Below are 143,123 nucleotides of genomic sequence, written 5' to 3' on the forward strand. Positions count from 1 at the left end.
CGTCTGCCTGGGACACTGTCAGAACATGAATGTCTGGAGTCGACCTGCAATCACGCAAGGGTGTGTCTGAAACCCACTGGGACAGAGGACAAGCCCGAGCATGTGGCGTGGGGTGTTTGTGAATGTACTGACACCTCACGCACAGGGGTTTCAAAGAAGGCTCATGGCGGAATGCAAGCGAGCGAGAGCTCCTGGAGCGATGCTGTGTCTTATCATAGAATCATAGAATCATAGAATAACAGGGTTGGAAGGGACCCCAGAAGGTCATCTAGTCCAACCCCCTGCTCAAAGCAGGACCAATTCCCAGTTAAATCATCCCAGCCAGGGCTTTGTCAAGCCTGACCTTAAAAACCTCTAAGGAAGGAGATTCTACCACCTCCCTAGGTAACGCATTCCAGTGTTTCACCACCCTCTTAGTGAAAAAGTTTTTCCTAATATCCAATCTAAACCTCCGCCACTGCAACTTGAGACCATTAATCCTCGTTCTGTCATCTGCTACCATTGAGAACAGTCTAGAGCCATCCTCTTTGGAACCCCCTTTCAGGTAGTTGAAAGCAGCTATCAAATCCCCCCTCATTCTTCTCTTCTGCAGGCTAAACAATCTCAGCTCCCTCAGCCTCTCCTCATAACTCATGTGTTCCAGTCCCCTAATCATTTTTGTTGCCCTTCGCTGGACTCTCTCCAATTTATCCACATCCTTCTTGAAGTGTGGGGCCCAAAACTGGACACAGTACTCCAGATGAGGCCTCAACAATGTCGAATAGAGGGGAACGATCACGTCCCTCGATCTGCTCGCTATGCCCCTACTTATACATCCCAAAATGCCATTGGCCTTCTTGGCAACAAGGGCACACTGCTGACTCCTATCCAGCTTCTCGTCCACTGTCACCCCTAGGTCCTTTTCCGCAGAACTGCTGCCTAGCCATTCGGTCCCTAGTCTGTAGCTGTGCATTGGGTTCTTCCGTCCTAAGTGCAGGACCCTGCACTTATCCTTATTGAACCTCATCAGATTTCTTTTGGCCCAATCCTCCAATTTGTCTAGGTCTTTCTGTATCCTATCCCTCCCCTCCAGCGTATCTACCACTCCTCCCAGTTTAGTATCATCCGCAAATTTGCTGAGAGTGCAATCCACACCATCCTCCAGATCATTTATGAAGATATTGAACAAAACCGGCCCCAGGACCGACCCTTGGGGTACTCCACTTGATACCGGCTGCCAACTAGATATGGAGCCATTGATCACTACCCGTTGAGCCCGACAATCTAGCCAGCTTTCTACCCACCTTGTAGTGCATTCATCCAGCCCATACTTCCTTAACTTGCTGACAAGAATACTGTGGGAGACCGTGTCAAAAGCTTTGCTAAAGTCAAGAAACAATACATCCACTGCTTTCCCTTCATCCACAGAACCAGTAATCTCATCATAAAAGGCGATTAGATTAGTCAGGCATGACCTTCCCTTGGTGAATCCATGGTGGCTTTTCCTGATCACTTTCCTCTCATGCAAGTGCTTCAGGATTGATTCTTTGAGGACCTGCTCCATGATTTTTCCAGGGACTGAAGTGAGGCTGACTGGCCTGTAGTTCCCAGGATCCTCCTTCTTCTCTTTTTTAAAGATTGGCACTACATTAGCCTTTTTCCAGTCATCCGGGACTTCCCCGGTTTGCCACGAGTTTTCAAAGATAATGGCCAATGGCTCTGCAATCACAGCCGCCAATTCCTTCAGCACTCTCGGATGCAACTCGTCCGGCCCCATGGACTTGTGCACGTCCAGCTTTTCTAAATAGTCCCTAACCACCTCTATCTCCACAGAGGGCTGGCCATCTCTTCCCCATTTTGTGATGCCCAGCGCAGCAGTCTGGGAGCTGACCTTGTTAGTGAAAACAGAGGCAAAAAAAGCATTGAGTACATTAGTTTTTTCCACATCCTCTGTCACTAGGTTGCCTCCCTCATTCAGTAAGGGGCCCACACATTCCTTGGCTTTCTTCTTGTTGCCAACATACCTGAAGAAACCCTTCTTGTTACTCTTGACATCTCTGGCTAGCTGCAGCTCCAGGTGCGATTTGGCCCTCCTGATAACATTCCTACATGCCCGAGCAATATTTTTATACTCTTCCCTGGTCATAAGTCCAACCTTCCACTTCTTGTAAGCTTCTTTTTTATGTTTAAGATCCGCTAGGATTTCACCATTAAGCCAAGCTGGTCGCCTGCCATATTTACTATTCTTTCGACTCATTGGGATGGTTTGTCCCTGTAACCTCAACAGGGATTCCTTGAAATACAGCCAGCTCTCCTGGACTCCTTTACGTCTTACGTATTGTCTACACAATGATATGGAGCGGGGCAAGCTGGGGCCAGGGGTGTGAGTTCCTGAGCTCCAGCCTGACCTTGCAATATCCCTGCTGCCTGGGGTGACCAGACAGCAAGTGTATATAGGCTCCCATTACCCCAGGGGTGGGGGGTAATAGGAGCCTATATAAGAAAAAGCCCCGAATATTGGGATTGTCCCTATAAAATTGGGACATCTGGTCACACTACCACTGCCAGAGATGCCCAGCTGCAGTGTAGACATACCCAAAGAGAAGCCAGTAGGGTCGTCATTGGTGGTTTTAAGAACAGGTTGGACAAGCGCCTGTCAGGGATGCTCTAGGTTTCCTTGGTCCTGGGTCATTGGAGGGGGCTGGACTTGATGCCCTCTCAAGGTCCCTTCCAGCCCGACATTTTGAAGATTCTACATGGAGAAATTGTCCAGATCTGCTGTCCATGTGGACACACTTATTCCAGGATAAAAGTGCCTTTTCCAGATTTAGCTTCATCATCTTGGAAATAGAGCTGGGCAAAAAACTCCATATCTGATCTCTCCATCCTTGTCGTCAAAGGAAACCTGCACACCACCTTCAAAAGATGAGCCGGAGAGCTTCAATTCATAACTTTGCTAGAACCTACAGCTCATGGGCTCAGCCCTGGTCTACACTACAGAGTTAGGTCAGCTCATGTCGACCTAACTCTGTAAGTGTATACGCTCAAATTTCGCTCCGGCCGATGTAACTGCCCTGCTACGCTGACTTAATAACTCCACCTCCATGAGTGGCATAGAGTCATAGTCAACATAGTTAGGTCGACACAGTGCCAGTGTAGGCATTTCATCACTTATGTCGACTGTTACTGGCTTTCAGAATCCATCCCACAATGCCCCACCCTCACAGTTCAGTCAGTTTTCTTCTTCGGACGGCTGATATAAATGTAGAGCAACCACTAGATGTTTACATGTACCTATTGGGTTTCGGGAAGTGGGTGGGCAGAAGCTCCTGTCTAAGGGGAGGATCTACAGGACCTGGAAACTAAATGATTCTGCGGGACAACTAATGAAATAACAGGGACAGGAGTGCAGTCAAAGGGTCAAAAGAAGGGAGCCTGATGGGGATACTGAGCAGAGATCCCCGGACAGCGCCCACTGCTCCTCGAAGGTGTCAAGGGAGCCAGTGGACTCCACCCAGAAGAACTCTGCCCAGATACATGAACGGACAGAGGATTGGAAACAGGCCCCACAGTCACAGGAGTCTCCATCGGCCAACCTCCTCTCCCTGGTTTTATAGATGGCTGGTTTAGCCAGGGCCAGGAGGAGGCTGACCAGGAGGTCCCGTGACTTTGTGGGGCCATGGGTAGGGAGTGCATAGAGAAGGAGGTGAGGGGAAAAGTGCAGCCAGGAATATAACAGAATATTCGTGAGGAGCCGGTATAGGGGCTGCAAGTAAACTCCAAGTAAACATGCGCCAGAATCTCTCTCACGCCGCAGAAGGGACAGGTGTCCGGGACGGGGTAAACCATGCCAAATACACACCGGTGCTCACGGCCCCATGAAGGAGCAGCCAGCTGATGTCCCAAGCAGGCCTCGGGACCAGGGTGGAATATAGGCTGGCCCACTGGGCCAAATGGAACATGTAGATGATTAAGCCAAATAATCACATCTGGAGTAGCAGACTGAGGAGGCGTACCACCAACACAAGGAGTAAAGTGTGGATCCACATAAGCGATGTAATTACTGTCGTGGCTGTCTGCCAACATAAGTTAGGTTGACTCAATTGTGTTTCGACATGGCCTCAGTAAAGACACTGGATGTCTGGCTCATTACAACAATCTGTAACCCACTGACCCGCCTTTCTCCTATGACTGCAAAGGGCTTAGCTGTCTACTTCACCTTAAATGGTCTCTTGCAATGTGTGTTAACTGCTTAGGCTAAACAATCTGGTCCACCTCGTATTTAGCAGTGACTTTCTGAGGGGCCTTTCCCAGCTCTCAAGAAGAAAGGCTCTGTGTAAGCTCGAATGCTTGTCTCTTTCATCAACAGAGGTTGGTCAAATAAAAGATATAACCTCAGCCACCTCGTCTCTGCAGTTGTTATCACTATAATCAGCAGAAATGGTAAAACTTCCCATGTTCCCTTTGAACACAGCTATCCAGTTGAGGGAGGCAAAGAGGACTATTTTAGGTTAGGGCACCTTTTCCAGCCTGATGTTAGCAGCTTGAGCCCAGGTCCTCAGGGGTCTCTGGTGCTAGCAGATTCCAACTTGCCACCCAGGGACCTGCTAAGAACGCTCAGATTAGGAGCTGAAGTCACAGGGCTCCAATCCTGGGAGCTGATTGGCAAAACATTGGGGAGCCCTGATTGGTTCTCGGCCCCTATTTAAACCCAGCACAGGAACAGGAAGATGTCCATGCAGCTGGGATCCATTCTGCTCTGGAGTGTGTGCCTTCCTCTAGCTCATCCTTTTCCTCTTCCTTGTCCTCGCCCTCTTCCTGTTCTTGGTATCCTGACCCAGCCTGACTCTGCATGTTGATCCCTGGTTCTGCTCTCAAGTTTGGCTCCTACCTCTGATCTCCTGGTAACTAGACCCTGCCTCCCAACACTCCACTCTGGGTTTGCCCTTGGGCCTGCATCAGACTCTGACCTCCTGGTTTGGGCTTGCCTGATTTCCCAACTCCTGCTTTGAGCACTAGGTCAGATTGCTCATGTCCTGCTCGTGACCCACCCTCCCCATGCAGGGGAGCGAGTGGGCCCTAAAAGGGATGCTCAGTCGCAGTTCCAGCTGCCAAGTTGCATGCTGCCTCTGTCCAAATGCAAAAATGGACCTCTGACAGCCGCCACCTGCATGCTGGTCGGTGACTATGAGTTTCCAGTCATCGTTGTCCCACTCCCTTCACCAATCACCTCAGGACTTGGATGTGAATATGGAAGACACTTGTGAGTGATTTCTTTTAACATGGAGACTCCATTGCACATCAATGTCCACACGGTGCTTGGCAGGATGAGGGTCTTCATCCAAGCACCAGGAAACTGAAGTGATTGGAGATCGCCAACCTGCTGCAGCCTTCATCGGTCTCTACAGACATCAAGAGAAATTGTCTCTTTGTCCACCTGCTCTGCCGTTGAGGAGTTAGGGAAACCCAAGCCCTCCACACACTGAAATGGAGAAGGACCTTTTGGGAAGGATCCCAGAGTTACGATACCCAATGAAGAAAACAGGAAATGGAGAAATGGGAAAGGAGGAAAGAATACCGTGCAGCCCGACTCAATAATCCGGATCCAACCCTTCCACTGGGAGCCATCTGCCCCACTGTGATAAGATCTGTGGCTCCGATATTGGTATTGTTATGGGATAAGAGGGAAGGTTCTCTCATGGATTGGTAACTGGTTAAAAGATAGGAAACAAAGGGTAGGAATAAGCGGTCAGTTTTCAGGGGTCTGTACTGGGACCCGTCCTGTTCAACATATTGATAAACAATCTGGAAAAAGGGGTAAACAGTGAGGTGGCAAAATTTGCAGATGATACAAAACTACTCAAGATAGTTAAGATCCAAGCAGACTGCGAAGAGCTACAAAAGGATCTCACAAAACCGGGTGACTGGGCAACAAAATGGCAGATGAAATTCAGTGTTGATATATGCAAAGTAATGCACACTGGAAAACATAATCCCAACTATACATATAAAATGATGGGATCTAAATTAGCTGTTACCAATCAAGAAAGAGATCTTGGAGTCATGGTGGATAGTTCTCTGAAAACATCTACTCAATATGCAGCAGCAGTCAAGAAAGCAAACAGAATGTTGGGAATCATTAAGAAAGGGATAAATAATAAGACAGAAAATATCATGTTGCCTCTATATAAATCCATGGTACGCCCACATCTTGAATACTGCATGTAGATGTGGTCACCTCATCTCAAAAAAGATATATTGGAATTAGAAAAGGTCCAGAAAAGAGCAACACAAATTATTAGGGGGTATGGAACGGCTGCCATATGAGGAGAGCATAATTTTTTAGATTTATTAATTTATTAATAAATTTTTAGTTAATTAATTTTTTAGATTTATTATTAATTTTAGATAAATTAATTAATATAAGACTGGGACTTTTCAACTTGGAAAAGAGACGACTAAGGGGGGATATGATCGAGGTCTATAAAATCCTGATGGGTGTGGAGAGAATAAATCAGGAAGTGTTATGTACTCCTTCTCATAACACAACAGCAAATGAAATTAATAGGCAGCAGGTTTAAAACAAACACAATGTACAGTCAACATGTGGAACTTCTTGCTAGAGGATGTTGTGAAGGCCAAGACTATGAACTATATAAGTTCCTGGAGGACAGGTCCATCAATGGCTATTAGATAGGATGGGCAAGGATGGTGTCCTTAGCCTTTGATTGTCAGAAGCTGGGAATGGACGACAGGGGATGAATCGCTTGATGATCACCTGTTCTGTTCATTCCCTCTGCTGCACGTGGTACTGGCCACTGTCGGAAGACAGGATACTGGGCTCAATGAACCTTTGGATCTGACCCAGTATGGCCATTCTTGTATTCTTATTAGCCACCTGCGAATCCACCAGCAGTAACTGGCTATCATTTCATGCAGGACTATAGAAATGACAATCTTTTATGATAGAAACGTAACATTTCAACATGAGCAAAACATTTTGTGGGCATTTTTTCCACATCGGGCATTAAGAAATTTCAGCTTTGCCATCCCTGCACAACGGATTCTTCCCATGACCTTGAAATGTCTGAATTCCCCTTGGAATGGGAGTCCCAGCCGTGATTTATGAATCATAGAATAGAATCATAGAATATCAGGGTTGGAAGGGACCTCAGGAGGTCATCTAGTCCAACCCCCTGCTCAAAGCAGGACCGATCCCCAACTAAATCATCCCAGCCAGGGCTTTGTCAAGCCTGACCTTAAAAACTTCTAAGGAAGGAGATTCCACCACCTCCCTAGGTAACGCATTCCAGTGTTTCACCACCCTCCCAGTGAAAAAGTTTTTCCTAATATCCAACCTAAACCTCCCCCACTGCAACTTGAGACCATTACTCCTTGTTCTCTCATCTGCTACCACTGAGAACAGTCTAGATCCATCCTCTTTGGAACCCCCTTTCAGGTAGTTGAAAGCAGCTATCAAATCCCCCCTCATTCTTCTCTTCCGTAGACTAAACATCCCCAGTTCCCTCAGCCTCTCCTCATAAATCATGTGTTCCAGTCCCCTAATCATTTTTGTTGCCCTCCGCTGGACTCTTTCCAATTTTTCCACATCCTTCTTGTAATGTGGGGCCCAAAACTGGACACAGTACTCCAGAGGAGGCCTCACCAGTGTCGAATAGAGGGGAACGATCACGTCCCTCAATCTGCTGGCAATGCCCCTACTTATACATCCCAAAATGCCATTGGCCTTCTTGGCAACCAGGGCACACTGTTGACTCATATCCAGCTTCTCGTCCACTGTAACCCCTAGGTCCTTTTCTGCAGAACTACTGCCTAGCCATTTGGTCCCTAGTCTGTAGCGGTGCATGGAATTCTTCCGTCCTAAGTGCAGGACTCTGCACTTGTCCTTGTTGAACCTCATCAGATTTCTTTTGGTCCAATCCTCCAATTTGTCTAGGTCCCTCTGTATCCTATCCCTACTCTCCAGCATATCTACCTCTCCTCCCAGTTTAGTGTCATCTGCAAACTTGCTGAGGGTGCAGTCCACACCATCCTCCAGATCATTTATGAAGATATTGAACAAAACCAGGACCGACCCTTGGGGCACTCCACTTGATACCAGCTGCCAGCTAGACATGGAGCCATTGATCACTACCCGTTGAGCCCGACAATCTAGCCAACTTTCTATCCACATTATAGTCCATTCATCCAGCCCATACTTCTTTAACTTGCTGGCAAGAATACTGTGGGAGACAGTGTCAAAAGCTTTGCTAAAGTCAAGGAACTACACGTCCACTGCTTTCCCTTCATCCACAGAACCAGTTATCTCGTCATAGAAGCCAATTAGATTAGTCAGGCATGACTTGCCCTTGGTGAATCCATGCTAACTGTTTCTGATCACTTTCCTCTCCTCTAAGTGCTTCAGAATTGATTCCTTGAGGACCTGCTCCATGATTTTTCCAGGGACTGAGGTGAGGCTGACTGGCCTGTAGTTCCCCGGATCCTCCATCTTCCCTTTTTTAAAGATGGGCACTACATTAGCCTTTTTCCAGTCGTCCGGGACTTCCCCCGATCGCCATGAGTTTTCAAAGATAATGGCCAATGGCTCTGCAATCACATCAGCCAATTCCTTTAGCACTCTCGGATGCAATGCATCCAGCCCCATAGACTTGTGCTCGTCCAGCTTTTCTAAATAGTCCCAAACCACTTCTTTCTCCACAGAGGGCTGGTCACCTCCTCCCCATGCTGTGCTGCCCAGTGCAGCAGTCTGGGAGCTGACCTTGTTCGTGAAGACAGAGGCAAAAAAAGCATTGAGTACGTTAGCTTTTTCCACATCCTCTGTCATGAGGTTGCCTCCCTCATTCAGTAAGGGGCCCACACTTTCCCGGCCTTTCTTCTTGTTGCTAACATACCTGAAGAAACCCTTCTTGTTACTCTTGACATCTCTTGCTAGCTGCAGCTCCAGGTGCGATTTGGTCCTCCTGATATCATTCCTACATGCCCGAGCAATATTTTTATACTCATCCCTGGTCATAAGTCCAACCTTCCACTTCTTGTAAGCTTCTTTTTTGCAAGGATTTCACTGTTAAGCCAAGCTGGTCGCCTGCCATATTTACTATTCTTTCTACACATCGGGATGGTTTGTCCCTGTAACCTCAATAAGGATTCTTTAAAATACAGCCATCTCTCCTGGACTCCTTTCCCCCTCATGTTATTCTCGCAGGGGATCTTGCCCATCAGTTCCCTGAGGGAGTCAAAGTCTGCTTTTCTGAAGTCCAGGGTCCGTATTCTGCTGCTTTCCTTTCTTCCTTGTGCCAGGATCCTGAACTCGACCATCTCATGGTCACTGCCTCCCAGGTTCCCATCCACTTTAGCTTCCCCTACTAATTCTTCCCGGTTTGTGAGCAGCAGGTCAAGAAAAGCTCTGCCCCTAGTTGGTTCCTCCAATACTTGCACCAGGAAATTGTCCCCTACATTTTCCAAAAACTTCCTGGATTGTCTTTGCACCACTGTATTGCTCTCCCAGCAGATATCAGGGTGATTGAAGGCTCCCATGAGAACCAGGGCCTGCGATCTAGTAACTTCTGCGAGTTGCCGGAAGAAAGCCTCGTCCACCTCATCCCCCTGGTCCGGTGGTCTATAGTAGACTCCCACCACGACATCACCATTGTTGCTCACACTTCTAAACTTAATCCAGAGACTCTCAGAGACTCTCAGGTTTTCCTGCAGGTTTTTCTGCATACCGGAGCTCTGAGCAGTCATACTGCTCCCTTACATACAATGCAACTCCCCCACCTTTTCTGCCCTGCCTGTCCTTCCTGAACAGTTTATATCCATCCATGACAGTACTCCAGTCATGTGAGTTATCCCACCAAGTCTCTGTTATTCCAAACACATCATAATTCCTTGACTTTGCCAGGACTTCCAGTTCTCCCTGCTTGTTTCCCAGGCTTTGTGCATTTGTGTATAGGCACTTGAGATAACCCGCTGATTGCCCCTCTTTCTCAGTATGAGGCAGGAGCCCTCCCCTCTCACGCGTTCCTGCTTGTGCTTCCTCCTGGTATCCCAGTTCCCCACTTACCTCAGGGATTTGGTCTCCTTCTCCCATTGAACCTAGTTTAAATCCCTCCTCACTAGGTTAGCCAGCCTGCTTCCGAAGATGCTCTTCCCTCTCTTCGTTAGGTGGAGCCTGTCTCTGCCTAGCACTCCTCCTTCATGGAACACCATCCCATGGTCAAAGAATCCAGAGCCTTCTCTCCGACACCACCTGCGTAGCCATTCGTTGACTTCCACGCTTCGACGGTCTCTACCCAGGCCTTTTCCTTCCACGGGGAGGATGGACGAGAAGACCACTTGCGCCTCCAACTCCTTTATCCTTCTTCCCAGGGCCACGTAGTCTGCAGTGATCCGCTCAAGGTCATTCTTGGCAGTATCATTGGTGCCCACGTGGAGAAGCAGGAAGGGGTAGCGATCCGAGGGCTTGATGAGTCTCGGCAGTCTCTCCGTCACATCGCGAATCTTAGCTCCTGGCAAGCAGCAGACTTCTCAGTTTTTCCGGTTGGGGCAGCAGATAGATGACTCAGTCCCCCTGAGGAGAGAGTCCCCGACCACCACCACCTGCCTCCTTCTCTTGGGAGCGGTGGTCGTGGAACTCCCATCCCTAGGACAGTGCATCTCATGCCTTCAATCGGCAGAGTCTCCTTCTGCTCCCTTCCCTCAGACGTATCATCTGGTCCACTCTCCGCATTAGTACCTGTGGAGAGAACATGAAAACAGTTACTTACCTGTGTCTGAGTTGCTGGTACATGGATGTTCCCCTTTTTTCTTCTGGAGGTCACATGATGCCAAATTTTGTCACCATCCTCCTGTCCTTGCAGTGCAGCCTGCTCTGAATCTTCAGAACCTTGTGCCCGTAGAAGCATATCCTGACATCTGTCCAGGAAATCTTCAGTTTCTCTTATGCAACGCAGGGTCGATACCTGTTGCTCCAGACCTTGAACCTTCTCTTCCAATATGGCGATCAGCTTGCACTTTGTACAGACAAAGTTGCTTCTATCCTGTGGAAGAAAGACAAACATGGCACATCCATGCTGGTCACAACAGCTGAACACCCCCCATCCATATTACCTTCCTTCTACAAGCTTCCTCAGGAGTTGTAGTAATTACTCAGAGACTTCGGCAAGATGTAAGCCTAAGCGGGCTCTCCCCAGGCGAACTCCTTCTGTTAGCTGCTGTGCAGTTCGCTGCTCAGCTGGTTCGCAGCAGACTGGCTTTTTATAGTCAGGCCCACTTAAGGCTCATCTGGAACAAAGCTCTCCCAGTTCCTGCCCTTTTCAAACAACCAATCAAGCACACGGTCAAATTGCTTCAGCTAGTTGTGATTGCTTCAGCTAGTTTGTGATTGCTTCAGCTAGTTGCTTAAGGACCCCAGGACATTACATCAGGCCTGCTGACTTGAATACATCTAACTTAGCTAAATATTCTTTAACCCGTTCTTTTCTTGTTTTGGCTTGAGTTCCTTCCCCCTGGTTGTTAATATTAATTGTTTTGACTATCTGGACACCATTAACCCTTTTAGTGAAGACTGAAGGAAAATAGGCATTAAACAGCTCATCCTTCTTGATGTCATCAGTTATTAGCTCTCTTTCCTTGCCAAATAAAGGGCCTCCACTTTCCTTGGTCTTTCTCCTGCTCCTAATGTATTTAAAGAACATCTTCTTATTGCTTTTTATATCCCTTGCTAACTCATTTTGTGCCTTAGATCCCTTCATGCTTGTGGCTATTCTTTTGTTTTCCTTCTTAGCAATTTGTCCAGATTTCCACTTTTTGTAGAATTCCTTTCTGATTTTCAGGTCCTTAAATTGCTCCTGATGGAGTCCTATTGGCCTCTTGTTATTCTTCCTATCATTCCTTCTCATCCAGATAATTTGCTGCTATGTTTTCAATATTGTCCCCTTGAGAAACTCCCAGCACTCCTGAACTCCTTCTTCCCTTAGATTTCTTTCCCATGGGATTTTCCCATGCTTATGTGTCCTTCATGAATAAACTTTAAGATCCTGTTTTTCCCCCTTGAGGATAAATGGAAGCTTAACACACTTCCCTTTGAAGAGAACATTATCCATCACTGCAGGATTCTACAGCATAGTGTTTAGGCATGAAATGCATTTCCCATCCAGGATGTAGAGCATGTATTATTGACTCCAGTGTCTCTTCCTCTGCCCATATGTCCCACATGCAAGACAACACACCATCTGAGTAGGTTGATATGGAGGTCAACCTTGTAGCTGGTTTTTGAAGCCTGGCCTTGATGGATCTCGTTTCAGATCTCGGATGCATCATTATCCCACAAAAGCATCATTATCCCACAATTATTTGACTTCCTGAAGCAAATTCAATGGTGGCATCATAATTCTGAAGTGTGAGTGCTGGGATCTGAGATGGCACACAGCTTTGAAATAGGTTATTTTGATCACAAATGATCCATAGACACAGTGGGAGAAGCTTGGAGACCAAGAAAAATTTCTCAGCCTTTCCTTCTCAAGCGGTGTGCGTTTGTAGTCTGCATTTGTGAAGACTCTGGGTGCTAATGCTACAGCTCCCCCGCTGCAGTCTTTGCCCCCTAGCCCATCTTGCAAATTTTTGCACAGAAAAGCAGAATATTTACTCGTGGGGGAATCCTCGCCACTGGGAACGAGCAGAATTCATGTGTGCACACATAATTTTTTTCTGCAGAAAATATCTTCTGCCAGAAAGTTGCTGCAGTTCTGCCTTTTGCCCACCAAGGACTGCTGTGGCACTAGAGCAGAGCAGCTGCTCCTGAGCAAGCCCCAGCTGGGACAGGGAAGGAAAGAGGTTGCTTTCTTCACAGCACCGGTGGGACCAGGTCAGGAGAGAGGAGATATGGGGGGAAAAACTGGGTGGACACATGGGGCTGCTGGGGGAGGGGGGTCAGAGACTGGAGTTCATAAGGGCTATTGGGGGAGGACAAACTGGGGCAGGGGCTGAATGGGATTGGAGGTGCAAGGCCACATGGGGATTGGGGGAGGGGGTGCAGGGCCACATGGGGGAGGGGGTGGCTGAGTGGGGGCACAGGGACACATGGGGAAGGGGGAAGGGGCTGTCTGAGGGGGTTCTGGGACAGATGCGGACAGGGGGCACAGGGAAACATGGGCATGGGAGAGGGAGTGCAGGGACGGGTAGTGATCAATGGCTCCATGTCTAGTTGGCAGCCGGTATCAAGTGGAGTGCCCCAAGGGTCGGTCCTGGGGCCGGTTTTGTTCAATATCTTCATAAATGATCTGGAGGATGGTGTGGATTGCACTCTCAGCAAATTTGCGGATGATACTAAACTGGGAGGAGAGGTAGATACGCTGGAGGGGAGGGATAGGATACAGAAGGACCTAGACAAATTGGAGGATTGGGCCAAAAGAAATCTGATGAGGTTCAATAAGGATAAGTGCAGGGTCCTGCACTTAGGACGGAAGAACCCAATGCACAGCTACAGACTAGGGACCGAATGGCTAGGCAGCAGTTCTGCGGAAAAGGACCTAGGGGTGACAGTGGACGAGAAGCTGGATAGGAGTCAGCAGTGTGCCCTTGTTGCCAAGAAGGCCAATGGCATTTTGGGATGTATAAGTAGGGGCATAGCGAGCAGATCGAGGGACGTGATCGTTCCCCTCTATTCGACATTGTTGAGGCCTCATCTGGAGTACTGTGTCCAGTTTTGGGCCCCACACTGCAAGAAGGATGTGGAAAAATTGGAAAACGTCCAGCAGAGGACAACAAAAATGATTAGGAGACTGGAACACATGACTTATGAGGAGAAGCTGAGGGAACTGGGATTGTTTAGTCTATGGAAGAGAAGAATGAGGGGGGATTTGATAGCTGCTTTCAACTACCTGAAAGGGGGTTCCAAAGAGGATCGCTCTAGACTGTTCTCAATGGTAGCAGATGACAGAACGAGGAGTAATGGTCTCAAGTTGCAGTGGGGGAGGTTTAGATTGGATATTAGGAAAAACTTTTTCACTAAGAGGGTGGTGAAACACTGGAATGCGTTACCTAGGGAGGTGGTAGAATCTCCTTCCTTAGAGGTTTTTAAGGTCAGGCTTGACAAAGCCCTGGCTGGGATGATTTAACTGGGAATTGGTCCTGCTTTGAGCAGGGGGTTGGACTAGATGACCTTCTGGGGTCCCTTCCAACCCTGATATTCTATGATTCTATGACATATGGGGGTGACTGAGTGGGATTCAGGGCCACCTGGGGATGGGGGGATAGGATGTCTGAGTGGGGGTGGAGGGACACATGGGGACAGGGTCAGATGTGCCTGACTGAATGGGAGAGGCTAGGGGTCAGTCAGGGTCTGTATGGGGGTGGCTCCCTAACAATCCCTCTTTGTTGCCCCAAAAATCTTGTTCCATATTTCTCCCACCCACACCCAGAAACCCTACAGCAGTGTTTCCCAAACTTTTTAGGCCACGGAACACCTGGTATATGTTTATGGAACACTTCTAATATTATTTTGTAGTCATTTAGTTTTCAAATAAAAAATTGCGTTATTTATGCTCAAATATATTTTATTTTACAAAACAAAGCAAAAATAGAAATTTAAAATAACTTGAACTAGCAATTTCTAACTGGAAAGTGCTTCACCACCCTCCCTTTCCTTCTGCCATGATTCAGGATGCAAACAAATTGTGAAATCATGGCTCCCTGCCTGCTCGTCAAACAATAAAGAATAATCAGAGCTAAGGCCTGAACGCATTAATTCCCTTTTGCAACTTGTGGAACTGATAATGGGACTGCCAGGAACTTCGCTCTTCATGAGCAGGAACCTGTCTTAAGCAACGTCTCTGAGACATTCCTGGAAGGGCCTGTGGTGAAACTGCAGAACCTTCTCACCCAACCCAACTTTGGCTTCTCGCTTGACTCTTTTGCCTACCTGCTGCTGCCCCGACAACCAGCATTGCGATGATCAGCAGCTCCATGGTGGTTGGATACAGTCGTCGGAGTCACTGGCTTTACTGCAGGGAAAGAGATCAAAAGGGAATCGTTGGCCACTGGCATCTTGAGGAGGATGGATGCCTCGTGGGGAAGGTGCACACTTAGGATTCAGGAAAGTCAGTCTTGAGTCTCTGTTCTTCCACAAACTCCCATGAGCAAGCGGTTTCTCTGCACCTTGGCTGCCCCGCCTGTACTAGGAGGATGATAGCACTGCCCGACTTGGGGAGGGGAAACGCACTGTGATCATCTGCTGGCAATGGGGGCCCAGTCTCCCCCAACTCAGCTCCATCTTCCACTTCAGCCTGGTCCAAGTGACCCCCAGGGGCATGTTCCATGAAAAGATCTGATCTGTTGGCAGGGATGGGGAGAGAACTAAAAGTCAAGCCAGATGACAAAGATTTCCATGAGCTGGCCTGAGCCCACCCCTCTCCCCCTAGTTTTCCTTCTAACAGTAACAGAGGAGGGCGAAAGCCCACGACCAGCTTAATAACAGAGAAATTAATAGATCTCAGGTGGTATCTGGCCCCCATTACAGTAGTATCCGAGCACCTCCCAATTTTTACCTTATTTATCCCCACAGGTGAGGCCGGGCAGTGCTATGATCCCCATTGTAGAGAGTGAGAAATTGAGGCACAGAGAGGCTAAGCGATTGGGCCAAGGTCCAACAGGGATGCAGCAGCAGACCAGAGATTAGAAGCCATGTCTTCCAAGTGCCAGCTGAGCAGCCACACTGCCAAGCCATCCATCTTCACTGAGTGCCTCATTCCACCCCATAATCCCCCCAATAACAGAGCAATGCACCTTAGGACACCATAATCATCCCCAATAACAGATAAATGCCGTGTTGCACCCCACAATCACCCCAATAACAGAGCAATGCCCCCTCGTAACCCATAATCACCCCCAATAAAGAGCAATGCCCTCTTGTACCCCATAATCACCCCCAATAACACAGCAATGCCCCTCATATCCCATAATCATCCCAATAACAGAGAAATGCCCTCTCATATACCATTTGGGGGAGGGATAGCTCAGTGGTTTGAGCACTGGCCTGCTAAACCCAGGGTTGTGAGTTCAGTCCTCGAGGGGGCCATTTAGGGATCTGGGGCAAAAAAAATTGGGGATTGGTCCTGCTTTGAGCAGGGGTTTGGACTAGATGATCTCCTGAGGTCCCTTCCAAGTCTGATATTCTATGATTCTATGATAGTCACACCCAATAAAGAGCAATGCCCTGTCACACCCCATAATCATCCCAATAATAGAGCAATGCCACCTCATAATCACCTCCAATAACAAAACAGAGCCCCCATTTCATCCCATTAATACCCTGAAAACAGAGTGATCCCACTGGCAGCCCATAATCACCCCAATAACTGCAAGATGCCCCAAGCCACCACCCTATGTTGCTCCCCAAACCACAGCTATCTCCTTTCCACCCCAGCGCCCTGATGCCCCCAGCCAGGCATCCCAAGCACAGGGACTGGACTGGCCCTGCTTCACCTGGAGCTCCTGGTGGGGGGCCCTTGGGAGTAGGACAAGCTCCAGCGGTTATGTCTTGGACAAAACTAAGAATCCTCCAGGATGGGCCACTTTATATGCTAGAGAAATAGGCTGTCTCTGTGAGTCAACGTGATTGCCGTATCTGGGGAGCTGCCCCACATATCGGCATCTAGGCGACTCTCTCTGCCCTCAAACACCTGGCTTCAGTAGGTTGGATCCCGGGGAGCTGTGGAAGCAAGCCAGCCTTTGTTCCCACCTCTGTCCTCTGCAGGGGAACCCAGCAGGATTTAGCCCTTGGAACGGCACCTTCTCCATTGCCGAAAGTGACTCCCTGAACCTTCCATCCTGCTGTGGAGTGTGTGCCTTCCTCTTCCTCACCCTCATCCTCTTTCTGGTATCCTGACCCGGCGTAACTCTGGGTATTGATCCCTGGTTCTGCTCTCAAGTTTGGCTCCTACCTCTGATCTCCTGGTAACCAGAACCTGCCTCCCAACACTCGACTCTGGGTTTGCTCTTGGGCCTGCCTCGGACTCTGACCTCCCGATACGTAGCCTGGCCTGATTTCCCAACTCCTGCTTTGAGCTCTAGGTCAGATTGCCCACGTCCTGCTCATGCAGGGGAGCGGAGTGGGCCGTAAAAACAGCACCTCAGTTGCTTTCCGGCTGCTGAGTTGCAGGCCTGCCTCCATTCAAATGCAAAAATGGCCCTCTGACAGCCACAGCCTGTGTGCTGGTCACTGACTAGGAGCTTCTGGTCATCGCTGTCCCTTCACCGATCACCACAGGACTTGGACATGGATGTGAATGTGGAATACTACAGCAGTGTGCTGTAGTAAGAGGAGGGCCTGAAACATAAGCCCATGTATCAGAGGCCTGGTATGAGGCCTGAGACCTGGGCTAAAGTAGTCAGAGCTTTACTGATATAAAGCAATGTTAAGCTGTGAGCAAGAGGCAGGCCCCGCTCACAGAGTCTGGCAAGACCAGGGCTGATATTGCAAAAAGACACATTCCTAAGTAATGTTAGGCGCAAGAAAATATCCGCAAACACATGCCAGAAAGATGATCCCAGAACACCTTTATACCAAACACATTCTCCAAAGATAACAAGAACACCCTGATCCATCTGAAGGATAAGGTCAGGATGACAGCATGATGGATTGAGATGTTTTGAACAAACCAACATGTACAAGGTAATGGTTGGCGCCCTAATACATCAGAGGGTGGCACCCTGATACGTCGGGGCAATAAGTTTTTTGTTTGTATCTGTGTATAAAGATATATCTCAGAGGCAGTGTCTTTGGCCAGCCAAGGGGGCAGTGGAAGGTCCTACCACTGACTGAGCTGCATCCATTGTCAAGGGCATACACGTCTTAGTATCCTCATAGAGTCTGCCAGGTGCTGTTACCATGCTTTGTCGACAATAAAGCTGGCTGGGCGCGTTCGCTGAAAACCGAGTCTTGTGGTCTCACTGGGAAGTTTGATCGGAGCCTGCTTTATGGGCTATCTGGCCAGAGCCAGTGCAGCACGCAGAGAGAACACACCCACACAGCCGAACATCTGACGACATACGCGATTTCTTTTAATGTGGAGACTGGGGCAACAGAAGCTCCCTAAAAGTGGGGGCCACCCATGTCTCAACAGTGGCCCCGCCCTTGAGCCTCCCCTTCCACCTGAGGCCCCTCCCCCGTGCCGCCCCTTCCCCTGATCTGCCGTCCGCTTACCACCCCTTCCCCCAATCTCCCGGCCTAGTCCTGCTCCTTCCCCCTGAGGCCTTGCCTTCGCACCATGTCATAAATATAAAGGGAAGGGTAAACCCCTTTGAAATCCCTCCTGGCTAGGGGAAAGCTCCTCTCCCCTGTAAAGGGTTAAGAAGCTAAAGGTAACCTCGCTGGCACCTGACCAAAATGACCAATGAGGAGACAAGATACTTTCAAAAGCTGGGAGGAGGGAGAGAAACAAAGGGTCTGTGTCTGTCTGTATGCTGGGTCTTTGCCGGGGATAGACCAGGAATGGAGTCTTAGAACTTTTAGTAAGTAATCTAGCTAGGCATGTGTTAGATTATGATTTCTTTAAATGGCTGAGAAAAGAATTGTGCTGAATAGAATAACTATTTCTGTCTGTGTATCTTTTTTGTAACTTAAGGTTTTGCCTAGAGGGGTTCTCTATGTTTTGGAATCTAATTACCCTGTAAGATATCTACCATCCTGATTTTACAGGGGGGATTTCTTTATTTCTATTTACTTCTATTTTTTATTAAAAGTCTTGTAAAAAACTGAATGCTTTTTCATTGTTCTCAGATCCAAGGGTTTGGGTCTGTGGTCACCTATGCAAATTGGAGAGGCTTTTTATCCAACATTTCCCAGGAAAGGGGGGGTGCCAGTGTTGGGAGGATTGTTCATTGTTCTTAAGATCCAAGGGTCTGGGTCTGTAGTCACCTAGGCAAATTGGTGAGGCTTTTTACCAAACCTTGTCCAGGAAGTGGGGTGCAAGGTTTTAGGAAGTATTTTGGGGGGAAGGACGCGTCCAAACAGCTCTTCCCCAGTAACCAGTATTAGTTTGGTGGTGATAGCGGCCAGTCCAAGGACAACAGGTGGAATATTTTGTACCTTGGGGAAGTTTTGACCTAAGCTGGTAAAGATAAGCTTAGGAGGTTTTTCATGCAGGTCCCCACATCTGTACCCTAGAGTTCAGAGTGGGGGAGGAACCTTGACACACCACCTCTTCCCCCCATAAATCCCAACACTCTCTCATTCCTCTCTGTTGCTCACCATTGTTACTCACCTTACGGCCAGTAAAAAGTGGGAGGGCATAGCCCCATGGCCCCCCGCCCCCCCACCCCAGGGACCCTGGGTGGAAATGCCGTTCCACACCAGTGTCCACACAGTGCTTGGCAGGATGAGGGTCTTCATCCAAACACCAGGAAACCAAGAGATCGCCATCCTTCTGTAGCCTTCATCTGTCTTCTCAGCCATTGAGAGAAACTGTCTCTCTGTTTGCCTGCTCTGTCGTTGAGGACATATGGGAAACCCAAACCCTCCACCCACTAAAATGGAGAAGGACCTTGTGGGAAGGATCCCAGCGTTTCAAGACCCAAGTAAGACATCAGGAAACAGAGAAACGGGAAAGGAGGAAAGAATGTGTGGCAGCCCGACTCAATAATCTGGGCTGCTCTTATTGGCCACTGGTGGACCCACCAGAAATAACTGACTATCATTTTATAGAAGATGAACGTGTCAATTTTGCTGAATTGTTTCCATCAAAAAATAACACACACACCCCCAAAAAATCCAAAAAAAATCAAAACATTTTTTTTCTAAAATTTCCGAACAAAACAGTTCCCAATTTTCACTTCCAAATGACTGTTTATACATTTCCTTTAACTTTTAATTTGAAAAAAAAAAGTTTAAAAATGCTGAATGTCCAAATGAAACGTTTAGTTTCAGATCAAACAAAATGTTTTGGTTGATCCCAAATGATTTTTTTCCCAAAATTGCCAGGGAAGAGAAAAATCCATTTTCTGCCCAATTCTCTGTGTCAATTTTGATATTTTGGATGGGAAAAATCTGTTTTGATGATGTGAAAACGATTTATTTGAATAAGGTTCCAAAATTTTGTTTCAACTTGATTATTTTGATTGATTTCTTCTAGACCTTTCTGTGACATTGAATACTAATTTTAATAATATATTTAATATTCTATATAGTCAATAGAATCATAGACATGTAGGGATGGAAAAGACCTCCAGTGTCACCTAGCCATTTCCACATGTCCATGCAGGATCTATCTATCCATCCATAAATAAGGAAGCATTATTTACTCCTTCTCATAACTCAAGAACTAGGGGTCACCCAATGAAATTAATAGGCAGCAGGTTTAAATCAAACACAAGGAAGTATTTCTTCACACAATGTGCAGTCAGTCTGTGGAACTCCTTGCCAGAGGATGTTGTGAAGGCCAAGACTATAACAGTGTTCATAAAAGAGCTAGTTAAATTCACAGAGGATAGGTCCATCAATGGCTATTAACCAGGATAGGCAGGGATGGTGTCCCTAGCCTCTGTTTGCCAGAAGCTGGGAATGGGTGACCTGGGATGGATCCCTTGATGATTCCCTGTTCTGTTCATTCCCTCTGGGGCACCTGGCAGTGGCCACTGTCGGAAGACAGGATACTGGGCTAGATGGACCTTGGGTTTGACTCAGTCTGGCTGTTCTCATTTTCTCATGATTTCATGTTAACCTACCCACTCATCCATCCACTCACCTACCCATCTCTCTCTATTTTGTGCTACCCATAAAGTGATAGAAATGTAGGGATGGAAGGCACCTTGAAAGAGCATCTAGTGAAATCCATGCCCTGTGCTGAGGCAGCATTCAGTACATTTAGACAGGCACGTGGCTATGTTGCTGTAGCACCGTGTGACAAAGTTTGAACCCCACGGGACGTCAGACTTGGTGACGTCAGAGCAGTTATAGCCGCGTACGCCACCCCCGTCAATGGAAGAGACCAGAACAAAGACCTGGGCGCGATTTAGGGCATTTTAAAACCAGGCTCATAATTTTTAATCCAATCTCATGATTTTTAGAGCCAATCTCTTGACTTTTGAAACAATCCTGTGAACATCAGGCTGATTCATGAGGTTTTAAAGCAATCTCACAATCTTCAGGCTCATTCATGCTTTTCAAACCAGCTGTGCATTTTTAACCCAGTCCCAGGATTTTGTCAGGCCTGGCCCAACCGCAGCTCCACCACCCCAATCCCACCCAGGCCAGCTCCCCCCACCCCATTCCGCAACCCCCAGGTGCTGCCGTGAGATGAGGAGAGGCGTGGCTGGGGCGTATGTTTGGTGGGTCATTGCGGCAGGCGGGACGTGCTGTGAGCTCTCAGTCCAATCTGGCGCTCTGCCTCCTTATAGTGTTCTTCACCCACTGGGCAGCTTTGCAGACATTGGCGAAGACTCTGGGCTGTCCCGGCAGGGCACAGACAGACTTCCCCCAGGAGACCACGCCCTGCAGCCGCCCATTGCAGACCAGTGGGCCTCCTGAATCCCCCTGCAAAGACAATGCAAAGCCATCAGCAAAACACAGCCATGCCCCGCCGTGTGCACACCCCCCCAGAGGAGGGCCCATCCCCTCCAGCAGGGGGAAGCAGGGTCACACAGATACAAGAACACACACATGCACAGAGCTCATCCCTTCCAGCAGGGGGCGGCAGGGACACACAGATAGGAAGGGTTTAAAGAGCAGAAATGGGTTCGGTTGACAGCACCTGCGCTGGGGATCAGACAGGCCCAGGGACTGGGCCTTAGGGCTCGGTGCGGCTGGAGGGCGGATCGGCTGCTCTTCCACGGGGCACGAAGGCTGGCTGGGGCCAGAGCCTGAGTGACAACGGCCCCTCAGGAGCAGGCTGAGAAGGGTTTGCAGGTCACAGGGGATAAAGAGTATTGAGCTGTGTGAGCTCCGACACCCGGCACCGACCCCTCTCTCCGGGATGCCCCCTTACCCTGCACGTGCTTATGCCGCCCTGTTCCACACCAGCACAGAACATGTTCTCCGTGATCAGGCCCCAGTAAACGTCCTGGCACCTGGCCTGGCTGACGCTATAGAGATCTGCACACTGCAGGATGGCTGGGTACTGCCCTGGGCAATGACAGAAAAACAGGAGCTCATGAGCAGGGAACAAGGTGCAAGAGAGGAAAATTTGGTGTAAGACCCTCAACTGGTATAAACTGGCATAGATCCAGTGACTCCAAAGTTGCTAGAGCCAACTGACCCCAGCTGGGATCTGGCCCCATTGACTCCAATGGCGCGACGGCCGATTTCCACCAGCTGGGATCTGGCCACGTTCATTTTCCGAAAAAGGAAATTTTTGATGAACGGAAAAGCCAAAAAAACAAATTGTTTCATTTAGATCCAGTATTTCATGTCATATTATAATATTTCATTGTGATTTGAAGCACATCTGTAACGTTTTAAAATTGTTTTGAATACAAAAGGAAAGGAAATTTCAAAAGGAAATGTTTCAAATAGAACAAAAATCAAGCCACTGTCTTCCTGTGTTTTCAAAATGCAAAGTTTTCACTTTTTTCTGAATTTTTTTTCTGAAATGAATAAAAACGCCCCGAATTTATGGGACACTTTGGTGTTGTCGAACTTGAGTTGTCCACTAAAAATCATTTTGGATGAAAATTTTCCCCCAGGAGAAGCCAAAGACCCTTGTGAGCCCATTAACAAGGTCTCCTTAAAGAGCTTCCACCCCCTCCCCAAGCTGAGCCCAACCTCAACCCCTCCCTCTACACTCAGCACGCCATACTTTGGGGGGACTTGATGGTGCCCCATCCCGACACACTGCATCGTGTTCCAGGAAAGGGACAACGGGTAGCCAACTTGATCGTGTTCACATAGCGGTTAAGTTGAGCGGGCTCATCCAGCTCCAGAAGCATGAAGTCGTTGTCAAAAGGCAAGAAGTTATATTCGGGGTGCACAAAGAAGTTGTGGATTCTTCGTATCTGTTCTGTGGGTTCTTTCACCCTTACATTATAATCCCCCAGATGCACCCGCAGGGAGCTGCATGGAGAGAGGACAAAGGAAGAGATCAATGGGCAGCTATTCAAAGATCATAGCGGGCAAGCAACTAGAATTGGGCCAATAATGGATTTTCAATGCTGGAGTAGCTTCCGAGACCTCATCTTCTTAGTTCTCCAAGAACTCAGTTCGACTCCAATCTCGTCTGATCTCATGTTTTTTTTGGCATACACTCTGCAGAATTGATCAGAGTCACTTGTAAGGGGTGGCTATGGGGCATACCACAGATCTGAAGAATACAAGTATTGGTTACTTTACATACAAGTTTATTCTGATGCGTGCGTCCTCCATTTTACATGATATCATGCTCTTTATGGTTGGCCTGGTTATTTTCAGGTCCAGTTCCTGTACATCTCATGCTTTGGTCTCATGCCACATGTACACAGCACATTTTGCTGACATTATTGTTTCTTACACCTGGTTTTACACAGCTGAAATGAACAATTTGATGACTTTGCCCTTAATTTGTGAGACACTTTGGTGTTATCAAAGCTGCAGTTTTCACCAAAATCATGAATTCCTTCTCCTTGGCTTTTGGGTAGGGTGACCAGACATCCCAATAATATCAGCATTGTCCCAATATTAGGGGCTTTGTCTTATATATGCAAATATACCCCACCCCTGAAATTTTTCACACTTGCTATCTCCTCAACCACTTATGGGACCAACTTAATTCAGTTATTTTTCCCTTGTCCTGGGTCACTGTGGCCCGCTCATGCCAAATTAAACTGATGTGCAGGAGCACTGAGAATTTCAAATCTGGGTCTAAGAGTTTTGTGCTTTCCAGCTAATCGAAAAATGGGGCGGCAATAGTTTGTTTCAGCTGTCGCAAAATATTTCTGAAAATAAACTAACAGGGCACTTTGAAAGAAAAAGTTGCGAATGGAAAAATCGAAAAGTTTCAAAAATGCCAACACGAGACATTGCGATTTTCAACGTATTATTTATACGTTTTAATCAGTTTTTCCAAATACAACAAAGATACCAGCTTCATCGTAATAGCCAAAGAGAGTTAGGAGAAAAGGAGGGGAGGGGAAGGACAGATCTATCCGCAGGACCTGCAGAATTACAGCGCTCTAAAGAGCTTACAGAGCTTGCATCCGATGAAGTGAGCTGTAGCTCATGAAAGCTTATGCTCAAATAAATTGGTTAGTCTCTAAGGTGCCACAAGTCCTCCTTTTCTTCTTAGAGCTCTAAAAAAGCAGCTTGAATTGCTTTCAGTTTTTCAAGCTCTCCCCTTCTGTGGAATGACAGGTGTTTGTTCCAGGGCTTAAATTCCTGGAGGTCCCCACAGCCCCCTTCCATTCGGGGCTCCAGGCTTCCGCTGTGGGATGGGTGCACTTGGGCTTTAGCCCCGCTGGGTCGCCAGGGCTTGTAGCTTCACCGCTCTGGGAGGCCCCGGGACTCAGGGCTTCAGCCCCGTAGGGTGCACCACGGTTCAGAGCTCCCGGCTTCAGCCATAGGGCCCAATGGACCCCCTGAAACCAGCAGGGGGCCACAGACCCCCTAGTTGAGAACCAGCAGCATCAGGTTGGAGTCAAGGGAAAATATTTCCCGGAGCTCCGCTCCATTCCATCAGCTCCTAGAGCACCTGCACATGAGCTGCCGGTGGGATGCTACAAGGCCTAACGCTGGTGAGCGTGGAGGTGGGTTTCCCTCTGCACACGCCGCTGGGGAGACCGATGCTGGCGTGCTGCGTCCGTGCTGGGGTGGGCACATCTGAACGAGCATGCTGGAAAACCGCAGAGGGTGCAGAGAAGAGCGACAAAAACGATTTGTGGGCTGGGAAAAAAGGGAGGAGGATGGGGCTGCGGATTCAGGGGTGCAGAGGGAGACCTGGGCATGGATAGGGAACACGAAGAGCGAAGATAAGGGCTGGGGATGTGGGTTATTCCCAGGCATCACCCTCTCTCCCTCCATCCCTGCACTGACTTACCTGATCCCTTGTCTGCCGCAGTGTGCAGCAGTCAGCACCCACTTCCGGGCTATCAGGCTCCCACCACAGATGACACGTCTGTTCCTCAGGAGAGCCACCTGGTAGGGCCGCGAGCCGAAGTCGCAGTTTCTCCCCCCAATGATCCTGCTTTCCTCTGGGTCTGAGGCTGCCATGGAGAGTGGCAAATGTCAGCTGAATTCAGGGCAGGGGGAGGGGCAAGCATCAGCCATGTCCAAACAGGTTGGCCGGTGGCAGGATGACCATGAGCTGCTGCTCCCACGTGGCCGTGGAAAAACACAAGGCGATCGGAGGTTGTACCAGGCGATGTACCAGGCTCTATTTCCAGTAGGGATAGTTAGGCATTAATGCCACTGCAAAAACCTCCAATTCCCGTCACCCGTGTTCCAGAAAGAGGAATTCCAACTGGAACAGGTGTTGAGAAGGGTGCTAGGATGGTCAGGGGAACAAAGGGCCGATCTTACAAGGGGAGATGGAAAGAGCTTGGCTGGTTTAACCTAAAAGGAAGCCAAGCCAGCATCTGATTGTTCTCTCTAATTACAGAGTGTGTGTGTGTGTGGGGGGGGGAAGGAACACCAGGGAGGGAGAAGATCTACAGGAGGTGGAGACCAGCGTTGGCACAAGAACAAATGGGGACAAGCACCATGGATAAATCTAGGCTGAGATTAGAAGACGGTTACTAACCATCGAAGGAAGGAAGTTGTGGAACAGGAGCAGGGGGGCCGGGATATGGGGGGAGGGGTAGCTCAGTGGTTTGAGTATTAGCTTGCTAAAGCCACAGTTGTGAATTCAATCCTTGAGGGGGCCATTTAGGGATCTGGGGGGAAAATTAGGGATTGATCCTGCTTTGAGCAGAGGGTTGGTCTAGATGACCTCCTGAGGTCCCTTCCAACCCTGATATTCTATGAAAGCCTCCTGAGTTTGAAGATGGAGCTCAATACATTTCTGCTACAGAGTTGCTCATGGTAGCAGGGACTGGACAGGAGGACCCTTCATTTTTTAATGTTCAAACAATTTTCCAACCACTTTTTAAAGTGCTCTAACGCCTTGGCAGCAGGGACTTGAAATTTTGCAAGGAAATAGCCCTGGAGTCAGGGAGGTGCCTTTTGCTGTTCATATGAAAATTCACCTAGATTTGGTCAAATTATAAACCTCTGGAAAACACAATTTACACATGTTCAGGAGAGCAGGGGTTGGTCAGTGACTGCTGTTTCTAGGCTTTACCGCAATCATAGGCACCAACTTCTCCTCTGCCCAGTGTGTGCTCGACCCCCAACACTGCCCCTGGCCCCGCCCCTATTCCACCCCTTCCCCAAAGTCCCCGTCCCCTTCCCACCCCCATTCCACCCCCTTCTCCCAAGTCCCTGCCCCTGCCCTGCCTTTTCTCTGTTTCCTCCCCTGAGTGCACCGCATCTCCACTGCTCCCCCTCCTTCCCGGAAAGTCCTAAGTGCCGCCAGACAGCTGTTAGGTGGTGGGGCGGGGGGCGGGAAGCACTGGGAGGGAGGGGGAGAAGCAGGGACACAGTGTGCTTGGCTTGGGAGAAGGAGGCGAGGAGGGGGGAGCTTGGCTGCCGGTGGGTCCGGAGCACCCGCTAATTTTTCCCTGTGGATGCTCCAGCCCCAGAGAACCCACGGAGTTGGCACCTATGACCGCAGTAGAAATTGTGACAATGTTCCTCCTCTGCCTTGGTGGGTCCTGCGCTTTCCGGCTGATTTGCTCACCTCAAAGGGTCATGGCAGCCCTCAGGTTGGTTGGGGACAGGCCAGAGACCTTCCCCTCTGATATGACTCACAGTCGAGGTCAACTCCTCTTGTGTCAAATAGGGAGTGGGGGGAGGGGCCTGGGGGGAACCTGGGCCCGCCCTCTATTCCGGGTTCCAGCCCAGGGCCCTGAGGATCACAGCTGTCTACAATGTCTCCTGTAACAGCTATGTGACAACTACAACTCCCTGGGCCACTTCCCCATGACCTCCCCCAGCACCATCTTTGTCCTCACTGCAGGACCTTCTTCCTGATGCCTGTTGGCATTTGCATTCCTTAGTCCTCCAGCAGCATTTCCTCCCACTCCCAACTCCTTACACGCCTCTGCCTAACTGAAAAGAGGTCTTTCTTTCAACCAGGTGCCCTGATTAGCCTACTTGCCTTAACTGGTTCTAGTAGCTTCCTAATTGGCTACAGATGTCCTAATTAGCCTGCCTGCCTTAACTGGTTCTAGCAGGTTCCTGATTGTTCTGGAATAGTCCCTGTTATTTTACCCAGGGAAAAGGGACCTGCTTAATCTGGGGGTAATGTATCTACCTTCCACTACTTTCCTGTTGCCATCTGGCCTGACCCTGTCACAAAATATTTAAAATTGTCAAACTTTTTCAGATGGAACGTTTTCCAATAGGAAAATACCATTTTGTCAAAGTTGATAATTTGTGTGGGAATGTGTTGGTTGTGATGCAAATTCTTTAAAAAAAGTTTAAAACAAAGCCGTCTCCTGAATGGACTGGGCTCCACAATCAAACTACATCTCCCATGATGCCTCACAACCAGCAGCTTCCATGAGGCATAAACTTCTCCTCACCAAGTGGTGCATGCTGCTTTATGAGATTGGCAGTCTGACCAGAGCACTGAACATTATCAGAAAGGGCCATTTTGATTTGTTTTTCTTGTTTTAAATAATTTTTGTTTCCACATTTTTCTTAAAAGAATTAACATTATATTAGAAATGATGCTCTCTAAAAGTTATATATTTTTACATATGCTTTAAATTTAAAGACATCGAAATCTGAGTGAAACAGATTTATTTGTTTCCCCAAAAACCATTTTCTATTGTGGGAAATTTCAAAATTCTTTCCTTCTCTCCTGATTTGGGATGAAAACAGATTGTGAACTCATGGCTACCTGCCTGAACTACAAACAATAAAGAATAATCAGAGACGAGGCCTGACCATATTAATTCCCTTTCGCAACCCATGAAATTGATAACAGGACTGCTGGGAACTTGGATTTTCATAAGCAGCAACCTGTATTAAGCAAAGTCTCTGAGACATTCCTGGAAGGGCCTGCAGTGAAACTGCAGAACCTTCTCACCCAACCCAACTGTGGCTTCTCGCTTGACTCTTCTTCCTACCTGCGCCTGCCCCGACTACCAGCATTGCGATGATCAGCAGCTCCATGTCGGTTGTGGCAATGGATACGGTCGTCAGAGTCACTGGCTTTACTGCAGGTAAAGAGATCAAAAGGGAATCGTTGGCCACGGGCGTCTAGAGGAAGACAGATGCCTCGCGGGGAAAGTGCGCCCTTAGGATTCAGAAACGCCAGGCTTGAGTTCCTGTTCTTCCACAGGCTCTCAAAAGCAAGTGGTTTCTCTGAAACTCCACTACCCTGCTTGTACCAGGAGATGATAGCACTGCCCGACATGGGGAGGGGAAATGCACTGTGATCGTCTGTTGGCAATGGGGGCCCAGTCTCCCCCAACTCAGCTCCATCTTCCACTTTTGCCCGGTCCCAGTCACCCCCAGGGGCATGTTCCATGGAAAGATCTGATCTGAGGAGGGGAGGAAGGGAGGGAACTAAACTCAACCCACATGACAAAAATTTCCATGAGCTGGATTGAGCTCACCCCTCTCCCACTAGTTTCTCTTCTAACATGTCACCCCAATAACAGAGGAAGGCGAAACCCCCATGACCAGCTTAATAACAGAGAAATTAACTAAAGTGTTATCTGCCCTCATTATGGTTGTATCTGAGCACCTCCCAATCTTTGACCTATTTATCCACACAGCTCCTTGGTGAGGCAGGGCAGGACTATGATCCCCATTGTACATATGGGGAAAGTGAGGCATAGAGCGGATAAGTGATTGGGCCAAGGTTCTACAGAGATGCAGCAGCAGAACAGAGATTAGAAGCCATGTCTTCCAAGTACCAGCTGAGCAGCCAAACCACCAAACGTCTTCATTAATTTCCCCATTCCAGCCCGTAATCTCCCCAATAAAAGAGCAATACCTCCTCGTACCTCATAATCACCCCCAATAACAGAGCAGAGCCCTAACTCCCTCCCATCAACATCCCCAAAATGGAGCAATGCCCCCTGGCAGCCCATAATTACCCCCATAACAGCATGATGTCCCAGTCCACCACACTATGTTGCTCCCCAAACCACAGCTATCTCCTTTTCACCCCACCACCATGACCTGCCCCCCAACAAGACATCCCAACAACAGAGGCTGGACTGGCCCTTCTTCACCTGTAGCTCCTGGTGGAGGGCCCTCGGGAGCAGAAGAGGCTCCGGCGGTTGTGTCTTGGACAAAAGTAAGGATCCTTTGGGATGGGCCATTTTTATGCTGGGGAAATGGGCTGTCCCTGTGAGTCAATGTGATTGCCATATCTTGGGAGCTGCCCCACATGTCAGCATGCAGGCAACTCCCTCCGCCCTCATGCTCCAGTACGTTTTATCCGGGGGAGTTGCAGGAACAAGGCTTTGCTCCTGACTCTGTCCTGTGCTGGGGATCCTGACGGAATTAGCCCTTGGAACGGCACCTTCTCCATTGCCGAAAGCGACTCCCTGAACCTTCCACCCTGTTATGGAGCGTGTCCCTTCTTCATCCTCTTCCTCTTCCTCTTCCTGGTGTAAGGGGACTGTTGGCCCCTTACTAAAACTCAGTGGGGATTTTGGTTGGCTAGCTCCCAGGACTAAAAAGAAGGGGAAGGGTTGATCGAAATCAGGACCCTGAGATTGACAGGCCAATGAGGGAGTCAGGAGGGTCCCATCCTCCCTGTGAGCTGGAATTGCCTGGGTCAGACAGAGTGGGGCTGAGCTAAGCGGAGAGACAGAGGCCCTAGCTGAGCTGGGGAGCAGGGCCGCGCCGGCCAGAGAAGCAGAGAAGCAGCCCAGGGAGCAGGTCAGTGCTGGGAAGAGAGGTGCAGGAACCGGAGCCAGAGGGGCCAGAAAAGCAGCCCAGGAGGCTGGCGGCAGAGCAGCAGCAGCAGCCGTGCTGAGGCAGAGTCGAGCTGAGGCATTGTGGAGCTGGGAGCCGTCCGGAGCCAGGTGCAATGAGCAGCTGGGGAGCGTGAGGGGGACCCTGGGCAGTGGGCCCAGCACAGGGAGACGCCCCCAGTCAAGAGGTCTGGCAGGCCAGACTGGGAGGGGGATCGTAACCTCGACGGGGGGGTTGACACTGGGAAGAAGTGTCCTGCCACCCAGAGCTTGAGGGCGTGTGACCACCGCCAGAGCAAGTGTCCGACCCACAGCATCAGCACAGCCAGGGCCTGGGCAGGAGGCCTGGGATGTGTGAGGAACAGGCTGAACTGCCCTGACATCCCAGAGAGGCTGGCTGTGACGTCCCCGTGCCACAGAGCGGCGTGACGGGTTTTCCTTTCACCTTTCCCATTTTTCCCTTAATTTTTTTAATTGGTTGCTGTGTAATAAATAGTCTTTGCTTTGACCTGTATGTAATGATCAGGGGGTCAGGGAAGCACCAGTGTGCAGAGAGCACCCCAGAGTGGGGACACCCTAAGTGACCACGACAAGGTTGGGGGTGGAGCCCCCCCAGGAATCCTGGGCCCAGCCCTGTTGGAGTTATGAGGACTCTGCCACACAGGAGATGGAAGGGGAGCCCTGGAGGTCAGGCAGGCCTCTGGGGAAAGGAAGTGGGAGCGAGGACTCAGATCCTTTCACTAGCCCATCTCACCGGGGACCTGTATAAACCAGGAAAATGCCCCACAATGGCAGTAAAAACTGGGAGGGCCATGGCCCCTTGGCCCTGCCTGTTCCAGTGCCCCTGTGTGGAGATCATAGAATCATAGAATCATAGAATATCAGGGTTGGAAGGGACCTCAGGAGGTCATCTAGTCCAACCCCCTGCTCAAAGCAGGACCAATCCCCAATTTTTGCCCCAGATCCCTAAATGGCCCCCTCAAGGATTGAACTCACAACCCTGGGATTAGCAGGCCAATGCTCAAACCACTGAGCTATCCCTCCCCCCCCTTGCACACCAGGGTCCATGCGGTCCATCCAAATGCCAGGAAACCGAGGTGAGAGGAGATTGCCATCCTACTATACCCTTCATCTGCCATCATAGAAATTGAGAGAAATTGTCTCTTCGTCCGCCTGCTCTGCCATTGAGGGGTTATGGGAAACCCAAGCCCTTCACCGACTGAAATGGAGAAGGACCTTGTGGGAAGGATCCCACCGTTACGAGACCCAAGGAAGACAACAGGAAATGGCGAAATGGGAAAGGAGGAAAGAATGCCGTGCAGCCCGACTCAATAATCCAGATCCGCCCCTTCCACTGGGAACCGTCTGCCCCACTGTGGTGGAATCCGTGGATCCCAGATTGGATTTATTGGCCACCTGCAGGTCCACCAGCAGTAACTGGCTACCATTTCATGGAAGACTATCATGTCAGTTTTGCTGAATTGTTTAGCTGAAAAAATAATACTCCAAAAAAATCAAAATATTTTGTTTCAAAAATTTCCAAACAAAACATTTCCCAGTTTTCACTTCCCAATGACTTTTTGTTTAGAAATATCCTTTAACTTTTATTTTAAAAAAATTAAAATGTTTATAAATATTCAACGTCCAAATGAAATGTTTAGTTGCAGGTCAAACAAAATGTTTTGGTTGACCCCAAATGATTTTTTTGTTCCAAAATTGCCAGTGAACAGAAGAATCCGTTATCTGCCGAATTGTCAGTGTCAATTTTGATATTTTTGATGGGAAAAAGCCAAAATGATTGTCTTGTTTTGGTGATGTGAAAACAATTCTTTTCAATAAGGTTCTAATATTTGTTTTGACTCGATCATTTTGATTGATTTCTTCTAGGCCTTTATGTGACATTAAAATATTAATTTTAATAATATATTTAATATTCTATATTCTATATAGTCGATACAACCACAGAACTGTTGGGATGGAAGAGATCTCAAATGTGACCAAACTATTTCTACATCATGTCCATGCAGGATCCATCTATCCGCCCACCCTATCACCCCTCCACCCACTCATCCATTCATTCATCCATCCACCCACCTACCCATCCCCCTGTATTCTATGCTATCCATAAAATCATAGAAATGTAGGGATGGAAGGGACCTTGAAAGATCATTTAGTGAAGTCCCTGCCCCACGCTGAGGCAGCATTTGGTACATTTAGACCATCCCAGACAGGTGAATGTCTAACCTGTTCTTAAAAAGAACATCCGATGAAGTGAGCTGTAGCTCACGAAAGCTCATGCTCAAATAAATGGGTTAGTCTCTAAGCTGCCACAAGTCCTCCTGTTCTTTTCGCAAATACAGACTAACACGGCTGCTCCTCTGTAACCTGTTCTTAAACACCTCCAACGATGAAGATTTCACCGCCATCCCAGGTAACCTCTTCCAGTGCTAAACTCTGCTTAGAGTTAGAAAGTTTCCCCCAGGATCTTAGATTTCATAGTTTAATGTAATATCAAAGTCAAAACTCAAATACTCAAAATGACAATGCTGACACGAAACATTTGTTTTTGCTTTTCTGAAACATTTTATTAAGGCAAAGTTACAATAGAACTTTAACATAGTACATCGTACATTACTTATTCAGGATCAGATTAATGTTCAAAGAAGCAGGCTAAAGATTCTGGTTTGTTCCCTGAGCCCTCTTCCGCTGAGTGTGCTAGAAAAGGTGACACATTTCTAAACACCTGTCCTCTTTTGGGTGCTTCTGTTATGTACACACTTGGCGTTAAAGGTTTTTGACATTATCACAATATCGTAGTGTCAGAGGCTTAGAAGTCACCGCAAGGGGCCTCCTGTCTAACCCCTGGCCAAGATGCAGGATTATAGAAATGACATGCTTTCATTAAAGAAACGTAACGTTTCAACATGGACTGGGAGCCTTATTTTCCAACCAGGTGTGGTTTATGAGCATAAACTGTCTCACCCTTTGTCAATCTCTCCTCTGTCACAGTTTCTTCTCTAGGATCAGTCAGCGCTTTTTCCACCCCTTGTCACTAGTACAGGTGAGTTGCATCATCCGCGCATTTAACTTACGCGAATTCAACTATACGGGCTCAGCAAAAAAAAAGAAAAATAACAAGATGCCTGTAAATAGTGCGGGCGGTTCCGCCCACCATTCCACTCAATGAGCGTATGCCCCGGAGTGAGCATGAGATGGGAGACGTGAATCTGCTGTTCCCTCAGTCAGTCTCAGTTTCCACGTGCCTCTCATAGTGTGAGCATCTCGCCACGCTGAGTGTGATTCTAGTGTTTAAAGATACGTATTTTTCGTACAACATGGCCCCTAAACGCAAGCCAACTACTTCATCTGGTGCTCAGCTGAAGAAACAGCGATCTGTTCCAACGCTGGAGGAAAAACTGGCTGTGTTGGACTTATTGAGAGACGATATGTAAGTCTCCAACGTGGCACGTGAATATGGCCGCAACCAATCTAGCATCCATGCCATCAAGATTCAAGAGAGAGAAATTCGTTAAGCCGTAGCATCAAGTGCTCCAGTAACTGCTCAGGTGACAAGCCAGGTGCGTGGTAAGACTTTAGTGAAGACTGAAAAGGCATTAAACTTATGGCGGGAAGACATGAACCGTAAACATGTGCCTATCGATGGCAACACGGTGCGAAAAAGGCTCTTAGCCTCTATGCTCTGTTCAAACCTCCCGCTGAAGAGGGACAGCCTTCTGATGAGAAGGAATTCAAAGCCAGCCAAGGTTGGCTTAACAGTTTTAGGAACCGCTTCGACCTCAAAAACGTGCAGACTCCTGGTGAAGCTGCATCTGCCAATGAAGAGGCAGCAAAAGTCTACCCTGAACAATTAAAGAAAATCACAGAAGAAAAGGGCTATCTTCCAGAACAAGTTTTTAATGCTGATGAGACTGGGCTCTTCTGGAAAAAAATGCCCAACCACACTTCGAAATCAGAAAGACAAGCCCCTGGCTTCAAAGCAGCTAAAGACCGTGTGACTGTGTTGTTTTGTGGCAATGCGGCTGGGCATTTAATAAAGCCGGGCTTGCTCTGCAGGGCTGCAAATCCCCGTGCCCTAAAAGGCAAGAACAAAGATCTCCTGCCTGTGTTCTGGCAATCAAATAAAAAGGCTTGGTTTTTAAAAAGGGCAAAGGGCAGCATTATTTCTGGTTTGGTTCCACAAGTGTTTCATTCCGGAGGTCAAGCAGTACCTCCAAGAGAAAGGACTTGACTTTAAAGTGTTGCTGATCGTAGAAATGCTTCTGGCCACCCTGCGGCACTCCGGTTTGGGCATAACGACATTGAAGTCGACTTTCTCCCCCCCAATACCACCTCCATCCTCCAACCTCTCGACCAAGGCCTGATTCGCTGTTTCAAGGCCACGTACACAAGGCCCATGTTCTCACGGATACGTAGCGCTATAGATGCTGATCCCAATCTTAATGTGATGGAGTGTTGGAAGTCTTTCAACACTGCTGATTGCATCACTTATATTAAACAGGCAATGGATGCAATCAAGCCTGAAACAGTCAATGCATGTTGGCGAAACCTATGGAAAGAATGTGTGAATGATTTTAAGGGTTTCTTGACCATTGACAAAGAAGTGAAACGCATTGTTCAGGTGGCCAGGCAAGTGGGTGATGATGGCTTCGTCGACACCCTTGAGGAAGAAATTGAAGAATTAATTGAGAGCCATAGAGAAACATTGACTAAGGAAGAGTTAGAGGAACTGATAAAATCGTCTACAGAAGATGAAGAAGATGACAACAAACAGGAAGAGCCAGCAAGTTGGAACCTTCGTAAATTTGCTGAAGTGTTCCAAGCAGCAAAACACTTGAATGATTTAATTTCTGAATACGATCCCTCTATGGAACGAAGCCTCAAAATCACACGTAGTATTACGGACGATTTGAGATCATATCAAGAAATGTTTGACCAGCTCAAGAGACAACAGCGACAGTTGCTGATCACCATGTTTTTCAAGGAAAAACAACCAGCAACAAATGAGCCTACGTGATCAACTTCTCAAGCTGAACCAGAGCCAACCACTTCATCTACAACTCGCTCTCTGTCACCCAAGCTCTCCGTCACCTCCGTCTCTTGGACTGACATCAAGCCCTGACGACCCCCTGTAATAACCCCCGTAATTAAAAATACAGTACTGTAAAATTATATTTTGCAAAATATAGAAATAGAAATTTAAAATATCTTGAACTAGCCATTTCTAACTGGAAAGTGCATCTAAAAGTAGTACAAAAATCAAGTGCAAGACCCTTTTTTTTAATTACGATTCTTTCATGGAACCCCTATTCACATCGTGCAGAACACAGTTTGGGAAACGCTGCCTTACACGTTCACTTGCAGGCTCCTTCCCTCTCCTTCAGTTCCTCCGTTATCCCTGACTCCCCCAAGCCGTTGCACTGCTTCTGAGTGGGGGGGGGGCAGGAAATATGGTTCTATATTGTAGTTTAAATGAATTACTCAAAGATCTGTATTTATATGGCTTGGAAGGAATCTATTTGACAAAAAGACATTTCCTGAATCTTTTTTGTTGTCTGTTTTGTTTTGTTGTTTGTCTGTTTTTTGTCTGTTGTTCGTCTGTTTTTTATCTGTTTTTTGTTTTGTTTTGTTTTTGGTGCAGAATTTAAATTGCTCCTGATGGAGTCCTATTGGCCTCTTGTTATTCTTCCTATCATTCCTTCTCATCCAGATAATTTGCTGCTATGTTTTCAATATTGTCCCCTTGAGAAACTCCCAGCACTCCTGAACTCCTTCTTCCCTTAGATTTCTTTCCCATGGGATTTTCCCATGCTTATGTGTCCTTCATGAATAAACTTTAAGATCCTGTTTTTCCCCCTTGAGGATAAATGGAAGCTTAACACACTTCCCTTTGAAGAGAACATTATCCATCACTGCAGGATTCTACAGCATAGTGTTTAGGCATGAAATGCATTTCCCATCCAGGATGTAGAGCATGTATTATTGACTCCAGTGTCTCTTCCTCTGCCCATATGTCCCACATGCAAGACAACACACCATCTGAGTAGGTTGATATGGAGGTCAACCTTGTAGCTGGTTTTTGAAGCCTGGCCTTGATGGATCTCGTTTCAGATCTCGGATGCATCATTATCCCACAAAAGCATCATTATCCCACAATTATTTGACTTCCTGAAGCAAATTCAATGGTGGCATCATAATTCTGAAGTGTGAGTGCTGGGATCTGAGATGGCACACAGCTTTGAAATAGGTTATTTTGATCACAAATGATCCATAGACACAGTGGGAGAAGCTTGGAGACCAAGAAAAATTTCTCAGCCTTTCCTTCTCAAGCGGTGTGCGTTTGTAGTCTGCATTTGTGAAGACTCTGGGTGCTAATGCTACAGCTCCCCCGCTGCAGTCTTTGCCCCCTAGCCCATCTTGCAAATTTTTGCACAGAAAAGCAGAATATTTACTCGTGGGGGAATCCTCGCCACTGGGAACGAGCAGAATTCATGTGTGCACACATAATTTTTTTCTGCAGAAAATATCTTCTGCCAGAAAGTTGCTGCAGTTCTGCCTTTTGCCCACCAAGGACTGCTGTGGCACTAGAGCAGAGCAGCTGCTCCTGAGCAAGCCCCAGCTGGGACAGGGAAGGAAAGAGGTTGCTTTCTTCACAGCACCGGTGGGACCAGGTCAGGAGAGAGGAGATATGGGGGGAAAAACTGGGTGGACACATGGGGCTGCTGGGGGAGGGGGGTCAGAGACTGGAGTTCATAAGGGCTATTGGGGGAGGACAAACTGGGGCAGGGGCTGAATGGGATTGGAGGTGCAAGGCCACATGGGGATTGGGGGAGGGGGTGCAGGGCCACATGGGGGAGGGGGTGGCTGAGTGGGGGCACAGGGACACATGGGGAAGGGGGAAGGGGCTGTCTGAGGGGGTTCTGGGACAGATGCGGACAGGGGGCACAGGGAAACATGGGCATGGGAGAGGGAGTGCAGGGACGGGTAGTGATCAATGGCTCCATGTCTAGTTGGCAGCCGGTATCAAGTGGAGTGCCCCAAGGGTCGGTCCTGGGGCCGGTTTTGTTCAATATCTTCATAAATGATCTGGAGGATGGTGTGGATTGCACTCTCAGCAAATTTGCGGATGATACTAAACTGGGAGGAGAGGTAGATACGCTGGAGGGGAGGGATAGGATACAGAAGGACCTAGACAAATTGGAGGATTGGGCCAAAAGAAATCTGATGAGGTTCAATAAGGATAAGTGCAGGGTCCTGCACTTAGGACGGAAGAACCCAATGCACAGCTACAGACTAGGGACCGAATGGCTAGGCAGCAGTTCTGCGGAAAAGGACCTAGGGGTGACAGTGGACGAGAAGCTGGATAGGAGTCAGCAGTGTGCCCTTGTTGCCAAGAAGGCCAATGGCATTTTGGGATGTATAAGTAGGGGCATAGCGAGCAGATCGAGGGACGTGATCGTTCCCCTCTATTCGACATTGTTGAGGCCTCATCTGGAGTACTGTGTCCAGTTTTGGGCCCCACACTGCAAGAAGGATGTGGAAAAATTGGAAAACGTCCAGCAGAGGACAACAAAAATGATTAGGAGACTGGAACACATGACTTATGAGGAGAAGCTGAGGGAACTGGGATTGTTTAGTCTATGGAAGAGAAGAATGAGGGGGGATTTGATAGCTGCTTTCAACTACCTGAAAGGGGGTTCCAAAGAGGATCGCTCTAGACTGTTCTCAATGGTAGCAGATGACAGAACGAGGAGTAATGGTCTCAAGTTGCAGTGGGGGAGGTTTAGATTGGATATTAGGAAAAACTTTTTCACTAAGAGGGTGGTGAAACACTGGAATGCGTTACCTAGGGAGGTGGTAGAATCTCCTTCCTTAGAGGTTTTTAAGGTCAGGCTTGACAAAGCCCTGGCTGGGATGATTTAACTGGGAATTGGTCCTGCTTTGAGCAGGGGGTTGGACTAGATGACCTTCTGGGGTCCCTTCCAACCCTGATATTCTATGATTCTATGACATATGGGGGTGACTGAGTGGGATTCAGGGCCACCTGGGGATGGGGGGATAGGATGTCTGAGTGGGGGTGGAGGGACACATGGGGACAGGGTCAGATGTGCCTGACTGAATGGGAGAGGCTAGGGGTCAGTCAGGGTCTGTATGGGGGTGGCTCCCTAACAATCCCTCTTTGTTGCCCCAAAAATCTTGTTCCATATTTCTCCCACCCACACCCAGAAACCCTACAGCAGTGTTTCCCAAACTTTTTAGGCCACGGAACACCTGGTATATGTTTATGGAACACTTCTAATATTATTTTGTAGTCATTTAGTTTTCAAATAAAAAATTGCGTTATTTATGCTCAAATATATTTTATTTTACAAAACAAAGCAAAAATAGAAATTTAAAATAACTTGAACTAGCAATTTCTAACTGGAAAGTGCTTCACCACCCTCCCTTTCCTTCTGCCATGATTCAGGACGCAAACAAATTGTGAAATCATGGCTCCCTGCCTGCTCGTCAAACAATAAAGAATAATCAGAGCTAAGGCCTGAACGCATTAATTCCCTTTTGCAACTTGTGGAACTGATAATGGGACTGCCAGGAACTTCGCTCTTCATGAGCAGGAACCTGTCTTAAGCAACGTCTCTGAGACATTCCTGGAAGGGCCTGTGGTGAAACTGCAGAACCTTCTCACCCAACCCAACTTTGGCTTCTCGCTTGACTCTTTTGCCTACCTGCTGCTGCCCCGACAACCAGCATTGCGATGATCAGCAGCTCCATGGTGGTTGGATACAGTCGTCGGAGTCACTGGCTTTACTGCAGGGAAAGAGATCAAAAGGGAATCGTTGGCCACTGGCATCTTGAGGAGGATGGATGCCTCGTGGGGAAGGTGCACACTTAGGATTCAGGAAAGTCAGTCTTGAGTCTCTGTTCTTCCACAAACTCCCATGAGCAAGCGGTTTCTCTGCACCTTGGCTGCCCCGCCTGTACTAGGAGGATGATAGCACTGCCCGACTTGGGGAGGGGAAACGCACTGTGATCATCTGCTGGCAATGGGGGCCCAGTCTCCCCCAACTCAGCTCCATCTTCCACTTCAGCCTGGTCCAAGTGACCCCCAGGGGCATGTTCCATGAAAAGATCTGATCTGTTGGCAGGGATGGGGAGAGAACTAAAAGTCAAGCCAGATGACAAAGATTTCCATGAGCTGGCCTGAGCCCACCCCTCTCCCCCTAGTTTTCCTTCTAACAGTAACAGAGGAGGGCGAAAGCCCACGACCAGCTTAATAACAGAGAAATTAATAGATCTCAGGTGGTATCTGGCCCCCATTACAGTAGTATCCGAGCACCTCCCAATTTTTACCTTATTTATCCCCACAGGTGAGGCCGGGCAGTGCTATGATCCCCATTGTAGAGAGTGAGAAATTGAGGCACAGAGAGGCTAAGCGATTGGGCCAAGGTCCAACAGGGATGCAGCAGCAGACCAGAGATTAGAAGCCATGTCTTCCAAGTGCCAGCTGAGCAGCCACACTGCCAAGCCATCCATCTTCACTGAGTGCCTCATTCCACCCCATAATCCCCCCAATAACAGAGCAATGCACCTTAGGACACCATAATCATCCCCAATAACAGATAAATGCCGTGTTGCACCCCACAATCACCCCAATAACAGAGCAATGCCCCCTCGTAACCCATAATCACCCCCAATAAAGAGCAATGCCCTCTTGTACCCCATAATCACCCCCAATAACACAGCAATGCCCCTCATATCCCATAATCATCCCAATAACAGAGAAATGCCCTCTCATATACCATTTGGGGGAGGGATAGCTCAGTGGTTTGAGCACTGGCCTGCTAAACCCAGGGTTGTGAGTTCAGTCCTCGAGGGGGCCATTTAGGGATCTGGGGCAAAAAAAATTGGGGATTGGTCCTGCTTTGAGCAGGGGTTTGGACTAGATGATCTCCTGAGGTCCCTTCCAAGTCTGATATTCTATGATTCTATGATAGTCACACCCAATAAAGAGCAATGCCCTGTCACACCCCATAATCATCCCAATAATAGAGCAATGCCACCTCATAATCACCTCCAATAACAAAACAGAGCCCCCATTTCATCCCATTAATACCCTGAAAACAGAGTGATCCCACTGGCAGCCCATAATCACCCCAATAACTGCAAGATGCCCCAAGCCACCACCCTATGTTGCTCCCCAAACCACAGCTATCTCCTTTCCACCCCAGCGCCCTGATGCCCCCAGCCAGGCATCCCAAGCACAGGGACTGGACTGGCCCTGCTTCACCTGGAGCTCCTGGTGGGGGGCCCTTGGGAGTAGGACAAGCTCCAGCGGTTATGTCTTGGACAAAACTAAGAATCCTCCAGGATGGGCCACTTTATATGCTAGAGAAATAGGCTGTCTCTGTGAGTCAACGTGATTGCCGTATCTGGGGAGCTGCCCCACATATCGGCATCTAGGCGACTCTCTCTGCCCTCAAACACCTGGCTTCAGTAGGTTGGATCCCGGGGAGCTGTGGAAGCAAGCCAGCCTTTGTTCCCACCTCTGTCCTCTGCAGGGGAACCCAGCAGGATTTAGCCCTTGGAACGGCACCTTCTCCATTGCCGAAAGTGACTCCCTGAACCTTCCATCCTGCTGTGGAGTGTGTGCCTTCCTCTTCCTCACCCTCATCCTCTTTCTGGTATCCTGACCCGGCGTAACTCTGGGTATTGATCCCTGGTTCTGCTCTCAAGTTTGGCTCCTACCTCTGATCTCCTGGTAACCAGAACCTGCCTCCCAACACTCGACTCTGGGTTTGCTCTTGGGCCTGCCTCGGACTCTGACCTCCCGATACGTAGCCTGGCCTGATTTCCCAACTCCTGCTTTGAGCTCTAGGTCAGATTGCCCACGTCCTGCTCATGCAGGGGAGCGGAGTGGGCCGTAAAAACAGCACCTCAGTTGCTTTCCGGCTGCTGAGTTGCAGGCCTGCCTCCATTCAAATGCAAAAATGGCCCTCTGACAGCCACAGCCTGTGTGCTGGTCACTGACTAGGAGCTTCTGGTCATCGCTGTCCCTTCACCGATCACCACAGGACTTGGACATGGATGTGAATGTGGAATACTACAGCAGTGTGCTGTAGTAAGAGGAGGGCCTGAAACATAAGCCCATGTATCAGAGGCCTGGTATGAGGCCTGAGACCTGGGCTAAAGTAGTCAGAGCTTTACTGATATAAAGCAATGTTAAGCTGTGAGCAAGAGGCAGGCCCCGCTCACAGAGTCTGGCAAGACCAGGGCTGATATTGCAAAAAGACACATTCCTAAGTAATGTTAGGCGCAAGAAAATATCCGCAAACACATGCCAGAAAGATGATCCCAGAACACCTTTATACCAAACACATTCTCCAAAGATAACAAGAACACCCTGATCCATCTGAAGGATAAGGTCAGGATGACAGCATGATGGATTGAGATGTTTTGAACAAACCAACATGTACAAGGTAATGGTTGGCGCCCTAATACATCAGAGGGTGGCACCCTGATACGTCGGGGCAATAAGTTTTTTGTTTGTATCTGTGTATAAAGATATATCTCAGAGGCAGTGTCTTTGGCCAGCCAAGGGGGCAGTGGAAGGTCCTACCACTGACTGAGCTGCATCCATTGTCAAGGGCATACACGTCTTAGTATCCTCATAGAGTCTGCCAGGTGCTGTTACCATGCTTTGTCGACAATAAAGCTGGCTGGGCGCGTTCGCTGAAAACCGAGTCTTGTGGTCTCACTGGGAAGTTTGATCGGAGCCTGCTTTATGGGCTATCTGGCCAGAGCCAGTGCAGCACGCAGAGAGAACACACCCACACAGCCGAACATCTGACGACATACGCGATTTCTTTTAATGTGGAGACTGGGGCAACAGAAGCTCCCTAAAAGTGGGGGCCACCCATGTCTCAACAGTGGCCCCGCCCTTGAGCCTCCCCTTCCACCTGAGGCCCCTCCCCCGTGCCGCCCCTTCCCCTGATCTGCTGTCCGCTTACCACCCCTTCCCCCAATCTCCCGGCCTAGTCCTGCTCCTTCCCCCTGAGGCCTTGCCTTCGCACCATGTCATAAATATAAAGGGAAGGGTAAACCCCTTTGAAATCCCTCCTGGCTAGGGGAAAGCTCCTCTCCCCTGTAAAGGGTTAAGAAGCTAAAGGTAACCTCGCTGGCACCTGACCAAAATGACCAATGAGGAGACAAGATACTTTCAAAAGCTGGGAGGAGGGAGAGAAACAAAGGGTCTGTGTCTGTCTGTATGCTGGGTCTTTGCCGGGGATAGACCAGGAATGGAGTCTTAGAACTTTTAGTAAGTAATCTAGCTAGGCATGTGTTAGATTATGATTTCTTTAAATGGCTGAGAAAAGAATTGTGCTGAATAGAATAACTATTTCTGTCTGTGTATCTTTTTTGTAACTTAAGGTTTTGCCTAGAGGGGTTCTCTATGTTTTGGAATCTAATTACCCTGTAAGATATCTACCATCCTGATTTTACAGGGGGGATTTCTTTATTTCTATTTACTTCTATTTTTTATTAAAAGTCTTGTAAAAAACTGAATGCTTTTTCATTGTTCTCAGATCCAAGGGTTTGGGTCTGTGGTCACCTATGCAAATTGGAGAGGCTTTTTATCCAACATTTCCCAGGAAAGGGGGGGTGCCAGTGTTGGGAGGATTGTTCATTGTTCTTAAGATCCAAGGGTCTGGGTCTGTAGTCACCTAGGCAAATTGGTGAGGCTTTTTACCAAACCTTGTCCAGGAAGTGGGGTGCAAGGTTTTGGGAAGTATTTTGGGGGGAAGGACGCGTCCAAACAGCTCTTCCCCAGTAACCAGTATTAGTTTGGTGGTGATAGCGGCCAGTCCAAGGACAACAGGTGGAATATTTTGTACCTTGGGGAAGTTTTGACCTAAGCTGGTAAAGATAAGCTTAGGAGGTTTTTCATGCAGGTCCCCACATCTGTACCCTAGAGTTCAGAGTGGGGGAGGAACCTTGACACACCACCTCTTCCCCCCATAAATCCCAACACTCTCTCATTCCTCTCTGTTGCTCACCATTGTTACTCACCTTACGGCCAGTAAAAAGTGGGAGGGCATAGCCCCATGGCCCCCCGCCCCCCCACCCCAGGGACCCTGGGTGGAAATGCCGTTCCACACCAGTGTCCACACAGTGCTTGGCAGGATGAGGGTCTTCATCCAAACACCAGGAAACCAAGAGATCGCCATCCTTCTGTAGCCTTCATCTGTCTTCTCAGCCATTGAGAGAAACTGTCTCTCTGTTTGCCTGCTCTGTCGTTGAGGACATATGGGAAACCCAAACCCTCCACCCACTAAAATGGAGAAGGACCTTGTGGGAAGGATCCCAGCGTTTCAAGACCCAAGTAAGACATCAGGAAACAGAGAAACGGGAAAGGAGGAAAGAATGTGTGGCAGCCCGACTCAATAATCTGGGCTGCTCTTATTGGCCACTGGTGGACCCACCAGAAATAACTGACTATCATTTTATAGAAGATGAACGTGTCAATTTTGCTGAATTGTTTCCATCAAAAAATAACACACACACCCCCAAAAAATCCAAAAAAAATCAAAACATTTTTTTTCTAAAATTTCCGAACAAAACAGTTCCCAATTTTCACTTCCAAATGACTGTTTATACATTTCCTTTAACTTTTAATTTGAAAAAAAAAAGTTTAAAAATGCTGAATGTCCAAATGAAACGTTTAGTTTCAGATCAAACAAAATGTTTTGGTTGATCCCAAATGATTTTTTTCCCAAAATTGCCAGGGAAGAGAAAAATCCATTTTCTGCCCAATTCTCTGTGTCAATTTTGATATTTTGGATGGGAAAAATCTGTTTTGATGATGTGAAAACGATTTATTTGAATAAGGTTCCAAAATTTTGTTTCAACTTGATTATTTTGATTGATTTCTTCTAGACCTTTCTGTGACATTGAATACTAATTTTAATAATATATTTAATATTCTATATAGTCAATAGAATCATAGACATGTAGGGATGGAAAAGACCTCCAGTGTCACCTAGCCATTTCCACATGTCCATGCAGGATCTATCTATCCATCCATAAATAAGGAAGCATTATTTACTCCTTCTCATAACTCAAGAACTAGGGGTCACCCAATGAAATTAATAGGCAGCAGGTTTAAATCAAACACAAGGAAGTATTTCTTCACACAATGTGCAGTCAGTCTGTGGAACTCCTTGCCAGAGGATGTTGTGAAGGCCAAGACTATAACAGTGTTCATAAAAGAGCTAGTTAAATTCACAGAGGATAGGTCCATCAATGGCTATTAACCAGGATAGGCAGGGATGGTGTCCCTAGCCTCTGTTTGCCAGAAGCTGGGAATGGGTGACCTGGGATGGATCCCTTGATGATTCCCTGTTCTGTTCATTCCCTCTGGGGCACCTGGCAGTGGCCACTGTCGGAAGACAGGATACTGGGCTAGATGGACCTTGGGTTTGACTCAGTCTGGCTGTTCTCATTTTCTCATGATTTCATGTTAACCTACCCACTCATCCATCCACTCACCTACCCATCTCTCTCTATTTTGTGCTACCCATAAAGTGATAGAAATGTAGGGATGGAAGGCACCTTGAAAGAGCATCTAGTGAAATCCATGCCCTGTGCTGAGGCAGCATTCAGTACATTTAGACAGGCACGTGGCTATGTTGCTGTAGCACCGTGTGACAAAGTTTGAACCCCACGGGACGTCAGACTTGGTGACGTCAGAGCAGTTATAGCCGCGTACGCCACCCCCGTCAATGGAAGAGACCAGAACAAAGACCTGGGCGCGATTTAGGGCATTTTAAAACCAGGCTCATAATTTTTAATCCAATCTCATGATTTTTAGAGCCAATCTCTTGACTTTTGAAACAATCCTGTGAACATCAGGCTGATTCATGAGGTTTTAAAGCAATCTCACAATCTTCAGGCTCATTCATGCTTTTCAAACCAGCTGTGCATTTTTAACCCAGTCCCAGGATTTTGTCAGGCCTGGCCCAACCGCAGCTCCACCACCCCAATCCCACCCAGGCCAGCTCCCCCCACCCCATTCCGCAACCCCCAGGTGCTGCCGTGAGATGAGGAGAGGCGTGGCTGGGGCGTATGTTTGGTGGGTCATTGCGGCAGGCGGGACGTGCTGTGAGCTCTCAGTCCAATCTGGCGCTCTGCCTCCTTATAGTGTTCTTCACCCACTGGGCAGCTTTGCAGACATTGGCGAAGACTCTGGGCTGTCCCGGCAGGGCACAGACAGACTTCCCCCAGGAGACCACGCCCTGCAGCCGCCCATTGCAGACCAGTGGGCCTCCTGAATCCCCCTGCAAAGACAATGCAAAGCCATCAGCAAAACACAGCCATGCCCCCCCGTGTGCACACCCCCCCAGAGGAGGGCCCATCCCCTCCAGCAGGGGGAAGCAGGGTCACACAGATACAAGAACACACACATGCACAGAGCTCATCCCTTCCAGCAGGGGGCGGCAGGGACACACAGATAGGAAGGGTTTAAAGAGCAGAAATGGGTTCGGTTGACAGCACCTGCGCTGGGGATCAGACAGGCCCAGGGACTGGGCCTTAGGGCTCGGTGCGGCTGGAGGGCGGATCGGCTGCTCTTCCACGGGGCACGAAGGCTGGCTGGGGCCAGAGCCTGAGTGACAACGGCCCCTCAGGAGCAGGCTGAGAAGGGTTTGCAGGTCACAGGGGATAAAGAGTATTGAGCTGTGTGAGCTCCGACACCCGGCACCGACCCCTCTCTCCGGGATGCCCCCTTACCCTGCACGTGCTTATGCCGCCCTGTTCCACACCAGCACAGAACATGTTCTCCGTGATCAGGCCCCAGTAAACGTCCTGGCACCTGGCCTGGCTGACGCTATAGAGATCTGCACACTGCAGGATGGCTGGGTACTGCCCTGGGCAATGACAGAAAAACAGGAGCTCATGAGCAGGGAACAAGGTGCAAGAGAGGAAAATTTGGTGTAAGACCCTCAACTGGTATAAACTGGCATAGATCCAGTGACTCCAAAGTTGCTAGAGCCAACTGACCCCAGCTGGGATCTGGCCCCATTGACTCCAATGGCGCGACGGCCGATTTCCACCAGCTGGGATCTGGCCACGTTCATTTTCCGAAAAAGGAAATTTTTGATGAACGGAAAAGCCAAAAAAACAAATTGTTTCATTTAGATCCAGTATTTCATGTCATATTATAATATTTCATTGTGATTTGAAGCACATCTGTAACGTTTTAAAATTGTTTTGAATACAAAAGGAAAGGAAATTTCAAAAGGAAATGTTTCAAATAGAACAAAAATCAAGCCACTGTCTTCCTGTGTTTTCAAAATGCAAAGTTTTCACTTTTTTCTGAATTTTTTTTCTGAAATGAATAAAAACGCCCCGAATTTATGGGACACTTTGGTGTTGTCGAACTTGAGTTGTCCACTAAAAATCATTTTGGATGAAAATTTTCCCCCAGGAGAAGCCAAAGACCCTTGTGAGCCCATTAACAAGGTCTCCTTAAAGAGCTTCCACCCCCTCCCCAAGCTGAGCCCAACCTCAACCCCTCCCTCTACACTCAGCACGCCATACTTTGGGGGGACTTGATGGTGCCCCATCCCGACACACTGCATCGTGTTCCAGGAAAGGGACAACGGGTAGCCAACTTGATCGTGTTCACATAGCGGTTAAGTTGAGCGGGCTCATCCAGCTCCAGAAGCATGAAGTCGTTGTCAAAAGGCAAGAAGTTATATTCGGGGTGCACAAAGAAGTTGTGGATTCTTCGTATCTGTTCTGTGGGTTCTTTCACCCTTACATTATAATCCCCCAGATGCACCCGCAGGGAGCTGCATGGAGAGAGGACAAAGGAAGAGATCAATGGGCAGCTATTCAAAGATCATAGCGGGCAAGCAACTAGAATTGGGCCAATAATGGATTTTCAATGCTGGAGTAGCTTCCGAGACCTCATCTTCTTAGTTCTCCAAGAACTCAGTTCGACTCCAATCTCGTCTGATCTCATGTTTTTTTTGGCATACACTCTGCAGAATTGATCAGAGTCACTTGTAAGGGGTGGCTATGGGGCATACCACAGATCTGAAGAATACAAGTATTGGTTACTTTACATACAAGTTTATTCTGATGCGTGCGTCCTCCATTTTACATGATATCATGCTCTTTATGGTTGGCCTGGTTATTTTCAGGTCCAGTTCCTGTACATCTCATGCTTTGGTCTCATGCCACATGTACACAGCACATTTTGCTGACATTATTGTTTCTTACACCTGGTTTTACACAGCTGAAATGAACAATTTGATGACTTTGCCCTTAATTTGTGAGACACTTTGGTGTTATCAAAGCTGCAGTTTTCACCAAAATCATGAATTCCTTCTCCTTGGCTTTTGGGTAGGGTGACCAGACATCCCAATAATATCAGCATTGTCCCAATATTAGGGGCTTTGTCTTATATATGCAAATATACCCCACCCCTGAAATTTTTCACACTTGCTATCTCCTCAACCACTTATGGGACCAACTTAATTCAGTTATTTTTCCCTTGTCCTGGGTCACTGTGGCCCGCTCATGCCAAATTAAACTGATGTGCAGGAGCACTGAGAATTTCAAATCTGGGTCTAAGAGTTTTGTGCTTTCCAGCTAATCGAAAAATGGGGCGGCAATAGTTTGTTTCAGCTGTCGCAAAATATTTCTGAAAATAAACTAACAGGGCACTTTGAAAGAAAAAGTTGCGAATGGAAAAATCGAAAAGTTTCAAAAATGCCAACACGAGACATTGCGATTTTCAACGTATTATTTATACGTTTTAATCAGTTTTTCCAAATACAACAAAGATACCAGCTTCATCGTAATAGCCAAAGAGAGTTAGGAGAAAAGGAGGGGAGGGGAAGGACAGATCTATCCGCAGGACCTGCAGAATTACAGCGCTCTAAAGAGCTTACAGAGCTTGCATCCGATGAAGTGAGCTGTAGCTCATGAAAGCTTATGCTCAAATAAATTGGTTAGTCTCTAAGGTGCCACAAGTCCTCCTTTTCTTCTTAGAGCTCTAAAAAAGCAGCTTGAATTGCTTTCAGTTTTTCAAGCTCTCCCCTTCTGTGGAATGACAGGTGTTTGTTCCAGGGCTTAAATTCCTGGAGGTCCCCACAGCCCCCTTCCATTCGGGGCTCCAGGCTTCCGCTGTGGGATGGGTGCACTTGGGCTTTAGCCCCGCTGGGTCGCCAGGGCTTGTAGCTTCACCGCTCTGGGAGGCCCCGGGACTCAGGGCTTCAGCCCCGTAGGGTGCACCACGGTTCAGAGCTCCCGGCTTCAGCCATAGGGCCCAATGGACCCCCTGAAACCAGCAGGGGGCCACAGACCCCCTAGTTGAGAACCAGCAGCATCAGGTTGGAGTCAAGGGAAAATATTTCCCGGAGCTCCGCTCCATTCCATCAGCTCCTAGAGCACCTGCACATGAGCTGCCGGTGGGATGCTACAAGGCCTAACGCTGGTGAGCGTGGAGGTGGGTTTCCCTCTGCACACGCCGCTGGGGAGACCGATGCTGGCGTGCTGCGTCCGTGCTGGGGTGGGCACATCTGAACGAGCATGCTGGAAAACCGCAGAGGGTGCAGAGAAGAGCGACAAAAACGATTTGTGGGCTGGGAAAAAAGGGAGGAGGATGGGGCTGCGGATTCAGGGGTGCAGAGGGAGACCTGGGCATGGATAGGGAACACGAAGAGCGAAGATAAGGGCTGGGGATGTGGGTTATTCCCAGGCATCACCCTCTCTCCCTCCATCCCTGCACTGACTTACCTGATCCCTTGTCTGCCGCAGTGTGCAGCAGTCAGCACCCACTTCCGGGCTATCAGGCTCCCACCACAGATGACACGTCTGTTCCTCAGGAGAGCCACCTGGTAGGGCCGCGAGCCGAAGTCGCAGTTTCTCCCCCCAATGATCCTGCTTTCCTCTGGGTCTGAGGCTGCCATGGAGAGTGGCAAATGTCAGCTGAATTCAGGGCAGGGGGAGGGGCAAGCATCAGCCATGTCCAAACAGGTTGGCCGGTGGCAGGATGACCATGAGCTGCTGCTCCCACGTGGCCGTGGAAAAACACAAGGCGATCGGAGGTTGTACCAGGCGATGTACCAGGCTCTATTTCCAGTAGGGATAGTTAGGCATTAATGCCACTGCAAAAACCTCCAATTCCCGTCACCCGTGTTCCAGAAAGAGGAATTCCAACTGGAACAGGTGTTGAGAAGGGTGCTAGGATGGTCAGGGGAACAAAGGGCCGATCTTACAAGGGGAGATGGAAAGAGCTTGGCTGGTTTAACCTAAAAGGAAGCCAAGCCAGCATCTGATTGTTCTCTCTAATTACAGAGTGTGTGTGTGTGGGGGGGGGGGGAAGGAACACCAGGGAGGGAGAAGATCTACAGGAGGTGGAGACCAGCGTTGGCACAAGAACAAATGGGGACAAGCACCATGGATAAATCTAGGCTGAGATTAGAAGACGGTTACTAACCATCGAAGGAAGGAAGTTGTGGAACAGGAGCAGGGGGGCCGGGATATGGGGGGAGGGGTAGCTCAGTGGTTTGAGTATTAGCTTGCTAAAGCCACAGTTGTGAATTCAATCCTTGAGGGGGCCATTTAGGGATCTGGGGGGAAAATTAGGGATTGATCCTGCTTTGAGCAGAGGGTTGGTCTAGATGACCTCCTGAGGTCCCTTCCAACCCTGATATTCTATGAAAGCCTCCTGAGTTTGAAGATGGAGCTCAATACATTTCTGCTACAGAGTTGCTCATGGTAGCAGGGACTGGACAGGAGGACCCTTCATTTTTTAATGTTCAAACAATTTTCCAACCACTTTTTAAAGTGCTCTAACGCCTTGGCAGCAGGGACTTGAAATTTTGCAAGGAAATAGCCCTGGAGTCAGGGAGGTGCCTTTTGCTGTTCATATGAAAATTCACCTAGATTTGGTCAAATTATAAACCTCTGGAAAACACAATTTACACATGTTCAGGAGAGCAGGGGTTGGTCAGTGACTGCTGTTTCTAGGCTTTACCGCAATCATAGGCACCAACTTCTCCTCTGCCCAGTGTGTGCTCGACCCCCAACACTGCCCCTGGCCCCGCCCCTATTCCACCCCTTCCCCAAAGTCCCCGTCCCCTTCCCACCCCCATTCCACCCCCTTCTCCCAAGTCCCTGCCCCTGCCCTGCCTTTTCTCTGTTTCCTCCCCTGAGTGCACCGCATCTCCACTGCTCCCCCTCCTTCCCGGAAAGTCCTAAGTGCCGCCAGACAGCTGTTAGGTGGTGGGGCGGGGGGCGGGAAGCACTGGGAGGGAGGGGGAGAAGCAGGGACACAGTGTGCTTGGCTTGGGAGAAGGAGGCGAGGAGGGGGGAGCTTGGCTGCCGGTGGGTCCGGAGCACCCGCTAATTTTTCCCTGTGGATGCTCCAGCCCCAGAGAACCCACGGAGTTGGCACCTATGACCGCAGTAGAAATTGTGACAATGTTCCTCCTCTGCCTTGGTGGGTCCTGCGCTTTCCGGCTGATTTGCTCACCTCAAAGGGTCATGGCAGCCCTCAGGTTGGTTGGGGACAGGCCAGAGACCTTCCCCTCTGATATGACTCACAGTCGAGGTCAACTCCTCTTGTGTCAAATAGGGAGTGGGGGGAGGGGCCTGGGGGGAACCTGGGCCCGCCCTCTATTCCGGGTTCCAGCCCAGGGCCCTGAGGATCACAGCTGTCTACAATGTCTCCTGTAACAGCTATGTGACAACTACAACTCCCTGGGCCACTTCCCCATGACCTCCCCCAGCACCATCTTTGTCCTCACTGCAGGACCTTCTTCCTGATGCCTGTTGGCATTTGCATTCCTTAGTCCTCCAGCAGCATTTCCTCCCACTCCCAACTCCTTACACGCCTCTGCCTAACTGAAAAGAGGTCTTTCTTTCAACCAGGTGCCCTGATTAGCCTACTTGCCTTAACTGGTTCTAGTAGCTTCCTAATTGGCTACAGATGTCCTAATTAGCCTGCCTGCCTTAACTGGTTCTAGCAGGTTCCTGATTGTTCTGGAATAGTCCCTGTTATTTTACCCAGGGAAAAGGGACCTGCTTAATCTGGGGGTAATGTATCTACCTTCCACTACTTTCCTGTTGCCATCTGGCCTGACCCTGTCACAAAATATTTAAAATTGTCAAACTTTTTCAGATGGAACGTTTTCCAATAGGAAAATACCATTTTGTCAAAGTTGATAATTTGTGTGGGAATGTGTTGGTTGTGATGCAAATTCTTTAAAAAAAGTTTAAAACAAAGCCGTCTCCTGAATGGACTGGGCTCCACAATCAAACTACATCTCCCATGATGCCTCACAACCAGCAGCTTCCATGAGGCATAAACTTCTCCTCACCAAGTGGTGCATGCTGCTTTATGAGATTGGCAGTCTGACCAGAGCACTGAACATTATCAGAAAGGGCCATTTTGATTTGTTTTTCTTGTTTTAAATAATTTTTGTTTCCACATTTTTCTTAAAAGAATTAACATTATATTAGAAATGATGCTCTCTAAAAGTTATATATTTTTACATATGCTTTAAATTTAAAGACATCGAAATCTGAGTGAAACAGATTTATTTGTTTCCCCAAAAACCATTTTCTATTGTGGGAAATTTCAAAATTCTTTCCTTCTCTCCTGATTTGGGATGAAAACAGATTGTGAACTCATGGCTACCTGCCTGAACTACAAACAATAAAGAATAATCAGAGACGAGGCCTGACCATATTAATTCCCTTTCGCAACCCATGAAATTGATAACAGGACTGCTGGGAACTTGGATTTTCATAAGCAGCAACCTGTATTAAGCAAAGTCTCTGAGACATTCCTGGAAGGGCCTGCAGTGAAACTGCAGAACCTTCTCACCCAACCCAACTGTGGCTTCTCGCTTGACTCTTCTTCCTACCTGCGCCTGCCCCGACTACCAGCATTGCGATGATCAGCAGCTCCATGTCGGTTGTGGCAATGGATACGGTCGTCAGAGTCACTGGCTTTACTGCAGGTAAAGAGATCAAAAGGGAATCGTTGGCCACGGGCGTCTAGAGGAAGACAGATGCCTCGCGGGGAAAGTGCGCCCTTAGGATTCAGAAACGCCAGGCTTGAGTTCCTGTTCTTCCACAGGCTCTCAAAAGCAAGTGGTTTCTCTGAAACTCCACTACCCTGCTTGTACCAGGAGATGATAGCACTGCCCGACATGGGGAGGGGAAATGCACTGTGATCGTCTGTTGGCAATGGGGGCCCAGTCTCCCCCAACTCAGCTCCATCTTCCACTTTTGCCCGGTCCCAGTCACCCCCAGGGGCATGTTCCATGGAAAGATCTGATCTGAGGAGGGGAGGAAGGGAGGGAACTAAACTCAACCCACATGACAAAAATTTCCATGAGCTGGATTGAGCTCACCCCTCTCCCACTAGTTTCTCTTCTAACATGTCACCCCAATAACAGAGGAAGGCGAAACCCCCATGACCAGCTTAATAACAGAGAAATTAACTAAAGTGTTATCTGCCCTCATTATGGTTGTATCTGAGCACCTCCCAATCTTTGACCTATTTATCCACACAGCTCCTTGGTGAGGCAGGGCAGGACTATGATCCCCATTGTACATATGGGGAAAGTGAGGCATAGAGCGGATAAGTGATTGGGCCAAGGTTCTACAGAGATGCAGCAGCAGAACAGAGATTAGAAGCCATGTCTTCCAAGTACCAGCTGAGCAGCCAAACCACCAAACGTCTTCATTAATTTCCCCATTCCAGCCCGTAATCTCCCCAATAAAAGAGCAATACCTCCTCGTACCTCATAATCACCCCCAATAACAGAGCAGAGCCCTAACTCCCTCCCATCAACATCCCCAAAATGGAGCAATGCCCCCTGGCAGCCCATAATTACCCCCATAACAGCATGATGTCCCAGTCCACCACACTATGTTGCTCCCCAAACCACAGCTATCTCCTTTTCACCCCACCACCATGACCTGCCCCCCAACAAGACATCCCAACAACAGAGGCTGGACTGGCCCTTCTTCACCTGTAGCTCCTGGTGGAGGGCCCTCGGGAGCAGAAGAGGCTCCGGCGGTTGTGTCTTGGACAAAAGTAAGGATCCTTTGGGATGGGCCATTTTTATGCTGGGGAAATGGGCTGTCCCTGTGAGTCAATGTGATTGCCATATCTTGGGAGCTGCCCCACATGTCAGCATGCAGGCAACTCCCTCCGCCCTCATGCTCCAGTACGTTTTATCCGGGGGAGTTGCAGGAACAAGGCTTTGCTCCTGACTCTGTCCTGTGCTGGGGATCCTGACGGAATTAGCCCTTGGAACGGCACCTTCTCCATTGCCGAAAGCGACTCCCTGAACCTTCCACCCTGTTATGGAGCGTGTCCCTTCTTCATCCTCTTCCTCTTCCTCTTCCTGGTGTAAGGGGACTGTTGGCCCCTTACTAAAACTCAGTGGGGATTTTGGTTGGCTAGCTCCCAGGACTAAAAAGAAGGGGAAGGGTTGATCGAAATCAGGACCCTGAGATTGACAGGCCAATGAGGGAGTCAGGAGGGTCCCATCCTCCCTGTGAGCTGGAATTGCCTGGGTCAGACAGAGTGGGGCTGAGCTAAGCGGAGAGACAGAGGCCCTAGCTGAGCTGGGGAGCAGGGCCGCGCCGGCCAGAGAAGCAGAGAAGCAGCCCAGGGAGCAGGTCAGTGCTGGGAAGAGAGGTGCAGGAACCGGAGCCAGAGGGGCCAGAAAAGCAGCCCAGGAGGCTGGCGGCAGAGCAGCAGCAGCAGCCGTGCTGAGGCAGAGTCGAGCTGAGGCATTGTGGAGCTGGGAGCCGTCCGGAGCCAGGTGCAATGAGCAGCTGGGGAGCGTGAGGGGGACCCTGGGCAGTGGGCCCAGCACAGGGAGACGCCCCCAGTCAAGAGGTCTGGCAGGCCAGACTGGGAGGGGGATCGTAACCTCGACGGGGGGGTTGACACTGGGAAGAAGTGTCCTGCCACCCAGAGCTTGAGGGCGTGTGACCACCGCCAGAGCAAGTGTCCGACCCACAGCATCAGCACAGCCAGGGCCTGGGCAGGAGGCCTGGGATGTGTGAGGAACAGGCTGAACTGCCCTGACATCCCAGAGAGGCTGGCTGTGACGTCCCCGTGCCACAGAGCGGCGTGACGGGTTTTCCTTTCACCTTTCCCATTTTTCCCTTAATTTTTTTAATTGGTTGCTGTGTAATAAATAGTCTTTGCTTTGACCTGTATGTAATGATCAGGGGGTCAGGGAAGCACCAGTGTGCAGAGAGCACCCCAGAGTGGGGACACCCTAAGTGACCACGACAAGGTTGGGGGTGGAGCCCCCCCAGGAATCCTGGGCCCAGCCCTGTTGGAGTTATGAGGACTCTGCCACACAGGAGATGGAAGGGGAGCCCTGGAGGTCAGGCAGGCCTCTGGGGAAAGGAAGTGGGAGCGAGGACTCAGATCCTTTCACTAGCCCATCTCACCGGGGACCTGTATAAACCAGGAAAATGCCCCACAATGGCAGTAAAAACTGGGAGGGCCATGGCCCCTTGGCCCTGCCTGTTCCAGTGCCCCTGTGTGGAGATCATAGAATCATAGAATCATAGAATATCAGGGTTGGAAGGGACCTCAGGAGGTCATCTAGTCCAACCCCCTGCTCAAAGCAGGACCAATCCCCAATTTTTGCCCCAGATCCCTAAATGGCCCCCTCAAGGATTGAACTCACAACCCTGGGATTAGCAGGCCAATGCTCAAACCACTGAGCTATCCCTCCCCCCCCTTGCACACCAGGGTCCATGCGGTCCATCCAAATGCCAGGAAACCGAGGTGAGAGGAGATTGCCATCCTACTATACCCTTCATCTGCCATCATAGAAATTGAGAGAAATTGTCTCTTCGTCCGCCTGCTCTGCCATTGAGGGGTTATGGGAAACCCAAGCCCTTCACCGACTGAAATGGAGAAGGACCTTGTGGGAAGGATCCCACCGTTACGAGACCCAAGGAAGACAACAGGAAATGGCGAAATGGGAAAGGAGGAAAGAATGCCGTGCAGCCCGACTCAATAATCCAGATCCGCCCCTTCCACTGGGAACCGTCTGCCCCACTGTGGTGGAATCCGTGGATCCCAGATTGGATTTATTGGCCACCTGCAGGTCCACCAGCAGTAACTGGCTACCATTTCATGGAAGACTATCATGTCAGTTTTGCTGAATTGTTTAGCTGAAAAAATAATACTCCAAAAAAATCAAAATATTTTGTTTCAAAAATTTCCAAACAAAACATTTCCCAGTTTTCACTTCCCAATGACTTTTTGTTTAGAAATATCCTTTAACTTTTATTTTAAAAAAATTAAAATGTTTATAAATATTCAACGTCCAAATGAAATGTTTAGTTGCAGGTCAAACAAAATGTTTTGGTTGACCCCAAATGATTTTTTTGTTCCAAAATTGCCAGTGAACAGAAGAATCCGTTATCTGCCGAATTGTCAGTGTCAATTTTGATATTTTTGATGGGAAAAAGCCAAAATGATTGTCTTGTTTTGGTGATGTGAAAACAATTCTTTTCAATAAGGTTCTAATATTTGTTTTGACTCGATCATTTTGATTGATTTCTTCTAGGCCTTTATGTGACATTAAAATATTAATTTTAATAATATATTTAATATTCTATATTCTATATAGTCGATACAACCACAGAACTGTTGGGATGGAAGAGATCTCAAATGTGACCAAACTATTTCTACATCATGTCCATGCAGGATCCATCTATCCGCCCACCCTATCACCCCTCCACCCACTCATCCATTCATTCATCCATCCACCCACCTACCCATCCCCCTGTATTCTATGCTATCCATAAAATCATAGAAATGTAGGGATGGAAGGGACCTTGAAAGATCATTTAGTGAAGTCCCTGCCCCACGCTGAGGCAGCATTTGGTACATTTAGACCATCCCAGACAGGTGAATGTCTAACCTGTTCTTAAAAAGAACATCCGATGAAGTGAGCTGTAGCTCACGAAAGCTCATGCTCAAATAAATGGGTTAGTCTCTAAGCTGCCACAAGTCCTCCTGTTCTTTTCGCAAATACAGACTAACACGGCTGCTCCTCTGTAACCTGTTCTTAAACACCTCCAACGATGAAGATTTCACCGCCATCCCAGGTAACCTCTTCCAGTGCTAAACTCTGCTTAGAGTTAGAAAGTTTCCCCCAGGATCTTAGATTTCATAGTTTAATGTAATATCAAAGTCAAAACTCAAATACTCAAAATGACAATGCTGACACGAAACATTTGTTTTTGCTTTTCTGAAACATTTTATTAAGGCAAAGTTACAATAGAACTTTAACATAGTACATCGTACATTACTTATTCAGGATCAGATTAATGTTCAAAGAAGCAGGCTAAAGATTCTGGTTTGTTCCCTGAGCCCTCTTCCGCTGAGTGTGCTAGAAAAGGTGACACATTTCTAAACACCTGTCCTCTTTTGGGTGCTTCTGTTATGTACACACTTGGCGTTAAAGGTTTTTGACATTATCACAATATCGTAGTGTCAGAGGCTTAGAAGTCACCGCAAGGGGCCTCCTGTCTAACCCCTGGCCAAGATGCAGGATTATAGAAATGACATGCTTTCATTAAAGAAACGTAACGTTTCAACATGGACTGGGAGCCTTATTTTCCAACCAGGTGTGGTTTATGAGCATAAACTGTCTCACCCTTTGTCAATCTCTCCTCTGTCACAGTTTCTTCTCTAGGATCAGTCAGCGCTTTTTCCACCCCTTGTCACTAGTACAGGTGAGTTGCATCATCCGCGCATTTAACTTACGCGAATTCAACTATACGGGCTCAGCAAAAAAAAAGAAAAATAACAAGATGCCTGTAAATAGTGCGGGCGGTTCCGCCCACCATTCCACTCAATGAGCGTATGCCCCGGAGTGAGCATGAGATGGGAGACGTGAATCTGCTGTTCCCTCAGTCAGTCTCAGTTTCCACGTGCCTCTCATAGTGTGAGCATCTCGCCACGCTGAGTGTGATTCTAGTGTTTAAAGATACGTATTTTTCGTACAACATGGCCCCTAAACGCAAGCCAACTACTTCATCTGGTGCTCAGCTGAAGAAACAGCGATCTGTTCCAACGCTGGAGGAAAAACTGGCTGTGTTGGACTTATTGAGAGACGATATGTAAGTCTCCAACGTGGCACGTGAATATGGCCGCAACCAATCTAGCATCCATGCCATCAAGATTCAAGAGAGAGAAATTCGTTAAGCCGTAGCATCAAGTGCTCCAGTAACTGCTCAGGTGACAAGCCAGGTGCGTGGTAAGACTTTAGTGAAGACTGAAAAGGCATTAAACTTATGGCGGGAAGACATGAACCGTAAACATGTGCCTATCGATGGCAACACGGTGCGAAAAAGGCTCTTAGCCTCTATGCTCTGTTCAAACCTCCCGCTGAAGAGGGACAGCCTTCTGATGAGAAGGAATTCAAAGCCAGCCAAGGTTGGCTTAACAGTTTTAGGAACCGCTTCGACCTCAAAAACGTGCAGACTCCTGGTGAAGCTGCATCTGCCAATGAAGAGGCAGCAAAAGTCTACCCTGAACAATTAAAGAAAATCACAGAAGAAAAGGGCTATCTTCCAGAACAAGTTTTTAATGCTGATGAGACTGGGCTCTTCTGGAAAAAAATGCCCAACCACACTTCGAAATCAGAAAGACAAGCCCCTGGCTTCAAAGCAGCTAAAGACCGTGTGACTGTGTTGTTTTGTGGCAATGCGGCTGGGCATTTAATAAAGCCGGGCTTGCTCTGCAGGGCTGCAAATCCCCGTGCCCTAAAAGGCAAGAACAAAGATCTCCTGCCTGTGTTCTGGCAATCAAATAAAAAGGCTTGGTTTTTAAAAAGGGCAAAGGGCAGCATTATTTCTGGTTTGGTTCCACAAGTGTTTCATTCCGGAGGTCAAGCAGTACCTCCAAGAGAAAGGACTTGACTTTAAAGTGTTGCTGATCGTAGAAATGCTTCTGGCCACCCTGCGGCACTCCGGTTTGGGCATAACGACATTGAAGTCGACTTTCTCCCCCCCAATACCACCTCCATCCTCCAACCTCTCGACCAAGGCCTGATTCGCTGTTTCAAGGCCACGTACACAAGGCCCATGTTCTCACGGATACGTAGCGCTATAGATGCTGATCCCAATCTTAATGTGATGGAGTGTTGGAAGTCTTTCAACACTGCTGATTGCATCACTTATATTAAACAGGCAATGGATGCAATCAAGCCTGAAACAGTCAATGCATGTTGGCGAAACCTATGGAAAGAATGTGTGAATGATTTTAAGGGTTTCTTGACCATTGACAAAGAAGTGAAACGCATTGTTCAGGTGGCCAGGCAAGTGGGTGATGATGGCTTCGTCGACACCCTTGAGGAAGAAATTGAAGAATTAATTGAGAGCCATAGAGAAACATTGACTAAGGAAGAGTTAGAGGAACTGATAAAATCGTCTACAGAAGATGAAGAAGATGACAACAAACAGGAAGAGCCAGCAAGTTGGAACCTTCGTAAATTTGCTGAAGTGTTCCAAGCAGCAAAACACTTGAATGATTTAATTTCTGAATACGATCCCTCTATGGAACGAAGCCTCAAAATCACACGTAGTATTACGGACGATTTGAGATCATATCAAGAAATGTTTGACCAGCTCAAGAGACAACAGCGACAGTTGCTGATCACCATGTTTTTCAAGGAAAAACAACCAGCAACAAATGAGCCTACGTGATCAACTTCTCAAGCTGAACCAGAGCCAACCACTTCATCTACAACTCGCTCTCTGTCACCCAAGCTCTCCGTCACCTCCGTCTCTTGGACTGACATCAAGCCCTGACGACCCCCTGTAATAACCCCCGTAATTAAAAATACAGTACTGTAAAATTATATTTTGCAAAATATAGAAATAGAAATTTAAAATATCTTGAACTAGCCATTTCTAACTGGAAAGTGCATCTAAAAGTAGTACAAAAATCAAGTGCAAGACCCTTTTTTTTAATTACGATTCTTTCATGGAACCCCTATTCACATCGTGCAGAACACAGTTTGGGAAACGCTGCCTTACACGTTCACTTGCAGGCTCCTTCCCTCTCCTTCAGTTCCTCCGTTATCCCTGACTCCCCCAAGCCGTTGCACTGCTTCTGAGTGGGGGGGGGGCAGGAAATATGGTTCTATATTGTAGTTTAAATGAATTACTCAAAGATCTGTATTTATATGGCTTGGAAGGAATCTATTTGACAAAAAGACATTTCCTGAATCTTTTTTGTTGTCTGTTTTGTTTTGTTGTTTGTCTGTTTTTTGTCTGTTGTTCGTCTGTTTTTTATCTGTTTTTTGTTTTGTTTTGTTTTTGGTGCAGAATTTAAATTGCTCCTGATGGAGTCCTATTGGCCTCTTGTTATTCTTCCTATCATTCCTTCTCATCCAGATAATTTGCTGCTATGTTTTCAATATTGTCCCCTTGAGAAACTCCCAGCACTCCTGAACTCCTTCTTCCCTTAGATTTCTTTCCCATGGGATTTTCCCATGCTTATGTGTCCTTCATGAATAAACTTTAAGATCCTGTTTTTCCCCCTTGAGGATAAATGGAAGCTTAACACACTTCCCTTTGAAGAGAACATTATCCATCACTGCAGGATTCTACAGCATAGTGTTTAGGCATGAAATGCATTTCCCATCCAGGATGTAGAGCATGTATTATTGACTCCAGTGTCTCTTCCTCTGCCCATATGTCCCACATGCAAGACAACACACCATCTGAGTAGGTTGATATGGAGGTCAACCTTGTAGCTGGTTTTTGAAGCCTGGCCTTGATGGATCTCGTTTCAGATCTCGGATGCATCATTATCCCACAAAAGCATCATTATCCCACAATTATTTGACTTCCTGAAGCAAATTCAATGGTGGCATCATAATTCTGAAGTGTGAGTGCTGGGATCTGAGATGGCACACAGCTTTGAAATAGGTTATTTTGATCACAAATGATCCATAGACACAGTGGGAGAAGCTTGGAGACCAAGAAAAATTTCTCAGCCTTTCCTTCTCAAGCGGTGTGCGTTTGTAGTCTGCATTTGTGAAGACTCTGGGTGCTAATGCTACAGCTCCCCCGCTGCAGTCTTTGCCCCCTAGCCCATCTTGCAAATTTTTGCACAGAAAAGCAGAATATTTACTCGTGGGGGAATCCTCGCCACTGGGAACGAGCAGAATTCATGTGTGCACACATAATTTTTTTCTGCAGAAAATATCTTCTGCCAGAAAGTTGCTGCAGTTCTGCCTTTTGCCCACCAAGGACTGCTGTGGCACTAGAGCAGAGCAGCTGCTCCTGAGCAAGCCCCAGCTGGGACAGGGAAGGAAAGAGGTTGCTTTCTTCACAGCACCGGTGGGACCAGGTCAGGAGAGAGGAGATATGGGGGGAAAAACTGGGTGGACACATGGGGCTGCTGGGGGAGGGGGGTCAGAGACTGGAGTTCATAAGGGCTATTGGGGGAGGACAAACTGGGGCAGGGGCTGAATGGGATTGGAGGTGCAAGGCCACATGGGGATTGGGGGAGGGGGTGCAGGGCCACATGGGGGAGGGGGTGGCTGAGTGGGGGCACAGGGACACATGGGGAAGGGGGAAGGGGCTGTCTGAGGGGGTTCTGGGACAGATGCGGACAGGGGGCACAGGGAAACATGGGCATGGGAGAGGGAGTGCAGGGACGGGTAGTGATCAATGGCTCCATGTCTAGTTGGCAGCCGGTATCAAGTGGAGTGCCCCAAGGGTCGGTCCTGGGGCCGGTTTTGTTCAATATCTTCATAAATGATCTGGAGGATGGTGTGGATTGCACTCTCAGCAAATTTGCGGATGATACTAAACTGGGAGGAGAGGTAGATACGCTGGAGGGGAGGGATAGGATACAGAAGGACCTAGACAAATTGGAGGATTGGGCCAAAAGAAATCTGATGAGGTTCAATAAGGATAAGTGCAGGGTCCTGCACTTAGGACGGAAGAACCCAATGCACAGCTACAGACTAGGGACCGAATGGCTAGGCAGCAGTTCTGCGGAAAAGGACCTAGGGGTGACAGTGGACGAGAAGCTGGATAGGAGTCAGCAGTGTGCCCTTGTTGCCAAGAAGGCCAATGGCATTTTGGGATGTATAAGTAGGGGCATAGCGAGCAGATCGAGGGACGTGATCGTTCCCCTCTATTCGACATTGTTGAGGCCTCATCTGGAGTACTGTGTCCAGTTTTGGGCCCCACACTGCAAGAAGGATGTGGAAAAATTGGAAAACGTCCAGCAGAGGACAACAAAAATGATTAGGAGACTGGAACACATGACTTATGAGGAGAAGCTGAGGGAACTGGGATTGTTTAGTCTATGGAAGAGAAGAATGAGGGGGGATTTGATAGCTGCTTTCAACTACCTGAAAGGGGGTTCCAAAGAGGATCGCTCTAGACTGTTCTCAATGGTAGCAGATGACAGAACGAGGAGTAATGGTCTCAAGTTGCAGTGGGGGAGGTTTAGATTGGATATTAGGAAAAACTTTTTCACTAAGAGGGTGGTGAAACACTGGAATGCGTTACCTAGGGAGGTGGTAGAATCTCCTTCCTTAGAGGTTTTTAAGGTCAGGCTTGACAAAGCCCTGGCTGGGATGATTTAACTGGGAATTGGTCCTGCTTTGAGCAGGGGGTTGGACTAGATGACCTTCTGGGGTCCCTTCCAACCCTGATATTCTATGATTCTATGACATATGGGGGTGACTGAGTGGGATTCAGGGCCACCTGGGGATGGGGGGATAGGATGTCTGAGTGGGGGTGGAGGGACACATGGGGACAGGGTCAGATGTGCCTGACTGAATGGGAGAGGCTAGGGGTCAGTCAGGGTCTGTATGGGGGTGGCTCCCTAACAATCCCTCTTTGTTGCCCCAAAAATCTTGTTCCATATTTCTCCCACCCACACCCAGAAACCCTACAGCAGTGTTTCCCAAACTTTTTAGGCCACGGAACACCTGGTATATGTTTATGGAACACTTCTAATATTATTTTGTAGTCATTTAGTTTTCAAATAAAAAATTGCGTTATTTATGCTCAAATATATTTTATTTTACAAAACAAAGCAAAAATAGAAATTTAAAATAACTTGAACTAGCAATTTCTAACTGGAAAGTGCTTCACCACCCTCCCTTTCCTTCTGCCATGATTCAGGACGCAAACAAATTGTGAAATCATGGCTCCCTGCCTGCTCGTCAAACAATAAAGAATAATCAGAGCTAAGGCCTGAACGCATTAATTCCCTTTTGCAACTTGTGGAACTGATAATGGGACTGCCAGGAACTTCGCTCTTCATGAGCAGGAACCTGTCTTAAGCAACGTCTCTGAGACATTCCTGGAAGGGCCTGTGGTGAAACTGCAGAACCTTCTCACCCAACCCAACTTTGGCTTCTCGCTTGACTCTTTTGCCTACCTGCTGCTGCCCCGACAACCAGCATTGCGATGATCAGCAGCTCCATGGTGGTTGGATACAGTCGTCGGAGTCACTGGCTTTACTGCAGGGAAAGAGATCAAAAGGGAATCGTTGGCCACTGGCATCTTGAGGAGGATGGATGCCTCGTGGGGAAGGTGCACACTTAGGATTCAGGAAAGTCAGTCTTGAGTCTCTGTTCTTCCACAAACTCCCATGAGCAAGCGGTTTCTCTGCACCTTGGCTGCCCCGCCTGTACTAGGAGGATGATAGCACTGCCCGACTTGGGGAGGGGAAACGCACTGTGATCATCTGCTGGCAATGGGGGCCCAGTCTCCCCCAACTCAGCTCCATCTTCCACTTCAGCCTGGTCCAAGTGACCCCCAGGGGCATGTTCCATGAAAAGATCTGATCTGTTGGCAGGGATGGGGAGAGAACTAAAAGTCAAGCCAGATGACAAAGATTTCCATGAGCTGGCCTGAGCCCACCCCTCTCCCCCTAGTTTTCCTTCTAACAGTAACAGAGGAGGGCGAAAGCCCACGACCAGCTTAATAACAGAGAAATTAATAGATCTCAGGTGGTATCTGGCCCCCATTACAGTAGTATCCGAGCACCTCCCAATTTTTACCTTATTTATCCCCACAGGTGAGGCCGGGCAGTGCTATGATCCCCATTGTAGAGAGTGAGAAATTGAGGCACAGAGAGGCTAAGCGATTGGGCCAAGGTCCAACAGGGATGCAGCAGCAGACCAGAGATTAGAAGCCATGTCTTCCAAGTGCCAGCTGAGCAGCCACACTGCCAAGCCATCCATCTTCACTGAGTGCCTCATTCCACCCCATAATCCCCCCAATAACAGAGCAATGCACCTTAGGACACCATAATCATCCCCAATAACAGATAAATGCCGTGTTGCACCCCACAATCACCCCAATAACAGAGCAATGCCCCCTCGTAACCCATAATCACCCCCAATAAAGAGCAATGCCCTCTTGTACCCCATAATCACCCCCAATAACACAGCAATGCCCCTCATATCCCATAATCATCCCAATAACAGAGAAATGCCCTCTCATATACCATTTGGGGGAGGGATAGCTCAGTGGTTTGAGCACTGGCCTGCTAAACCCAGGGTTGTGAGTTCAGTCCTCGAGGGGGCCATTTAGGGATCTGGGGCAAAAAAAATTGGGGATTGGTCCTGCTTTGAGCAGGGGTTTGGACTAGATGATCTCCTGAGGTCCCTTCCAAGTCTGATATTCTATGATTCTATGATAGTCACACCCAATAAAGAGCAATGCCCTGTCACACCCCATAATCATCCCAATAATAGAGCAATGCCACCTCATAATCACCTCCAATAAGAAAACAGAGCCCCCATTTCATCCCATTAATACCCTGAAAACAGAGTGATCCCACTGGCAGCCCATAATCACCCCAATAACTGCAAGATGCCCCAAGCCACCACCCTATGTTGCTCCCCAAACCACAGCTATCTCCTTTCCACCCCAGCGCCCTGATGCCCCCAGCCAGGCATCCCAAGCACAGGGACTGGACTGGCCCTGCTTCACCTGGAGCTCCTGGTGGGGGGCCCTTGGGAGTAGGACAAGCTCCAGCGGTTATGTCTTGGACAAAACTAAGAATCCTCCAGGATGGGCCACTTTATATGCTAGAGAAATAGGCTGTCTCTGTGAGTCAACGTGATTGCCGTATCTGGGGAGCTGCCCCACATATCGGCATCTAGGCGACTCTCTCTGCCCTCAAACACCTGGCTTCAGTAGGTTGGATCCCGGGGAGCTGTGGAAGCAAGCCAGCCTTTGTTCCCACCTCTGTCCTCTGCAGGGGAACCCAGCAGGATTTAGCCCTTGGAACGGCACCTTCTCCATTGCCGAAAGTGACTCCCTGAACCTTCCATCCTGCTGTGGAGTGTGTGCCTTCCTCTTCCTCACCCTCATCCTCTTTCTGGTATCCTGACCCGGCGTAACTCTGGGTATTGATCCCTGGTTCTGCTCTCAAGTTTGGCTCCTACCTCTGATCTCCTGGTAACCAGAACCTGCCTCCCAACACTCGACTCTGGGTTTGCTCTTGGGCCTGCCTCGGACTCTGACCTCCCGATACGTAGCCTGGCCTGATTTCCCAACTCCTGCTTTGAGCTCTAGGTCAGATTGCCCACGTCCTGCTCATGCAGGGGAGCGGAGTGGGCCGTAAAAACAGCACCTCAGTTGCTTTCCGGCTGCTGAGTTGCAGGCCTGCCTCCATTCAAATGCAAAAATGGCCCTCTGACAGCCACAGCCTGTGTGCTGGTCACTGACTAGGAGCTTCTGGTCATCGCTGTCCCTTCACCGATCACCACAGGACTTGGACATGGATGTGAATGTGGAATACTACAGCAGTGTGCTGTAGTAAGAGGAGGGCCTGAAACATAAGCCCATGTATCAGAGGCCTGGTATGAGGCCTGAGACCTGGGCTAAAGTAGTCAGAGCTTTACTGATATAAAGCAATGTTAAGCTGTGAGCAAGAGGCAGGCCCCGCTCACAGAGTCTGGCAAGACCAGGGCTGATATTGCAAAAAGACACATTCCTAAGTAATGTTAGGCGCAAGAAAATATCCGCAAACACATGCCAGAAAGATGATCCCAGAACACCTTTATACCAAACACATTCTCCAAAGATAACAAGAACACCCTGATCCATCTGAAGGATAAGGTCAGGATGACAGCATGATGGATTGAGATGTTTTGAACAAACCAACATGTACAAGGTAATGGTTGGCGCCCTAATACATCAGAGGGTGGCACCCTGATACGTCGGGGCAATAAGTTTTTTGTTTGTATCTGTGTATAAAGATATATCTCAGAGGCAGTGTCTTTGGCCAGCCAAGGGGGCAGTGGAAGGTCCTACCACTGACTGAGCTGCATCCATTGTCAAGGGCATACACGTCTTAGTATCCTCATAGAGTCTGCCAGGTGCTGTTACCATGCTTTGTCGACAATAAAGCTGGCTGGGCGCGTTCGCTGAAAACCGAGTCTTGTGGTCTCACTGGGAAGTTTGATCGGAGCCTGCTTTATGGGCTATCTGGCCAGAGCCAGTGCAGCACGCAGAGAGAACACACCCACACAGCCGAACATCTGACGACATACGCGATTTCTTTTAATGTGGAGACTGGGGCAACAGAAGCTCCCTAAAAGTGGGGGCCACCCATGTCTCAACAGTGGCCCCGCCCTTGAGCCTCCCCTTCCACCTGAGGCCCCTCCCCCGTGCCGCCCCTTCCCCTGATCTGCTGTCCGCTTACCACCCCTTCCCCCAATCTCCCGGCCTAGTCCTGCTCCTTCCCCCTGAGGCCTTGCCTTCGCACCATGTCATAAATATAAAGGGAAGGGTAAACCCCTTTGAAATCCCTCCTGGCTAGGGGAAAGCTCCTCTCCCCTGTAAAGGGTTAAGAAGCTAAAGGTAACCTCGCTGGCACCTGACCAAAATGACCAATGAGGAGACAAGATACTTTCAAAAGCTGGGAGGAGGGAGAGAAACAAAGGGTCTGTGTCTGTCTGTATGCTGGGTCTTTGCCGGGGATAGACCAGGAATGGAGTCTTAGAACTTTTAGTAAGTAATCTAGCTAGGCATGTGTTAGATTATGATTTCTTTAAATGGCTGAGAAAAGAATTGTGCTGAATAGAATAACTATTTCTGTCTGTGTATCTTTTTTGTAACTTAAGGTTTTGCCTAGAGGGGTTCTCTATGTTTTGGAATCTAATTACCCTGTAAGATATCTACCATCCTGATTTTACAGGGGGGATTTCTTTATTTCTATTTACTTCTATTTTTTATTAAAAGTCTTGTAAAAAACTGAATGCTTTTTCATTGTTCTCAGATCCAAGGGTTTGGGTCTGTGGTCACCTATGCAAATTGGAGAGGCTTTTTATCCAACATTTCCCAGGAAAGGGGGGGTGCCAGTGTTGGGAGGATTGTTCATTGTTCTTAAGATCCAAGGGTCTGGGTCTGTAGTCACCTAGGCAAATTGGTGAGGCTTTTTACCAAACCTTGTCCAGGAAGTGGGGTGCAAGGTTTTGGGAAGTATTTTGGGGGGAAGGACGCGTCCAAACAGCTCTTCCCCAGTAACCAGTATTAGTTTGGTGGTGATAGCGGCCAGTCCAAGGACAACAGGTGGAATATTTTGTACCTTGGGGAAGTTTTGACCTAAGCTGGTAAAGATAAGCTTAGGAGGTTTTTCATGCAGGTCCCCACATCTGTACCCTAGAGTTCAGAGTGGGGGAGGAACCTTGACACACCACCTCTTCCCCCCATAAATCCCAACACTCTCTCATTCCTCTCTGTTGCTCACCATTGTTACTCACCTTACGGCCAGTAAAAAGTGGGAGGGCATAGCCCCATGGCCCCCCGCCCCCCCACCCCAGGGACCCTGGGTGGAAATGCCGTTCCACACCAGTGTCCACACAGTGCTTGGCAGGATGAGGGTCTTCATCCAAACACCAGGAAACCAAGAGATCGCCATCCTTCTGTAGCCTTCATCTGTCTTCTCAGCCATTGAGAGAAACTGTCTCTCTGTTTGCCTGCTCTGTCGTTGAGGACATATGGGAAACCCAAACCCTCCACCCACTAAAATGGAGAAGGACCTTGTGGGAAGGATCCCAGCGTTTCAAGACCCAAGTAAGACATCAGGAAACAGAGAAACGGGAAAGGAGGAAAGAATGTGTGGCAGCCCGACTCAATAATCTGGGCTGCTCTTATTGGCCACTGGTGGACCCACCAGAAATAACTGACTATCATTTTATAGAAGATGAACGTGTCAATTTTGCTGAATTGTTTCCATCAAAAAATAACACACACACCCCCAAAAAATCCAAAAAAAATCAAAACATTTTTTTTCTAAAATTTCCGAACAAAACAGTTCCCAATTTTCACTTCCAAATGACTGTTTATACATTTCCTTTAACTTTTAATTTGAAAAAAAAAAGTTTAAAAATGCTGAATGTCCAAATGAAACGTTTAGTTTCAGATCAAACAAAATGTTTTGGTTGATCCCAAATGATTTTTTTCCCAAAATTGCCAGGGAAGAGAAAAATCCATTTTCTGCCCAATTCTCTGTGTCAATTTTGATATTTTGGATGGGAAAAATCTGTTTTGATGATGTGAAAACGATTTATTTGAATAAGGTTCCAAAATTTTGTTTCAACTTGATTATTTTGATTGATTTCTTCTAGACCTTTCTGTGACATTGAATACTAATTTTAATAATATATTTAATATTCTATATAGTCAATAGAATCATAGACATGTAGGGATGGAAAAGACCTCCAGTGTCACCTAGCCATTTCCACATGTCCATGCAGGATCTATCTATCCATCCATAAATAAGGAAGCATTATTTACTCCTTCTCATAACTCAAGAACTAGGGGTCACCCAATGAAATTAATAGGCAGCAGGTTTAAATCAAACACAAGGAAGTATTTCTTCACACAATGTGCAGTCAGTCTGTGGAACTCCTTGCCAGAGGATGTTGTGAAGGCCAAGACTATAACAGTGTTCATAAAAGAGCTAGTTAAATTCACAGAGGATAGGTCCATCAATGGCTATTAACCAGGATAGGCAGGGATGGTGTCCCTAGCCTCTGTTTGCCAGAAGCTGGGAATGGGTGACCTGGGATGGATCCCTTGATGATTCCCTGTTCTGTTCATTCCCTCTGGGGCACCTGGCAGTGGCCACTGTCGGAAGACAGGATACTGGGCTAGATGGACCTTGGGTTTGACTCAGTCTGGCTGTTCTCATTTTCTCATGATTTCATGTTAACCTACCCACTCATCCATCCACTCACCTACCCATCTCTCTCTATTTTGTGCTACCCATAAAGTGATAGAAATGTAGGGATGGAAGGCACCTTGAAAGAGCATCTAGTGAAATCCATGCCCTGTGCTGAGGCAGCATTCAGTACATTTAGACAGGCACGTGGCTATGTTGCTGTAGCACCGTGTGACAAAGTTTGAACCCCACGGGACGTCAGACTTGGTGACGTCAGAGCAGTTATAGCCGCGTACGCCACCCCCGTCAATGGAAGAGACCAGAACAAAGACCTGGGCGCGATTTAGGGCATTTTAAAACCAGGCTCATAATTTTTAATCCAATCTCATGATTTTTAGAGCCAATCTCTTGACTTTTGAAACAATCCTGTGAACATCAGGCTGATTCATGAGGTTTTAAAGCAATCTCACAATCTTCAGGCTCATTCATGCTTTTCAAACCAGCTGTGCATTTTTAACCCAGTCCCAGGATTTTGTCAGGCCTGGCCCAACCGCAGCTCCACCACCCCAATCCCACCCAGGCCAGCTCCCCCCACCCCATTCCGCAACCCCCAGGTGCTGCCGTGAGATGAGGAGAGGCGTGGCTGGGGCGTATGTTTGGTGGGTCATTGCGGCAGGCGGGACGTGCTGTGAGCTCTCAGTCCAATCTGGCGCTCTGCCTCCTTATAGTGTTCTTCACCCACTGGGCAGCTTTGCAGACATTGGCGAAGACTCTGGGCTGTCCCGGCAGGGCACAGACAGACTTCCCCCAGGAGACCACGCCCTGCAGCCGTCCATTGCAGACCAGTGGGCCTCCTGAATCCCCCTGCAAAGACAATGCAAAGCCATCAGCAAAACACAGCCATGCCCCCCCGTGTGCACACCCCCCCAGAGGAGGGCCCATCCCCTCCAGCAGGGGGAAGCAGGGTCACACAGATACAAGAACACACACATGCACAGAGCTCATCCCTTCCAGCAGGGGGCGGCAGGGACACACAGATAGGAAGGGTTTAAAGAGCAGAAATGGGTTCGGTTGACAGCACCTGCGCTGGGGATCAGACAGGCCCAGGGACTGGGCCTTAGGGCTCGGTGCGGCTGGAGGGCGGATCGGCTGCTCTTCCACGGGGCACGAAGGCTGGCTGGGGCCAGAGCCTGAGTGACAACGGCCCCTCAGGAGCAGGCTGAGAAGGGTTTGCAGGTCACAGGGGATAAAGAGTATTGAGCTGTGTGAGCTCCGACACCCGGCACCGACCCCTCTCTCCGGGATGCCCCCTTACCCTGCACGTGCTTATGCCGCCCTGTTCCACACCAGCACAGAACATGTTCTCCGTGATCAGGCCCCAGTAAACGTCCTGGCACCTGGCCTGGCTGACGCTATAGAGATCTGCACACTGCAGGATGGCTGGGTACTGCCCTGGGCAATGACAGAAAAACAGGAGCTCATGAGCAGGGAACAAGGTGCAAGAGAGGAAAATTTGGTGTAAGACCCTCAACTGGTATAAACTGGCATAGATCCAGTGACTCCAAAGTTGCTAGAGCCAACTGACCCCAGCTGGGATCTGGCCCCATTGACTCCAATGGCGCGACGGCCGATTTCCACCAGCTGGGATCTGGCCACGTTCATTTTCCGAAAAAGGAAATTTTTGATGAACGGAAAAGCCAAAAAAACAAATTGTTTCATTTAGATCCAGTATTTCATGTCATATTATAATATTTCATTGTGATTTGAAGCACATCTGTAACGTTTTAAAATTGTTTTGAATACAAAAGGAAAGGAAATTTCAAAAGGAAATGTTTCAAATAGAACAAAAATCAAGCCACTGTCTTCCTGTGTTTTCAAAATGCAAAGTTTTCACTTTTTTCTGAATTTTTTTTCTGAAATGAATAAAAACGCCCCGAATTTATGGGACACTTTGGTGTTGTCGAACTTGAGTTGTCCACTAAAAATCATTTTGGATGAAAATTTTCCCCCAGGAGAAGCCAAAGACCCTTGTGAGCCCATTAACAAGGTCTCCTTAAAGAGCTTCCACCCCCTCCCCAAGCTGAGCCCAACCTCAACCCCTCCCTCTACACTCAGCACGCCATACTTTGGGGGGACTTGATGGTGCCCCATCCCGACACACTGCATCGTGTTCCAGGAAAGGGACAACGGGTAGCCAACTTGATCGTGTTCACATAGCGGTTAAGTTGAGCGGGCTCATCCAGCTCCAGAAGCATGAAGTCGTTGTCAAAAGGCAAGAAGTTATATTCGGGGTGCACAAAGAAGTTGTGGATTCTTCGTATCTGTTCTGTGGGTTCTTTCACCCTTACATTATAATCCCCCAGATGCACCCGCAGGGAGCTGCATGGAGAGAGGACAAAGGAAGAGATCAATGGGCAGCTATTCAAAGATCATAGCGGGCAAGCAACTAGAATTGGGCCAATAATGGATTTTCAATGCTGGAGTAGCTTCCGAGACCTCATCTTCTTAGTTCTCCAAGAACTCAGTTCGACTCCAATCTCGTCTGATCTCATGTTTTTTTTGGCATACACTCTGCAGAATTGATCAGAGTCACTTGTAAGGGGTGGCTATGGGGCATACCACAGATCTGAAGAATACAAGTATTGGTTACTTTACATACAAGTTTATTCTGATGCGTGCGTCCTCCATTTTACATGATATCATGCTCTTTATGGTTGGCCTGGTTATTTTCAGGTCCAGTTCCTGTACATCTCATGCTTTGGTCTCATGCCACATGTACACAGCACATTTTGCTGACATTATTGTTTCTTACACCTGGTTTTACACAGCTGAAATGAACAATTTGATGACTTTGCCCTTAATTTGTGAGACACTTTGGTGTTATCAAAGCTGCAGTTTTCACCAAAATCATGAATTCCTTCTCCTTGGCTTTTGGGTAGGGTGACCAGACATCCCAATAATATCAGCATTGTCCCAATATTAGGGGCTTTGTCTTATATATGCAAATATACCCCACCCCTGAAATTTTTCACACTTGCTATCTCCTCAACCACTTATGGGACCAACTTAATTCAGTTATTTTTCCCTTGTCCTGGGTCACTGTGGCCCGCTCATGCCAAATTAAACTGATGTGCAGGAGCACTGAGAATTTCAAATCTGGGTCTAAGAGTTTTGTGCTTTCCAGCTAATCGAAAAATGGGGCGGCAATAGTTTGTTTCAGCTGTCGCAAAATATTTCTGAAAATAAACTAACAGGGCACTTTGAAAGAAAAAGTTGCGAATGGAAAAATCGAAAAGTTTCAAAAATGCCAACACGAGACATTGCGATTTTCAACGTATTATTTATACGTTTTAATCAGTTTTTCCAAATACAACAAAGATACCAGCTTCATCGTAATAGCCAAAGAGAGTTAGGAGAAAAGGAGGGGAGGGGAAGGACAGATCTATCCGCAGGACCTGCAGAATTACAGCGCTCTAAAGAGCTTACAGAGCTTGCATCCGATGAAGTGAGCTGTAGCTCATGAAAGCTTATGCTCAAATAAATTGGTTAGTCTCTAAGGTGCCACAAGTCCTCCTTTTCTTCTTAGAGCTCTAAAAAAGCAGCTTGAATTGCTTTCAGTTTTTCAAGCTCTCCCCTTCTGTGGAATGACAGGTGTTTGTTCCAGGGCTTAAATTCCTGGAGGTCCCCACAGCCCCCTTCCATTCGGGGCTCCAGGCTTCCGCTGTGGGATGGGTGCACTTGGGCTTTAGCCCCGCTGGGTCGCCAGGGCTTGTAGCTTCACCGCTCTGGGAGGCCCCGGGACTCAGGGCTTCAGCCCCGTAGGGTGCACCACGGTTCAGAGCTCCCGGCTTCAGCCATAGGGCCCAATGGACCCCCTGAAACCAGCAGGGGGCCACAGACCCCCTAGTTGAGAACCAGCAGCATCAGGTTGGAGTCAAGGGAAAATATTTCCCGGAGCTCCGCTCCATTCCATCAGCTCCTAGAGCACCTGCACATGAGCTGCCGGTGGGATGCTACAAGGCCTAACGCTGGTGAGCGTGGAGGTGGGTTTCCCTCTGCACACGCCGCTGGGGAGACCGATGCTGGCGTGCTGCGTCCGTGCTGGGGTGGGCACATCTGAACGAGCATGCTGGAAAACCGCAGAGGGTGCAGAGAAGAGCGACAAAAACGATTTGTGGGCTGGGAAAAAAGGGAGGAGGATGGGGCTGCGGATTCAGGGGTGCAGAGGGAGACCTGGGCATGGATAGGGAACACGAAGAGCGAAGATAAGGGCTGGGGATGTGGGTTATTCCCAGGCATCACCCTCTCTCCCTCCATCCCTGCACTGACTTACCTGATCCCTTGTCTGCCGCAGTGTGCAGCAGTCAGCACCCACTTCCGGGCTATCAGGCTCCCACCACAGATGACACGTCTGTTCCTCAGGAGAGCCACCTGGTAGGGCCGCGAGCCGAAGTCGCAGTTTCTCCCCCCAATGATCCTGCTTTCCTCTGGGTCTGAGGCTGCCATGGAGAGTGGCAAATGTCAGCTGAATTCAGGGCAGGGGGAGGGGCAAGCATCAGCCATGTCCAAACAGGTTGGCCGGTGGCAGGATGACCATGAGCTGCTGCTCCCACGTGGCCGTGGAAAAACACAAGGCGATCGGAGGTTGTACCAGGCGATGTACCAGGCTCTATTTCCAGTAGGGATAGTTAGGCATTAATGCCACTGCAAAAACCTCCAATTCCCGTCACCCGTGTTCCAGAAAGAGGAATTCCAACTGGAACAGGTGTTGAGAAGGGTGCTAGGATGGTCAGGGGAACAAAGGGCCGATCTTACAAGGGGAGATGGAAAGAGCTTGGCTGGTTTAACCTAAAAGGAAGCCAAGCCAGCATCTGATTGTTCTCTCTAATTACAGAGTGTGTGTGTGTGGGGGGGGGGGGAAGGAACACCAGGGAGGGAGAAGATCTACAGGAGGTGGAGACCAGCGTTGGCACAAGAACAAATGGGGACAAGCACCATGGATAAATCTAGGCTGAGATTAGAAGACGGTTACTAACCATCGAAGGAAGGAAGTTGTGGAACAGGAGCAGGGGGGCCGGGATATGGGGGGAGGGGTAGCTCAGTGGTTTGAGTATTAGCTTGCTAAAGCCACAGTTGTGAATTCAATCCTTGAGGGGGCCATTTAGGGATCTGGGGGGAAAATTAGGGATTGATCCTGCTTTGAGCAGAGGGTTGGTCTAGATGACCTCCTGAGGTCCCTTCCAACCCTGATATTCTATGAAAGCCTCCTGAGTTTGAAGATGGAGCTCAATACATTTCTGCTACAGAGTTGCTCATGGTAGCAGGGACTGGACAGGAGGACCCTTCATTTTTTAATGTTCAAACAATTTTCCAACCACTTTTTAAAGTGCTCTAACGCCTTGGCAGCAGGGACTTGAAATTTTGCAAGGAAATAGCCCTGGAGTCAGGGAGGTGCCTTTTGCTGTTCATATGAAAATTCACCTAGATTTGGTCAAATTATAAACCTCTGGAAAACACAATTTACACATGTTCAGGAGAGCAGGGGTTGGTCAGTGACTGCTGTTTCTAGGCTTTACCGCAATCATAGGCACCAACTTCTCCTCTGCCCAGTGTGTGCTCGACCCCCAACACTGCCCCTGGCCCCGCCCCTATTCCACCCCTTCCCCAAAGTCCCCGTCCCCTTCCCACCCCCATTCCACCCCCTTCTCCCAAGTCCCTGCCCCTGCCCTGCCTTTTCTCTGTTTCCTCCCCTGAGTGCACCGCATCTCCACTGCTCCCCCTCCTTCCCGGAAAGTCCTAAGTGCCGCCAGACAGCTGTTAGGTGGTGGGGCGGGGGGCGGGAAGCACTGGGAGGGAGGGGGAGAAGCAGGGACACAGTGTGCTTGGCTTGGGAGAAGGAGGCGAGGAGGGGGGAGCTTGGCTGCCGGTGGGTCCGGAGCACCCGCTAATTTTTCCCTGTGGATGCTCCAGCCCCAGAGAACCCACGGAGTTGGCACCTATGACCGCAGTAGAAATTGTGACAATGTTCCTCCTCTGCCTTGGTGGGTCCTGCGCTTTCCGGCTGATTTGCTCACCTCAAAGGGTCATGGCAGCCCTCAGGTTGGTTGGGGACAGGCCAGAGACCTTCCCCTCTGATATGACTCACAGTCGAGGTCAACTCCTCTTGTGTCAAATAGGGAGTGGGGGGAGGGGCCTGGGGGGAACCTGGGCCCGCCCTCTATTCCGGGTTCCAGCCCAGGGCCCTGAGGATCACAGCTGTCTACAATGTCTCCTGTAACAGCTATGTGACAACTACAACTCCCTGGGCCACTTCCCCATGACCTCCCCCAGCACCATCTTTGTCCTCACTGCAGGACCTTCTTCCTGATGCCTGTTGGCATTTGCATTCCTTAGTCCTCCAGCAGCATTTCCTCCCACTCCCAACTCCTTACACGCCTCTGCCTAACTGAAAAGAGGTCTTTCTTTCAACCAGGTGCCCTGATTAGCCTACTTGCCTTAACTGGTTCTAGTAGCTTCCTAATTGGCTACAGATGTCCTAATTAGCCTGCCTGCCTTAACTGGTTCTAGCAGGTTCCTGATTGTTCTGGAATAGTCCCTGTTATTTTACCCAGGGAAAAGGGACCTGCTTAATCTGGGGGTAATGTATCTACCTTCCACTACTTTCCTGTTGCCATCTGGCCTGACCCTGTCACAAAATATTTAAAATTGTCAAACTTTTTCAGATGGAACGTTTTCCAATAGGAAAATACCATTTTGTCAAAGTTGATAATTTGTGTGGGAATGTGTTGGTTGTGATGCAAATTCTTTAAAAAAAGTTTAAAACAAAGCCGTCTCCTGAATGGACTGGGCTCCACAATCAAACTACATCTCCCATGATGCCTCACAACCAGCAGCTTCCATGAGGCATAAACTTCTCCTCACCAAGTGGTGCATGCTGCTTTATGAGATTGGCAGTCTGACCAGAGCACTGAACATTATCAGAAAGGGCCATTTTGATTTGTTTTTCTTGTTTTAAATAATTTTTGTTTCCACATTTTTCTTAAAAGAATTAACATTATATTAGAAATGATGCTCTCTAAAAGTTATATATTTTTACATATGCTTTAAATTTAAAGACATCGAAATCTGAGTGAAACAGATTTATTTGTTTCCCCAAAAACCATTTTCTATTGTGGGAAATTTCAAAATTCTTTCCTTCTCTCCTGATTTGGGATGAAAACAGATTGTGAACTCATGGCTACCTGCCTGAACTACAAACAATAAAGAATAATCAGAGACGAGGCCTGACCATATTAATTCCCTTTCGCAACCCATGAAATTGATAACAGGACTGCTGGGAACTTGGATTTTCATAAGCAGCAACCTGTATTAAGCAAAGTCTCTGAGACATTCCTGGAAGGGCCTGCAGTGAAACTGCAGAACCTTCTCACCCAACCCAACTGTGGCTTCTCGCTTGACTCTTCTTCCTACCTGCGCCTGCCCCGACTACCAGCATTGCGATGATCAGCAGCTCCATGTCGGTTGTGGCAATGGATACGGTCGTCAGAGTCACTGGCTTTACTGCAGGTAAAGAGATCAAAAGGGAATCGTTGGCCACGGGCGTCTAGAGGAAGACAGATGCCTCGCGGGGAAAGTGCGCCCTTAGGATTCAGAAACGCCAGGCTTGAGTTCCTGTTCTTCCACAGGCTCTCAAAAGCAAGTGGTTTCTCTGAAACTCCACTACCCTGCTTGTACCAGGAGATGATAGCACTGCCCGACATGGGGAGGGGAAATGCACTGTGATCGTCTGTTGGCAATGGGGGCCCAGTCTCCCCCAACTCAGCTCCATCTTCCACTTTTGCCCGGTCCCAGTCACCCCCAGGGGCATGTTCCATGGAAAGATCTGATCTGAGGAGGGGAGGAAGGGAGGGAACTAAACTCAACCCACATGACAAAAATTTCCATGAGCTGGATTGAGCTCACCCCTCTCCCACTAGTTTCTCTTCTAACATGTCACCCCAATAACAGAGGAAGGCGAAACCCCCATGACCAGCTTAATAACAGAGAAATTAACTAAAGTGTTATCTGCCCTCATTATGGTTGTATCTGAGCACCTCCCAATCTTTGACCTATTTATCCACACAGCTCCTTGGTGAGGCAGGGCAGGACTATGATCCCCATTGTACATATGGGGAAAGTGAGGCATAGAGCGGATAAGTGATTGGGCCAAGGTTCTACAGAGATGCAGCAGCAGAACAGAGATTAGAAGCCATGTCTTCCAAGTACCAGCTGAGCAGCCAAACCACCAAACGTCTTCATTAATTTCCCCATTCCAGCCCGTAATCTCCCCAATAAAAGAGCAATACCTCCTCGTACCTCATAATCACCCCCAATAACAGAGCAGAGCCCTAACTCCCTCCCATCAACATCCCCAAAATGGAGCAATGCCCCCTGGCAGCCCATAATTACCCCCATAACAGCATGATGTCCCAGTCCACCACACTATGTTGCTCCCCAAACCACAGCTATCTCCTTTTCACCCCACCACCATGACCTGCCCCCCAACAAGACATCCCAACAACAGAGGCTGGACTGGCCCTTCTTCACCTGTAGCTCCTGGTGGAGGGCCCTCGGGAGCAGAAGAGGCTCCGGCGGTTGTGTCTTGGACAAAAGTAAGGATCCTTTGGGATGGGCCATTTTTATGCTGGGGAAATGGGCTGTCCCTGTGAGTCAATGTGATTGCCATATCTTGGGAGCTGCCCCACATGTCAGCATGCAGGCAACTCCCTCCGCCCTCATGCTCCAGTACGTTTTATCCGGGGGAGTTGCAGGAACAAGGCTTTGCTCCTGACTCTGTCCTGTGCTGGGGATCCTGACGGAATTAGCCCTTGGAACGGCACCTTCTCCATTGCCGAAAGCGACTCCCTGAACCTTCCACCCTGTTATGGAGCGTGTCCCTTCTTCATCCTCTTCCTCTTCCTCTTCCTGGTGTAAGGGGACTGTTGGCCCCTTACTAAAACTCAGTGGGGATTTTGGTTGGCTAGCTCCCAGGACTAAAAAGAAGGGGAAGGGTTGATCGAAATCAGGACCCTGAGATTGACAGGCCAATGAGGGAGTCAGGAGGGTCCCATCCTCCCTGTGAGCTGGAATTGCCTGGGTCAGACAGAGTGGGGCTGAGCTAAGCGGAGAGACAGAGGCCCTAGCTGAGCTGGGGAGCAGGGCCGCGCCGGCCAGAGAAGCAGAGAAGCAGCCCAGGGAGCAGGTCAGTGCTGGGAAGAGAGGTGCAGGAACCGGAGCCAGAGGGGCCAGAAAAGCAGCCCAGGAGGCTGGTGGCAGAGCAGCAGCAGCAGCCGTGCTGAGGCAGAGTCGAGCTGAGGCATTGTGGAGCTGGGAGCCGTCCGGAGCCAGGTGCAATGAGCAGCTGGGGAGCGTGAGGGGGACCCTGGGCAGTGGGCCCAGCACAGGGAGACGCCCCCAGTCAAGAGGTCTGGCAGGCCAGACTGGGAGGGGGATCGTAACCTCGACGGGGGGGTTGACACTGGGAAGAAGTGTCCTGCCACCCAGAGCTTGAGGGCGTGTGACCACCGCCAGAGCAAGTGTCCGACCCACAGCATCAGCACAGCCAGGGCCTGGGCAGGAGGCCTGGGATGTGTGAGGAACAGGCTGAACTGCCCTGACATCCCAGAGAGGCTGGCTGTGACGTCCCCGTGCCACAGAGCGGCGTGACGGGTTTTCCTTTCACCTTTCCCATTTTTCCCTTAATTTTTTTAATTGGTTGCTGTGTAATAAATAGTCTTTGCTTTGACCTGTATGTAATGATCAGGGGGTCAGGGAAGCACCAGTGTGCAGAGAGCACCCCAGAGTGGGGACACCCTAAGTGACCACGACAAGGTTGGGGGTGGAGCCCCCCCAGGAATCCTGGGCCCAGCCCTGTTGGAGTTATGAGGACTCTGCCACACAGGAGATGGAAGGGGAGCCCTGGAGGTCAGGCAGGCCTCTGGGGAAAGGAAGTGGGAGCGAGGACTCAGATCCTTTCACTAGCCCATCTCACCGGGGACCTGTATAAACCAGGAAAATGCCCCACAATGGCAGTAAAAACTGGGAGGGCCATGGCCCCTTGGCCCTGCCTGTTCCAGTGCCCCTGTGTGGAGATCATAGAATCATAGAATCATAGAATATCAGGGTTGGAAGGGACCTCAGGAGGTCATCTAGTCCAACCCCCTGCTCAAAGCAGGACCAATCCCCAATTTTTGCCCCAGATCCCTAAATGGCCCCCTCAAGGATTGAACTCACAACCCTGGGATTAGCAGGCCAATGCTCAAACCACTGAGCTATCCCTCCCCCCCCTTGCACACCAGGGTCCATGCGGTCCATCCAAATGCCAGGAAACCGAGGTGAGAGGAGATTGCCATCCTACTATACCCTTCATCTGCCATCATAGAAATTGAGAGAAATTGTCTCTTCGTCCGCCTGCTCTGCCATTGAGGGGTTATGGGAAACCCAAGCCCTTCACCGACTGAAATGGAGAAGGACCTTGTGGGAAGGATCCCACCGTTACGAGACCCAAGGAAGACAACAGGAAATGGCGAAATGGGAAAGGAGGAAAGAATGCCGTGCAGCCCGACTCAATAATCCAGATCCGCCCCTTCCACTGGGAACCGTCTGCCCCACTGTGGTGGAATCCGTGGATCCCAGATTGGATTTATTGGCCACCTGCAGGTCCACCAGCAGTAACTGGCTACCATTTCATGGAAGACTATCATGTCAGTTTTGCTGAATTGTTTAGCTGAAAAAATAATACTCCAAAAAAATCAAAATATTTTGTTTCAAAAATTTCCAAACAAAACATTTCCCAGTTTTCACTTCCCAATGACTTTTTGTTTAGAAATATCCTTTAACTTTTATTTTAAAAAAATTAAAATGTTTATAAATATTCAACGTCCAAATGAAATGTTTAGTTGCAGGTCAAACAAAATGTTTTGGTTGACCCCAAATGATTTTTTTGTTCCAAAATTGCCAGTGAACAGAAGAATCCGTTATCTGCCGAATTGTCAGTGTCAATTTTGATATTTTTGATGGGAAAAAGCCAAAATGATTGTCTTGTTTTGGTGATGTGAAAACAATTCTTTTCAATAAGGTTCTAATATTTGTTTTGACTCGATCATTTTGATTGATTTCTTCTAGGCCTTTATGTGACATTAAAATATTAATTTTAATAATATATTTAATATTCTATATTCTATATAGTCGATACAACCACAGAACTGTTGGGATGGAAGAGATCTCAAATGTGACCAAACTATTTCTACATCATGTCCATGCAGGATCCATCTATCCGCCCACCCTATCACCCCTCCACCCACTCATCCATTCATTCATCCATCCACCCACCTACCCATCCCCCTGTATTCTATGCTATCCATAAAATCATAGAAATGTAGGGATGGAAGGGACCTTGAAAGATCATTTAGTGAAGTCCCTGCCCCACGCTGAGGCAGCATTTGGTACATTTAGACCATCCCAGACAGGTGAATGTCTAACCTGTTCTTAAAAAGAACATCCGATGAAGTGAGCTGTAGCTCACGAAAGCTCATGCTCAAATAAATGGGTTAGTCTCTAAGCTGCCACAAGTCCTCCTGTTCTTTTCGCAAATACAGACTAACACGGCTGCTCCTCTGTAACCTGTTCTTAAACACCTCCAACGATGAAGATTTCACCGCCATCCCAGGTAACCTCTTCCAGTGCTAAACTCTGCTTAGAGTTAGAAAGTTTCCCCCAGGATCTTAGATTTCATAGTTTAATGTAATATCAAAGTCAAAACTCAAATACTCAAAATGACAATGCTGACACGAAACATTTGTTTTTGCTTTTCTGAAACATTTTATTAAGGCAAAGTTACAATAGAACTTTAACATAGTACATCGTACATTACTTATTCAGGATCAGATTAATGTTCAAAGAAGCAGGCTAAAGATTCTGGTTTGTTCCCTGAGCCCTCTTCCGCTGAGTGTGCTAGAAAAGGTGACACATTTCTAAACACCTGTCCTCTTTTGGGTGCTTCTGTTATGTACACACTTGGCGTTAAAGGTTTTTGACATTATCACAATATCGTAGTGTCAGAGGCTTAGAAGTCACCGCAAGGGGCCTCCTGTCTAACCCCTGGCCAAGATGCAGGATTATAGAAATGACATGCTTTCATTAAAGAAACGTAACGTTTCAACATGGACTGGGAGCCTTATTTTCCAACCAGGTGTGGTTTATGAGCATAAACTGTCTCACCCTTTGTCAATCTCTCCTCTGTCACAGTTTCTTCTCTAGGATCAGTCAGCGCTTTTTCCACCCCTTGTCACTAGTACAGGTGAGTTGCATCATCCGCGCATTTAACTTACGCGAATTCAACTATACGGGCTCAGCAAAAAAAAAGAAAAATAACAAGATGCCTGTAAATAGTGCGGGCGGTTCCGCCCACCATTCCACTCAATGAGCGTATGCCCCGGAGTGAGCATGAGATGGGAGACGTGAATCTGCTGTTCCCTCAGTCAGTCTCAGTTTCCACGTGCCTCTCATAGTGTGAGCATCTCGCCACGCTGAGTGTGATTCTAGTGTTTAAAGATACGTATTTTTCGTACAACATGGCCCCTAAACGCAAGCCAACTACTTCATCTGGTGCTCAGCTGAAGAAACAGCGATCTGTTCCAACGCTGGAGGAAAAACTGGCTGTGTTGGACTTATTGAGAGACGATATGTAAGTCTCCAACGTGGCACGTGAATATGGCCGCAACCAATCTAGCATCCATGCCATCAAGATTCAAGAGAGAGAAATTCGTTAAGCCGTAGCATCAAGTGCTCCAGTAACTGCTCAGGTGACAAGCCAGGTGCGTGGTAAGACTTTAGTGAAGACTGAAAAGGCATTAAACTTATGGCGGGAAGACATGAACCGTAAACATGTGCCTATCGATGGCAACACGGTGCGAAAAAGGCTCTTAGCCTCTATGCTCTGTTCAAACCTCCCGCTGAAGAGGGACAGCCTTCTGATGAGAAGGAATTCAAAGCCAGCCAAGGTTGGCTTAACAGTTTTAGGAACCGCTTCGACCTCAAAAACGTGCAGACTCCTGGTGAAGCTGCATCTGCCAATGAAGAGGCAGCAAAAGTCTACCCTGAACAATTAAAGAAAATCACAGAAGAAAAGGGCTATCTTCCAGAACAAGTTTTTAATGCTGATGAGACTGGGCTCTTCTGGAAAAAAATGCCCAACCACACTTCGAAATCAGAAAGACAAGCCCCTGGCTTCAAAGCAGCTAAAGACCGTGTGACTGTGTTGTTTTGTGGCAATGCGGCTGGGCATTTAATAAAGCCGGGCTTGCTCTGCAGGGCTGCAAATCCCCGTGCCCTAAAAGGCAAGAACAAAGATCTCCTGCCTGTGTTCTGGCAATCAAATAAAAAGGCTTGGTTTTTAAAAAGGGCAAAGGGCAGCATTATTTCTGGTTTGGTTCCACAAGTGTTTCATTCCGGAGGTCAAGCAGTACCTCCAAGAGAAAGGACTTGACTTTAAAGTGTTGCTGATCGTAGAAATGCTTCTGGCCACCCTGCGGCACTCCGGTTTGGGCATAACGACATTGAAGTCGACTTTCTCCCCCCCAATACCACCTCCATCCTCCAACCTCTCGACCAAGGCCTGATTCGCTGTTTCAAGGCCACGTACACAAGGCCCATGTTCTCACGGATACGTAGCGCTATAGATGCTGATCCCAATCTTAATGTGATGGAGTGTTGGAAGTCTTTCAACACTGCTGATTGCATCACTTATATTAAACAGGCAATGGATGCAATCAAGCCTGAAACAGTCAATGCATGTTGGCGAAACCTATGGAAAGAATGTGTGAATGATTTTAAGGGTTTCTTGACCATTGACAAAGAAGTGAAACGCATTGTTCAGGTGGCCAGGCAAGTGGGTGATGATGGCTTCGTCGACACCCTTGAGGAAGAAATTGAAGAATTAATTGAGAGCCATAGAGAAACATTGACTAAGGAAGAGTTAGAGGAACTGATAAAATCGTCTACAGAAGATGAAGAAGATGACAACAAACAGGAAGAGCCAGCAAGTTGGAACCTTCGTAAATTTGCTGAAGTGTTCCAAGCAGCAAAACACTTGAATGATTTAATTTCTGAATACGATCCCTCTATGGAACGAAGCCTCAAAATCACACGTAGTATTACGGACGATTTGAGATCATATCAAGAAATGTTTGACCAGCTCAAGAGACAACAGCGACAGTTGCTGATCACCATGTTTTTCAAGGAAAAACAACCAGCAACAAATGAGCCTACGTGATCAACTTCTCAAGCTGAACCAGAGCCAACCACTTCATCTACAACTCGCTCTCTGTCACCCAAGCTCTCCGTCACCTCCGTCTCTTGGACTGACATCAAGCCCTGACGACCCCCTGTAATAACCCCCGTAATTAAAAATACAGTACTGTAAAATTATATTTTGCAAAATATAGAAATAGAAATTTAAAATATCTTGAACTAGCCATTTCTAACTGGAAAGTGCATCTAAAAGTAGTACAAAAATCAAGTGCAAGACCCTTTTTTTTAATTACGATTCTTTCATGGAACCCCTATTCACATCGTGCAGAACACAGTTTGGGAAACGCTGCCTTACACGTTCACTTGCAGGCTCCTTCCCTCTCCTTCAGTTCCTCCGTTATCCCTGACTCCCCCAAGCCGTTGCACTGCTTCTGAGTGGGGGGGGGGCAGGAAATATGGTTCTATATTGTAGTTTAAATGAATTACTCAAAGATCTGTATTTATATGGCTTGGAAGGAATCTATTTGACAAAAAGACATTTCCTGAATCTTTTTTGTTGTCTGTTTTGTTTTGTTGTTTGTCTGTTTTTTGTCTGTTGTTCGTCTGTTTTTTATCTGTTTTTTGTTTTGTTTTGTTTTTGGTGCAGAATTTAAATTGCTCCTGATGGAGTCCTATTGGCCTCTTGTTATTCTTCCTATCATTCCTTCTCATCCAGATAATTTGCTGCTATGTTTTCAATATTGTCCCCTTGAGAAACTCCCAGCACTCCTGAACTCCTTCTTCCCTTAGATTTCTTTCCCATGGGATTTTCCCATGCTTATGTGTCCTTCATGAATAAACTTTAAGATCCTGTTTTTCCCCCTTGAGGATAAATGGAAGCTTAACACACTTCCCTTTGAAGAGAACATTATCCATCACTGCAGGATTCTACAGCATAGTGTTTAGGCATGAAATGCATTTCCCATCCAGGATGTAGAGCATGTATTATTGACTCCAGTGTCTCTTCCTCTGCCCATATGTCCCACATGCAAGACAACACACCATCTGAGTAGGTTGATATGGAGGTCAACCTTGTAGCTGGTTTTTGAAGCCTGGCCTTGATGGATCTCGTTTCAGATCTCGGATGCATCATTATCCCACAAAAGCATCATTATCCCACAATTATTTGACTTCCTGAAGCAAATTCAATGGTGGCATCATAATTCTGAAGTGTGAGTGCTGGGATCTGAGATGGCACACAGCTTTGAAATAGGTTATTTTGATCACAAATGATCCATAGACACAGTGGGAGAAGCTTGGAGACCAAGAAAAATTTCTCAGCCTTTCCTTCTCAAGCGGTGTGCGTTTGTAGTCTGCATTTGTGAAGACTCTGGGTGCTAATGCTACAGCTCCCCCGCTGCAGTCTTTGCCCCCTAGCCCATCTTGCAAATTTTTGCACAGAAAAGCAGAATATTTACTCGTGGGGGAATCCTCGCCACTGGGAACGAGCAGAATTCATGTGTGCACACATAATTTTTTTCTGCAGAAAATATCTTCTGCCAGAAAGTTGCTGCAGTTCTGCCTTTTGCCCACCAAGGACTGCTGTGGCACTAGAGCAGAGCAGCTGCTCCTGAGCAAGCCCCAGCTGGGACAGGGAAGGAAAGAGGTTGCTTTCTTCACAGCACCGGTGGGACCAGGTCAGGAGAGAGGAGATATGGGGGGAAAAACTGGGTGGACACATGGGGCTGCTGGGGGAGGGGGGTCAGAGACTGGAGTTCATAAGGGCTATTGGGGGAGGACAAACTGGGGCAGGGGCTGAATGGGATTGGAGGTGCAAGGCCACATGGGGATTGGGGGAGGGGGTGCAGGGCCACATGGGGGAGGGGGTGGCTGAGTGGGGGCACAGGGACACATGGGGAAGGGGGAAGGGGCTGTCTGAGGGGGTTCTGGGACAGATGCGGACAGGGGGCACAGGGAAACATGGGCATGGGAGAGGGAGTGCAGGGACGGGTAGTGATCAATGGCTCCATGTCTAGTTGGCAGCCGGTATCAAGTGGAGTGCCCCAAGGGTCGGTCCTGGGGCCGGTTTTGTTCAATATCTTCATAAATGATCTGGAGGATGGTGTGGATTGCACTCTCAGCAAATTTGCGGATGATACTAAACTGGGAGGAGAGGTAGATACGCTGGAGGGGAGGGATAGGATACAGAAGGACCTAGACAAATTGGAGGATTGGGCCAAAAGAAATCTGATGAGGTTCAATAAGGATAAGTGCAGGGTCCTGCACTTAGGACGGAAGAACCCAATGCACAGCTACAGACTAGGGACCGAATGGCTAGGCAGCAGTTCTGCGGAAAAGGACCTAGGGGTGACAGTGGACGAGAAGCTGGATAGGAGTCAGCAGTGTGCCCTTGTTGCCAAGAAGGCCAATGGCATTTTGGGATGTATAAGTAGGGGCATAGCGAGCAGATCGAGGGACGTGATCGTTCCCCTCTATTCGACATTGTTGAGGCCTCATCTGGAGTACTGTGTCCAGTTTTGGGCCCCACACTGCAAGAAGGATGTGGAAAAATTGGAAAACGTCCAGCAGAGGACAACAAAAATGATTAGGAGACTGGAACACATGACTTATGAGGAGAAGCTGAGGGAACTGGGATTGTTTAGTCTATGGAAGAGAAGAATGAGGGGGGATTTGATAGCTGCTTTCAACTACCTGAAAGGGGGTTCCAAAGAGGATCGCTCTAGACTGTTCTCAATGGTAGCAGATGACAGAACGAGGAGTAATGGTCTCAAGTTGCAGTGGGGGAGGTTTAGATTGGATATTAGGAAAAACTTTTTCACTAAGAGGGTGGTGAAACACTGGAATGCGTTACCTAGGGAGGTGGTAGAATCTCCTTCCTTAGAGGTTTTTAAGGTCAGGCTTGACAAAGCCCTGGCTGGGATGATTTAACTGGGAATTGGTCCTGCTTTGAGCAGGGGGTTGGACTAGATGACCTTCTGGGGTCCCTTCCAACCCTGATATTCTATGATTCTATGACATATGGGGGTGACTGAGTGGGATTCAGGGCCACCTGGGGATGGGGGGATAGGATGTCTGAGTGGGGGTGGAGGGACACATGGGGACAGGGTCAGATGTGCCTGACTGAATGGGAGAGGCTAGGGGTCAGTCAGGGTCTGTATGGGGGTGGCTCCCTAACAATCCCTCTTTGTTGCCCCAAAAATCTTGTTCCATATTTCTCCCACCCACACCCAGAAACCCTACAGCAGTGTTTCCCAAACTTTTTAGGCCACGGAACACCTGGTATATGTTTATGGAACACTTCTAATATTATTTTGTAGTCATTTAGTTTTCAAATAAAAAATTGCGTTATTTATGCTCAAATATATTTTATTTTACAAAACAAAGCAAAAATAGAAATTTAAAATAACTTGAACTAGCAATTTCTAACTGGAAAGTGCTTCACCACCCTCCCTTTCCTTCTGCCATGATTCAGGACGCAAACAAATTGTGAAATCATGGCTCCCTGCCTGCTCGTCAAACAATAAAGAATAATCAGAGCTAAGGCCTGAACGCATTAATTCCCTTTTGCAACTTGTGGAACTGATAATGGGACTGCCAGGAACTTCGCTCTTCATGAGCAGGAACCTGTCTTAAGCAACGTCTCTGAGACATTCCTGGAAGGGCCTGTGGTGAAACTGCAGAACCTTCTCACCCAACCCAACTTTGGCTTCTCGCTTGACTCTTTTGCCTACCTGCTGCTGCCCCGACAACCAGCATTGCGATGATCAGCAGCTCCATGGTGGTTGGATACAGTCGTCGGAGTCACTGGCTTTACTGCAGGGAAAGAGATCAAAAGGGAATCGTTGGCCACTGGCATCTTGAGGAGGATGGATGCCTCGTGGGGAAGGTGCACACTTAGGATTCAGGAAAGTCAGTCTTGAGTCTCTGTTCTTCCACAAACTCCCATGAGCAAGCGGTTTCTCTGCACCTTGGCTGCCCCGCCTGTACTAGGAGGATGATAGCACTGCCCGACTTGGGGAGGGGAAACGCACTGTGATCATCTGCTGGCAATGGGGGCCCAGTCTCCCCCAACTCAGCTCCATCTTCCACTTCAGCCTGGTCCAAGTGACCCCCAGGGGCATGTTCCATGAAAAGATCTGATCTGTTGGCAGGGATGGGGAGAGAACTAAAAGTCAAGCCAGATGACAAAGATTTCCATGAGCTGGCCTGAGCCCACCCCTCTCCCCCTAGTTTTCCTTCTAACAGTAACAGAGGAGGGCGAAAGCCCACGACCAGCTTAATAACAGAGAAATTAATAGATCTCAGGTGGTATCTGGCCCCCATTACAGTAGTATCCGAGCACCTCCCAATTTTTACCTTATTTATCCCCACAGGTGAGGCCGGGCAGTGCTATGATCCCCATTGTAGAGAGTGAGAAATTGAGGCACAGAGAGGCTAAGCGATTGGGCCAAGGTCCAACAGGGATGCAGCAGCAGACCAGAGATTAGAAGCCATGTCTTCCAAGTGCCAGCTGAGCAGCCACACTGCCAAGCCATCCATCTTCACTGAGTGCCTCATTCCACCCCATAATCCCCCCAATAACAGAGCAATGCACCTTAGGACACCATAATCATCCCCAATAACAGATAAATGCCGTGTTGCACCCCACAATCACCCCAATAACAGAGCAATGCCCCCTCGTAACCCATAATCACCCCCAATAAAGAGCAATGCCCTCTTGTACCCCATAATCACCCCCAATAACACAGCAATGCCCCTCATATCCCATAATCATCCCAATAACAGAGAAATGCCCTCTCATATACCATTTGGGGGAGGGATAGCTCAGTGGTTTGAGCACTGGCCTGCTAAACCCAGGGTTGTGAGTTCAGTCCTCGAGGGGGCCATTTAGGGATCTGGGGCAAAAAAAATTGGGGATTGGTCCTGCTTTGAGCAGGGGTTTGGACTAGATGATCTCCTGAGGTCCCTTCCAAGTCTGATATTCTATGATTCTATGATAGTCACACCCAATAAAGAGCAATGCCCTGTCACACCCCATAATCATCCCAATAATAGAGCAATGCCACCTCATAATCACCTCCAATAACAAAACAGAGCCCCCATTTCATCCCATTAATACCCTGAAAACAGAGTGATCCCACTGGCAGCCCATAATCACCCCAATAACTGCAAGATGCCCCAAGCCACCACCCTATGTTGCTCCCCAAACCACAGCTATCTCCTTTCCACCCCAGCGCCCTGATGCCCCCAGCCAGGCATCCCAAGCACAGGGACTGGACTGGCCCTGCTTCACCTGGAGCTCCTGGTGGGGGGCCCTTGGGAGTAGGACAAGCTCCAGCGGTTATGTCTTGGACAAAACTAAGAATCCTCCAGGATGGGCCACTTTATATGCTAGAGAAATAGGCTGTCTCTGTGAGTCAACGTGATTGCCGTATCTGGGGAGCTGCCCCACATATCGGCATCTAGGCGACTCTCTCTGCCCTCAAACACCTGGCTTCAGTAGGTTGGATCCCGGGGAGCTGTGGAAGCAAGCCAGCCTTTGTTCCCACCTCTGTCCTCTGCAGGGGAACCCAGCAGGATTTAGCCCTTGGAACGGCACCTTCTCCATTGCCGAAAGTGACTCCCTGAACCTTCCATCCTGCTGTGGAGTGTGTGCCTTCCTCTTCCTCACCCTCATCCTCTTTCTGGTATCCTGACCCGGCGTAACTCTGGGTATTGATCCCTGGTTCTGCTCTCAAGTTTGGCTCCTACCTCTGATCTCCTGGTAACCAGAACCTGCCTCCCAACACTCGACTCTGGGTTTGCTCTTGGGCCTGCCTCGGACTCTGACCTCCCGATACGTAGCCTGGCCTGATTTCCCAACTCCTGCTTTGAGCTCTAGGTCAGATTGCCCACGTCCTGCTCATGCAGGGGAGCGGAGTGGGCCGTAAAAACAGCACCTCAGTTGCTTTCCGGCTGCTGAGTTGCAGGCCTGCCTCCATTCAAATGCAAAAATGGCCCTCTGACAGCCACAGCCTGTGTGCTGGTCACTGACTAGGAGCTTCTGGTCATCGCTGTCCCTTCACCGATCACCACAGGACTTGGACATGGATGTGAATGTGGAATACTACAGCAGTGTGCTGTAGTAAGAGGAGGGCCTGAAACATAAGCCCATGTATCAGAGGCCTGGTATGAGGCCTGAGACCTGGGCTAAAGTAGTCAGAGCTTTACTGATATAAAGCAATGTTAAGCTGTGAGCAAGAGGCAGGCCCCGCTCACAGAGTCTGGCAAGACCAGGGCTGATATTGCAAAAAGACACATTCCTAAGTAATGTTAGGCGCAAGAAAATATCCGCAAACACATGCCAGAAAGATGATCCCAGAACACCTTTATACCAAACACATTCTCCAAAGATAACAAGAACACCCTGATCCATCTGAAGGATAAGGTCAGGATGACAGCATGATGGATTGAGATGTTTTGAACAAACCAACATGTACAAGGTAATGGTTGGCGCCCTAATACATCAGAGGGTGGCACCCTGATACGTCGGGGCAATAAGTTTTTTGTTTGTATCTGTGTATAAAGATATATCTCAGAGGCAGTGTCTTTGGCCAGCCAAGGGGGCAGTGGAAGGTCCTACCACTGACTGAGCTGCATCCATTGTCAAGGGCATACACGTCTTAGTATCCTCATAGAGTCTGCCAGGTGCTGTTACCATGCTTTGTCGACAATAAAGCTGGCTGGGCGCGTTCGCTGAAAACCGAGTCTTGTGGTCTCACTGGGAAGTTTGATCGGAGCCTGCTTTATGGGCTATCTGGCCAGAGCCAGTGCAGCACGCAGAGAGAACACACCCACACAGCCGAACATCTGACGACATACGCGATTTCTTTTAATGTGGAGACTGGGGCAACAGAAGCTCCCTAAAAGTGGGGGCCACCCATGTCTCAACAGTGGCCCCGCCCTTGAGCCTCCCCTTCCACCTGAGGCCCCTCCCCCGTGCCGCCCCTTCCCCTGATCTGCTGTCCGCTTACCACCCCTTCCCCCAATCTCCCGGCCTAGTCCTGCTCCTTCCCCCTGAGGCCTTGCCTTCGCACCATGTCATAAATATAAAGGGAAGGGTAAACCCCTTTGAAATCCCTCCTGGCTAGGGGAAAGCTCCTCTCCCCTGTAAAGGGTTAAGAAGCTAAAGGTAACCTCGCTGGCACCTGACCAAAATGACCAATGAGGAGACAAGATACTTTCAAAAGCTGGGAGGAGGGAGAGAAACAAAGGGTCTGTGTCTGTCTGTATGCTGGGTCTTTGCCGGGGATAGACCAGGAATGGAGTCTTAGAACTTTTAGTAAGTAATCTAGCTAGGCATGTGTTAGATTATGATTTCTTTAAATGGCTGAGAAAAGAATTGTGCTGAATAGAATAACTATTTCTGTCTGTGTATCTTTTTTGTAACTTAAGGTTTTGCCTAGAGGGGTTCTCTATGTTTTGGAATCTAATTACCCTGTAAGATATCTACCATCCTGATTTTACAGGGGGGATTTCTTTATTTCTATTTACTTCTATTTTTTATTAAAAGTCTTGTAAAAAACTGAATGCTTTTTCATTGTTCTCAGATCCAAGGGTTTGGGTCTGTGGTCACCTATGCAAATTGGAGAGGCTTTTTATCCAACATTTCCCAGGAAAGGGGGGGTGCCAGTGTTGGGAGGATTGTTCATTGTTCTTAAGATCCAAGGGTCTGGGTCTGTAGTCACCTAGGCAAATTGGTGAGGCTTTTTACCAAACCTTGTCCAGGAAGTGGGGTGCAAGGTTTTGGGAAGTATTTTGGGGGGAAGGACGCGTCCAAACAGCTCTTCCCCAGTAACCAGTATTAGTTTGGTGGTGATAGCGGCCAGTCCAAGGACAACAGGTGGAATATTTTGTACCTTGGGGAAGTTTTGACCTAAGCTGGTAAAGATAAGCTTAGGAGGTTTTTCATGCAGGTCCCCACATCTGTACCCTAGAGTTCAGAGTGGGGGAGGAACCTTGACACACCACCTCTTCCCCCCATAAATCCCAACACTCTCTCATTCCTCTCTGTTGCTCACCATTGTTACTCACCTTACGGCCAGTAAAAAGTGGGAGGGCATAGCCCCATGGCCCCCCGCCCCCCCACCCCAGGGACCCTGGGTGGAAATGCCGTTCCACACCAGTGTCCACACAGTGCTTGGCAGGATGAGGGTCTTCATCCAAACACCAGGAAACCAAGAGATCGCCATCCTTCTGTAGCCTTCATCTGTCTTCTCAGCCATTGAGAGAAACTGTCTCTCTGTTTGCCTGCTCTGTCGTTGAGGACATATGGGAAACCCAAACCCTCCACCCACTAAAATGGAGAAGGACCTTGTGGGAAGGATCCCAGCGTTTCAAGACCCAAGTAAGACATCAGGAAACAGAGAAACGGGAAAGGAGGAAAGAATGTGTGGCAGCCCGACTCAATAATCTGGGCTGCTCTTATTGGCCACTGGTGGACCCACCAGAAATAACTGACTATCATTTTATAGAAGATGAACGTGTCAATTTTGCTGAATTGTTTCCATCAAAAAATAACACACACACCCCCAAAAAATCCAAAAAAAATCAAAACATTTTTTTTCTAAAATTTCCGAACAAAACAGTTCCCAATTTTCACTTCCAAATGACTGTTTATACATTTCCTTTAACTTTTAATTTGAAAAAAAAAAGTTTAAAAATGCTGAATGTCCAAATGAAACGTTTAGTTTCAGATCAAACAAAATGTTTTGGTTGATCCCAAATGATTTTTTTCCCAAAATTGCCAGGGAAGAGAAAAATCCATTTTCTGCCCAATTCTCTGTGTCAATTTTGATATTTTGGATGGGAAAAATCTGTTTTGATGATGTGAAAACGATTTATTTGAATAAGGTTCCAAAATTTTGTTTCAACTTGATTATTTTGATTGATTTCTTCTAGACCTTTCTGTGACATTGAATACTAATTTTAATAATATATTTAATATTCTATATAGTCAATAGAATCATAGACATGTAGGGATGGAAAAGACCTCCAGTGTCACCTAGCCATTTCCACATGTCCATGCAGGATCTATCTATCCATCCATAAATAAGGAAGCATTATTTACTCCTTCTCATAACTCAAGAACTAGGGGTCACCCAATGAAATTAATAGGCAGCAGGTTTAAATCAAACACAAGGAAGTATTTCTTCACACAATGTGCAGTCAGTCTGTGGAACTCCTTGCCAGAGGATGTTGTGAAGGCCAAGACTATAACAGTGTTCATAAAAGAGCTAGTTAAATTCACAGAGGATAGGTCCATCAATGGCTATTAACCAGGATAGGCAGGGATGGTGTCCCTAGCCTCTGTTTGCCAGAAGCTGGGAATGGGTGACCTGGGATGGATCCCTTGATGATTCCCTGTTCTGTTCATTCCCTCTGGGGCACCTGGCAGTGGCCACTGTCGGAAGACAGGATACTGGGCTAGATGGACCTTGGGTTTGACTCAGTCTGGCTGTTCTCATTTTCTCATGATTTCATGTTAACCTACCCACTCATCCATCCACTCACCTACCCATCTCTCTCTATTTTGTGCTACCCATAAAGTGATAGAAATGTAGGGATGGAAGGCACCTTGAAAGAGCATCTAGTGAAATCCATGCCCTGTGCTGAGGCAGCATTCAGTACATTTAGACAGGCACGTGGCTATGTTGCTGTAGCACCGTGTGACAAAGTTTGAACCCCACGGGACGTCAGACTTGGTGACGTCAGAGCAGTTATAGCCGCGTACGCCACCCCCGTCAATGGAAGAGACCAGAACAAAGACCTGGGCGCGATTTAGGGCATTTTAAAACCAGGCTCATAATTTTTAATCCAATCTCATGATTTTTAGAGCCAATCTCTTGACTTTTGAAACAATCCTGTGAACATCAGGCTGATTCATGAGGTTTTAAAGCAATCTCACAATCTTCAGGCTCATTCATGCTTTTCAAACCAGCTGTGCATTTTTAACCCAGTCCCAGGATTTTGTCAGGCCTGGCCCAACCGCAGCTCCACCACCCCAATCCCACCCAGGCCAGCTCCCCCCACCCCATTCCGCAACCCCCAGGTGCTGCCGTGAGATGAGGAGAGGCGTGGCTGGGGCGTATGTTTGGTGGGTCATTGCGGCAGGCGGGACGTGCTGTGAGCTCTCAGTCCAATCTGGCGCTCTGCCTCCTTATAGTGTTCTTCACCCACTGGGCAGCTTTGCAGACATTGGCGAAGACTCTGGGCTGTCCCGGCAGGGCACAGACAGACTTCCCCCAGGAGACCACGCCCTGCAGCCGTCCATTGCAGACCAGTGGGCCTCCTGAATCCCCCTGCAAAGACAATGCAAAGCCATCAGCAAAACACAGCCATGCCCCCCCGTGTGCACACCCCCCCAGAGGAGGGCCCATCCCCTCCAGCAGGGGGAAGCAGGGTCACACAGATACAAGAACACACACATGCACAGAGCTCATCCCTTCCAGCAGGGGGCGGCAGGGACACACAGATAGGAAGGGTTTAAAGAGCAGAAATGGGTTCGGTTGACAGCACCTGCGCTGGGGATCAGACAGGCCCAGGGACTGGGCCTTAGGGCTCGGTGCGGCTGGAGGGCGGATCGGCTGCTCTTCCACGGGGCACGAAGGCTGGCTGGGGCCAGAGCCTGAGTGACAACGGCCCCTCAGGAGCAGGCTGAGAAGGGTTTGCAGGTCACAGGGGATAAAGAGTATTGAGCTGTGTGAGCTCCGACACCCGGCACCGACCCCTCTCTCCGGGATGCCCCCTTACCCTGCACGTGCTTATGCCGCCCTGTTCCACACCAGCACAGAACATGTTCTCCGTGATCAGGCCCCAGTAAACGTCCTGGCACCTGGCCTGGCTGACGCTATAGAGATCTGCACACTGCAGGATGGCTGGGTACTGCCCTGGGCAATGACAGAAAAACAGGAGCTCATGAGCAGGGAACAAGGTGCAAGAGAGGAAAATTTGGTGTAAGACCCTCAACTGGTATAAACTGGCATAGATCCAGTGACTCCAAAGTTGCTAGAGCCAACTGACCCCAGCTGGGATCTGGCCCCATTGACTCCAATGGCGCGACGGCCGATTTCCACCAGCTGGGATCTGGCCACGTTCATTTTCCGAAAAAGGAAATTTTTGATGAACGGAAAAGCCAAAAAAACAAATTGTTTCATTTAGATCCAGTATTTCATGTCATATTATAATATTTCATTGTGATTTGAAGCACATCTGTAACGTTTTAAAATTGTTTTGAATACAAAAGGAAAGGAAATTTCAAAAGGAAATGTTTCAAATAGAACAAAAATCAAGCCACTGTCTTCCTGTGTTTTCAAAATGCAAAGTTTTCACTTTTTTCTGAATTTTTTTTCTGAAATGAATAAAAACGCCCCGAATTTATGGGACACTTTGGTGTTGTCGAACTTGAGTTGTCCACTAAAAATCATTTTGGATGAAAATTTTCCCCCAGGAGAAGCCAAAGACCCTTGTGAGCCCATTAACAAGGTCTCCTTAAAGAGCTTCCACCCCCTCCCCAAGCTGAGCCCAACCTCAACCCCTCCCTCTACACTCAGCACGCCATACTTTGGGGGGACTTGATGGTGCCCCATCCCGACACACTGCATCGTGTTCCAGGAAAGGGACAACGGGTAGCCAACTTGATCGTGTTCACATAGCGGTTAAGTTGAGCGGGCTCATCCAGCTCCAGAAGCATGAAGTCGTTGTCAAAAGGCAAGAAGTTATATTCGGGGTGCACAAAGAAGTTGTGGATTCTTCGTATCTGTTCTGTGGGTTCTTTCACCCTTACATTATAATCCCCCAGATGCACCCGCAGGGAGCTGCATGGAGAGAGGACAAAGGAAGAGATCAATGGGCAGCTATTCAAAGATCATAGCGGGCAAGCAACTAGAATTGGGCCAATAATGGATTTTCAATGCTGGAGTAGCTTCCGAGACCTCATCTTCTTAGTTCTCCAAGAACTCAGTTCGACTCCAATCTCGTCTGATCTCATGTTTTTTTTGGCATACACTCTGCAGAATTGATCAGAGTCACTTGTAAGGGGTGGCTATGGGGCATACCACAGATCTGAAGAATACAAGTATTGGTTACTTTACATACAAGTTTATTCTGATGCGTGCGTCCTCCATTTTACATGATATCATGCTCTTTATGGTTGGCCTGGTTATTTTCAGGTCCAGTTCCTGTACATCTCATGCTTTGGTCTCATGCCACATGTACACAGCACATTTTGCTGACATTATTGTTTCTTACACCTGGTTTTACACAGCTGAAATGAACAATTTGATGACTTTGCCCTTAATTTGTGAGACACTTTGGTGTTATCAAAGCTGCAGTTTTCACCAAAATCATGAATTCCTTCTCCTTGGCTTTTGGGTAGGGTGACCAGACATCCCAATAATATCAGCATTGTCCCAATATTAGGGGCTTTGTCTTATATATGCAAATATACCCCACCCCTGAAATTTTTCACACTTGCTATCTCCTCAACCACTTATGGGACCAACTTAATTCAGTTATTTTTCCCTTGTCCTGGGTCACTGTGGCCCGCTCATGCCAAATTAAACTGATGTGCAGGAGCACTGAGAATTTCAAATCTGGGTCTAAGAGTTTTGTGCTTTCCAGCTAATCGAAAAATGGGGCGGCAATAGTTTGTTTCAGCTGTCGCAAAATATTTCTGAAAATAAACTAACAGGGCACTTTGAAAGAAAAAGTTGCGAATGGAAAAATCGAAAAGTTTCAAAAATGCCAACACGAGACATTGCGATTTTCAACGTATTATTTATACGTTTTAATCAGTTTTTCCAAATACAACAAAGATACCAGCTTCATCGTAATAGCCAAAGAGAGTTAGGAGAAAAGGAGGGGAGGGGAAGGACAGATCTATCCGCAGGACCTGCAGAATTACAGCGCTCTAAAGAGCTTACAGAGCTTGCATCCGATGAAGTGAGCTGTAGCTCATGAAAGCTTATGCTCAAATAAATTGGTTAGTCTCTAAGGTGCCACAAGTCCTCCTTTTCTTCTTAGAGCTCTAAAAAAGCAGCTTGAATTGCTTTCAGTTTTTCAAGCTCTCCCCTTCTGTGGAATGACAGGTGTTTGTTCCAGGGCTTAAATTCCTGGAGGTCCCCACAGCCCCCTTCCATTCGGGGCTCCAGGCTTCCGCTGTGGGATGGGTGCACTTGGGCTTTAGCCCCGCTGGGTCGCCAGGGCTTGTAGCTTCACCGCTCTGGGAGGCCCCGGGACTCAGGGCTTCAGCCCCGTAGGGTGCACCACGGTTCAGAGCTCCCGGCTTCAGCCATAGGGCCCAATGGACCCCCTGAAACCAGCAGGGGGCCACAGACCCCCTAGTTGAGAACCAGCAGCATCAGGTTGGAGTCAAGGGAAAATATTTCCCGGAGCTCCGCTCCATTCCATCAGCTCCTAGAGCACCTGCACATGAGCTGCCGGTGGGATGCTACAAGGCCTAACGCTGGTGAGCGTGGAGGTGGGTTTCCCTCTGCACACGCCGCTGGGGAGACCGATGCTGGCGTGCTGCGTCCGTGCTGGGGTGGGCACATCTGAACGAGCATGCTGGAAAACCGCAGAGGGTGCAGAGAAGAGCGACAAAAACGATTTGTGGGCTGGGAAAAAAGGGAGGAGGATGGGGCTGCGGATTCAGGGGTGCAGAGGGAGACCTGGGCATGGATAGGGAACACGAAGAGCGAAGATAAGGGCTGGGGATGTGGGTTATTCCCAGGCATCACCCTCTCTCCCTCCATCCCTGCACTGACTTACCTGATCCCTTGTCTGCCGCAGTGTGCAGCAGTCAGCACCCACTTCCGGGCTATCAGGCTCCCACCACAGATGACACGTCTGTTCCTCAGGAGAGCCACCTGGTAGGGCCGCGAGCCGAAGTCGCAGTTTCTCCCCCCAATGATCCTGCTTTCCTCTGGGTCTGAGGCTGCCATGGAGAGTGGCAAATGTCAGCTGAATTCAGGGCAGGGGGAGGGGCAAGCATCAGCCATGTCCAAACAGGTTGGCCGGTGGCAGGATGACCATGAGCTGCTGCTCCCACGTGGCCGTGGAAAAACACAAGGCGATCGGAGGTTGTACCAGGCGATGTACCAGGCTCTATTTCCAGTAGGGATAGTTAGGCATTAATGCCACTGCAAAAACCTCCAATTCCCGTCACCCGTGTTCCAGAAAGAGGAATTCCAACTGGAACAGGTGTTGAGAAGGGTGCTAGGATGGTCAGGGGAACAAAGGGCCGATCTTACAAGGGGAGATGGAAAGAGCTTGGCTGGTTTAACCTAAAAGGAAGCCAAGCCAGCATCTGATTGTTCTCTCTAATTACAGAGTGTGTGTGTGTGGGGGGGGGGGGAAGGAACACCAGGGAGGGAGAAGATCTACAGGAGGTGGAGACCAGCGTTGGCACAAGAACAAATGGGGACAAGCACCATGGATAAATCTAGGCTGAGATTAGAAGACGGTTACTAACCATCGAAGGAAGGAAGTTGTGGAACAGGAGCAGGGGGGCCGGGATATGGGGGGAGGGGTAGCTCAGTGGTTTGAGTATTAGCTTGCTAAAGCCACAGTTGTGAATTCAATCCTTGAGGGGGCCATTTAGGGATCTGGGGGGAAAATTAGGGATTGATCCTGCTTTGAGCAGAGGGTTGGTCTAGATGACCTCCTGAGGTCCCTTCCAACCCTGATATTCTATGAAAGCCTCCTGAGTTTGAAGATGGAGCTCAATACATTTCTGCTACAGAGTTGCTCATGGTAGCAGGGACTGGACAGGAGGACCCTTCATTTTTTAATGTTCAAACAATTTTCCAACCACTTTTTAAAGTGCTCTAACGCCTTGGCAGCAGGGACTTGAAATTTTGCAAGGAAATAGCCCTGGAGTCAGGGAGGTGCCTTTTGCTGTTCATATGAAAATTCACCTAGATTTGGTCAAATTATAAACCTCTGGAAAACACAATTTACACATGTTCAGGAGAGCAGGGGTTGGTCAGTGACTGCTGTTTCTAGGCTTTACCGCAATCATAGGCACCAACTTCTCCTCTGCCCAGTGTGTGCTCGACCCCCAACACTGCCCCTGGCCCCGCCCCTATTCCACCCCTTCCCCAAAGTCCCCGTCCCCTTCCCACCCCCATTCCACCCCCTTCTCCCAAGTCCCTGCCCCTGCCCTGCCTTTTCTCTGTTTCCTCCCCTGAGTGCACCGCATCTCCACTGCTCCCCCTCCTTCCCGGAAAGTCCTAAGTGCCGCCAGACAGCTGTTAGGTGGTGGGGCGGGGGGCGGGAAGCACTGGGAGGGAGGGGGAGAAGCAGGGACACAGTGTGCTTGGCTTGGGAGAAGGAGGCGAGGAGGGGGGAGCTTGGCTGCCGGTGGGTCCGGAGCACCCGCTAATTTTTCCCTGTGGATGCTCCAGCCCCAGAGAACCCACGGAGTTGGCACCTATGACCGCAGTAGAAATTGTGACAATGTTCCTCCTCTGCCTTGGTGGGTCCTGCGCTTTCCGGCTGATTTGCTCACCTCAAAGGGTCATGGCAGCCCTCAGGTTGGTTGGGGACAGGCCAGAGACCTTCCCCTCTGATATGACTCACAGTCGAGGTCAACTCCTCTTGTGTCAAATAGGGAGTGGGGGGAGGGGCCTGGGGGGAACCTGGGCCCGCCCTCTATTCCGGGTTCCAGCCCAGGGCCCTGAGGATCACAGCTGTCTACAATGTCTCCTGTAACAGCTATGTGACAACTACAACTCCCTGGGCCACTTCCCCATGACCTCCCCCAGCACCATCTTTGTCCTCACTGCAGGACCTTCTTCCTGATGCCTGTTGGCATTTGCATTCCTTAGTCCTCCAGCAGCATTTCCTCCCACTCCCAACTCCTTACACGCCTCTGCCTAACTGAAAAGAGGTCTTTCTTTCAACCAGGTGCCCTGATTAGCCTACTTGCCTTAACTGGTTCTAGTAGCTTCCTAATTGGCTACAGATGTCCTAATTAGCCTGCCTGCCTTAACTGGTTCTAGCAGGTTCCTGATTGTTCTGGAATAGTCCCTGTTATTTTACCCAGGGAAAAGGGACCTGCTTAATCTGGGGGTAATGTATCTACCTTCCACTACTTTCCTGTTGCCATCTGGCCTGACCCTGTCACAAAATATTTAAAATTGTCAAACTTTTTCAGATGGAACGTTTTCCAATAGGAAAATACCATTTTGTCAAAGTTGATAATTTGTGTGGGAATGTGTTGGTTGTGATGCAAATTCTTTAAAAAAAGTTTAAAACAAAGCCGTCTCCTGAATGGACTGGGCTCCACAATCAAACTACATCTCCCATGATGCCTCACAACCAGCAGCTTCCATGAGGCATAAACTTCTCCTCACCAAGTGGTGCATGCTGCTTTATGAGATTGGCAGTCTGACCAGAGCACTGAACATTATCAGAAAGGGCCATTTTGATTTGTTTTTCTTGTTTTAAATAATTTTTGTTTCCACATTTTTCTTAAAAGAATTAACATTATATTAGAAATGATGCTCTCTAAAAGTTATATATTTTTACATATGCTTTAAATTTAAAGACATCGAAATCTGAGTGAAACAGATTTATTTGTTTCCCCAAAAACCATTTTCTATTGTGGGAAATTTCAAAATTCTTTCCTTCTCTCCTGATTTGGGATGAAAACAGATTGTGAACTCATGGCTACCTGCCTGAACTACAAACAATAAAGAATAATCAGAGACGAGGCCTGACCATATTAATTCCCTTTCGCAACCCATGAAATTGATAACAGGACTGCTGGGAACTTGGATTTTCATAAGCAGCAACCTGTATTAAGCAAAGTCTCTGAGACATTCCTGGAAGGGCCTGCAGTGAAACTGCAGAACCTTCTCACCCAACCCAACTGTGGCTTCTCGCTTGACTCTTCTTCCTACCTGCGCCTGCCCCGACTACCAGCATTGCGATGATCAGCAGCTCCATGTCGGTTGTGGCAATGGATACGGTCGTCAGAGTCACTGGCTTTACTGCAGGTAAAGAGATCAAAAGGGAATCGTTGGCCACGGGCGTCTAGAGGAAGACAGATGCCTCGCGGGGAAAGTGCGCCCTTAGGATTCAGAAACGCCAGGCTTGAGTTCCTGTTCTTCCACAGGCTCTCAAAAGCAAGTGGTTTCTCTGAAACTCCACTACCCTGCTTGTACCAGGAGATGATAGCACTGCCCGACATGGGGAGGGGAAATGCACTGTGATCGTCTGTTGGCAATGGGGGCCCAGTCTCCCCCAACTCAGCTCCATCTTCCACTTTTGCCCGGTCCCAGTCACCCCCAGGGGCATGTTCCATGGAAAGATCTGATCTGAGGAGGGGAGGAAGGGAGGGAACTAAACTCAACCCACATGACAAAAATTTCCATGAGCTGGATTGAGCTCACCCCTCTCCCACTAGTTTCTCTTCTAACATGTCACCCCAATAACAGAGGAAGGCGAAACCCCCATGACCAGCTTAATAACAGAGAAATTAACTAAAGTGTTATCTGCCCTCATTATGGTTGTATCTGAGCACCTCCCAATCTTTGACCTATTTATCCACACAGCTCCTTGGTGAGGCAGGGCAGGACTATGATCCCCATTGTACATATGGGGAAAGTGAGGCATAGAGCGGATAAGTGATTGGGCCAAGGTTCTACAGAGATGCAGCAGCAGAACAGAGATTAGAAGCCATGTCTTCCAAGTACCAGCTGAGCAGCCAAACCACCAAACGTCTTCATTAATTTCCCCATTCCAGCCCGTAATCTCCCCAATAAAAGAGCAATACCTCCTCGTACCTCATAATCACCCCCAATAACAGAGCAGAGCCCTAACTCCCTCCCATCAACATCCCCAAAATGGAGCAATGCCCCCTGGCAGCCCATAATTACCCCCATAACAGCATGATGTCCCAGTCCACCACACTATGTTGCTCCCCAAACCACAGCTATCTCCTTTTCACCCCACCACCATGACCTGCCCCCCAACAAGACATCCCAACAACAGAGGCTGGACTGGCCCTTCTTCACCTGTAGCTCCTGGTGGAGGGCCCTCGGGAGCAGAAGAGGCTCCGGCGGTTGTGTCTTGGACAAAAGTAAGGATCCTTTGGGATGGGCCATTTTTATGCTGGGGAAATGGGCTGTCCCTGTGAGTCAATGTGATTGCCATATCTTGGGAGCTGCCCCACATGTCAGCATGCAGGCAACTCCCTCTGCCCTCATGCTCCAGTACGTTTTATCCGGGGGAGTTGCAGGAACAAGGCTTTGCTCCTGACTCTGTCCTGTGCTGGGGATCCTGACGGAATTAGCCCTTGGAACGGCACCTTCTCCATTGCCGAAAGCGACTCCCTGAACCTTCCACCCTGTTATGGAGCGTGTCCCTTCTTCATCCTCTTCCTCTTCCTCTTCCTGGTGTAAGGGGACTGTTGGCCCCTTACTAAAACTCAGTGGGGATTTTGGTTGGCTAGCTCCCAGGACTAAAAAGAAGGGGAAGGGTTGATCGAAATCAGGACCCTGAGATTGACAGGCCAATGAGGGAGTCAGGAGGGTCCCATCCTCCCTGTGAGCTGGAATTGCCTGGGTCAGACAGAGTGGGGCTGAGCTAAGCGGAGAGACAGAGGCCCTAGCTGAGCTGGGGAGCAGGGCCGCGCCGGCCAGAGAAGCAGAGAAGCAGCCCAGGGAGCAGGTCAGTGCTGGGAAGAGAGGTGCAGGAACCGGAGCCAGAGGGGCCAGAAAAGCAGCCCAGGAGGCTGGCGGCAGAGCAGCAGCAGCAGCCGTGCTGAGGCAGAGTCGAGCTGAGGCATTGTGGAGCTGGGAGCCGTCCGGAGCCAGGTGCAATGAGCAGCTGGGGAGCGTGAGGGGGACCCTGGGCAGTGGGCCCAGCACAGGGAGACGCCCCCAGTCAAGAGGTCTGGCAGGCCAGACTGGGAGGGGGATCGTAACCTCGACGGGGGGGTTGACACTGGGAAGAAGTGTCCTGCCACCCAGAGCTTGAGGGTGTGTGACCACCGCCAGAGCAAGTGTCCGACCCACAGCATCAGCACAGCCAGGGCCTGGGCAGGAGGCCTGGGATGTGTGAGGAACAGGCTGAACTGCCCTGACATCCCAGAGAGGCTGGCTGTGACGTCCCCGTGCCACAGAGCGGCGTGACGGGTTTTCCTTTCACCTTTCCCATTTTTCCCTTAATTTTTTTAATTGGTTGCTGTGTAATAAATAGTCTTTGCTTTGACCTGTATGTAATGATCAGGGGGTCAGGGAAGCACCAGTGTGCAGAGAGCACCCCAGAGTGGGGACACCCTAAGTGACCACGACAAGGTTGGGGGTGGAGCCCCCCCAGGAATCCTGGGCCCAGCCCTGTTGGAGTTATGAGGACTCTGCCACACAGGAGATGGAAGGGGAGCCCTGGAGGTCAGGCAGGCCTCTGGGGAAAGGAAGTGGGAGCGAGGACTCAGATCCTTTCACTAGCCCATCTCACCGGGGACCTGTATAAACCAGGAAAATGCCCCACAATGGCAGTAAAAACTGGGAGGGCCATGGCCCCTTGGCCCTGCCTGTTCCAGTGCCCCTGTGTGGAGATCATAGAATCATAGAATATCAGGGTTGGAAGGGACCTCAGGAGGTCATCTAGTCCAACCCCCTGCTCAAAGCAGGACCAATCCCCAATTTTTGCCCCAGATCCCTAAATGGCCCCCTCAAGGATTGAACTCACAACCCTGGGTTTAGCAGGCCAATGCTCAAACCACTGAGCTATCCCTCCCCCCCCTTGCACACCAGGGTCCATGCGGTCCATCCAAATGCCAGGAAACCGAGGTGAGAGGAGATTGCCATCCTACTATACCCTTCATCTGCCATCATAGAAATTGAGAGAAATTGTCTCTTCGTCCGCCTGCTCTGCCATTGAGGGGTTATGGGAAACCCAAGCCCTTCACCGACTGAAATGGAGAAGGACCTTGTGGGAAGGATCCCACTGTTACGAGACCCAAGGAAGACAACAGGAAATGGCGAAATGGGAAAGGAGGAAAGAATGCCGTGCAGCCCGACTCAATAATCCAGATCCGCCCCTTCCACTGGGAACCGTCTGCCCCACTGTGGTGGAATCCGTGGATCCCAGATTGGATTTATTGGCCACCTGCAGGTCCACCAGCAGTAACTGGCTACCATTTCATGGAAGACTATCATGTCAGTTTTGCTGAATTGTTTAGCTGAAAAAATAATACTCCAAAAAAATCAAAATATTTTGTTTCAAAAATTTCCAAACAAAACATTTCCCAGTTTTCACTTCCCAATGACTTTTTGTTTAGAAATATCCTTTAACTTTTATTTTAAAAAAATTAAAATGTTTATAAATATTCAACGTCCAAATGAAATGTTTAGTTGCAGGTCAAACAAAATGTTTTGGTTGACCCCAAATGATTTTTTTGTTCCAAAATTGCCAGTGAACAGAAGAATCCGTTATCTGCCGAATTGTCAGTGTCAATTTTGATATTTTTGATGGGAAAAAGCCAAAATGATCGTCTTGTTTTGGTGATGTGAAAACAATTCTTTTCAATAAGGTTCTAATATTTGTTTTGACTCGATCATTTTGATTGATTTCTTCTAGGCCTTTATGTGACATTAAAATATTAATTTTAATAATATATTTAATATTCTATATTCTATATAGTCGATACAACCACAGAACTGTTGGGATGGAAGAGATCTCAAATGTGACCAAACTATTTCTACATCATGTCCATGCAGGATCCATCTATCCGCCCACCCTATCACCCCTCCACCCACTCATCCATTCATTCATCCATCCACCCACCTACCCATCCCCCTGTATTCTATGCTATCCATAAAATCATAGAAATGTAGGGATGGAAGGGACCTTGAAAGATCATTTAGTGAAGTCCCTGCCCCACGCTGAGGCAGCATTTGGTACATTTAGACCATCCCAGACAGGTGAATGTCTAACCTGTTCTTAAAAAGAACATCCGATGAAGTGAGCTGTAGCTCACGAAAGCTCATGCTCAAATAAATGGGTTAGTCTCTAAGCTGCCACAAGTCCTCCTGTTCTTTTCGCAAATACAGACTAACACGGCTGCTCCTCTGTAACCTGTTCTTAAACACCTCCAACGATGAAGATTTCACCGCCATCCCAGGTAACCTCTTCCAGTGCTAAACTCTGCTTAGAGTTAGAAAGTTTCCCCCAGGATCTTAGATTTCATAGTTTAATGTAATATCAAAGTCAAAACTCAAATACTCAAAATGACAATGCTGACACGAAACATTTGTTTTTGCTTTTCTGAAACATTTTATTAAGGCAAAGTTACAATAGAACTTTAACATAGTACATCGTACATTACTTATTCAGGATCAGATTAATGTTCAAAGAAGCAGGCTAAAGATTCTGGTTTGTTCCCTGAGCCCTCTTCCGCTGAGTGTGCTAGAAAAGGTGACACATTTCTAAACACCTGTCCTCTTTTGGGTGCTTCTGTTATGTACACACTTGGCGTTAAAGGTTTTTGACATTATCACAATATCGTAGTGTCAGAGGCTTAGAAGTCACCGCAAGGGGCCTCCTGTCTAACCCCTGGCCAAGATGCAGGATTATAGAAATGACATGCTTTCATTAAAGAAACGTAACGTTTCAACATGGACTGGGAGCCTTATTTTCCAACCAGGTGTGGTTTATGAGCATAAACTGTCTCACCCTTTGTCAATCTCTCCTCTGTCACAGTTTCTTCTCTAGGATCAGTCAGCGCTTTTTCCACCCCTTGTCACTAGTACAGGTGAGTTGCATCATCCGCGCATTTAACTTACGCGAATTCAACTATACGGGCTCAGCAAAAAAAAAGAAAAATAACAAGATGCCTGTAAATAGTGCGGGCGGTTCCGCCCACCATTCCACTCAATGAGCGTATGCCCCGGAGTGAGCATGAGATGGGAGACGTGAATCTGCTGTTCCCTCAGTCAGTCTCAGTTTCCACGTGCCTCTCATAGTGTGAGCATCTCGCCACGCTGAGTGTGATTCTAGTGTTTAAAGATACGTGTTTTTCGTACAACATGGCCCCTAAACGCAAGCCAACTACTTCATCTGGTGCTCAGCTGAAGAAACAGCGATCTGTTCCAACGCTGGAGGAAAAACTGGCTGTGTTGGACTTATTGAGAGACGATATGTAAGTCTCCAACGTGGCACGTGAATATGGCCGCAACCAATCTAGCATCCATGCCATCAAGATTCAAGAGAGAGAAATTCGTTAAGCCGTAGCATCAAGTGCTCCAGTAACTGCTCAGGTGACAAGCCAGGTGCGTGGTAAGACTTTAGTGAAGACTGAAAAGGCATTAAACTTATGGCGGGAAGACATGAACCGTAAACATGTGCCTATCGATGGCAACACGGTGCGAAAAAGGCTCTTAGCCTCTATGCTCTGTTCAAACCTCCCGCTGAAGAGGGACAGCCTTCTGATGAGAAGGAATTCAAAGCCAGCCAAGGTTGGCTTAACAGTTTTAGGAACCGCTTCGACCTCAAAAACGTGCAGACTCCTGGTGAAGCTGCATCTGCCAATGAAGAGGCAGCAAAAGTCTACCCTGAACAATTAAAGAAAATCACAGAAGAAAAGGGCTATCTTCCAGAACAAGTTTTTAATGCTGATGAGACTGGGCTCTTCTGGAAAAAAATGCCCAACCACACTTCGAAATCAGAAAGACAAGCCCCTGGCTTCAAAGCAGCTAAAGACCGTGTGACTGTGTTGTTTTGTGGCAATGCGGCTGGGCATTTAATAAAGCCGGGCTTGCTCTGCAGGGCTGCAAATCCCCGTGCCCTAAAAGGCAAGAACAAAGATCTCCTGCCTGTGTTCTGGCAATCAAATAAAAAGGCTTGGTTTTTAAAAAGGGCAAAGGGCAGCATTATTTCTGGTTTGGTTCCACAAGTGTTTCATTCCGGAGGTCAAGCAGTACCTCCAAGAGAAAGGACTTGACTTTAAAGTGTTGCTGATCGTAGAAATGCTTCTGGCCACCCTGCGGCACTCCGGTTTGGGCATAACGACATTGAAGTCGACTTTCTCCCCCCCAATACCACCTCCATCCTCCAACCTCTCGACCAAGGCCTGATTCGCTGTTTCAAGGCCACGTACACAAGGCCCATGTTCTCACGGATACGTAGCGCTATAGATGCTGATCCCAATCTTAATGTGATGGAGTGTTGGAAGTCTTTCAACACTGCTGATTGCATCACTTATATTAAACAGGCAATGGATGCAATCAAGCCTGAAACAGTCAATGCATGTTGGCGAAACCTATGGAAAGAATGTGTGAATGATTTTAAGGGTTTCTTGACCATTGACAAAGAAGTGAAACGCATTGTTCAGGTGGCCAGGCAAGTGGGTGATGATGGCTTCGTCGACACCCTTGAGGAAGAAATTGAAGAATTAATTGAGAGCCATAGAGAAACATTGACTAAGGAAGAGTTAGAGGAACTGATAAAATCGTCTACAGAAGATGAAGAAGATGACAACAAACAGGAAGAGCCAGCAAGTTGGAACCTTCGTAAATTTGCTGAAGTGTTCCAAGCAGCAAAACACTTGAATGATTTAATTTCTGAATACGATCCCTCTATGGAACGAAGCCTCAAAATCACACGTAGTATTACGGACGATTTGAGATCATATCAAGAAATGTTTGACCAGCTCAAGAGACAACAGCGACAGTTGCTGATCACCATGTTTTTCAAGGAAAAACAACCAGCAACAAATGAGCCTACGTGATCAACTTCTCAAGCTGAACCAGAGCCAACCACTTCATCTACAACTCGCTCTCTGTCACCCAAGCTCTCCGTCACCTCCGTCTCTTGGACTGACATCAAGCCCTGACGACCCCCTGTAATAACCCCCGTAATTAAAAATACAGTACTGTAAAATTATATTTTGCAAAATATAGAAATAGAAATTTAAAATATCTTGAACTAGCCATTTCTAACTGGAAAGTGCATCTAAAAGTAGTACAAAAATCAAGTGCAAGACCCTTTTTTTTAATTACGATTCTTTCATGGAACCCCTATTCACATCGTGCAGAACACAGTTTGGGAAACGCTGCCTTACACGTTCACTTGCAGGCTCCTTCCCTCTCCTTCAGTTCCTCCGTTATCCCTGACTCCCCCAAGCCGTTGCACTGCTTCTGAGTGGGGGGGGGGCAGGAAATATGGTTCTATATTGTAGTTTAAATGAATTACTCAAAGATCTGTATTTATATGGCTTGGAAGGAATCTATTTGACAAAAAGACATTTCCTGAATCTTTTTTGTTGTCTGTTTTGTTTTGTTGTTTGTCTGTTTTTTGTCTGTTGTTCGTCTGTTTTTTATCTGTTTTTTGTTTTGTTTTGTTTTTGGTGCAGAATTTAAATTGCTCCTGATGGAGTCCTATTGGCCTCTTGTTATTCTTCCTATCATTCCTTCTCATCCAGATAATTTGCTGCTATGTTTTCAATATTGTCCCCTTGAGAAACTCCCAGCACTCCTGAACTCCTTCTTCCCTTAGATTTCTTTCCCATGGGATTTTCCCATGCTTATGTGTCCTTCATGAATAAACTTTAAGATCCTGTTTTTCCCCCTTGAGGATAAATGGAAGCTTAACACACTTCCCTTTGAAGAGAACATTATCCATCACTGCAGGATTCTACAGCATAGTGTTTAGGCATGAAATGCATTTCCCATCCAGGATGTAGAGCATGTATTATTGACTCCAGTGTCTCTTCCTCTGCCCATATGTCCCACATGCAAGACAACACACCATCTGAGTAGGTTGATATGGAGGTCAACCTTGTAGCTGGTTTTTGAAGCCTGGCCTTGATGGATCTCGTTTCAGATCTCGGATGCATCATTATCCCACAAAAGCATCATTATCCCACAATTATTTGACTTCCTGAAGCAAATTCAATGGTGGCATCATAATTCTGAAGTGTGAGTGCTGGGATCTGAGATGGCACACAGCTTTGAAATAGGTTATTTTGATCACAAATGATCCATAGACACAGTGGGAGAAGCTTGGAGACCAAGAAAAATTTCTCAGCCTTTCCTTCTCAAGCGGTGTGCGTTTGTAGTCTGCATTTGTGAAGACTCTGGGTGCTAATGCTACAGCTCCCCCGCTGCAGTCTTTGCCCCCTAGCCCATCTTGCAAATTTTTGCACAGAAAAGCAGAATATTTACTCGTGGGGGAATCCTCGCCACTGGGAACGAGCAGAATTCATGTGTGCACACATAATTTTTTTCTGCAGAAAATATCTTCTGCCAGAAAGTTGCTGCAGTTCTGCCTTTTGCCCACCAAGGACTGCTGTGGCACTAGAGCAGAGCAGCTGCTCCTGAGCAAGCCCCAGCTGGGACAGGGAAGGAAAGAGGTTGCTTTCTTCACAGCACCGGTGGGACCAGGTCAGGAGAGAGGAGATATGGGGGGAAAAACTGGGTGGACACATGGGGCTGCTGGGGGAGGGGGGTCAGAGACTGGAGTTCATAAGGGCTATTGGGGGAGGACAAACTGGGGCAGGGGCTGAATGGGATTGGAGGTGCAAGGCCACATGGGGATTGGGGGAGGGGGTGCAGGGCCACATGGGGGAGGGGGTGGCTGAGTGGGGGCACAGGGACACATGGGGAAGGGGGAAGGGGCTGTCTGAGGGGGTTCTGGGACAGATGCGGACAGGGGGCACAGGGAAACATGGGCATGGGAGAGGGAGTGCAGGGACGGGTAGTGATCAATGGCTCCATGTCTAGTTGGCAGCCGGTATCAAGTGGAGTGCCCCAAGGGTCGGTCCTGGGGCCGGTTTTGTTCAATATCTTCATAAATGATCTGGAGGATGGTGTGGATTGCACTCTCAGCAAATTTGCGGATGATACTAAACTGGGAGGAGAGGTAGATACGCTGGAGGGGAGGGATAGGATACAGAAGGACCTAGACAAATTGGAGGATTGGGCCAAAAGAAATCTGATGAGGTTCAATAAGGATAAGTGCAGGGTCCTGCACTTAGGACGGAAGAACCCAATGCACAGCTACAGACTAGGGACCGAATGGCTAGGCAGCAGTTCTGCGGAAAAGGACCTAGGGGTGACAGTGGACGAGAAGCTGGATAGGAGTCAGCAGTGTGCCCTTGTTGCCAAGAAGGCCAATGGCATTTTGGGATGTATAAGTAGGGGCATAGCGAGCAGATCGAGGGACGTGATCGTTCCCCTCTATTCGACATTGTTGAGGCCTCATCTGGAGTACTGTGTCCAGTTTTGGGCCCCACACTGCAAGAAGGATGTGGAAAAATTGGAAAACGTCCAGCAGAGGACAACAAAAATGATTAGGAGACTGGAACACATGACTTATGAGGAGAAGCTGAGGGAACTGGGATTGTTTAGTCTATGGAAGAGAAGAATGAGGGGGGATTTGATAGCTGCTTTCAACTACCTGAAAGGGGGTTCCAAAGAGGATCGCTCTAGACTGTTCTCAATGGTAGCAGATGACAGAACGAGGAGTAATGGTCTCAAGTTGCAGTGGGGGAGGTTTAGATTGGATATTAGGAAAAACTTTTTCACTAAGAGGGTGGTGAAACACTGGAATGCGTTACCTAGGGAGGTGGTAGAATCTCCTTCCTTAGAGGTTTTTAAGGTCAGGCTTGACAAAGCCCTGGCTGGGATGATTTAACTGGGAATTGGTCCTGCTTTGAGCAGGGGGTTGGACTAGATGACCTTCTGGGGTCCCTTCCAACCCTGATATTCTATGATTCTATGACATATGGGGGTGACTGAGTGGGATTCAGGGCCACCTGGGGATGGGGGGATAGGATGTCTGAGTGGGGGTGGAGGGACACATGGGGACAGGGTCAGATGTGCCTGACTGAATGGGAGAGGCTAGGGGTCAGTCAGGGTCTGTATGGGGGTGGCTCCCTAACAATCCCTCTTTGTTGCCCCAAAAATCTTGTTCCATATTTCTCCCACCCACACCCAGAAACCCTACAGCAGTGTTTCCCAAACTTTTTAGGCCACGGAACACCTGGTATATGTTTATGGAACACTTCTAATATTATTTTGTAGTCATTTAGTTTTCAAATAAAAAATTGCGTTATTTATGCTCAAATATATTTTATTTTACAAAACAAAGCAAAAATAGAAATTTAAAATAACTTGAACTAGCAATTTCTAACTGGAAAGTGCTTCACCACCCTCCCTTTCCTTCTGCCATGATTCAGGACGCAAACAAATTGTGAAATCATGGCTCCCTGCCTGCTCGTCAAACAATAAAGAATAATCAGAGCTAAGGCCTGAACGCATTAATTCCCTTTTGCAACTTGTGGAACTGATAATGGGACTGCCAGGAACTTCGCTCTTCATGAGCAGGAACCTGTCTTAAGCAACGTCTCTGAGACATTCCTGGAAGGGCCTGTGGTGAAACTGCAGAACCTTCTCACCCAACCCAACTTTGGCTTCTCGCTTGACTCTTTTGCCTACCTGCTGCTGCCCCGACAACCAGCATTGCGATGATCAGCAGCTCCATGGTGGTTGGATACAGTCGTCGGAGTCACTGGCTTTACTGCAGGGAAAGAGATCAAAAGGGAATCGTTGGCCACTGGCATCTTGAGGAGGATGGATGCCTCGTGGGGAAGGTGCACACTTAGGATTCAGGAAAGTCAGTCTTGAGTCTCTGTTCTTCCACAAACTCCCATGAGCAAGCGGTTTCTCTGCACCTTGGCTGCCCCGCCTGTACTAGGAGGATGATAGCACTGCCCGACTTGGGGAGGGGAAACGCACTGTGATCATCTGCTGGCAATGGGGGCCCAGTCTCCCCCAACTCAGCTCCATCTTCCACTTCAGCCTGGTCCAAGTGACCCCCAGGGGCATGTTCCATGAAAAGATCTGATCTGTTGGCAGGGATGGGGAGAGAACTAAAAGTCAAGCCAGATGACAAAGATTTCCATGAGCTGGCCTGAGCCCACCCCTCTCCCCCTAGTTTTCCTTCTAACAGTAACAGAGGAGGGCGAAAGCCCACGACCAGCTTAATAACAGAGAAATTAATAGATCTCAGGTGGTATCTGGCCCCCATTACAGTAGTATCCGAGCACCTCCCAATTTTTACCTTATTTATCCCCACAGGTGAGGCCGGGCAGTGCTATGATCCCCATTGTAGAGAGTGAGAAATTGAGGCACAGAGAGGCTAAGCGATTGGGCCAAGGTCCAACAGGGATGCAGCAGCAGACCAGAGATTAGAAGCCATGTCTTCCAAGTGCCAGCTGAGCAGCCACACTGCCAAGCCATCCATCTTCACTGAGTGCCTCATTCCACCCCATAATCCCCCCAATAACAGAGCAATGCACCTTAGGACACCATAATCATCCCCAATAACAGATAAATGCCGTGTTGCACCCCACAATCACCCCAATAACAGAGCAATGCCCCCTCGTAACCCATAATCACCCCCAATAAAGAGCAATGCCCTCTTGTACCCCATAATCACCCCCAATAACACAGCAATGCCCCTCATATCCCATAATCATCCCAATAACAGAGAAATGCCCTCTCATATACCATTTGGGGGAGGGATAGCTCAGTGGTTTGAGCACTGGCCTGCTAAACCCAGGGTTGTGAGTTCAGTCCTCGAGGGGGCCATTTAGGGATCTGGGGCAAAAAAAATTGGGGATTGGTCCTGCTTTGAGCAGGGGTTTGGACTAGATGATCTCCTGAGGTCCCTTCCAAGTCTGATATTCTATGATTCTATGATAGTCACACCCAATAAAGAGCAATGCCCTGTCACACCCCATAATCATCCCAATAATAGAGCAATGCCACCTCATAATCACCTCCAATAACAAAACAGAGCCCCCATTTCATCCCATTAATACCCTGAAAACAGAGTGATCCCACTGGCAGCCCATAATCACCCCAATAACTGCAAGATGCCCCAAGCCACCACCCTATGTTGCTCCCCAAACCACAGCTATCTCCTTTCCACCCCAGCGCCCTGATGCCCCCAGCCAGGCATCCCAAGCACAGGGACTGGACTGGCCCTGCTTCACCTGGAGCTCCTGGTGGGGGGCCCTTGGGAGTAGGACAAGCTCCAGCGGTTATGTCTTGGACAAAACTAAGAATCCTCCAGGATGGGCCACTTTATATGCTAGAGAAATAGGCTGTCTCTGTGAGTCAACGTGATTGCCGTATCTGGGGAGCTGCCCCACATATCGGCATCTAGGCGACTCTCTCTGCCCTCAAACACCTGGCTTCAGTAGGTTGGATCCCGGGGAGCTGTGGAAGCAAGCCAGCCTTTGTTCCCACCTCTGTCCTCTGCAGGGGAACCCAGCAGGATTTAGCCCTTGGAACGGCACCTTCTCCATTGCCGAAAGTGACTCCCTGAACCTTCCATCCTGCTGTGGAGTGTGTGCCTTCCTCTTCCTCACCCTCATCCTCTTTCTGGTATCCTGACCCGGCGTAACTCTGGGTATTGATCCCTGGTTCTGCTCTCAAGTTTGGCTCCTACCTCTGATCTCCTGGTAACCAGAACCTGCCTCCCAACACTCGACTCTGGGTTTGCTCTTGGGCCTGCCTCGGACTCTGACCTCCCGATACGTAGCCTGGCCTGATTTCCCAACTCCTGCTTTGAGCTCTAGGTCAGATTGCCCACGTCCTGCTCATGCAGGGGAGCGGAGTGGGCAGTAAAAACAGCACCTCAGTTGCTTTCCGGCTGCTGAGTTGCAGGCCTGCCTCCATTCAAATGCAAAAATGGCCCTCTGACAGCCACAGCCTGTGTGCTGGTCACTGACTAGGAGCTTCTGGTCATCGCTGTCCCTTCACCGATCACCACAGGACTTGGACATGGATGTGAATGTGGAATACTACAGCAGTGTGCTGTAGTAAGAGGAGGGCCTGAAACATAAGCCCATGTATCAGAGGCCTGGTATGAGGCCTGAGACCTGGGCTAAAGTAGTCAGAGCTTTACTGATATAAAGCAATGTTAAGCTGTGAGCAAGAGGCAGGCCCCGCTCACAGAGTCTGGCAAGACCAGGGCTGATACTGCAAAAAGACACATTCCTAAGTAATGTTAGGCGCAAGAAAATATCCGCAAACACATGCCAGAAAGATGATCCCAGAACACCTTTATACCAAACACATTCTCCAAAGATAACAAGAACACCCTGATCCATCTGAAGGATAAGGTCAGGATGACAGCATGATGGATTGAGATGTTTTGAACAAACCAACATGTACAAGGTAATGGTTGGCGCCCTAATACATCAGAGGGTGGCACCCTGATACGTCGGGGCAATAAGTTTTTTGTTTGTATCTGTGTATAAAGATATATCTCAGAGGCAGTGTCTTTGGCCAGCCAAGGGGGCAGTGGAAGGTCCTACCACTGACTGAGCTGCATCCATTGTCAAGGGCATACACGTCTTAGTATCCTCATAGAGTCTGCCAGGTGCTGTTACCATGCTTTGTCGACAATAAAGCTGGCTGGGCGCGTTCGCTGAAAACCGAGTCTTGTGGTCTCACTGGGAAGTTTGATCGGAGCCTGCTTTATGGGCTATCTGGCCAGAGCCAGTGCAGCACGCAGAGAGAACACACCCACACAGCCGAACATCTGACGACATACGCGATTTCTTTTAATGTGGAGACTGGGGCAACAGAAGCTCCCTAAAAGTGGGGGCCACCCATGTCTCAACAGTGGCCCCGCCCTTGAGCCTCCCCTTCCACCTGAGGCCCCTCCCCCGTGCCGCCCCTTCCCCTGATCTGCCGTCCGCTTACCACCCCTTCCCCCAATCTCCCGGCCTAGTCCTGCTCCTTCCCCCTGAGGCCTTGCCTTCGCACCATGTCATAAATATAAAGGGAAGGGTAAACCCCTTTGAAATCCCTCCTGGCTAGGGGAAAGCTCCTCTCCCCTGTAAAGGGTTAAGAAGCTAAAGGTAACCTCGCTGGCACCTGACCAAAATGACCAATGAGGAGACAAGATACTTTCAAAAGCTGGGAGGAGGGAGAGAAACAAAGGGTCTGTGTCTGTCTGTATGCTGGGTCTTTGCCGGGGATAGACCAGGAATGGAGTCTTAGAACTTTTAGTAAGTAATCTAGCTAGGCATGTGTTAGATTATGATTTCTTTAAATGGCTGAGAAAAGAATTGTGCTGAATAGAATAACTATTTCTGTCTGTGTATCTTTTTTGTAACTTAAGGTTTTGCCTAGAGGGGTTCTCTATGTTTTGGAATCTAATTACCCTGTAAGATATCTACCATCCTGATTTTACAGGGGGGATTTCTTTATTTCTATTTACTTCTATTTTTTATTAAAAGTCTTGTAAAAAACTGAATGCTTTTTCATTGTTCTCAGATCCAAGGGTTTGGGTCTGTGGTCACCTATGCAAATTGGAGAGGCTTTTTATCCAACATTTCCCAGGAAAGGGGGGGTGCCAGTGTTGGGAGGATTGTTCATTGTTCTTAAGATCCAAGGGTCTGGGTCTGTAGTCACCTAGGCAAATTGGTGAGGCTTTTTACCAAACCTTGTCCAGGAAGTGGGGTGCAAGGTTTTGGGAAGTATTTTGGGGGGAAGGACGCGTCCAAACAGCTCTTCCCCAGTAACCAGTATTAGTTTGGTGGTGATAGCGGCCAGTCCAAGGACAACAGGTGGAATATTTTGTACCTTGGGGAAGTTTTGACCTAAGCTGGTAAAGATAAGCTTAGGAGGTTTTTCATGCAGGTCCCCACATCTGTACCCTAGAGTTCAGAGTGGGGGAGGAACCTTGACACACCACCTCTTCCCCCCATAAATCCCAACACTCTCTCATTCCTCTCTGTTGCTCACCATTGTTACTCACCTTACGGCCAGTAAAAAGTGGGAGGGCATAGCCCCATGGCCCCCCGCCCCCCCACCCCAGGGACCCTGGGTGGAAATGCCGTTCCACACCAGTGTCCACACAGTGCTTGGCAGGATGAGGGTCTTCATCCAAACACCAGGAAACCAAGAGATCGCCATCCTTCTGTAGCCTTCATCTGTCTTCTCAGCCATTGAGAGAAACTGTCTCTCTGTTTGCCTGCTCTGTCGTTGAGGACATATGGGAAACCCAAACCCTCCACCCACTAAAATGGAGAAGGACCTTGTGGGAAGGATCCCAGCGTTTCAAGACCCAAGTAAGACATCAGGAAACAGAGAAACGGGAAAGGAGGAAAGAATGTGTGGCAGCCCGACTCAATAATCTGGGCTGCTCTTATTGGCCACTGGTGGACCCACCAGAAATAACTGACTATCATTTTATAGAAGATGAACGTGTCAATTTTGCTGAATTGTTTCCATCAAAAAATAACACACACACCCCCAAAAAATCCAAAAAAAATCAAAACATTTTTTTTCTAAAATTTCCGAACAAAACAGTTCCCAATTTTCACTTCCAAATGACTGTTTATACATTTCCTTTAACTTTTAATTTGAAAAAAAAAAGTTTAAAAATGCTGAATGTCCAAATGAAACGTTTAGTTTCAGATCAAACAAAATGTTTTGGTTGATCCCAAATGATTTTTTTCCCAAAATTGCCAGGGAAGAGAAAAATCCATTTTCTGCCCAATTCTCTGTGTCAATTTTGATATTTTGGATGGGAAAAATCTGTTTTGATGATGTGAAAACGATTTATTTGAATAAGGTTCCAAAATTTTGTTTCAACTTGATTATTTTGATTGATTTCTTCTAGACCTTTCTGTGACATTGAATACTAATTTTAATAATATATTTAATATTCTATATAGTCAATAGAATCATAGACATGTAGGGATGGAAAAGACCTCCAGTGTCACCTAGCCATTTCCACATGTCCATGCAGGATCTATCTATCCATCCATAAATAAGGAAGCATTATTTACTCCTTCTCATAACTCAAGAACTAGGGGTCACCCAATGAAATTAATAGGCAGCAGGTTTAAATCAAACACAAGGAAGTATTTCTTCACACAATGTGCAGTCAGTCTGTGGAACTCCTTGCCAGAGGATGTTGTGAAGGCCAAGACTATAACAGTGTTCATAAAAGAGCTAGTTAAATTCACAGAGGATAGGTCCATCAATGGCTATTAACCAGGATAGGCAGGGATGGTGTCCCTAGCCTCTGTTTGCCAGAAGCTGGGAATGGGTGACCTGGGATGGATCCCTTGATGATTCCCTGTTCTGTTCATTCCCTCTGGGGCACCTGGCAGTGGCCACTGTCGGAAGACAGGATACTGGGCTAGATGGACCTTGGGTTTGACTCAGTCTGGCTGTTCTCATTTTCTCATGATTTCATGTTAACCTACCCACTCATCCATCCACTCACCTACCCATCTCTCTCTATTTTGTGCTACCCATAAAGTGATAGAAATGTAGGGATGGAAGGCACCTTGAAAGAGCATCTAGTGAAATCCATGCCCTGTGCTGAGGCAGCATTCAGTACATTTAGACAGGCACGTGGCTATGTTGCTGTAGCACCGTGTGACAAAGTTTGAACCCCACGGGACGTCAGACTTGGTGACGTCAGAGCAGTTATAGCCGCGTACGCCACCCCCGTCAATGGAAGAGACCAGAACAAAGACCTGGGCGCGATTTAGGGCATTTTAAAACCAGGCTCATAATTTTTAATCCAATCTCATGATTTTTAGAGCCAATCTCTTGACTTTTGAAACAATCCTGTGAACATCAGGCTGATTCATGAGGTTTTAAAGCAATCTCACAATCTTCAGGCTCATTCATGCTTTTCAAACCAGCTGTGCATTTTTAACCCAGTCCCAGGATTTTGTCAGGCCTGGCCCAACCGCAGCTCCACCACCCCAATCCCACCCAGGCCAGCTCCCCCCACCCCATTCCGCAACCCCCAGGTGCTGCCGTGAGATGAGGAGAGGCGTGGCTGGGGCGTATGTTTGGTGGGTCATTGCGGCAGGCGGGACGTGCTGTGAGCTCTCAGTCCAATCTGGCGCTCTGCCTCCTTATAGTGTTCTTCACCCACTGGGCAGCTTTGCAGACATTGGCGAAGACTCTGGGCTGTCCCGGCAGGGCACAGACAGACTTCCCCCAGGAGACCACGCCCTGCAGCCGCCCATTGCAGACCAGTGGGCCTCCTGAATCCCCCTGCAAAGACAATGCAAAGCCATCAGCAAAACACAGCCATGCCCCCCCGTGTGCACACCCCCCCAGAGGAGGGCCCATCCCCTCCAGCAGGGGGAAGCAGGGTCACACAGACACAAGAACACACACATGCACAGAGCTCATCCCTTCCAGCAGGGGGCGGCAGGGACACACAGATAGGAAGGGTTTAAAGAGCAGAAATGGGTTCGGTTGACAGCACCTGCGCTGGGGATCAGACAGGCCCAGGGACTGGGCCTTAGGGCTCGGTGCGGCTGGAGGGCGGATCGGCTGCTCTTCCACGGGGCACGAAGGCTGGCTGGGGCCAGAGCCTGAGTGACAACGGCCCCTCAGGAGCAGGCTGAGAAGGGTTTGCAGGTCACAGGGGATAAAGAGTATTGAGCTGTGTGAGCTCCGACACCCGGCACCGACCCCTCTCTCCGGGATGCCCCCTTACCCTGCACGTGCTTATGCCGCCCTGTTCCACACCAGCACAGAACATGTTCTCCGTGATCAGGCCCCAGTAAACGTCCTGGCACCTGGCCTGGCTGACGCTATAGAGATCTGCACACTGCAGGATGGCTGGGTACTGCCCTGGGCAATGACAGAAAAACAGGAGCTCATGAGCAGGGAACAAGGTGCAAGAGAGGAAAATTTGGTGTAAGACCCTCAACTGGTATAAACTGGCATAGATCCAGTGACTCCAAAGTTGCTAGAGCCAACTGACCCCAGCTGGGATCTGGCCCCATTGACTCCAATGGCGCGACGGCCGATTTCCACCAGCTGGGATCTGGCCACGTTCATTTTCCGAAAAAGGAAATTTTTGATGAACGGAAAAGCCAAAAAAACAAATTGTTTCATTTAGATCCAGTATTTCATGTCATATTATAATATTTCATTGTGATTTGAAGCACATCTGTAACGTTTTAAAATTGTTTTGAATACAAAAGGAAAGGAAATTTCAAAAGGAAATGTTTCAAATAGAACAAAAATCAAGCCACTGTCTTCCTGTGTTTTCAAAATGCAAAGTTTTCACTTTTTTCTGAATTTTTTTTCTGAAATGAATAAAAACGCCCCGAATTTATGGGACACTTTGGTGTTGTCGAACTTGAGTTGTCCACTAAAAATCATTTTGGATGAAAATTTTCCCCCAGGAGAAGCCAAAGACCCTTGTGAGCCCATTAACAAGGTCTCCTTAAAGAGCTTCCACCCCCTCCCCAAGCTGAGCCCAACCTCAACCCCTCCCTCTACACTCAGCACGCCATACTTTGGGGGGACTTGATGGTGCCCCATCCCGACACACTGCATCGTGTTCCAGGAAAGGGACAACGGGTAGCCAACTTGATCGTGTTCACATAGCGGTTAAGTTGAGCGGGCTCATCCAGCTCCAGAAGCATGAAGTCGTTGTCAAAAGGCAAGAAGTTATATTCGGGGTGCACAAAGAAGTTGTGGATTCTTCGTATCTGTTCTGTGGGTTCTTTCACCCTTACATTATAATCCCCCAGATGCACCCGCAGGGAGCTGCATGGAGAGAGGACAAAGGAAGAGATCAATGGGCAGCTATTCAAAGATCATAGCGGGCAAGCAACTAGAATTGGGCCAATAATGGATTTTCAATGCTGGAGTAGCTTCCGAGACCTCATCTTCTTAGTTCTCCAAGAACTCAGTTCGACTCCAATCTCGTCTGATCTCATGTTTTTTTTGGCATACACTCTGCAGAATTGATCAGAGTCACTTGTAAGGGGTGGCTATGGGGCATACCACAGATCTGAAGAATACAAGTATTGGTTACTTTACATACAAGTTTATTCTGATGCGTGCGTCCTCCATTTTACATGATATCATGCTCTTTATGGTTGGCCTGGTTATTTTCAGGTCCAGTTCCTGTACATCTCATGCTTTGGTCTCATGCCACATGTACACAGCACATTTTGCTGACATTATTGTTTCTTACACCTGGTTTTACACAGCTGAAATGAACAATTTGATGACTTTGCCCTTAATTTGTGAGACACTTTGGTGTTATCAAAGCTGCAGTTTTCACCAAAATCATGAATTCCTTCTCCTTGGCTTTTGGGTAGGGTGACCAGACATCCCAATAATATCAGCATTGTCCCAATATTAGGGGCTTTGTCTTATATATGCAAATATACCCCACCCCTGAAATTTTTCACACTTGCTATCTCCTCAACCACTTATGGGACCAACTTAATTCAGTTATTTTTCCCTTGTCCTGGGTCACTGTGGCCCGCTCATGCCAAATTAAACTGATGTGCAGGAGCACTGAGAATTTCAAATCTGGGTCTAAGAGTTTTGTGCTTTCCAGCTAATCGAAAAATGGGGCGGCAATAGTTTGTTTCAGCTGTCGCAAAATATTTCTGAAAATAAACTAACAGGGCACTTTGAAAGAAAAAGTTGCGAATGGAAAAATCGAAAAGTTTCAAAAATGCCAACACGAGACATTGCGATTTTCAACGTATTATTTATACGTTTTAATCAGTTTTTCCAAATACAACAAAGATACCAGCTTCATCGTAATAGCCAAAGAGAGTTAGGAGAAAAGGAGGGGAGGGGAAGGACAGATCTATCCGCAGGACCTGCAGAATTACAGCGCTCTAAAGAGCTTACAGAGCTTGCATCCGATGAAGTGAGCTGTAGCTCATGAAAGCTTATGCTCAAATAAATTGGTTAGTCTCTAAGGTGCCACAAGTCCTCCTTTTCTTCTTAGAGCTCTAAAAAAGCAGCTTGAATTGCTTTCAGTTTTTCAAGCTCTCCCCTTCTGTGGAATGACAGGTGTTTGTTCCAGGGCTTAAATTCCTGGAGGTCCCCACAGCCCCCTTCCATTCGGGGCTCCAGGCTTCCGCTGTGGGATGGGTGCACTTGGGCTTTAGCCCCGCTGGGTCGCCAGGGCTTGTAGCTTCACCGCTCTGGGAGGCCCCGGGACTCAGGGCTTCAGCCCCGTAGGGTGCACCACGGTTCAGAGCTCCCGGCTTCAGCCATAGGGCCCAATGGACCCCCTGAAACCAGCAGGGGGCCACAGACCCCCTAGTTGAGAACCAGCAGCATCAGGTTGGAGTCAAGGGAAAATATTTCCCGGAGCTCCGCTCCATTCCATCAGCTCCTAGAGCACCTGCACATGAGCTGCCGGTGGGATGCTACAAGGCCTAACGCTGGTGAGCGTGGAGGTGGGTTTCCCTCTGCACACGCCGCTGGGGAGACCGATGCTGGCGTGCTGCGTCCGTGCTGGGGTGGGCACATCTGAACGAGCATGCTGGAAAACCGCAGAGGGTGCAGAGAAGAGCGACAAAAACGATTTGTGGGCTGGGAAAAAAGGGAGGAGGATGGGGCTGCGGATTCAGGGGTGCAGAGGGAGACCTGGGCATGGATAGGGAACACGAAGAGCGAAGATAAGGGCTGGGGATGTGGGTTATTCCCAGGCATCACCCTCTCTCCCTCCATCCCTGCACTGACTTACCTGATCCCTTGTCTGCCGCAGTGTGCAGCAGTCAGCACCCACTTCCGGGCTATCAGGCTCCCACCACAGATGACACGTCTGTTCCTCAGGAGAGCCACCTGGTAGGGCCGCGAGCCGAAGTCGCAGTTTCTCCCCCCAATGATCCTGCTTTCCTCTGGGTCTGAGGCTGCCATGGAGAGTGGCAAATGTCAGCTGAATTCAAGGCAGGGGGAGGGGCAAGCATCAGCCATGTCCAAACAGGTTGGCCGGTGGCAGGATGACCATGAGCTGCTGCTCCCACGTGGCCGTGGAAAAACACAAGGCGATCGGAGGTTGTACCAGGCGATGTACCAGGCTCTATTTCCAGTAGGGATAGTTAGGCATTAATGCCACTGCAAAAACCTCCAATTCCCGTCACCCGTGTTCCAGAAAGAGGAATTCCAACTGGAACAGGTGTTGAGAAGGGTGCTAGGATGGTCAGGGGAACAAAGGGCCGATCTTACAAGGGGAGATGGAAAGAGCTTGGCTGGTTTAACCTAAAAGGAAGCCAAGCCAGCATCTGATTGTTCTCTCTAATTACAGAGTGTGTGTGTGTGTGGGGGGGGGGGAAGGAACACCAGGGAGGGAGAAGATCTACAGGAGGTGGAGACCAGCGTTGGCACAAGAACAAATGGGGACAAGCACCATGGATAAATCTAGGCTGAGATTAGAAGACGGTTACTAACCATCGAAGGAAGGAAGTTGTGGAACAGGAGCAGGGGGGCCGGGATATGGGGGGAGGGGTAGCTCAGTGGTTTGAGTATTAGCTTGCTAAAGCCACAGTTGTGAATTCAATCCTTGAGGGGGCCATTTAGGGATCTGGGGGGAAAATTAGGGATTGATCCTGCTTTGAGCAGAGGGTTGGTCTAGATGACCTCCTGAGGTCCCTTCCAACCCTGATATTCTATGAAAGCCTCCTGAGTTTGAAGATGGAGCTCAATACATTTCTGCTACAGAGTTGCTCATGGTAGCAGGGACTGGACAGGAGGACCCTTCATTTTTTAATGTTCAAACAATTTTCCAACCACTTTTTAAAGTGCTCTAACGCCTTGGCAGCAGGGACTTGAAATTTTGCAAGGAAATAGCCCTGGAGTCAGGGAGGTGCCTTTTGCTGTTCATATGAAAATTCACCTAGATTTGGTCAAATTATAAACCTCTGGAAAACACAATTTACACATGTTCAGGAGAGCAGGGGTTGGTCAGTGACTGCTGTTTCTAGGCTTTACCGCAATCATAGGCACCAACTTCTCCTCTGCCCAGTGTGTGCTCGACCCCCAACACTGCCCCTGGCCCCGCCCCTATTCCACCCCTTCCCCAAAGTCCCCGTCCCCTTCCCACCCCCATTCCACCCCCTTCTCCCAAGTCCCTGCCCCTGCCCTGCCTTTTCTCTGTTTCCTCCCCTGAGTGCACCGCATCTCCACTGCTCCCCCTCCTTCCCGGAAAGTCCTAAGTGCCGCCAGACAGCTGTTAGGTGGTGGGGCGGGGGGCGGGAAGCACTGGGAGGGAGGGGGAGAAGCAGGGACACAGTGTGCTTGGCTTGGGAGAAGGAGGCGAGGAGGGGGGAGCTTGGCTGCCGGTGGGTCCGGAGCACCCGCTAATTTTTCCCTGTGGATGCTCCAGCCCCAGAGAACCCACGGAGTTGGCACCTATGACCGCAGTAGAAATTGTGACAATGTTCCTCCTCTGCCTTGGTGGGTCCTGCGCTTTCCGGCTGATTTGCTCACCTCAAAGGGTCATGGCAGCCCTCAGGTTGGTTGGGGACAGGCCAGAGACCTTCCCCTCTGATATGACTCACAGTCGAGGTCAACTCCTCTTGTGTCAAATAGGGAGTGGGGGGAGGGGCCTGGGGGGAACCTGGGCCCGCCCTCTATTCCGGGTTCCAGCCCAGGGCCCTGAGGATCACAGCTGTCTACAATGTCTCCTGTAACAGCTATGTGACAACTACAACTCCCTGGGCCACTTCCCCATGACCTCCCCCAGCACCATCTTTGTCCTCACTGCAGGACCTTCTTCCTGATGCCTGTTGGCATTTGCATTCCTTAGTCCTCCAGCAGCATTTCCTCCCACTCCCAACTCCTTACACGCCTCTGCCTAACTGAAAAGAGGTCTTTCTTTCAACCAGGTGCCCTGATTAGCCTACTTGCCTTAACTGGTTCTAGTAGCTTCCTAATTGGCTACAGATGTCCTAATTAGCCTGCCTGCCTTAACTGGTTCTAGCAGGTTCCTGATTGTTCTGGAATAGTCCCTGTTATTTTACCCAGGGAAAAGGGACCTGCTTAATCTGGGGGTAATGTATCTACCTTCCACTACTTTCCTGTTGCCATCTGGCCTGACCCTGTCACAAAATATTTAAAATTGTCAAACTTTTTCAGATGGAACGTTTTCCAATAGGAAAATACCATTTTGTCACAGTTGATAATTTGTGTGGGAATGTGTTGGTTGTGATGCAAATTCTTTAAAAAAAGTTTAAAACAAAGCCGTCTCCTGAATGGACTGGGCTCCACAATCAAACTACATCTCCCATGATGCCTCACAACCAGCAGCTTCCATGAGGCATAAACTTCTCCTCACCAAGTGGTGCATGCTGCTTTATGAGATTGGCAGTCTGACCAGAGCACTGAACATTATCAGAAAGGGCCATTTTGATTTGTTTTTCTTGTTTTAAATAATTTTTGTTTCCACATTTTTCTTAAAAGAATTAACATTATATTAGAAATGATGCTCTCTAAAAGTTATATATTTTTACATATGCTTTAAATTTAAAGACATCGAAATCTGAGTGAAACAGATTTATTTGTTTCCCCAAAAACCATTTTCTATTGTGGGAAATTTCAAAATTCTTTCCTTCTCTCCTGATTTGGGATGAAAACAGATTGTGAACTCATGGCTACCTGCCTGAACTACAAACAATAAAGAATAATCAGAGACGAGGCCTGACCATATTAATTCCCTTTCGCAACCCATGAAATTGATAACAGGACTGCTGGGAACTTGGATTTTCATAAGCAGCAACCTGTATTAAGCAAAGTCTCTGAGACATTCCTGGAAGGGCCTGCAGTGAAACTGCAGAACCTTCTCACCCAACCCAACTGTGGCTTCTCGCTTGACTCTTCTTCCTACCTGCGCCTGCCCCGACTACCAGCATTGCGATGATCAGCAGCTCCATGTCGGTTGTGGCAATGGATACGGTCGTCAGAGTCACTGGCTTTACTGCAGGTAAAGAGATCAAAAGGGAATCGTTGGCCACGGGCGTCTAGAGGAAGACAGATGCCTCGCGGGGAAAGTGCGCCCTTAGGATTCAGAAACGCCAGGCTTGAGTTCCTGTTCTTCCACAGGCTCTCAAAAGCAAGTGGTTTCTCTGAAACTCCACTACCCTGCTTGTACCAGGAGATGATAGCACTGCCCGACATGGGGAGGGGAAATGCACTGTGATCGTCTGTTGGCAATGGGGGCCCAGTCTCCCCCAACTCAGCTCCATCTTCCACTTTTGCCCGGTCCCAGTCACCCCCAGGGGCATGTTCCATGGAAAGATCTGATCTGAGGAGGGGAGGAAGGGAGGGAACTAAACTCAACCCACATGACAAAAATTTCCATGAGCTGGATTGAGCTCACCCCTCTCCCACTAGTTTCTCTTCTAACATGTCACCCCAATAACAGAGGAAGGCGAAACCCCCATGACCAGCTTAATAACAGAGAAATTAACTAAAGTGTTATCTGCCCTCATTATGGTTGTATCTGAGCACCTCCCAATCTTTGACCTATTTATCCACACAGCTCCTTGGTGAGGCAGGGCAGGACTATGATCCCCATTGTACATATGGGGAAAGTGAGGCATAGAGCGGATAAGTGATTGGGCCAAGGTTCTACAGAGATGCAGCAGCAGAACAGAGATTAGAAGCCATGTCTTCCAAGTACCAGCTGAGCAGCCAAACCACCAAACGTCTTCATTAATTTCCCCATTCCAGCCCGTAATCTCCCCAATAAAAGAGCAATACCTCCTCGTACCTCATAATCACCCCCAATAACAGAGCAGAGCCCTAACTCCCTCCCATCAACATCCCCAAAATGGAGCAATGCCCCCTGGCAGCCCATAATTACCCCCATAACAGCATGATGTCCCAGTCCACCACACTATGTTGCTCCCCAAACCACAGCTATCTCCTTTTCACCCCACCACCATGACCTGCCCCCCAACAAGACATCCCAACAACAGAGGCTGGACTGGCCCTTCTTCACCTGTAGCTCCTGGTGGAGGGCCCTCGGGAGCAGAAGAGGCTCCGGCGGTTGTGTCTTGGACAAAAGTAAGGATCCTTTGGGATGGGCCATTTTTATGCTGGGGAAATGGGCTGTCCCTGTGAGTCAATGTGATTGCCATATCTTGGGAGCTGCCCCACATGTCAGCATGCAGGCAACTCCCTCCGCCCTCATGCTCCAGTACGTTTTATCCGGGGGAGTTGCAGGAACAAGGCTTTGCTCCTGACTCTGTCCTGTGCTGGGGATCCTGACGGAATTAGCCCTTGGAACGGCACCTTCTCCATTGCCGAAAGCGACTCCCTGAACCTTCCACCCTGTTATGGAGCGTGTCCCTTCTTCATCCTCTTCCTCTTCCTCTTCCTGGTGTAAGGGGACTGTTGGCCCCTTACTAAAACTCAGTGGGGATTTTGGTTGGCTAGCTCCCAGGACTAAAAAGAAGGGGAAGGGTTGATCGAAATCAGGACCCTGAGATTGACAGGCCAATGAGGGAGTCAGGAGGGTCCCATCCTCCCTGTGAGCTGGAATTGCCTGGGTCAGACAGAGTGGGGCTGAGCTAAGCGGAGAGACAGAGGCCCTAGCTGAGCTGGGGAGCAGGGCCGCGCCGGCCAGAGAAGCAGAGAAGCAGCCCAGGGAGCAGGTCAGTGCTGGGAAGAGAGGTGCAGGAACCGGAGCCAGAGGGGCCAGAAAAGCAGCCCAGGAGGCTGGCGGCAGAGCAGCAGCAGCAGCCGTGCTGAGGCAGAGTCGAGCTGAGGCATTGTGGAGCTGGGAGCCGTCCGGAGCCAGGTGCAATGAGCAGCTGGGGAGCGTGAGGGGGACCCTGGGCAGTGGGCCCAGCACAGGGAGACGCCCCCAGTCAAGAGGTCTGGCAGGCCAGACTGGGAGGGGGATCGTAACCTCGACGGGGGGGTTGACACTGGGAAGAAGTGTCCTGCCACCCAGAGCTTGAGGGTGTGTGACCACCGCCAGAGCAAGTGTCCGACCCACAGCATCAGCACAGCCAGGGCCTGGGCAGGAGGCCTGGGATGTGTGAGGAACAGGCTGAACTGCCCTGACATCCCAGAGAGGCTGGCTGTGACGTCCCCGTGCCACAGAGCGGCGTGACGGGTTTTCCTTTCACCTTTCCCATTTTTCCCTTAATTTTTTTAATTGGTTGCTGTGTAATAAATAGTCTTTGCTTTGACCTGTATGTAATGATCAGGGGGTCAGGGAAGCACCAGTGTGCAGAGAGCACCCCAGAGTGGGGACACCCTAAGTGACCACGACAAGGTTGGGGGTGGAGCCCCCCCAGGAATCCTGGGCCCAGCCCTGTTGGAGTTATGAGGACTCTGCCACACAGGAGATGGAAGGGGAGCCCTGGAGGTCAGGCAGGCCTCTGGGGAAAGGAAGTGGGAGCGAGGACTCAGATCCTTTCACTAGCCCATCTCACCGGGGACCTGTATAAACCAGGAAAATGCCCCACAATGGCAGTAAAAACTGGGAGGGCCATGGCCCCTTGGCCCTGCCTGTTCCAGTGCCCCTGTGTGGAGATCATAGAATCATAGAATATCAGGGTTGGAAGGGACCTCAGGAGGTCATCTAGTCCAACCCCCTGCTCAAAGCAGGACCAATCCCCAATTTTTGCCCCAGATCCCTAAATGGCCCCCTCAAGGATTGAACTCACAACCCTGGGTTTAGCAGGCCAATGCTCAAACCACTGAGCTATCCCTCCCCCCCCTTGCACACCAGGGTCCATGCGGTCCATCCAAATGCCAGGAAACCGAGGTGAGAGGAGATTGCCATCCTACTATACCCTTCATCTGCCATCATAGAAATTGAGAGAAATTGTCTCTTCGTCCGCCTGCTCTGCCATTGAGGGGTTATGGGAAACCCAAGCCCTTCACCGACTGAAATGGAGAAGGACCTTGTGGGAAGGATCCCACCGTTACGAGACCCAAGGAAGACAACAGGAAATGGCGAAATGGGAAAGGAGGAAAGAATGCCGTGCAGCCCGACTCAATAATCCAGATCCGCCCCTTCCACTGGGAACCGTCTGCCCCACTGTGGTGGAATCCGTGGATCCCAGATTGGATTTATTGGCCACCTGCAGGTCCACCAGCAGTAACTGGCTACCATTTCATGGAAGACTATCATGTCAGTTTTGCTGAATTGTTTAGCTGAAAAAATAATACTCCAAAAAAATCAAAATATTTTGTTTCAAAAATTTCCAAACAAAACATTTCCCAGTTTTCACTTCCCAATGACTTTTTGTTTAGAAATATCCTTTAACTTTTATTTTAAAAAAATTAAAATGTTTATAAATATTCAACGTCCAAATGAAATGTTTAGTTGCAGGTCAAACAAAATGTTTTGGTTGACCCCAAATGATTTTTTTGTTCCAAAATTGCCAGTGAACAGAAGAATCCGTTATCTGCCGAATTGTCAGTGTCAATTTTGATATTTTTGATGGGAAAAAGCCAAAATGATCGTCTTGTTTTGGTGATGTGAAAACAATTCTTTTCAATAAGGTTCTAATATTTGTTTTGACTCGATCATTTTGATTGATTTCTTCTAGGCCTTTATGTGACATTAAAATATTAATTTTAATAATATATTTAATATTCTATATTCTATATAGTCGATACAACCACAGAACTGTTGGGATGGAAGAGATCTCAAATGTGACCAAACTATTTCTACATCATGTCCATGCAGGATCCATCTATCCGCCCACCCTATCACCCCTCCACCCACTCATCCATTCATTCATCCATCCACCCACCTACCCATCCCCCTGTATTCTATGCTATCCATAAAATCATAGAAATGTAGGGATGGAAGGGACCTTGAAAGATCATTTAGTGAAGTCCCTGCCCCACGCTGAGGCAGCATTTGGTACATTTAGACCATCCCAGACAGGTGAATGTCTAACCTGTTCTTAAAAAGAACATCCGATGAAGTGAGCTGTAGCTCACGAAAGCTCATGCTCAAATAAATGGGTTAGTCTCTAAGCTGCCACAAGTCCTCCTGTTCTTTTCGCAAATACAGACTAACACGGCTGCTCCTCTGTAACCTGTTCTTAAACACCTCCAACGATGAAGATTTCACCGCCATCCCAGGTAACCTCTTCCAGTGCTAAACTCTGCTTAGAGTTAGAAAGTTTCCCCCAGGATCTTAGATTTCATAGTTTAATGTAATATCAAAGTCAAAACTCAAAATGACAATGCTGACACGAAACATTTGTTTTTGCTTTTCTGAAACATTTTATTAAGGCAAAGTTACAATAGAACTTTAACATAGTACATCGTACATTACTTATTCAGGATCAGATTAATGTTCAAAGAAGCAGGCTAAAGATTCTGGTTTGTTCCCTGAGCCCTCTTCCGCTGAGTGTGCTAGAAAAGGTGACACATTTCTAAACACCTGTCCTCTTTTGGGTGCTTCTGTTATGTACACACTTGGCGTTAAAGGTTTTTGACATTATCACAATATCGTAGTGTCAGAGGCTTAGAAGTCACCGCAAGGGGCCTCCTGTCTAACCCCTGGCCAAGATGCAGGATTATAGAAATGACATGCTTTCATTAAAGAAACGTAACGTTTCAACATGGACTGGGAGCCTTATTTTCCAACCAGGTGTGGTTTATGAGCATAAACTGTCTCACCCTTTGTCAATCTCTCCTCTGTCACAGTTTCTTCTCTAGGATCAGTCAGCGCTTTTTCCACCCCTTGTCACTAGTACAGGTGAGTTGCATCATCCGCGCATTTAACTTACGCGAATTCAACTATACGGGCTCAGCAAAAAAAAAGAAAAATAACAAGATGCCTGTAAATAGTGCGGGCGGTTCCGCCCACCATTCCACTCAATGAGCGTATGCCCCGGAGTGAGCATGAGATGGGAGACGTGAATCTGCTGTTCCCTCAGTCAGTCTCAGTTTCCACGTGCCTCTCATAGTGTGAGCATCTCGCCACGCTGAGTGTGATTCTAGTGTTTAAAGATACGTATTTTTCGTACAACATGGCCCCTAAACGCAAGCCAACTACTTCATCTGGTGCTCAGCTGAAGAAACAGCGATCTGTTCCAACGCTGGAGGAAAAACTGGCTGTGTTGGACTTATTGAGAGACGATATGTAAGTCTCCAACGTGGCACGTGAATATGGCCGCAACCAATCTAGCATCCATGCCATCAAGATTCAAGAGAGAGAAATTCGTTAAGCCGTAGCATCAAGTGCTCCAGTAACTGCTCAGGTGACAAGCCAGGTGCGTGGTAAGACTTTAGTGAAGACTGAAAAGGCATTAAACTTATGGCGGGAAGACATGAACCGTAAACATGTGCCTATCGATGGCAACACGGTGCGAAAAAGGCTCTTAGCCTCTATGCTCTGTTCAAACCTCCCGCTGAAGAGGGACAGCCTTCTGATGAGAAGGAATTCAAAGCCAGCCAAGGTTGGCTTAACAGTTTTAGGAACCGCTTCGACCTCAAAAACGTGCAGACTCCTGGTGAAGCTGCATCTGCCAATGAAGAGGCAGCAAAAGTCTACCCTGAACAATTAAAGAAAATCACAGAAGAAAAGGGCTATCTTCCAGAACAAGTTTTTAATGCTGATGAGACTGGGCTCTTCTGGAAAAAAATGCCCAACCACACTTCGAAATCAGAAAGACAAGCCCCTGGCTTCAAAGCAGCTAAAGACCGTGTGACTGTGTTGTTTTGTGGCAATGCGGCTGGGCATTTAATAAAGCCGGGCTTGCTCTGCAGGGCTGCAAATCCCCGTGCCCTAAAAGGCAAGAACAAAGATCTCCTGCCTGTGTTCTGGCAATCAAATAAAAAGGCTTGGTTTTTAAAAAGGGCAAAGGGCAGCATTATTTCTGGTTTGGTTCCACAAGTGTTTCATTCCGGAGGTCAAGCAGTACCTCCAAGAGAAAGGACTTGACTTTAAAGTGTTGCTGATCGTAGAAATGCTTCTGGCCACCCTGCGGCACTCCGGTTTGGGCATAACGACATTGAAGTCGACTTTCTCCCCCCCAATACCACCTCCATCCTCCAACCTCTCGACCAAGGCCTGATTCGCTGTTTCAAGGCCACGTACACAAGGCCCATGTTCTCACGGATACGTAGCGCTATAGATGCTGATCCCAATCTTAATGTGATGGAGTGTTGGAAGTCTTTCAACACTGCTGATTGCATCACTTATATTAAACAGGCAATGGATGCAATCAAGCCTGAAACAGTCAATGCATGTTGGCGAAACCTATGGAAAGAATGTGTGAATGATTTTAAGGGTTTCTTGACCATTGACAAAGAAGTGAAACGCATTGTTCAGGTGGCCAGGCAAGTGGGTGATGATGGCTTCGTCGACACCCTTGAGGAAGAAATTGAAGAATTAATTGAGAGCCATAGAGAAACATTGACTAAGGAAGAGTTAGAGGAACTGATAAAATCGTCTACAGAAGATGAAGAAGATGACAACAAACAGGAAGAGCCAGCAAGTTGGAACCTTCGTAAATTTGCTGAAGTGTTCCAAGCAGCAAAACACTTGAATGATTTAATTTCTGAATACGATCCCTCTATGGAACGAAGCCTCAAAATCACACGTAGTATTACGGACGATTTGAGATCATATCAAGAAATGTTTGACCAGCTCAAGAGACAACAGCGACAGTTGCTGATCACCATGTTTTTCAAGGAAAAACAACCAGCAACAAATGAGCCTACGTGATCAACTTCTCAAGCTGAACCAGAGCCAACCACTTCATCTACAACTCGCTCTCTGTCACCCAAGCTCTCCGTCACCTCCGTCTCTTGGACTGACATCAAGCCCTGACGACCCCCTGTAATAACCCCCGTAATTAAAAATACAGTACTGTAAAATTATATTTTGCAAAATATAGAAATAGAAATTTAAAATATCTTGAACTAGCCATTTCTAACTGGAAAGTGCATCTAAAAGTAGTACAAAAATCAAGTGCAAGACCCTTTTTTTTAATTACGATTCTTTCATGGAACCCCTATTCACATCGTGCAGAACACAGTTTGGGAAACGCTGCCTTACACGTTCACTTGCAGGCTCCTTCCCTCTCCTTCAGTTCCTCCGTTATCCCTGACTCCCCCAAGCCGTTGCACTGCTTCTGAGTGGGGGGGGGGCAGGAAATATGGTTCTATATTGTAGTTTAAATGAATTACTCAAAGATCTGTATTTATATGGCTTGGAAGGAATCTATTTGACAAAAAGACATTTCCTGAATCTTTTTTGTTGTCTGTTTTGTTTTGTTGTTTGTCTGTTTTTTGTCTGTTTTTTGTCTGTTGTTCGTCTGTTTTTTATCTGTTTTTTGTTTTGTTTTGTTTTTGGTGCAGAATTTTTATATTTTTTTTTGGTGTAGAATTCCCCCAGGAGTAAATATTGTAGCTGATAAACACAGGCCAAACTGTTTTCAGTTCAGATTCATCCTCCATGGCCCGTTTCCCTTCAACATCCAGCAGCAGCAATATTATCCCAAGGGTTGTGTTATCAGAGATGTTGTCAATCAATTTCCCCCAAGACAGTTGGCATATCTAGTGCATGTCACACTAGCACGGGGTCTCTATCTAATAGCTACACCACAGGTATAAGCTCAGGGGTGCAGCTGGTTGGAAAATGTCCAGTGGAAGAGTTTTCTTTAGATTTTCTTTTGTTTAATGGCTTGTAAAATAAGCTGTGCTGGAGGGAATGTATATTCCTGTTTTTGTGTCTTTTTGTAACTTAAAGTTTTGCCTAGAGGGATTCTCTGTGTTTGAATCTGATTTGAATCTGTAAGGTATTTACCATCCTGATTTTACAGAGGTGATTCTTTTACCTTTTCTTTAATTAAAATTCTTCTTTTAAGAACCTGATTGATTTTTCATTGTTCTTAAAATCCAAGGGTTTGGGTCTGTGTTCACCAATTGGTGAGGATTATTATCAAGCCTTCCCCAGGAAAGGGGGTGTAGGGCTTTGGGAGGGGATATTTTTGGGGAAGGCATCTCCAAGTGGTCTCTTTCCCTGTTCTTTGTTTAAAACTCTTGGTAGTGGCAGCATACTATTCAAGGACAAGGCAAAGTTTGTACCTTGGGGAAGTTTTAACCTAAACTGGTAAGAATAAGCTTAGGGGGTCTTTCATGCAGGTCCCCACATCTGTACCCTAGAGTACAGAGTGGGGAAAAAACCTTGACAGATGGAGATTCCACCACCTCCCTAGGTAACCCATTCCAGTGCTTCACCACCCTCCCTTTCCTTCTGCCATAATTCAGGACGCAAACAAATTGTGAAATCATGGCTCCCTGCCTGCTCGTCAAACAATAAAGAATAATCAGAGCTGAGGCCTGAATGCATTAATTCCCTTTTGCAACTTGTGGAACTGATAATGGGACTGCCAGGAACTTTGCTCTTCATGAGCAGGAACCTGTCTTAAGCAACATCTCTGAGACATTCCTGGAAGGGCCTGTGGTGAAACTGCAGAACCTTCTCACCCAACCCAACTTTGGCTTCTCGCTTGACTCTTTTGCCTACCTGCTGCTGCCCCGACAACCAGCATTGCGATGATCAGCAGCTCCATGGTGGCTGGATACAGTCGTCGGAGTCACTGGCTTTACTGCAGGGAAAGAGATCAAAAGGGAATCGTTGGCCACTGGCATCTTGAGGAGGATGGATGCCTCGTGGGGAAGGTGCACACTTAGGATTCAGGAAAGTCAGTCTTGAGTCTCTGTTCTTCCACAAACTCCCATGAGCAAGCGGTTTCTCTGCACCTTGGCTGCCCCGCCTGTACTAGGAGGATGATAGCACTGCCCGACATGGGGAGGGGAAACGTACTGTGATCATCTGCTGGCAATGGGGGCCCAGTCTCCCCCAACTCAGCTCCATCTTCCACTTCAGCCTGGTCCAAGTGACCCCCAGGGGCATGTTCCATGAAAAGATCTGATCTGTTGGCAGGGATGGGGAGAGAACTAAAAGTCAAGCCAGATGACAAAGATTTCCATGAGCTGGCCTGAGCCCACCCCTCTCCCCCTAGTTTTCCTTCTAACAGTAACAGAGGAGGGCGAAAGCCCACGACCAGCTTAATAACAGAGAAATTAATAGATCTCAGGTGGTATCTGGCCCCCATTACAGTAGTATCCGAGCACCTCCCAATTTTTACCTTATTTATCCCCACAGGTGAGGCCGGGCAGTGCTATGATCCCCATTGTAGAGAGTGAGAAACTGAGGCACAGAGAGGCTAAGCGATTGGGCCAAGGTCCGACAGGGATGCAGCAGCAGACCAGAGATTAGAAGCCATGTCTTCCAAGTGCCAGCTGAGCAGCCACACTGCCAAGCCATCCATCTTCACTGAGTGCCTCATTCCACCCCATAATCCCCCCAATAACAGAGCAATGCACCTTAGGACACCATAATCATCCCCAATAACAGATAAATGCCGTGTTGCACCCCACAATCACCCCAATAACAGAGCAATGCCCCCTCGTAACCCATAATCACCCCCAATAAAGAGCAATGCCCTCTTGTACCCCATAATCACCCCCAATAACACAGCAATGCCCCTCATATCCCATAATCATCCCAATAACAGAGAAATGCCCCCTCATATGCCATTTGGGGGAGGGATAGCTCAGTGGTTTGAGCATTGGCCTGCTAAACCCAGGGTTGTGAGTTCAGTCCTTGAGGGGGCCATTTAGGGATCTGGGGCAAAAAAAATTGGGGATTGGTCCTGCTTTGAGCAGGGGTTTGGACTAGATGATCTCCTGAGGTCCCTTCCAAGTCTGATATTCTATGATTCTATGATAGTCACACCCAATAAAGAGCAATGCCCTGTCACACCCCATAATCATCCCAATAATAGAGCAATGCCCCCTCATACCTCATAATCACCTCCAATAACAAAACAGAGCCCCCATTTCATCCCATTAATACCCCGAAAACAGAGTGATCCCACTGGCAGCCCATAATCACCCCAATAACTGCAAGATGCCCCAAGCCACCACCCTATGTTGCTCCCCAAACCACAGCTATCTCCTTTCCACCCCAGCGCCCTGATGCCCCCAGCCAGGCATCCCAAGCACAGGGACTGGACTGGCCCTGCTTCACCTGGAGCTCCTGGTGGGGGGCCCTCGGGAGTAGGACAAGCTCCAGCGGTTATGTCTTGGACAAAACTAAGAATCCTCCAGGATGGGCCACTTTATATGCCAGAGAAATAGGCTGTCTCTGTGAGTCAACGTGATTGCCGTATCTGGGGAGCTGCCCCACATATCGGCATCTAGGCGACTCTCTCTGCCCTCAAACACCTGGCTTCAGTAGGTTGGATCCCGGGGAGCTGTGGAAGCAAGCCAGCCTTTGTTCCCACCTCTGTCCTCTGCAGGGGAACCCAGCAGGATTTAGTCCTTGGAACGGCACCTTCTCCATTGCCGAAAGTGACTCCCTGAACCTTCCACCCTGCTGTGGAGTGTGTGCCTTCCTCTTCCTCACCCTCTTTCTGGTATCCTGACCCGGCGTGTTAGGGAAAAAGGGTTCCCCTCCCGTCTAGGGTTAGGAGGGTAGCCTTCCCTGGACTTCTGTATTAGCCAAACAAAACACAGAGTCTTGGCTCTTTGATAAAGTGAGGCACTTTATTGCTAGCAAATACGACAGCTGAAGGGCTCACCAATTCCTTTTCAGAGGAAAATGGTGAAGCCCCGAACAAAGAACAGGGATGAGCTTTTATAGCTTGGTTCAACATACATTGTGATATCTCTTCCAGTTCGAACTGGTTAACCCAGTCTGTTTGAAGTTCTGGGGTAGGTACGAGCATGGAGGCTTATCTGTATAAGGAATTCTCTCCCCAAAAGCAGGGAGTGCAGGTTACACACAGTTCACATTCTTTCTATCCATAAACAAAGTAGAAAGGACAGATAAGCATAGAAAAAAGACAGCAGCGTAGCTTTACATGATTATAGGGTCGTTTTCTGGGTTTTTTTCCCTATCAGTTCCCCCCTTTGAGCCTGAAGATAATTATCTTACATGGCTCATTATTCATTGTTTAACATGTTCATATGTTTCTCATCTTGGTTAACACCACCCTTTTTTACATATAGTATCTTTGCTGGGCTCATGGTTTTGGTACATACCCGGTGGAAGAGGGCACAACAACTGGACGCACAGCAGAACAGCAGACCCACAATCATAAGGAATCCCACTCCATACACAAACAAGGTTTTTAGCCATCCAAAGTTAGGCAACCAGCTGGTGAGCCAGCCCCACAAGTCAAAGCCCACACTGGGAGAAATAGAGGCCTGCTTATGAAAGAAGGCTGACACGTTTGCAATTATGTTAGTATCTGTGACTATGCGTCCGCTTTGATTTACATAAAGGCAGCATGTGGCATTGAGAAATGTGCACACCCCTCCCTGTGCACTTAAAAGCTGATCCAGGGCCAACCTATTTTGCATACTGTAGCGAGCTAGTGAGCTTATTTCTTCTTGCAAAGCTTGGATTGCATCTCGAGTGGCGTTAGTAAATATTTCCATTTTGGCTGACATATTTTTTAGCGCGTATTCAAGTTGGCCCACCCCCACCCACGGAAAAAGAATACAGAAGGCGCGCATGCCTGTACTGCCTTCCTCGACAATAGGATTATAACTGGTATCTCGACGGGTTCGTCGGGTTGTGTCTCTGATTTCTATTAAGTCTCTACGATGCATCCCTCCTGGCCAGGCAAAGGCCACCGTGCATCTTCCCAACCACTTTGGGGGCAAGGTCTTTTCTGCCCAAGTGCCACATACCCACCATAAGTGATGATCTCCTAATACTATGCTATAGTTGCCTTTATTGCCCCCTGAGTTCTGAGATACTTCCTGCAATCGTCCCACCAGGGATGCAGCATCATCAGGATTGGGTCCTATTCCCCCCCATTTCCATAATGTAAGGCCAGCAAATTGAGTCGCATTTTCTCTGAGAATGTACCCCACATAGCCTCCAGCACGGGCATAGTTGGCTACCTCAGTACCATTGGGATACAGCAAAAGAGTAGTACTTGCATTGTTTCCCAAAATTAGAATTTTCTCACAGTGGGTTTTCGGGTATTTTCCCAGAGTAGTTTTGCCTCGGGTGCGTAGCGACCTTTTTTCTACGCACAAGGGGGCCTTAACGAGCAAGTCTGGGCGATGGTTTGGGATCCAGGTCCTAAAATCTATGGGTCCCCTTCCCCTTTTTCCCTTTTGGCCGTACCACGCCAAACCATTTTGCCAAGAATTGAGGAGCGCTGGAACCGGCAAAATGGGGAACCCTTGCAGTGAATGGGAAGAGAAGTGGGAACACACCCAACAGTCACTAACATTCCATGCGTTGGTTAAATTTTGGGCTAATTGTAGAAACGTATTTTTATCCCAACCCCCCAGGGCAGAGGTCCAGGTTAACGCCCATAGCCATACATACATTATAAACACTACCAGCTACTAACAACTCTAAAAAAAATAATATTAATACAATATTTGTAACAGTATACTAATACTCCAGAGTTCTGTAACTGCTTCTGATTCCGCTGATTGACCGGTACCCAGTTCATGTAAAAGCGGCGGTCGTGATGGGAGTCGTTGGGGATGTTGGAGCAGGAACCTTTTTACAGTGGCTGCAGTGCACCCATCTATCGATGCCCTCGACCTTCACTGCAGTTGGAGTAGTCAGAAGGACTTGGGCCGGGGCCGACCACCTTGGTTCCAGGCAATGCTTCCTTCGATGGATTTTAACACAGACAAAGTCTCCTGGAAAAAGAGAGTGCGCACAAGTATCAAGCGGTAAAGGTTGGGCATCTTTTACTCTGGCCCATGCATCACTCAAGGCATCTTGCAACATGCGACAATAACCCGCCAACTTATCTTGCCCAGCCATTAATGAAGTTTTTGCTGGGGCAAACCCGTCTACACTGGTTAGAGGAATCGGCAAGGGTCGGCCAAATAGAATTTCGAACGGTGTCAACGAATGCTTCCTATGGGGTGTATTACGAAGATTGGTTAACACTATGGGTAACACTTCAGGCCACTTTAATCCAGTCTGCTTGCATAGCTTTGCCAATTGGGTTTTTATCAGCCCATTCACCCTTTCTACTTTTCCTGAACTTTGTGGATGATAGTGGGTATGCAAGGCTTGTTTTATGCCGAGGGCCTTTGCTAAGTGTTGAATAATTTGGGAAGTGAAATGGGGGCCTTGGTCACTTTCCAAACGAGTCATTATCCCGAAGCGGGGCACTATCTCCTTGAGGAGACACTTCGCTACGGATACTGCATCTGCCCTTCGAGTGGGGAAAGCCTCAACCCACCCTGAAAAAAGATCAACCAGGACAAGCAAGTGTTTTAGTCCTGTCACTGGTGGTAAGTCCATGAAGTCCATCTGGACCATAGCAAATGGGTACTCAGGCAGTTTGCAATGTCCCATAGCTTGTGGTTTGACTGCTTCTTGGTGATTGTACCGTTGACACAATTCACACTGTGCAGTGACAGTCTTCGCAGCTGCATGGACCCCCGGAGCAAAAAACAACTTCTCCATTTGAGCCACTAATCCCCCCTTTCCCAGGTGCGAGGCCAGGTGGAGTGCCTGGGAAACCTGAGGGAGGAGTTGTCTTGGGAGAACTGGACGACCGTCCGGGCTGACGTAGAGGTTGTCCTCATTTAGGTGGCATCCAATGGATTTCCAACGGCTAACTTCGGCCGGGGGCGTCGTCTGCTGGGCAGAGAGCAAAACGGCTGGCGTCACTGGTTGCAGTAGCAGGGGTGCCAAAAAAGGAAAAGGGGCTGGAGCCCCACAGAGGGCAGCATGACGGGCCGCCGAATCGGCTGCAGCATTTCCCTTGGAAACCTCGTCCGAGGTGCGGGAGTGGCCCTTACAGTGTGTAACCGAAACAGCTGCAGGAAGTTGAATAGCCTCTAACAAGGCAGAAATCAAGGCAACATGGGAGATCTGAGAGCCACTGGAGGTAAGGAACCCACGATGCTTCCAAAGTTGTCCAGTAGAGTGGCATACCGAAAAGGCATATTTGGAGTCAGTATAGATGGCCACAGTTTTGTTTTCAGCTAATTGACAGGCCCTAACAAGCGCCATGAGTTCTGCTGCTTGCGCTGACTTTTGTGTAGGTAAGGCATGCGCTTCAAGTGTTGCCATCAGGGTAACAATTGCATAGCCAACTCGTAAGGCCCCAAACTCGTCCCGATAGGCGGAACCATCACAAAATAATTGGAGGTCAGGATTCTGCAATGGAATATCAGAGAGGTCAGGACGAGGCGTGGAGATCAAATCCACCACGTGGAGGCAATTATGAGGTTCCCCATCCTCAGGCAGAGGCAAAAGGGTTGCAGGATTCAGGACTTCGCAGCAGCGTAGGGTAACAGCCTGATTGGCGAGCAAGGCCAATTCGTACCTGGTCAGTCTGGCTGCTGTGAGGTGCTGCGTGGATCCACGATTAAGAAGTGCTGCAACGGCATGAGGCACTTGAACTAGAAGAGGGTGGCCCAAGGTAAGCCCCGAAGCTTTCTCGACCAACACAGCGGCAGCCGCAACAGCGCGGAGACAGGGCGGAAGACCCTGAGCCACTGGGTCAAGAAGGACCAAAAAATAAGCCACCGGTCGCTGGCCAGGCCCAAAGGGCTGAGTTAGCACACCAGACACCGTGCCAGATTGTTCATGGCAAAATAAGGTGAAAGGCTTTGCGTAATCCGGTCTGCCCAGGGCTGGTGCAGAAGTTCATGCTTGTTTGAGGGCGGTAAGGGCGTTGTTGTGTAGAGTCGTCCATGGTAAGGGTTCGGGAACGGAATCCAGCAGCAAATCGGTGAGGGGGTGCACTAACTCCGCATAAGCCGGAATCCAGGCTCTACAATAGCCACTTGCTCCCAGTAACTGGCGGAGTTGCTTTTTAGTGGTAGGCCTTGGCATACTCAGAACGCTTTTAATCCTGTCCTGAGTAAGTGCAGTAGAAGCATATGAAATACGATGCCCCAAATATTCCACCTCGGGTTGGGCAAACTGTAGCTTGGAGAGTGCCACCTTGTGACCTTTTTCGGCCAATGCAAAAAGAAGGATTCGAGTGTCCTGTACACAGGCAGCCTTGGCTGTAGAGCACAATAACAGATCATCAACGTATTGAATCAAAGTAGAACCCATAGTCAACGAAATAGAGTCCAGATCTCGCTTTAAATACTGGCTGAAGATGGTAGGTCTCTCCCTGTAGCCCTGAGGGAGGCGGGTCCATACGTATTGACATCCGTCAAAGGTAAAGGCAAATAGGAACTGTGAGTCTGGGTGCACAGGGATGCTGAAAAATGCTGAAGACAGATCAATCACAGTAAAATAAGTAGCCCCTGGGGGAATAGCAGTTAAAATAGTTGCTGGATTGGGAACAACCGGAGCTCTCGGGATCACAATAGCATTAATCAGTCGGAGGTCATGCACGAAACGGTAAACCGGTTTGCCATCGGGGCCAGGCTTGGGTTTCTTAACAGGAAGAATAGGTGTATTGCAAGGGCTGGTAGCCTCCTTAATGATTCCTTGAGTTAAAAGCTGTTGTAGGACTGGCCGAATGCCCTCTATGGCCTCTTTAGGCAATGGATATTGCATTTTTCGGGGCAGAGGGATATCTGTACGGTAATTGATATACACCGGTTCTGCTGACTTTAAAAGTCCAGTTTCAGTGGACGCCGAGGCCCACAATGCTTCAGGAATATCAGATAACTCAGCAGGGACAAAGGGGGCGGTGGGTGTAGTGGCTAACAATGCCATTACCGTAGCTTCAGGGACCGAAGTAGGGACTGAGAGATATAGCCCCTCCGGGCTGCAAGTTATAGTTGCTCGTAGTTTACATAACAAATCTCTACCTAATAAATTTGCAGGACAGGAAGTTGCAATTAAAAAGCTATGATCCTCTGATAACGGGCCAAGCTGGACCGTTTGCTCTGCAGTTAGAGGAAGGGTGCACATGGTGCCACCAATGCCTATAGCTTTTACGGTTGCAGAAGTGGTAGGAAGGGTGGGGTCCTGTAGAGTACTTCTATCTGCCCCGGTGTCAATTAACATTGAATAAGTTTTTCCTCCCACCACAACTGGAAGCTCCGGGTGGTTTGCATCCAACTGCACTGTCCAAGAAGCGGAGGGGGTTCCTGGTGAGGGGGACGAAGCATTGTGGGCGGCTAGCTTTCAATCAGTACTTCCTTTTTCTCCCCCCCTTTCCTGTACCCTCTGGTAGGCTTGCATAAGAGGGTCAGCTGGCTGGAGGGGGTAATTTGGGCACTGGGCAGCCCAGTGTCCTTTTTGTCGGCACCGCCGGCACTCATCTGGCCCTGCCCTCCCGGGCCGTGGCTGGAAGTTCTGACCTTGTGGTCCCCATCCCTGGGTAGAGCTGCCTCCTCTTCCGCCTCGTCCCCGAAAGCCTCCCCTCCTGCGGCTTGCATCCTGTCCCCGAGAGCCGTCTTGGAAACCTTGCAACTGCAGATTAAGGAGCTTTTCGGACCTCCTAGTGTCTAATTCCTTCCTATTCCTCCAGGCATGGGCTGCTAACCCCACCACCTCCTCCAGCGTTTTGTTTTCATAAGCTGGTTGACTACACACATACTTCCGAGCGAATGGTAATAAATTTTTTACATACTGGCCGATCACTTGTGTTTTCGCTACAGGGGAGGTTGGATCTAAGCCGCCGTGGTTTTTCAAAACCTTACAAAGGCGGTGGAAGAATTCCCCTGGGTGCTCATCGTGCTTTTGAACACATGCATCTACCTTTCCCCAATCATACACAGGCTTAGACATATCCTCTAATGCTTCTAAGATTCGCTTTCTCATTTTATCCCACTCTTGAACGGTCTCTGGAACATCCCAATCCATTTCAGGTTTCTCTTGCAGATAAGCCGCCCTGCCTTGCACCGTCTCTCTAGCTTTCTTATACACCGTTTCCTTCTCACCCTCGCTTAGCACTTGATTTAAAATCATTTCCACATCGTCATAATTACAATTATACATTGTGAAAATACCCTTTAACTTTTTAATAAATTCTTCCGGACACTGTCGAAATGAGGGAAAAGTAGATGACCAATTCATTAGATCCGTGCTGGTAAAAGGGACATACACCATCTGTGTCCCCCCCCTACCGCTCGGCAGTTGTCGCATAGGCATTTGGACTGCACTAGCTATTGCAGCTCCAAGAACTTTCGCCTTAGGGGTGCCTAGAGAACCGTGAGACCAGGTCTTTGCAGGGGTTGCATCACTGGGGTGTCGCGGACCAGGACGTGTCAACCCCCTGGTAGAGGTGCCAGCCTCCGGATCGCCCCCCCGCTCTGCGTTAATTGTGGGGGTATCGGTGGCTAGTGGGAGAGTGGAACCGCTCCTTTCCCCGGTTGGGGGCGTGGGTGCATCAGGGTCAGGCTGCGGTACCCCACCCCATAGCCAGCTACATTCTTCCAATGGTATAGGGTCCCCCGCTTCTTTCAATGGGAGTTGGGGATAAATAGACCTTGACGTTTTTAGCTTCTGGTCAGCATGACTAGATTCTGGATTGTATGGTGGGGGCCGCATGGCTTTAAGTTTTTCTACCTCAGCACGTAAACTAGTAGTTACACTGGCACTTTTGCGCCGTTCGGCCTCCCTTATCCATACATCAGAATACTTAAGTTGCCGCGGTTGTAAATCATACAATACTTTTCGTAATTGAACAATGTTATGTAACTCAAATGTTCCTTCCCCCGGCCAGCGATTTCCTGGTTCCGGGTCGTCTTGCGTCATTCCCACCCAGGGACCTTGACACAAAAATATCAACTTATACAAAGCTTTGTTGCCATCCGATTGTAAGGCCTTGATATCCCTATCATAATGTTTTAACATATAGCCCAGAGGCGTAGAAGGATCAACAGTTCTACTGGACCCCCCCCCCATCTTTTCCCAAAGACGGGACCCCCCCGGCTGTTGTCTAGACAATCACAAAGGAAAAATTCAGAACTCACCAAGTTCCCACCGGCCGGTGTTCACCAATAGGTCCGGACCCTAGTGCCTTCGGGATGCCTTATTTCGCCGAAGCGGCGGGTGGAAGCGAGACGGGAAGCCTTCAGGGTTAAAGCAACCCGGGTGCCGGCAAGAAGGATTCAGAGTCCCGACCGTCCACCGGTCCGGAGAAGAGGCGATCCCGGACGAGCCCCCAAATTGTTAGGGAAAAAGGGTTCCCCTCCCGTCTAGGGTTAGGAGGGTAGCCTTCCCTGGACTTCTGTATTAGCCAAACAAAACACAGAGTCTTGGCTCTTTGATAAAGTGAGGCACTTTATTGCTAGCAAATACGACAGCTGAAGGGCTCACCAATTCCTTTTCAGAGGAAAATGGTGAAGCCCCGAACAAAGAACAGGGATGAGCTTTTATAGCTTGGTTCAACATACATTGTGATATCTCTTCCAGTTCGAACCGGTTAACCCAGTCTGTTTGAAGTTCTGGGGTAGGTACGAGCATGGAGGCTTATCTGTATAAGGAATTCTCTCCCCAAAAGCAGGGAGTGCAGGTTACACACAGTTCACATTCTTTCTATCCATAAACAAAGTAGAAAGGACAGATAAGCATAGAAAAAAGACAGCAGCGTAGCTTTACATGATTATAGGGTCGTTTTCTGGGTTTTTTTCCCTATCAGGCGTAACTCTGGGTATTGATCCCTGGTTCTGCTCTCAAGTTTGGCTCCTACCTCTGATCTCCTGGTAACCAGAACCTGCCTCCCAACACTCGACTCTGGGTTTGCTCTTGGGCCTGCCTCGGACTCTGACCTCCCGATACGTTTTGTTTTGTTACAGACATACTTGCTGACAGGTATTTTGAAATAAATTACCAAAATAATTGAAACTGATGTGATTATATTGTGTTATATTGACAAATAAAATACGCAGAATTTTAAAATATTGTGTGCAGAATTTTTAATTTTTGGTGCAGAATTTTTATTTTTTTTTTTGGTGTAGAATTCCCCCAGGAGTAAATATTGTAGCTGATAAACACAGGCCAAACTGTTTTCAGTTCAGATTCATCCTCCATGGCCCGTTTCCCTTCAACGTCCAGCAGCAGCAATATTATCCTAAGGGTTGTGTTATCAGAGATGTTGTCAATCAATTTCCCCCAAGACAGTTGGCATATCTAGTGCATGTCACACTAGCAAGGGGTCTCTATCTAATAGCTACACCACAGGTATAAGCTCAGGTTGGAAAATGGTTGGAAAATGTCCAGTGGAAGAGTTTTCCTTCAGAAAACGACATTTTGTTGAAATGGAAACGTTTCACAGGGAATGTGTTGATTTCAATAACATTTTGTTTGGAAAGAAATTGAGATGATCAGATTTCAGAGTAGCAGGCATGTTAGTCTGTATCCGCAAAAAAGAACAGGAGGACTTGTGGCACCTTAGAGACGGACCAATTTATTAGAGCATAAGCTTTCATGGGCTACAGCTCACTTCATCGGATGCATAGAATGGAACATATAGTAAGAAGATATATATATACATACAGATATATATGTACTCTTTATTATATATTGCACATTACTGTATACATTGTACATTTATATATATTACTGTACAGGGTTGTAGACACAAAACCATGTACAGTATACTGTACTTTATGGGCAATTTAAGGGATTTTCAAGGGTAATTTTGACTTTACATGATTTTCGCCTTACACGCTGACTTTAGAACCTAACCCCAGTGTAATATGCGACTCCACTGTATCTCTTACCCAAAGAGTTCAAAATTGGTAAGTATGGACCCATGCAAAATTGTGAGATTGGCTTAAAAAAATCACAAGATGTGAAAAACAAAACAAAACCACTAGGGTTTGTTTATTCACTGTTTTTGGAGCCTCTA

General features: G+C 48.3%; 6 protein-coding genes across 6 annotated transcripts in view; all 6 read right to left on the bottom strand.

Annotated features, from left to right (window-relative positions):
• Nucleotides 1–21,287: 21,287 nt before the first annotated feature.
• On the bottom strand, nucleotides 21,288–38,764 carry LOC311512656 (trypsin-3-like). The gene is made up of 6 exons (XM_084614007.1): nucleotides 38,682–38,764; nucleotides 28,132–28,221; nucleotides 24,996–25,161; nucleotides 22,788–23,041; nucleotides 21,978–22,114; nucleotides 21,288–21,526 (listed from the first exon to the last, which is right to left on the bottom strand). The coding sequence occupies exons 1-6, from the start codon at nucleotides 38,725–38,727 to the stop codon at nucleotides 21,359–21,361; spliced, it is 861 nt and encodes a 286-aa protein (XP_084470133.1). The 5' UTR covers nucleotides 38,728–38,764; the 3' UTR covers nucleotides 21,288–21,358.
• Nucleotides 38,765–45,051: 6,287 nt separating this feature from the next.
• LOC311512808 (trypsin-3-like) lies at nucleotides 45,052–62,529 on the bottom strand. The gene is made up of 6 exons (XM_084614169.1): nucleotides 62,447–62,529; nucleotides 51,897–51,986; nucleotides 48,760–48,925; nucleotides 46,552–46,805; nucleotides 45,742–45,878; nucleotides 45,052–45,290 (listed from the first exon to the last, which is right to left on the bottom strand). Exons 1-6 carry the CDS (start codon nucleotides 62,490–62,492, stop codon nucleotides 45,123–45,125), a joined length of 861 nt encoding a protein of 286 aa, XP_084470295.1. The 5' UTR covers nucleotides 62,493–62,529; the 3' UTR covers nucleotides 45,052–45,122.
• Nucleotides 62,530–68,887: 6,358 nt separating this feature from the next.
• On the bottom strand, nucleotides 68,888–86,294 carry LOC311512436 (trypsin-3-like; the record flags this gene model as incomplete). Its single annotated transcript, XM_084613643.1, has 6 exons — nucleotides 86,212–86,294; nucleotides 75,662–75,751; nucleotides 72,525–72,690; nucleotides 70,317–70,570; nucleotides 69,507–69,643; nucleotides 68,888–69,055 (listed from the first exon to the last, which is right to left on the bottom strand). The coding sequence occupies exons 1-6, from the start codon at nucleotides 86,255–86,257 to the stop codon at nucleotides 68,888–68,890; spliced, it is 861 nt and encodes a 286-aa protein (XP_084469769.1). The 5' UTR covers nucleotides 86,258–86,294.
• Nucleotides 86,295–92,652: 6,358 nt separating this feature from the next.
• Nucleotides 92,653–110,051, bottom strand: LOC311512437 (trypsin-3-like; the record flags this gene model as incomplete). Its single annotated transcript, XM_084613644.1, has 6 exons — nucleotides 109,969–110,051; nucleotides 99,427–99,516; nucleotides 96,290–96,455; nucleotides 94,082–94,335; nucleotides 93,272–93,408; nucleotides 92,653–92,820 (listed from the first exon to the last, which is right to left on the bottom strand). The coding sequence occupies exons 1-6, from the start codon at nucleotides 110,012–110,014 to the stop codon at nucleotides 92,653–92,655; spliced, it is 861 nt and encodes a 286-aa protein (XP_084469770.1). The 5' UTR covers nucleotides 110,015–110,051.
• A 6,287-nt stretch (nucleotides 110,052–116,338) lies between these two features.
• On the bottom strand, nucleotides 116,339–131,861 carry LOC311512438 (trypsin-3-like; the record flags this gene model as incomplete). Its single annotated transcript, XM_084613645.1, has 6 exons — nucleotides 116,339–116,577; nucleotides 117,029–117,165; nucleotides 117,839–118,092; nucleotides 120,047–120,212; nucleotides 123,185–123,274; nucleotides 131,816–131,861. The coding sequence occupies 6 exons, from the start codon at nucleotides 131,859–131,861 to the stop codon at nucleotides 116,410–116,412; spliced, it is 861 nt and encodes a 286-aa protein (XP_084469771.1). The 3' UTR covers nucleotides 116,339–116,409.
• An 11,017-nt stretch (nucleotides 131,862–142,878) lies between these two features.
• Nucleotides 142,879–143,123, bottom strand: part of LOC311512556 (trypsin-3-like) — a 14,648-nt gene continuing 14,403 nt past the window's right edge. The window contains exon 6 of the mRNA XM_084613829.1: nucleotides 142,879–143,123. This exon is cut by the window's right edge and continues 1,108 nt beyond it. The gene's annotated coding sequence lies outside the window, so the exon portion shown is untranslated.

The sequence above is a fragment of the Lepidochelys olivacea genome (assembly GCF_965140295.1).
Source record: "Lepidochelys olivacea isolate rLepOli2 genome assembly, chromosome: 24".
Taxonomy (NCBI): Eukaryota; Metazoa; Chordata; order Testudines; family Cheloniidae; genus Lepidochelys; species Lepidochelys olivacea.

Coding starts and splice junctions, on each gene's coding strand:
- LOC311512656 (XM_084614007.1), bottom strand. CDS start 38,727: ATGGAGCTGCTGATCATCGCAATGCTGGTTGTCGGGGCAGCAGCAG. Junction 28,222..38,681: donor GGTTGTCGGGGCAGCAGCAG/GTAGGCAAAAGA, acceptor CTTTACCTGCAG/TAAAGCCAGTGACTCTGACG. Junction 21,527..21,977: donor GCGGCATAAGCACGTGCAGG/GTAAGGGGGCAT, acceptor TTGTCTTTGCAG/GGGGATTCAGGAGGCCCACT.
- LOC311512808 (XM_084614169.1), bottom strand. CDS start 62,492: ATGGAGCTGCTGATCATCGCAATGCTGGTTGTCGGGGCAGCAGCAG. Junction 48,926..51,896: donor GGTAGTCGGGGCAGGCGCAG/GTAGGAAGAAGA, acceptor TCTCCATGGCAG/CCTCAGACCCAGAGGAAAGC. Junction 45,879..46,551: donor CACCATCAAGTCCCCCCAAA/GTATGGCGTGCT, acceptor GTCATTGCCCAG/GGCAGTACCCAGCCATCCTG.